A 144,179-nucleotide genomic window follows, 5' to 3' on the forward strand; every position below is an offset into this window, starting at 1 on the left:
TTTTCGCTCGTCAGACATATTGAATGTCCCGACGCCTTTACAGACGACGGCGGAGCAGACGGGTCAGATTCTCGAGGCCGCGCCCTGATTGGTTCTTAGATGAATGCATTTTCATGCTTTTACGGAAAGGAACTTCCGGAATACTCTCAACATTCGGCGTCTGCTCTTGTCATGTATTCCATCGAATAACAGCTGAACTACGCCACAATTTTGCGTGGGGTTTTCGATGGCGTGCTCAGCAGTCCACAAGGAATAAAATAACACAATAGTTTCCGAATCCCCAGAATCAGATGCGACTGTCACTTTAAGACATGATAGACCGTGCATTCCCGAATGCACCCCTTGTGAATAATTCGTACCCAGGTGGCGCATTTGAAAAGCTTTCCAGCGTGTACCGCTGAGGCATTGGTCAAGAACTGAGCAGTGTTCGGCTCATAAGCTAACCTTTAGCTACTTGAAACTCGTCAATTTTAGATATTACGTTCAATCCTAGATATCACTTAGAATGGTTTCGGAACCTCTATTTTACGCGGCGGATCCTTTCAGCGAGACATATTCCTGATGAACGTGTGCTATTGTTATGTTTAATAAAATTATTGGTTACGGTGAACACATTTCTCACGCGGAGTAGCGTTTTGATGCGCTCATTCGCTTCAGTATCCGGCTTCCAATTCGCCAAGCTCACAAAGGGGGGTAACGGAAGATAAGGCAACAGTGAAAGACACACTTTGGTATCTCTTGTCATATTCTGCACGATTGGTACGATACTGGAGAAAAGTTTACCAAACAAACACTTTCCTGTATATTGCTTCCTCAGGGTGACATGTACCTAGGCAACACAGTCGTCTGTTTGCAAGTCCAAGCTGTATCATTTGCTGGCGGTCACTCTGAGGAAGGAATGCGCCGGGGCTTGTTCCGTAAAATTTTGTCCAGCACTGTCACACGGCGATCGCAGTGCTGTCGTCGAGTGGGTGAGACAGCGTGCCCTTATCGTGATGATGCCAAATGCGCCGCAGCCGCTGTATACTAGGAGTGTAAGAAAAATAACGCGCGCTGCTATATTTCCTTCCAGATCGTATTTGAAACTTGCATGATTGTGTTATTTCAGTCGATTAGCTCCGTACAAAGTCACGCATATTTGAATTTTCCCTCAGGGCACCGCAATCCCAAAAACAGAAGCAGTTAAAAGACTCATCTACACAACACTACCGCAACTGCACGACAATAATACAATACAATAAACTGCACGACAACAAAATACACATGAACTAACATCAAATTCAATGCACACACAACACCACAACACATACATCAATAACTCGATACCTCATACAAATCATGTTACATTCACTCGCCATGCTCGGCCGCAAAATACGAAGAAAACGAAGGAAATGACATACCGAAGCCTCTCTTGCACCTGGTCTTATCTTTCGCCACCGCGGTGAGTGGACCACTCGGAAGAACACGTAATGAGCAGCCGGATAGCTCAAAGACAGAGCGTCTTGGTACGCTCATCCAAGGAAGAAATATAAGAGGACATCACCAACAGCGGACGTGGGTTACTTCTTAAATATTGTCCGCCGAAGGGCCAGATCGGTAAACAAAAGAAAAGTACAGCACAGCCTGTACGAATAATATCTACTGTCAACAGGTTGACTTTTCGAGGCGTCAGCACTAGGATGCCCTACTTAAAAGCGACAAAACCCTCAGTGCTGTGCACGAACAATACAGTATTCTAAAATACATTGACATAGACACCAGTTGTTGTATCTGCGTCATTTTATGTATTTTAGTGCACTGTGTTGTTCGTATCAATCACTGTTGTTTTTATCGCTTTTGAATGATGCACCAACTGCCCCATTTCGCAGCATTGCTTAGAATACCTGAGGGGTGGGGGATTGTATGCCACGTCGAACTTTCACATGACTCACTTGAGTTCCCAAGCATGACCAACGTAACTTGGCATAGCACACTGATGTAGGGAGGTATAGAAGGGCAGATCCTTAAGTTCCAAAACTGTATTGCGATGACCACCTCTTACTATAGTAGAATAGCCCAAAAAATGCACAAGGAATTTGCTGCTAAAACATTGGTCTTACGAGACAGTCTCTACTTCAAAAGGAATTGATTAGTCGGCAAATGATTAGTCGGCAAACAGACAATTGAAGTTGCACTCCTCGGAAATTGCTCGTAATGGATTACTTGTAAAATGACTCAAAAATGTAACTTATTACGAGTAACGCCATTAGCTGTAACACTTTACGTGCCAGTCTGGTCGGAACTAAGCGCCTCTGGTTTCTCTCGCTATCTTTGTCGTGATTGGGCGGTTTTCTCACTCACGCCGACACTCCTCGCTTCTAGGTCTACCATAACCCGTGAACCGATCTAAAGGTGGCTTGGAAAAACTTGACTCGCGAAGAAATGATGGTAGAAAAGTGTCATCAATGACTGGAAAAGAGTAATCTCACCCTAGCGTATACCTTGCTGTCGACGCCTAGTACAGTATATTGCACCAGTTCGCGAAAACCACCCAGCTCAAAATTTCTGAAAGAGCTTACTTTATCGGGAAACTCTCATTTCGGTAAGCGACCTTCGGGAGACAACCACAAATTGTCTACTTACTCACTTACTCACGTCAGTCACTCAGTGAAACATATTCCAGAAAAAAAAAATGCAAAGACACTTACAGATATTTCCCAGTTACTAATTGGCACTGTTTTACATAGTTCTTGTGCGGAGCAGCGCAGCAGTGCGCTCTTTCGCGTCCATAATTCGTTCCTCAGTTTTGTGTTCATTCGAATGGAATGGTGGCGGCAAGATAATGAACAGCTGTCGAGCGAGAGCCCAATATTGCCTGTTGGTCTTGCTCTTTTACAGTGCCCAGACACTGCTCAGACTGTGCTCACTGTACAGCTAGTGCTCTTTTATCTCGATAAAACAGCGCCGTCTGGCCCACCCTATGTTACGACCGCGATCGTGCGTGTAAACCAGGAAACTAGAGGCAATGTCTCCTCGTGGCACTTCCTTATCTTGCGGCGCCCCCGCCTCCAATCCAAGCGGATGAACACGAAATTGAGCGGTCGAGCGCTTTGCTGCACTGCTCCGCGCAGGAAAGATGAAAACCAAAACCATCACGAAGTGTCGACGCGTTTATATATTTTTTTTTCTGGAATACATTTCGACGAACACCCCATCAGCAACTTTAGATTCAGAAGGTTTAAGTAAAATGTTAGCGTTAGGACCTCGTTTGGTAAGCGTGTGCAAATGAACTGAGTGATCAGTTTGTGACTGGTGCCTGAAAGTCGCTAACCGAAAACAAACATTCCCGAAATTGTCAACTGTTTCCGAATCGTTCTGCCAGGGAATTCCGTGGAACGCTCTCAGGATGGCAAAATAGTTCCATTAAATATAACGGCAGCCGTTGTTGCTGTTGTTTAGGAACTCAATGCACAGCATTTGTAATGCAGCTACTACTTCTTGCTTCGCAGCAACTCTCATCAGCCAAAGGTTAACGACCAGGAAGAGCCACTAACATAAAAACTTGGGGAAGGCGGGGACATAGCGTCATTTTATGTGCCTTTCTTTCTTGTTTTGTCTTTTTGCTTACTACCATGTCAGTTAGGGCCACTTTTCTGCCAGCGTTCACCACAGACACAACGCACTGTTGCTTAAGGCTGTCCTAGCACCGCGTACCGAAGGTCCAACGAAAATTATATTTATTACACTTGCGCATTTATTGGACTTATTTATTACACGAACGTCTTGCGCAACACAACGCAGCACCACACACACGACACCAGATGTATTGAGTTATGCTAGGCGCACTTGCACCACATACATTATTAAAGAGGAGCAAATTTTGTCTTCTGGAAATAGCAGTGCCGAGGCTAGTCTTCCCAGACCTCTGAGCGAGACACAAACGAAACATATATTCTCCGCAGTTTCTCCGCACAAGTTCTCCGAAGTTTCCTGACCATTTCTAGATGTCTAGCCACACCCTCTCCTACAGATTGCCTCCTTATAACTGGAGCCCTTCGCTAATTCGGTGGGTACTGCAACAGAAGTGTATATTTTCTGTGTCGCTGTGCAGTACTTCACCTCATACAAAGGATTCCTGTGATGACATACGCAATTCACCCGCAAGGTCGCCTGTTAGCCGACACCACAACGCTCGCGTCCGGTGACTTCCCAATAAGGGACCCGAATCTCTCACTGCATTTGTACACGCATACATCATCATGCATTACATCATCATGTGATTATTCAATTTGTTCCCAAACACAGCACAACTGCATGGCGCGGGACTATATTTACTTCTAGATCGCATTCCGAACTTGCACGATTGTCTTATTTCAGTCGTTTAGTGGCATACACCAGTCGTGCGTATTTGAATTTTTCCTTGTGGGAACCAAGGTTCCCACTCTCGGGGCGTCGGCCCGTCCGTTCAGCGACCAAGGAAAACGCAACACAGTCAAATGAACAAGGAACCGAAAAGCTTTATTACAAACAGAAGAAGACGTGGCCTCTAGCCCGTACAGCAGTTGAAAACACAACTAGCGAGAGAGCCTCTCGTCTTGCTTTAAAAGCCCGTTAGTTACTGTTGCAGCGCCCCCCCTCGCGTGTACGGATGGTACGGGTGATACCTGGGCGGTGATAGCTTATCACCCACACTCCCCCACCCCAAAGTTCAATTCAGTGTCTTCTAGAGGTCTTCGGCGTCCGATATGTCGGGCATTTCAATGACGACTTCCTCGTCTTGGCGTGCTGGGAAGTGATGGGCGGGCGGCGGTGGAGGGTCCTGTCTTAGGAGTTCCGGACGTAAACGTCTGAGGGTGGCCAATGCCGTAGCCACATCGATGCCCGAGGGCCGTGCTGCCTCGATCCTTGTGCGGTGGAGGGCGCCTCGTTGCTGTGTGGTCCTGTGGATCTCCGGCACCGCGCACACCGGTCAGAGGATCCTCCGCTCCTCCTCCGTCAGCGGCAACGGTGGATCTGCGGTGTGCCGGTCGGACAGCGTTAGTCCTCGGAAGGGAGGGGGGTCCTCAAAGGGTCGGAGGGGGCGAGCTTGGGCGGCCCACCGGCTGTGGGAAGCCCAGCCAACTGGTCGTCCACCGTGGACGACCGTCCACGTTGCTGCCGATCGCTGCTGCGGAGGGAGGGGGGGACGTCCTCTCCGGGGGCGACCTGGCTCGGGAGCGTCCTCCTGTCTCTTGGCGGTGGGGTCGGGGCTGGCCCGTCCTATGTCGGCAGGGTCGCAGCATGGTATCTGCCGAGAGGAGAAAAAGGGAATACGGTGAGAGGGTATCTCCACATCGTGAGAGCTCGAAAGGGCTCTCCCCTAAAATGGCTTTGTGGAAAACTGCGAAACAGAAATCACACTAATATCACATAAATCGTGAGCACTAGGTCCTAGTGACCGAGATAGTGGCTACTACGTGCGCCGCCTGCGGGGACGCAAGTTGTAGCGACTGGATGCTGGTCCGGTAGGGCAATCCGGGTCCAGGTGTTGAGGAGGCGGAAGGTCAGAGTCTCCGCTTTCGGGGTCTCGGAGATGGTAAGGTTTCAGGTCCGAGATATGCACTGGCCAAGTTGCTTCGCCCGTGTCACAGACAGCCTGTAAGTGAGGCCGGAGGAGCACGCACTTACCTCGAAGGGGCCATCCCACCTATCTGCGAGCGAGGCTGCAAAGCCGCGCGCAGCATCACTTAGCGGGTGAGTCCGTCGAAGGATGAGAGGTCAACGACGCTGTAGGTGAGATTCCGTCGCCCTCGGTTGTACTGGCGAGCCTGGTCCAACCGTGCGACGTCCAGGTTCTCCCGAGCCGTCCGAGCTGCATCGTCCAGTCGACTCCGAAGGTCCTCAGCAAACCTGAATAAGGAGGCCGAGTACTGCGATCCCGGAGGCGCAGAGCATTCTCTACTGGAAAGGGTGCCCCTCGCCCCAAGTTCATGAACGCCGGGGTGAAGCCTGTAGATATGTTTACTGTTGTCCGTGTAGCGAACGCCAGTTCAGCCCTGCGATGATCCCACCGCAGACGTTGTGATAACGGCGCAGAGAAAAATGTCAACCCGATTATTATACAAAAAGCAAGCGGGCAATTTTCGGGGCGGAAATATGTTTCGTGAACGGATGGCACTAAGAACTGCTGACATGCGCAGAGAAAGCAGAAGCAAGCTTTTAAACGAGAAGCGTAACCTCTGTGAGCTCAGTCAAGTACGTGAGATGGAACCCTCCGTCGAAAACGGCGCTCCAAAGATGTCAAAGCGCGATTGATTGATTGATTGATTGATTGATTATGTGTTTAATGGCACAAAGGCAACAAAGGCGCGAACTGTTGAAAAAATGGAAGGAGGAGAAAAGCCTCCGCAGGGCGATTAACGCAAAAAATAAGCGTCCGCCATTCAAGGATTCCCGGGGTACCCTGCCTCCAAGTTCCAGCCGGAAAAAAAAGATCATTCCACGGGTTAAAAAACATGACTGTGTCAACTGCCAAGCTAAGAAACCAGTATCTGAGGAAAGACCAGAATGGTGTTCCAACTGGAGTGGCCCTTCTCAGCCGAGCCTCCCCACAATGTCTTTAGTTGTGTCGAGAAATCAGGTTGCTACAAAGAAACGTGGCCTGCCAAATGTGTCTGGAGCTCCTCCATCAGTCACTAAACTCCTCGCCAGAACAAATAGCTGTGCTTAAGGAGGTAGCTGCTCATACAAACGGGAGGAATCTGAATTGAGCTGTGCCAAATCCAGGCGGCGTTTGGCCCTCGGTGATGTTAACAGGAATACGACAGACACCTATGCAAACCCATCGAGAACAGCAGCCACATGGCTAATGGAATTCACCTCGGACGCGTACTTCAGGCAATGTGGATTTTCACCTCGAGAAATGTCGATAACTGTGCATAAAGTGGCTAGCATTTTTGCACGTTTTGTCCCACATACTAAAGTTGTCGCTTCATATTCGACGAGTGTTATTGAAATGTTTAATTTGTGAGACTTGTGAATCTTGTGAGAGTTTATCCTGAAATTCATTTATATATATTTATTTTATTTCAGCTTAGTGCGCTCAGTTTACATTGTCTCAGAGTTTGTTGTCATTGTTTGTGTGCTGCCCGAGCTCAGGCTGTGCTCTCCATGGATATTGTCTACCAGCTGGCGTGTGTCTGTGCCACCCTTATAGTTAGAGCATCCTGACAGGTCAATTAATTAGAAGACACAGGTTGCATAGATTCACATTCATAAAAGTAAGTCGTAGCGCAATCAATAGATGTTGATTGATTGATTGATTGATTGATTGATTGATTGATTGATTGATTATGTGTCAATCAATAGATGTACCAGCTATATAGATAACATAGAAATTCAAAACCAAACTGAAATACATAACAATAAATATATGGTGCATCTAATATTGAGGTAGAGCACAAGACTCTTAATCTCGGGGTCGTGGGTTCGGGCCCCACGATGGGCGCCAATTGTGGAAACCAAGGTTCCCACTCTTTCCCACTCTCGGGGCGTCGGCTCGTCCGGTCAGCGACCAAGGAAAACGCAGCACAGTCAAATGAACAAGGAACAAAAAAGGTTTATTACCAACAGAAGAAGACGTGGCCTCCAGCCCGTACAACAGTTGAAAACACAACTCCCGAGAGAGCCTCTCGTCTTGCTTTAAGAGCCCGTTAGTTAGTGTTGCAGCGGCCCCCATTGCTAACACGAGTCCCACGTGTACGGATGGTACGGGTGATACCTGTGCGGTGATAGCTTATCACCCACTCTCTCGAGGCATCCCTATCTCAAGACAGAATTAATTAAAAGACTTATCTGCACAACACTATTGCAACTGCACGACTTCAATACAGTTAAGATACAAATAAACTAATTTCAAGTCAAATGCGCATAGAACAAATACATCCACCACCCAATACAGCATAAAAATAACAATACATTAACTTTGCACACTCGGGTGCGAAATACACCTCTCGATACATTCTTTACGCCCGGAGATCACCACTTTGGTTCTTTGAATTGAAAAACGTGATTCCAGGAATGGGCGCCGCCATTTGTGATGCCATTGGTAGTCACAGGAACTGTGCACGTGTGGACTGCAGTATGCAGAGATCGTTCATTTTCTCGTGTGTGTTTTCATTTCTGTTCATTTTCGTTTCCGTTTGTATTGGTTTCGTACTGGTTTATTTCCTCCCGCTCAGCACCCGGTGGAGACCAGATACTGCATCGGCCAGCACTCCTCACGTGAACGCGGCAGCAAGCAATCTTTCCTTTCAATCTTTCGAACGTTGATACGCTACCCAGACGTATACCGGATGATTAGTTGTACGGAACGTCACGGTATCGTCAGTCGTTCGGTGGCCACGAGCATTCATCCCAACAGGAAGATATATTTTGGCAGTCCATCCCTGTTGTTTCGATGCTGGGAACGAGGCTAGGGAGCGTACTGAGACTAGGGGTTTGAGAGTAATGCGACAAGGCTGATACAGTGAAGAAATATTCAACCACCGGCTATCGTATCTCGTAATGACAAAAGCTGGTAGCATCCTTTCATAGGGAATTACTTCATACATCATTATTCTCGATGTGCTCTATAGAGCAGCAACGACGGTCAGGGAAACGTTCGAAGCTAGGACGGTCAATTGAACGACTGCAATAACATATCGCAATTCAAATATGGTATGCTGTCTAATTCGGTGGCTAGTAAGTAGTCAGGCACTGCTAGATACACTAGTTTTCATATCTAGCAAAACAATTGCTAGATACGCTAGCTAGCGTATTTAGCGTCAACAAACAAGACCGTCCCCGTCCACGCCCCATCCCGCTCTTGCGAATGTTAATTAGGGCTAAACCACGTGAGCGCCAGCCCATAGATCACTGTATCATCTGAGGAATTAACCACGTGGGCACCAGCCCCGATCTGGTAAGCCGTCCCTGCAACATGCGTTTCTTAATAGTATAATTAGGTGCACGCCCTACTGTGTTTAATTAGGAGTAAGCCACGTCAGACGCCAGCCCAGTGATACCGACCTCACTGTATCATCTGAGGAATTAACCACGTGGGCACCAGCCCCCATATCGTAAGCCAGCCCCCGGCTAGTCCCTCGCACGCGCAACACGCGCTTCTTATTATAATTTGCAAGATCGTATTTTAATTATGACTGAACTACCTGTGGTGACTGCCGACGACGAAGCCGGTCAGCTGGCGCCGCCCACGCATCGCGCCTCAGCGCGAGGACGTGCTGAATAAATCATTCTTTCGTTTTTGGGCTCGCTGGCAGGACGCGTCTCTTATCTCTAGCTGGGATAGTTTCCCACATTGCCCAGTCCCACTACAGCCGCACTCCATCATCTCACGAAGGTTGAACCAGCCCACGAAGCTGTCGTTATACTTCTTAAGTTTGCCTCCACCCTCTTGCAGATATTAAACCTGACCAGTTGCGGCTGACCACGTGGGGCACCAACCCCTTTTCTGGGGCCGGAACCCGGGAGGAAGGCTCGGGATCAACGATTGAGGATTTTTTTGGCTCTCGGCATGGCGGAAGCACAGGACTCAGCCGGGAAATCTTTACTGCTGCAGAAGCGAAAGTCACTTCGTCAGAGAGTGACGACAGTGCTGAATGAAGCTCATCAACTTGTCGACTCCTTCCAATATTCCCCTGAGAACGTTAGTAAGGACAGCGTGCTTTTGGAGCGCATCGCTAAATCTTCGGGAAGTCTCGACGATGTGGACGTCAAATTAGAGCCCCTATTTACCCTGGAGCAAGCCGACGCCGAATTCGATAAGGTTCTCGACTATCAAGACAGGACAGCATCTCTGACCTGCCTGTTGAGGAGGGTGATATCTCGACCTTCCTTGCCTGACCCTTCAGCTGTCCAAACAGCAAGTTCCCAGTCTATTGCCCATCCGCTGACTTCTGTTGTAGAACGTTCAACGCTCCTTACCTCTCCTGGGAACGCATCGTCTCCACAAAATGCAACAAGCGGAACCGGCCTCCGACGACCTCAATTACCCAGGATTGAACTTCTGAAGTATAGTGGAGGTCCGGAGCATTGGCAAGAGTTCTGGATGAGGTTCGACTCCCTTGCTTGCCCATGCTGATCGCCCATGCTTGCTGGCCCTGGCCACTCTTCAGGAACAAAGGCAACAAGGAAGAACCTTGGCAGTAGCAGAGCACCAAGGTCCTCACAGGGAGCAAAGGCCGCCAAGAAGAGCCTTGACAGTTCGGGAAAGAAACCAGGGTCGACGCCAAAAATCAAGCCTTCAGTAAGAAAGACTACGCCCGTGACGCCGGGCGCTGCTTCTCCCACGCTTCAGGAGGCCACCGGAAAGAGCATCACTCCCTTTCACAACTTCTGCGGCAGCACGCCCGTCTCTCTGCGGAAAACGGGGCGGCGCAGTGGCTCCGCAGTTCACGCCAGAGTTGCTACTCTGCGAGGAGAAGGAGCGATCGCAAGCCCTAACGGGGGGGGACACCAACTCTGCATAGTTTGACTCAGCATGCCTCCTCCTCGGACCCCAACATGTCTCCAGCTCTGATGTGCACCCACGCTCCACGACGTTGGGCGGATGTCGTAAAGCAAGGGATGCCGAAAAGGACTCCTACCTGAGTCCAGAAGCGTGTGGTCACGACTGCGCTTAGACGCGGGAAGTTAAAGAACATCGTGGCTGCTTTTGACTCCCTCCATGGCCTCGCACACCCTGGAGTCCGCGCCTCCACGGCGTTGATTCTTCAACGGTTTGTTTGGCCAGGAGCGCGCAAGGACATCCGTCGTTGAGTGCGCACTTGCATTCCTTGCCAGCTCAGCAAATGCCATAGGCACACCGTGTCTCCTCTCGCCACCTTTCAGCATCCCAGCGCCAGGTTCAGCACGGTCCATCTTGACATTGTCGGGCCTCTACCTTCATCACAGAGCCACCGTTACCTATTGGCCTGCGTCGACAGATATACGCGTTGGCCCGAAGCCTCTCCCATGAAGGACTCGACTGCCGAGACCGTTGCGCACACGTTCCTGTCCACCTGGATTTCGCGCTTCGGTGTCCCAGAGGAAGTCGTCACGGACAGGGGACCGCAGTTTGAGAGCCACCTCTTCGCAGCCTTCCTGCGCCTCCTCGGGACCGAGCGCATTCGCACTTCCGCCTACCACCCGGCATGCAACGGCCTGGTGGAACGTTTCCATCGTCACCTCAAACAAGCCATTATGCCCACGGTGATCGTGCGAGCTGGTCGGATCACCTCCCATCCATCCTATTGGGCATCCGCGCGGCAGTTAAAGTCGATCTTGGCTGTTCGTCGGCGGAGCTGGTATATGGAACCCCGCTTCGCCTGCCCGCCTACGTCTTTGTACCTTCGTCCGTCCCCTGCACGGATCAGCCTGCTTACCTCGCCCGCCTCAGACAAGCTTTTGCTACGCTTCAGTTCACTCCGACCCGAGCGGTAGCATCATCACCTCCCTTCGTCCCGTCGGAATTGGGTACAACGTCCCACGTTTTACTCCGGACGGATCGTCTTCGTCGCGCACTCGAGCCTCCGTATTCTGGGCCTTACAAGGTTCTGCGCCGTTCCCCCAAGACTTTTGTCATCGATGTCAACGGCAAACATCAATCCGTCTCCATCGACAGGCTAAAGCTTGCATTCATAGACCACGCTCCTCCCGTTTCCTCCCTCTCCGGACAAGCCTTTCCAGCGCCTCCTACGCCCGTACAGGTGAAGCACGTCACCTGGGGTGACTACGTACCCCATGCGCCCTCTCATCTGAAGACATGATAACCTTCCCGTACCGTCAGCACACTGAGAGGGGGGGGCACCTGTGGTGACTGCCGACGACGATGCCGATCAGCTGGCGCCGCCCACGCATCGCGCCTCAGCGCGAGGCCGTGCAGAATAAATCATTCTTTCGTTTTTGGGCTCGCTGGCCAGACGCGTCTCTTTTATCTCTTGCTGGGATAGTTTCCCACATACCCCAGTCCCACTACAGCAGCACTCCATCATCTCACGAAGGTTGAACCAGCCCACGAGGCTGTCGTTATACTTCTGTAGTGGCCCGACGACAACGACGAGCATCACCTGCGACTCACCCGCTCGCGCTCACCCCTTTTGGTTCTCGTTCAGTAAATCATCTTTTCTGCCCACGACTGGTTTCCTGTGCGGTCATTTGTAGCATTGCTCCTACAAATTGGTGACCCGGACGATGCCACCCCCAGACCGACCGCCTTCTTCAGTCACGCCCAACACCCGCCGCCATCCACAGAGCCACCGTCATTTCCAGCCCCCTAGGTAAATGTCGCCGACCTCAAGCTCCCGACTTTCTGGCATAACGACCCCACACTGTGGTTCGTCCTCGTGGAGGCCGAGTTCGGCAAACGACGCATAACCAGCCAAGACTCCAAATACCACCATGTCCTTACTGCGCTCTCACCAACCGTAATGGCGGAAGTTCGAGACATCGTCATCAACCCGCCATCTTCGAACCCTTATGACAAGCTTAAGGAGCAGCTTATAAAACGGCTGTCTGAGTCGCAGCAACAGCGCTTACGTCAGCTGCTGACAACAGAAGAATTGGGAGATCGTACTCCAACGCAGCTTTTACGTCGCATGTACCAGCTTCTCGGCGACGAATCATCCGCCTTGGACGAATCTATTTTAAATGAGCTTTTCCTGCAACGGCTTCCCCAGACCGTAAGGATAATCCTCTCTGCCTCCGCCTCCGTCCCGCTCCGAGAACTGTCCGAATTGGCGGACAGGATCATGGAAGCCACTCCTTCCTTCGTCAACCATATTCCAATTCCTCCTACCCACAGCCCCACACCTCCACCTACGCTACTACACCCATGTTCTGACTGCGCTTCGCTCCGAGAAGAAGTCCAGCTCATGAGCGTCTCCTCTCCACATGGTGCCCAAGAAGACGGGAGACTGGAGGCCCTGTGGGGACTATCGTGCGCTCAATCGCGTCACCATCCCGGATCGTTATCCCATACCTCATATCCACGATTTCGCGTCATCACTCCACGGCTGCTCGCTATTTTCAAAGATCGACCTTGTAAAAGCGTATCATCAGATCCCTATGCACCCCGACAGCGTTGCGAAGACCGCCATAACAACTCCCTTCGGCATGTTTGAATACCAACGGATGCCAATCGGTCTTCGCAATGCTGCTCAGTCATTTCAACGGTTTGTCGACGAAGTCCCCCGAGGACTACATTTCTGTTTTGTTTACATCGACGACATACTAGTTGCGAGCACTTCCCCTAAAGAGCCATCGCCAGCACCTTCGCCAGCTTTTCACTCGCCTGCAAGAATACGGACTGATCATCAATCCCAGTTGCTTGATTGGCGTTGAAGAGCTGGAATTTCTAGGCCACCTCATCAACAAGAGTGGTATCCAAATTCTGCCACATCGTGTCCAGGCCTTGCAAGATTTTCCGCTACCAGACTCGCCGAAGAAGCTACGTGAATTAATCGGCATGATCACCTTTTACCGTCGTTTCATTCCCCATTGCGCGCACGTCATGCAGCGTCTTCACGCCTTATTGCCTCAGAAGCAGTATCGCTCAGTCAATCTCGTTTGGACAGAATCGGCTCGAGAGGCGTTCCACAATCTCAAGTCCTCTCTCGCCGCAACTGCTCTTCTCACGCATCCTCTCCCCGATGCACCAACGGATGCCAAATCTCGTCGTGGACGCTTCCACCGACGCTGTTGGTGCCGTGTTGCAGCAGGAGATCGATGGCGTGTGGACACCACTTGCATTCTTTTCGAAGCCCTTGCGGCCACCGGAGCGCAACTACAGCACCTTCGGCCGCAAGCTGCTGGCTATTTACCTTGTCATAGGACATTTCCTGTATTTCTTTGAAGGCCGCATCTTTCACGTGCTCACCGATCACAGGCCTCTCACCCATTCCATCCACTCAAGTAACCCAACGCTCAGTCCACGTGAAATCCGTCAGCTCGCCTTCGTCGCCCAATTCACCACCGACCTCCGGCACATTAGCGGACCCCTCAACGCTGCCGCAGACGCTTTGTCACGCATTCATGTTTCCGCGGCGCTCTCAGTCGGTGAACGGATAGCTCGCGTCCCTCCGCTACTCCCCTGGTCCCCTCTCTTGGAAGGGCGTCGTACTCCCCAACTTGGCTACACCACTTTCCTGCGACGTTTCTACTGGCACCCCCCGCCCGTTCGTGCCAAAGGCCTTCCGTTTCCTCGTTTTTAAGGCCATCTATTTCCCGTCGCATCCAGGCATTCGCGCCACCCAGCGACTCGTCACTGCCCGTTTCCTGTGGCCAAGACTTAACTCCGACATCCGACAGTGGGTCAGCTCATGCCTGCAATGTCAGCGAGCGAAGATCACCCGTCACGTCATTGCACCGCCCAAGACCCGGCAGTCGTTCCGAGCACGTGCATGTGGACATTGTCGGACCATTGCCCCCGTCACGGGGTTTCCGGTATTTGTTCACATGCATCGACCGCTACACCCGCTGGCCAGAGGCTCAACCTATACCCGGTATCACCGCAGACACTGTCGCCCGCGCCTTCCTCTCAACCTGGGTCGCTCGTTTCGCCGCCCCACTGTCATCACAACCGACAGAGGACGGCAATTCGAGTCGAAGACCTTTAAAGACCTTCTGTGCTTCCTCGGCTGCAAACGAATTCGTACAACGGCATACCACCCTTCGGGCAACGGTCTCGTGGAACGACTCCACCGGCAGATTAAGACCGCTCTGCGTTGCCGTCCCGACCTCACTGCATGGACCCAGGACCTGCACGCCATCATGCTTGGGCTCCGCACAGCTGTGAAAACCGACTTACAATGCTCACCGGCGGAGTTAGTCTACGGCACTGCCCTTCGTCTTCCTGGCGAATTCTTCCTCTCCCCAACCCACCATCCTCCCGTACAATCCTCCCGCGACAACGTCCGGGAGATCTTCCGGCACATTCAGCCCACACCAGCAACCTACCCTGCTCCACAAGCCCTTTCATCTTTAGGGATCTCGCTTACTCGTCACACGTCTTCGTACGGACCGACGCCACCCGCTCTCCTCTCCAGCCACCTTACCAGTGCCTATACAAGGTCCTGAACCGCACGGACCGCCACTTCACCCTGGACTTGAACGGTCGTCAGGACACTGTGTCTGTGGAGCGGCTCAAGCCCGCCTATCTCGACCCGCATCATATATCCCTTCCGGCGGTTTCCTCATCGCCCCCACTCGCCCTCCGCGGCTCAAACCCCCCGGCATGGTCCGTTGAACAACACCTCCCGTCTACAGCGGAGGGAAAGTGGTGTAGCGGCCCGACGACAACGACGAGCATCACCTGTGACTCACCTGCTCGCGCTCACCCCTTTTGGTTCTCGTTCAGTAAATCATCTTGTCTGCCGGCGACTGGTTTCCTGTGCCGTCATTTGTAGCATTGCTCCTACACTTCTTAATAAGTTTGCCTCCACCCTCTCGCAGATATTAAACCTGACCAGTTGCAGTGTTAGTTGTGTTAAACAAACTACATAAACAATGAATAATGAGCTTAGTTATGAAATCAGAAATGTGTCATAACAGTTAATCCATCTAAGGATCTCAGTAAAAAAAGAGATAATAAGATTACGAAGATTAATTCTTTACGGATAGCTGCACAATTCTTACTCGATCCCGGCAAGGATAAAACGATAGCTCGATTTATACATGACACAACATTGTTCAAATATCTTTTTTTGTCTTATTACGTTTTAAAGTCGACAAGTAGGACACCTCCCTATCGTCTGCCTAATGGAAATGGTTGATGAGCCAATCGACTCCTTCCGAAGTGCGAGGAGACATACTTAAAATTCACAGCATTAAGAGCGTAACCGAGAAAAAAAGGTCTACTGCTCTGACGTTCGACAACCGATCGAAAAAAAATCACCGGCAGCCGCCACAACATCGTTGTGAAGGATATGGCATACCTGGTATTGAGAAGTGATTATGGACAGGGTGCTAAGGCGTGTAACCGACAAAAAACTTACCGCTTCGACATCCGATGCATCATGGGGGAACATCAAGATATTCATCGTAGAGATTTCATTAAACATGCTTGGGCTTGCAGTCGACCAGGCTACCTCTCCACATTAATCCGTTTTTGTGTACGACACGGATTAACTCTCGAGAAATGATAAGATCACTTTTTCCGTATCCCATTAGGATGTGGTTGTATTAGCGACGCTTTGCATATAAGGTCACGCTGTTTCCACTGAGGCTGTGATATCTCTTATTTTCTAACCGAATATGTGGAAAAGGATTACTAAAAAAAATACATGTTACATCAGAGAAGAAAGCGTGCGGCATACGTTAACCTGACGATGCTGATTTGCATGAGCACAGTGAGCCAGTCGAATAAACGCTCGAAGGTACACGATGTTATTGCAATAGCAAGCATTTGCATATAAGACGACTCGTTGGCTAAAGGTCGTGCCTTTTTACTCTGGCCGGCGTCTTCTTCGCAACTCGAAGACAGGAAAAAGAATTACTATGCGGTACGTGTTGCACCGCAGGAAAAAAAAGCAGTATACTAATAACAGCTACCTCCATGCTGACTGCTATGATTTATGGACACAGCGAGCCACCCCGGGTAAAGCCGTAATTACCGCTCAAGGATAAACGATAACATCACTTTCCTCATCACGTCTTTGGGGGCGAGACGGTCGACGCTGCACTCTCATAGGCAAACGAAGCGACTTCTATATAAGACGGTTCGTCCGCGACGCTTTCCGGACTGAGCTGGAATGCCAAGTGAATCCACTTGAAAACAATAATTTTGTTTCCAGGTGGATTTACTTGGCATTCCAGCTCAGGTTTTTCCTTGCGGGTGTTTGACTGGAAAAGTAGACTAAGGTGAGTACACGCTTTTTTTTCTTTTTCTCTTGTGATAAGTGTTCTTCCCAGCTGTTAGCGTGCAAGTTCACGGCCATTTATGGATTGCATGTACGTGAAAGAAAAAAAGAAAAGAGGTTCATTCCTTCCCAGTGCCGACATGCAAGCCTTTGTGATTTTAAAGTGCACCTCCTTAGATCGTCGCAGTAAATGAAATGAAAATAAACGATTGCAAACAATACAAGATTTTTTTAAAATTTAGATGCAAGGACAGTGAGATGTAAACCCTTTTCGATAGAGAGAGACTTCATATCCAGACACGGTCATTTATGGAATGCATGTACATGAAAGAAAAAAGAGAAGAAAAGAGGTTCATTCCTTCCCAGTACCGACATGCAAGTCTTTGTGAATTTAAAGTGCACCTCCTTAGATCGTCGCAGTAAATGAAATGATAATAAACGATTGCAAACAATACAACATTTTTTTATTTAGATGCAAGGGCCGTGAGATGAACACCCTTTTCGATAGAGAGAGACCTCATATCCAGAGTGATGTGGACCAATATCGTCCCGCAGAGAGAGAAAATGTTGCCCGGTCGACGATGAGCTGGTAACTCACTTCCTAAACACAAACAGCATACTGCTGAGCATTTTCCTTATTGTGCTTGTAAGATCGACTGTCTCTAAGCATTTTTTTAGATTTCTTTTAGCATTCTTTTCATTTTATGGTTGGGTAACGCCAGAACACCTCACCTCCACCAGAAGAGCACGAGTGTGTCCATACCTTCGTTTTGGAGAACATTGCTAATTTGCAAGTCGGCTTCACCTAACTCCTACGTGCGTTGCGGGAAGCCAACGTTAGGAAATACTCAGTCTTGCTGGATTACTTGTTTCTTTGCATTTCAATTCAGCGGAACGTTTTTTTTAATCGTTTGACTTTGGTTCTTCATAAAACATATTTTCCAGTTCACCTTGTTTGTTGTAACTACTCCGACGAGGTTGAAGGGCCATCTCACATTTCTAAACAGAAACAGCATACATCTGAACATTTGTTTATCGGGTTTGTAAGATCGACTGTTTCTAAACATTTTTTTTAGCTTCTCTCTTTCATTTTATGTTCGGGTAACAACAGAACACTTTACCTGCACGTCAATGGCAAGCAGGTCACAAAGACACGAGTGTGTCTACCTTCATTTGTGAGATGTAGCTGATCTGCAAGTCTTCACCCAACTCCTAGGTGCATTGGGGGAAGCCTACTTTAGGAAATGCTCAGTCTTGCTGGACTGCATGTTTCTTATGCATTTCAACTTAGCGAAACGGTGTTTTTTTAATCGTTTGATATTGGTTTGACATAAAACATATTTTCCAGTTCATCTTCCTTCTTTTGCTGCAACTACTCCGAGGAGGTTGAAGGGAAGAGTGAGATCTTCTTTGACAACAAGGCAAAAATGTGTGCTACACAATGGAGAACAGGTGGAAAACCTTTTCTTTTTTTTTTCAAGTTAGTCCACTCGGAATTCCAGATGAAGATTTTTTCGCTGTGAGAGTTTTTGACTGGAAAGGCAGACTGTGGTAAGTACATGAATTTTTCTATGAACATGCAAGTCATTTATGCAAATGCAAATATGATGAAAGAGAAAAAGTTTCATGCCTCCTGCTTTCAGTGAAGATATGCAGGTCTTTGTGATTTAAGGAATGCTTTCCTAGTCCATCACAGGAAGTGAAAACGTTTGCAAACAGTTACTTTTTTGAATTTAGATACAAGGACAGTGAGATCACAGCCCTTTTAGATAGTGAGGTTCCATAGCCAGAGTGATGTCGACCAATTGTCCTGCCAAGAGAGTAAATGTTGCCTGGGCAGCGGCGAAGTTTTAACTCACGTTCTAAGCACAAACAGCATCCATCTGATGCATTTGTTATCATAATAGAGCCTTGTAAGATTGACTGTCTCTAACCATTTTTGCAGCTGGCACGTTTCATTTCGTGTTAGGGTAACACCAGAACGCTTCGAAAACATATTTTTCCAGTTCAGCTTCTTTGCTGCAATTGCCCTGATGAAGCTGAAGGGAAGGGGATGGAAGCTTCGTTAGCTCGATGATCACTACAACAAGCAAAAACGTGTGCCACACAATGGAGAAGAGAACACACAAACATCTATCCATGTCTGTTCACTCACAATGAAATGAGAGGGCTTAGTACAAATGTACATTTTTATTTCCCTGATACACGAATGGTGATTATTTTTTATGCTCCATTGTGCACCAGTCGATGTTTGAAGAGGTCAAGTGTTAGCTTGCTGATGTAGCCGGTTAAGTAGTGCCAACCTTCAGACTCGGCTTGTTCCATGAAACATAGACTCTTGACAGCAAGATGCATAGCGTCAACCTCGTCCGCATATGTCAAAATTTCGTCCACGTGACGTGAGGCAAAAGGTGATTCCGAGGCAAACGTACAGGCGGTGTGAACTCTGGCATACATTGTTTTTCCAGTTTTACAAATAACCCTGTCAGGAGGTTGATCTGGCAGCGCTTGTAACAACACCATGTCCGTCACAATTTTAAAAGCTTCCACGAGCGAAGTTTTGCTTACTTGTGTTAACCCACATTCCAATATCTCCTTGTATGAGGCATGCTTCAGACGACACACAGGCTGCATCCGAAATTCGTGTGTGTAACCTCTTCTCCATCTGCCACACACATCTCTACCTAGCACAGACTGCTCTTCATCTGCATCTGATGATGACGACCACGTGCCACCAAGCTGAGGATCAACCTCAGGCCATGTTGCGTCGCCGGCGGCTGACTTGTCTTGACTGGTCATTACAAACCAAGGTAATTTTCTGCGATCCACTTCTTGTGCAGACTGTCAGTGAACTGAACCAAGTACTGAAGCTTCCCATTTCTAACTCGCCGTTTTATGATCTTCTCTACTTTTGGAACCTCTCTCACTCGTACAATTTCACTCTCATAAAACCCACCAATGATGTCTTAATTTTTAAGATCACGTAATAGGTACGTGTTAGGATACCCTAACTTGATCGCTCTCACCACGAAGAGTTCTGACGTAAATGATCCTAAATAATGTTTTATTAGCTGATGTCTGTATTTTGCAACTCTCACTATGTCTCCAACACTGTAGCGTGGCTTTTTTGGTGGTCCAACCGGGCTGGGGTACACTCTCTCTCGGAAAATGTGCTCGTTTTCTTTCTTTACGTCCACTGGTCTGGCAGAAAGCGATCTGTGTACGCGATTGTTGTAAGCTTTCACTACTTGTGGTAAAATGTTCACATATCGCTTGTGACCCTGGAATGTGAAGATGTGGTCACAGTGTGGTCACAATAGTGCGCTGAGATTGTTCACAGATTGAGGCCTTTGTTGGTGCATTTGTGTGCATGAGCTGGATCTCCCTTGCTTTCAAAAACTGTTGTACCACCTTGTTTGTAAATTCTGTTCCACGATCTGTGTGCAAAAGCTTGGGTGTACCAATTCTTTTAAAGGCAAGTTTAAAAGCTCGAATAACCTCGGGAGATCGTTTATTACGAATAGGTACAATGGCAAGAAGCCGAGAGAAAGCATCTATATAAAAGAGCAAATAGCAAAAACCATCGTTCTGGTTTTTTAGACCTTGCAAATCCTTTAGGTCGGCCTGGAATAGTTCGCGAAGTCCAAGTGCAGTGGTTTTTCGAAACTTCGTGGGTCGCTTGTATTCTTTATGCAAACTGTACAAATCACTCGTCTCCAGAAATTTAGTGACTTTGTCCTTCTTTTCGCCAATGGCTCGAGCAAGTCTCTGCACTCCACCAAAGCTGCAGACATGTTGCGGGTCATAGTAGGCTCCCATTAGTACTTCTTCCTACCCAGACAGAACACCATCTCCCACGGACATCCGAAATAGATCCCAATGTCCATATCTGAAAATGGATCTCCGTGGGACTTCCCTGGGAGGTATATCCATAGCCGTATATCTGCAGGAGGTCCTGTTGTGGTTGTTTCACGGATTGTCCAAATCAACTCCGTGATGGGATGCTGCATGGATCATGTATTCCAAGAGAGAGAGAAACGCGGGATGATGTAGCACAGCACAAATTAGACTTGCCATAAACCAACTCAGTTTCTCAAACCGAATGAGTAAGAAACAGAGACATTACCTCCACAGTGACTTAATATGCCAAGCAGTTTCTCACATCACTGTTGTTTGTGCACGCAATCGAATTAAACTTGCACATCTCACCCTTCATTTTGACCCACAGGCGAACAGGGCTCTCGTACTTGTAGAAGCTCGCGAAAACACCAATGTACAGTGTCTGTTTTCTGTTTGGAAGTGAATACGACTTCATTTCCAAAGCTTTTCGGCTAAGTGGCCCAATCTCTTGTTGCTGTTTCTTTTTCTTCTTTTTTTGAATGCACAAATGTGCACTGGTCCTGACTGTCATATATTACGAGTGCTTGTACTTTTTTTGCGGGGTTTCGCGTTTTAATTGCTCAAGTACGCTGTGCAGAATTTGTGAGCCTGGTGAACGTTGAAAATTAACACTGCATTCCCATGCTACCTGCATTTGTAGCGTTTAAAAATATATTGTTCTTAGTTCCTACGGTGTTTTTCTATATGTTACATGCTGTTACAATAAATTCCAATAAAAACACTATGCATTTTGAATACGTGTCTGTTAAGGCTAATAATCCTGCTAAGACAGCTGTGGGTGCATGAGCTGTAACAGTCCCATACATGTCCTTGCTATGACCTCTGAGGATCATAGCAGGACTTCCACAGGATATCAAAACTGCGGCCACGCGGAACTCCACAAGACATCCTATACATGTCAACTCCCCAAAATGGTCATATCCTGTGGACGTCCGGATCTCCACCTCAGGTTTTCCACGGGAAATCCACAGGAGAGCATTGTTCCCTCTGGGTACTGCAAACTCTAAGAGCATCGAGCGATAGATAAGCGTTGATTGTAGCTCAAACGTCTCTGCTCATCCAGGGAGGTTGCTTGTTGGGATGTTCGAACTTCAAAAGCTCAACAATAGATGAGTGTGGCACCACCTTTCAGTGACAGATAACTCTTCCGCACTCGTCGTAAGCCAGAACCGTTGTCATCAGCTGAAGCATAGCTAATACCTTCTTATGATGGCTTGGAGGGAAGTGTGACAGTATTTTTTCTTCTTTGAAGTAGCCTCTCTTTTTGGAGTTCAGTACGGTGTCCATGTGAGCTTTCGCGCGTGCTTCGCGGCTCGTGTCAGCGGTGGTGACGCACGTCGAGGTGTGGAAGCTTCACTTACAGAAGGAGGTGAAGGAATGGCCAGAGTTTTCTCTGCTGTATGTTTTTGAAGGCGAGATGGGTGCACAATAAGTGCTGGTAAGTTTAGCTTGACCAATAGGGACAAAATCCGATCAAAATAGGGAGGTCTTTGAACATTTCTTGCTTTCGTCACGAGATAGTAAACGAGGTCAATTATATTAGTACTGTCTAGCCGCTCACCGTCGACAATTATCTGAAATGTTTTGCTATCCCATGAGATCGTTGGCTCCAGAAGACGTAATAGGTTTTCAGATCTGATTTTATAGCCACTGCTCATGAAATCAATGACAGTATTACTTTTTTCCTCGGTCTGTGTTTCCTCTTCTCTCGCTGTTGTTGAACCCAATGCAGGTATGCTTTCACTGACAGTGGGATGTAGCAAGGAGTGAAGATATTGGATTATCTCTTTCGCTTCGATATCGTCTGGTTCACTTTTCTTCAATATCTGTGGGATGGGGGTTTCCCGGTAAGGCACAAGCTTGTATTTCTGCATCGGCTACACTCCGATTGCTTTTGCTATCGCCCTTCCACCTAAAGTCGAGAGGAGACCCAGCAATGGTGGCAAAAGGAACTGTAGAAAACCACCAGATTGTTGCAATACCTTTCGAACTTTCTTCACTCCTGTAGTGTCTCATTTTGCCAAAAAGCGGATAGGTGTTGCATAAGGTTGCAAATGATTTCTCACTTTTGGAGCTACCTCAATGTTTCCTTTACAAAGATTCGTACAAATCTCTCGAATAGCAGTTAGTTGCTCTCTCGTAGCATGTTCCAGGAGAAAATAAAATTGCTCCAGCAACTTTGCATCAGCAAGCAACTGAAGAAAATGAATATTCTTCTTGACACGTTTCATGTTTTATATACTATTTGTCGCTGGTCGTCTGGAAATATATTAGTCCACACCCTAAATTGGTCTGAACAGTTTTCGGATAGGTCAATTACAAGGTATGAATATGGTTTCTTGCAAGCATCTTTATATATACTGGGTAGTAGTTCACTTTTCTTTCGACCAAACAGTTGTCGTGAAGGTATTTGCATTTGGTGTGCAGTGCGGGTGGAACATAAAATTAAGGCACTGCTGTTAAACTGAATGCATCTATACAGAGGATCATTAATAAATAAATATTGAGTTAGGAAAATAGCTGAACAGTTGAGATGGTGACAGCCAGCTACATAAAAATTGCAGATTTCTTTGAGCCTTTGTTTGTCGGCTAAGCAATCATCAAATATAATTAAAGAATTTCTTACAGTATCAAGTATATCCTGACTGAAGGTTACCTCTGGAAAATTATCGAAGATTGGTTGTTTGTACAAGTATATGTACAATATATGATCAAATGGTTTGTCGAAGAGAGCAGCTCTATGTTTAATTAGACGAGTATCAAGTGTCGTCTTTCCACTCTGGCTTTCACCTGATATGGTCATTGAGACCGGAGTAGTAAACCTATAAGGTCCAACCTCAGCCATCTTTTGCAAACCAATGAAGCATGTATGAAATCACAACATTACATAAAGGAAGATTACAGAAAGACAAGCCTGTACATCACTCTAAGGTTGGTTAAACTGAAATACAGACATTCAAGGTTGTAGACATTCAAGGTTGCGCACAGGCATGTTATTTATCAGACCAGGAGCATTCTATAATGGAAGGTTACAACAAAGAGCAGAGACAAGTCTCTGCATCACTCTAAGCTTGCTCCAAGTCGAAGTACAGACGTTCAAGGTTGTAGACATTCAAGGTTGTGCACGCAGGTAGGTTTGTTACCAGACCAATGAAGTTAGATAGGACACGCTGAAACATGTCGTCACGTATAACGTTCCAAGGATGTAGACGTTCAAGGCTGTGCACACATGTTAGTGAGCTGCATGCGATCGCTATATAAGAGCGGACATAGAGAGTGGTTCTTCATTCAGAACGTCAGACCGAGGAGGTGTGTGTTACATGTTCCTCTGGAAGATGTAAAAGTTTACTATCTATCTATCTTCTCTTTCAGTTCATTCTATACAGCAAGAGGAGAAAGGAAATTGTCATCATAACGGCGAACTCTCCATAACACAAGTAAGCTATTTCATCCGTCATGGAAAAGTTGGATAAACAGAAAAAATGTGGTGACGGTGAAATTCAGAAAATGAGCAACATACCCAAAAACGAAAAGTTCGAAGTGCTGGACATTCACAAAATTGACACTATGTATGGCGAGACAGTGTATGTGGAGCTCCGCATGGAAAACGACAAGCCACTGAAAATGTATCTACTTGGACGCTTCAAAAATTGTCGGAGGAAGAGCTAGAGGAAATGCGACTGCTTTCAAATCTCAAAATGGAGAAGAAAGAATGGTTTACCAAAGATGGTAAAAAAGTCATTTCGCCAGATATTATCTTCACCAATTCGAAGAGAAAGTGATGAGATAAGGTGGCGTGTCACTTATGCTCCCAGCACGAACGGCAGTATTATGTAACAGCATTAGGGCTTCAGATTCACTTGGCAAATGTTCACAATCTTGAAGCCCCCTGCATTCCTTTTTGTGAGACTTTGTGCACACTGCAAAACTATACGAATCGGTTCGAGCTACATTTACACGACAGGGACGTCAGCGGACATGATGTTACAACCTTTTTTCACGAGTACAGACAGTACATTGCTGATGTCTTACGACACTTTGGTTTCCCACTGTGCTATTTTGTATTGCTCAAAGTCGAACTTGGTCGTCACACACCAGACGATGAGTTACAGCTCGAAATTAGTTTCATGCCTTCCAAAGTAGTGACAGTATGGTCAGAGGCAGATGTAGAACCTTCTATCACTCAAGTGACTGCTGAAATAGCACAAAATTTTGAAAACCTCGAAGTAGAAGGTTCAGGTTTTTTCCTCTTTCGCATTCATGCCTGTATCATGAACATTGGACGTTTGATGCCTCAATTTATTGGATGTGCCCAGTTTGAGTTACTGCAGGAATTGAAGCATAAGTTTCGTTCTCTCTTGTTGTTATTCGACTTTGGTTTGCATGAAGATGAGCAGAACATGTGTTTTGCCTTCTCTGTAATAGCTGCACTGCATCCTGCTACTGGTTATCGCAGGCGTAGGGCATCTTCATACAGACCATATATTTCTAGTATGTTTTTCCGAAAACATTCCCGGTAGCTTTCCCAAAAGAGGTTGAAGCATTCGAAAAAAATAATGGTATCAGTATCAATGTGTACGCCTACGAAAGGGAAATCTATGTACCCCATCAAGGTTGTCGATGACGAGCGTGAGAAACATGTGGATCTGTTGCTAATCGCCTCTCATTTTCTGCTTATCACAAATTTTAATGGATTATTTCAACCTAGTGGACGGTTTCATTGCAAGAGGTGTATGATGGGCTTCTCATCAGACAGAATCCTCAGTGATCATTTAAAGATGTGTTTGCATCAGAAGGTTGCTAAGACAATTTGCCCTAAGAAGGGAGAGACGGTAGCATTTGCCGGGGAACATCTCATGTCGGAAGTCCCTTTCTACTGTGTATATGATTTTGAAAGTGTTTTGTCACTTTGTTTGGAGGAAACAAACGTGTATGAGGATCACTGTCCTTCCTCATTTTGCCTTTTGGTTATACGTGCATCCGACTCACACGTGTTGCAAAAGCATCTTTTCCGTGGTCCTAATTGTGTCACAGTATTTATGGAGCTGCTGCGGAAATTGCATGACAAAATTTTAGGATGGATACATGCTTTTGCACCTCTAGAAATGACCGAAGAGAATGAGCGTCAACATACAGCAGCCACTCATTGTAATATCTGCAAAGAATCCTTTGCTAAAAGACAAAAAGTTCGAGACCATGACCATGTAAGCGGAGAATTTCGACAAACACTATGTCAGACGTGTAACCTGAAACTGAGAGTGCCACCCAAGATTCCAATCATTGCACATAATGCTAACTATGACATGAGTTTTCTCCTGTCTCATTTACATCTGCTTAAGAAGTCAGACATCAACGTGATTGCCACCAGCTGTCAAAAATTTAAAGCAGTTGACATCGGCTCTTATCGATTCTTGGACAGTTTGATGAGCCTTCGCTACCACCTTGAGATAAGTTCTTTAACATTTTGAATGAAACAGAAGTAAGTGAACAAGACTACAACCACGTGCAGAATGTGTATGAAAAATTTCGGCTCAAGAGTCTTGAAGAGTATTCGGACTTATACCTTCTGGCAGACACACTGCTTTTAGCAGATGTATTTCAGAACTTTCGAAAGTGGACACTCGATGTGCACTAGATTGAACCTTTTCATTTTGTATCCCTTACAGGATTAAGCATGTCTTGTGCACTAAAAATGAGTCAGGTAGAACTAGAACTAATTAACGACCCCAACGCGTACCTTCTCATCGAGAATGGCTTACGAGGAGGTGTCACACAGTGCTCCCTGAAAAAAGCAACTGCGAATGTGCCAGGAACAGAACCGTTTGATCCCGAAAAAGAAGAAAAAATAACTGCATTGATGTAAATGGCCCGTATGGAGCAGTCATGAGAGAACCATTGCCTTAAGGAGGATTTGAGTGGCTCACTGAGGAGGAAATTGTTAACTTGGATATAGCTCAGATACGAGATGATGCCCTGTGGGTTACTTTCTTGAGGTAGACCTAGTGTATGACCGAGCAACTCATGAACGCCACAGAGACCTTCCCGTTGCCCCTGAAAAAATGTCCGTTTGTTATGAGCTATTGTCGGACTATCAGAAGGCGCTCATGAAGAAGTTCAATCTTCCACAGAAAGCTACCGAAGCAAAACTGTTGCTAACATTATTTCATAAAGAGAGGTACTTTGTTCACTGTCGTAATTTGCAACTGTATCTGCAATTGGGGTTGCGTCTCACTAAAGTTCACAGGGTTCTTAAGTTCAATCAAACGCCCTTTCTGCGATCCTATGTCGACTTCAATCACGAACTTCGGAAGCGAGCTACGAATGCATTTGAGAAACAGCACTCAAAGCTAATGATTAATAGTGTATATGGCAGGACATGTATGCAAGTCAGAAAATTCGTAAATAGTCGCCTCACAGTAACAGATGAGCAAGTGTTGAAGATTCTACGTAAACCAAACTTGAAACAGTTCCGCCCTCTGAGCTCTCACGTCATCTTGTTCCAATTTAGTCAGTCTGTGCTATGCATGAAGCAACCGCTGTACCTAGGCTTCACAGTATTGGAATTGTCTAAGCTGAAGATGTTTGATTTTTATCATAACCATCTTCTCTGTGTAGCCCCTGGTACACGACTGCTATACATGGACACTGATTCTTACATTGTGATGCTGAGTGAGGATAAAGTACTCCACGATCTAGCTGACGAGCATCTAGACACTCTGGGTATGACCCTGATCACCCACTCTATTCGACAAAAACAGGATGGTACTAGGAAAGTTTAAAAATGAGCTTCCTCGTGATCACATTCTTGGCTTCTGTTGTCTGAAGCCAAAGCTGTACGCCCTCGATCTGTGCAGCAAAAAGCAGTACAATCGTGCTAAGGGTGTTAGACAATGTGAAGCACAAAAACTCCACTTCTCTATGTACACGAATGCTCTCGAGCAGTGCACAATGCATAAAGTTAAACAGAACCTCATTGTGCACAAGGACAATGTCAACAAAAGTGTGTCAGTGACAAAAATAGCTCTCAATCCACTGGATACAAAACGCTTCATTTGTGATGATGGAATTGACACGGTACCTTTTGGCTATGGTTGAATTTTTTAAATGTGTACAGATTGGTCTCTCTAATGAAGCGATGGTGTTGGGGTGTGCACCGTCACGAGGTTTCATTACAGAGTTGGCATACGGGAGAAGAAGGGAACTCATCTGTTATCACCCCACAGCAGATGTTGCCCTTCTATTCCTGGTCCCACAGAAAAATTGTAATAAATATGTTACATCCATATAGCTATGGTTGTCATATATTAGAACCATGTGATGTTAGAACCACGAACTAAAGCTATTGCATTATTCCACATCTATGGTTGTCAGTGTGGGATTACTTACAACTGTGAGTTAGGAGCAAGAGGATATTTGTTAGCCACAAGTGATGACTAAGCTAAGAGCTGGTCTGATGAATTTCATGTCTTCCTGAAGTAATGTGTGGCTTTTGATGTGAATGAAACAGACAGTTTGGTTTCCCATATTGCTGCATGCATTTGCAATGGAAATAACTAACTTTGTCTGCAAGTCACTGTTTGTAAATGGCCCATCTCAGACGAATTTGATTATATATGCGTGAAATAACCAGTTTTCTAAGAATTTGATTATAAGAGTATGTGATAACGAGTTTCTAATAGCGTGTATGTAATCTATAACAATGTAATGCGTATGTAATCCGTGTCCGACGAATTTTGATTATGTGTGTATGAAATAACCAGTTTCTAATAGCATGTATGTAATCATCAACAATGTCTTTGTTTGCAAGTCACTGTTTGTAAATAGCCTATCTCAGATGATATTTTTTTATTACCAATGATTAATTATCTAGTGTGCAAATTAAGTTGACAAATAAAGCTCTTTTCAGGCAAACTGAAATTTTATTGAATGCTCATAGTACACTACACCATGACATATCCTCCCCAACAACACCGAACATCCGTCGGATGTACATGATAGATTCGAATGTCCATAGTCTCTAGCGTACATCCGGCGGACGTTCTTTTAAGCGCCGGGTCCGCCCAAATCGCTAAAGCGCTGCCCAGTGCGCGATATGGCGCGCGAGGGAACGTCCAGACAGGATTTATCATGCACGTCTGGGACAAAAAGTAGGAAAGTGCAGCCGGTATAGGTGTAGTAGTAACTGAAGCTCAAATGTGTCATTTACAATTCAAAACAAAGTGTCGTTTTCACTGATGGACGCTTATAGCGATAAAATGGTTAAAAAGGAAGCGAGCTGGTGGCTAAGATCCTTGACGAAAACCCGAGACTGGGAAAAAGGCGTTGTGTCGTCTGTTTTTCGTCTTTTTCCAGGTCTCGGGTTTTCGTCATGGAGCTTATAGCAAATTCGGGTGGTCATTTCGTAGCAAAACGGCCGAGCGCTTGGAAACTGCTAGTCGGCGACCGAGCTGGATCACGTGACCGTTGCCACCCGAACATGATTGCTAGGAATCTGGCGGTTTTAGGTACTTGGATCACGCGAGGGGCGTCGCGGTCGCAAGTCTTCGAGTTCTGTCGGCTGCTAAACGACGTTATTTCAACATGCGGGCCAGTGAGGGCACTCGCCACCATTGCAGTGTGGATGTGACGATACCGGATACAGTTGAGCAATCTGCTGCTCGATCGTTTTGAGACCGGGCAAAAAAAGTGCTAGCTAGCAAATTCCGAGCGCTCGGAAAGCGCCACGCGAACACGCGAGATTTGCTTCATTTTGACCAAGCAAACATGACTGCTCGAGATCTGGCAAAAAAAGTTGCTCCGAAATGACCACCCGAATTCGTCATTAATTTGAGAGGACGTCGCCGGTGGAAATATCTTACGGCGTAATTTTGAATCTGAACACCTAGATGGCGTTAGCGTCGGCTCCTGTGCTCCTTCCCTACACTTAATTTAATGTTGGTGTGTTCTGTGTATGGTGGGTTTGCCTTTCTGTTTTGCCGACCCTGCGTGTGTTTGAGGACCCCATAGTAACAGAAATTCTTATCGTAACTACAAGGCACAACACAAAGGGAACATCAGCTACTGGAACGTAAAATTTGGACATTGTCGTGCTAGTTACGTAGTACACTACGTCGACACGAATGTGGTACGCAGAGAGGTGGACGTGCTACTTTGAAGTAAACGCCGGTTGAAAATGACTCATCGTTGGTCTACGTTTTTACCATAAGCTACAACAAAAGGTTCGTCACACTTTGTCAAATGTGTGTGAGGAACCTTCCAGTGGTTGTTCGCATGTTGTTTCGACGGCTTTGCCCACACCTGTTGACACGAGACTTGGAGCCACAGAGAATGAGCAACTGGAGGAAACAACCGATTTCTACACAGTGCATCTTTTTGCATAATAAAGCAATGTCACCAATGCACGAGTCTGAAGTCTTTCTGGAGAAGTATAGAAGTGTGTAAATATTGTCAGCATTAAGCTGGCGATATGAAACAAACTGACAGAAATATAAAAAGCCAATATACGTCCCCTACACTGCCCATTTTGATCCGTTAATGTCCGCACAGGACATCCCTGGTCGCTACAATGGCGCTGTTTTTCTGTCTCATTCAGCCCTTCTCTCACACATAAAACGGACCTAAAACGGATGTAAATGGGACGTCCGAATGTCCGTTCTAGATTGATTGATTGATTGATTGATTATGTGTTTAATGGCACAAAGGCCAAAGAGCGCCAAAACCATGGTGAGTGTGTCGGAGATGATTATGGGAAAGATGATGGGAGAGAGAGTGTGTGGTAGTTAAAACCTATCTACAGGTATGAGGTATGAGCGATGAGATTGACCAGGATAAGAGAGAGAGGGGGATGACGATAACAAGCGAGCATGGCAGTTAAAAGCTATCTACGAGTGTGACAATGAGATATTTACATGAGGAGTTCGGTGATATTGGATAAAAGCGGAGCAATGCTTATCATCTACATCTGACTAAGAAACCCACACGTGGTCAAAAATTTGACTACGTTATCAAACGGCACAAGAGGGGTGTCACCCAGTGGAAGGGCTGGGTGGAGTGGGACATGGTATCTGTAGAATGCGGTGAAATACTGTTGGCGTTGGTGTTCGAAGTGAGGGCAGGATGCCAGTACGTGCAAGACAGTCAAGCTGTCACCGCAGTGCGCACAAGCTGGCGGATCCTGACCTCTGAGTAGGTGGTGATGCGTGAGCCATGTGTGTCCAATCCTCAATCTCGCGTAAAGAACTTCGGATGATCTCTTGATGTGTTCAGTCCGATGCGGGGGGGAAACGTGTGGCTGTGTGAGGTGTAGCTTGTTATTTTCTTCCATGTCCCACTCCTGCTGCCACTGTGTGCAGACAGCTCTCTTTAACACTGGCAGGATGTCTTGGTAGGGTAGTCCTAGAGCTGACTCCTCTTGTGCCAACGCTCGCCGAGCCTCACGGTCGGCTCGTTCATTCCCCGGGATCCCAGTGTGGCTGGGGACCCAGCAGAGACAGATTGAAAAGCCTCTGGAACAAAGTTGAGTCGCAAGCGCTCGTACTCGCTTGACGAGGTGATTCTTGGTGTCATAGCATGAAAGCAGCGCACGCACAGAGCTTAGCGAATCGGAATAAATTACTGAATTTTGAAGGTCGTTTTGTTGAATGTGCCGCAGAGCCAGGAGAATCGCGTATAGCTCTGCGGTGAAAACTGTGGCGTTCGTGTTCAGGCGTGCCGTCACAATAGAATCACCTTCAAGGGCAACGGCAACCACACCATTGCTTACTTTAGTCCCATCAGTGTAGATTGCATGGTGGTTCCCGAAGTTATGGTGAATCTCCAGGAATTCCTGGAGAATGACATTGTGTGCAGTGGACTGTTTGTCAAACTGTGTCATTTTTAAATTTGATTGTATTAGATGTCTCTGCCAAGGCGCAGCATCGAGGACTGCCTGCTGCAGGGGAACGCCTGAGGGGCTGAATCCCACACGGGAACTCGCCGCCTGCACACGAAGCGGGAACGAGGGTACAACAGAGGGCTTTGCAAGGAAGAGTCGCTCCACAGCGGGGTTCACACTAGAGTGTACAACTGGGTCATCGCCCTGGCATCTGTACTTTAGCGCAGCCTTCACATGTTCAAATTGTCTCCGTCTCTCGAGCGACCATTCATTGCCCTCAACATACAAACTCTTCACAGGGGACGTCCGGAAGGCACCGGTGGCGAGTCGGATGCCTTCGTGGTGGATGGGGTCCAACACCTTCAATGCCGAAGGCCGCGCCGAGCCATACACGACACTCCCGTACTCAATTACTGAGCGCACAACCGAGTCATAGACCCGCAACAGTGTGACTTTGTCGGCTCCCCACGATCGATGGGATAAAACTTTGAGTATGTTGGAGGATTTCAGGCACTTCTGTTTTATATAGTTTATGTGTGGCACAAAAGACAGCTTCTTGTCAAACACCACCCCCAGAAATTTTTGCTCATCAGAAACTGGTAGTGTGTTGCCACCGAGGAGCAGCGAGGGCTCAGCAAATGTGCCTCGCCTCCTCGTAAAGACAACACACGCTGTCTTTTGCGCGGAAAACCTGAAGCCGTTTTCATCAGCCCACTTAGATAGACGGTGGATCGTGAGTTGCACCTGCCTCTCAGCTGTTGAAAGACTTGATGCCGAGTAGGAAACTTGGACATCGTCTACGTAAAGGGAGTACTGGACGCCAGGTGGGATGGCTCTCGCTATCGAGTTCATTTTCACAACGAATAGGGTAACGCTCAGCACAGACCCCTGTGGAACCCCGTTCTCTTGTACAAAGACGTTAGATAAAGTTGAGCCTAGACTGACACGAAACTTTCGATCTCTGAGGAAATTATCAATGCACCTGTACATGCACCCTGTGATACCACATGCGTGTAGATCTTGCAGAATCCCTGCAGAATGCAGGTTGTCCTGGGTGCTCCTGCCGGAACGAAAACCACTTTGGTGTTTGTCAAAGATGCCTGCCTCTTCCAAAACATATACGAGCCTTGCATTTACCATGCGCTCGAAAGTCTTCCCAAGGCAGCTGGTTAATGCGATGGGGCGATAACTGATGGCAGCAGACGGGTCTTTCCCTGGCTTGAGAACCGGAACCACTTCGGCTAGCTTCCAGGACAACGGAAGAGTTCCTTCTCTCCACACACGGTTAAAAAAGTGCAGTAAGATTTGTTGCGACTGGGGTGTTAAATGCCGTAACATGTCATAGTGTATGCCGTCAGGGCCAGGTGCAGTGTTCTTTCTTGCCTCTAAGGCTCTCTGCAGTTCATGTGCGTTGAAGGGTACATTGTAAGGTGCTGTATCTTGTTTAGGTTGTTTAATAATGCGTTTTTCAGCAGCAGTTTTGTGTGACAGGAAACGCTGGCTGTAATGCGAGGAGCTAGACACGTGTTCAAAGTGTCCGCCAAGTACGTTAGCCTGTTCCTCCAAGGACGTACAGGGAACCCCATTCTGTGAAAGACAAGGCACTGTAAACCCTTTGTATTTCCCGGAGATCTTATTGATACGGTCCCACACAACCTTGGCTGGAGTTCGCGAGTTCAATGTACCCACAAACTCCTTCCACGAGTTGCGCTTGGCCTCCTCCCTTGTGCGTTTGGCTGCAGCACGCTTCCTTTTGTATTGGATCATGTTGTCAACTGTCGGGTATCGACGCAAACGAGCCCATGCCTTTTGTTGTTCCTTGCGCGTCCGTTTACAGTCGTCGTTCCAGGCAGCTTGGCTTTGAACGCTTGGGCAGAGAGGACGACGTCTTGGATATGGATTGTGTAGCAGCATGTATTATCGTGTTTGTTATGAATTCGTTGGCTTCGTCGATACTCATGTTGTCAGTGTTGTGTAGGGTCAGGTCAGCCAGCACGCTGAACACCGCCCAGTTCGCATCCTGCAGCCTCCAGTGGGGTTTTCGCGAACACAGCACAGCATCATCACACTGATACTTGACCCAAGTTGGAAAATGGTCACTGCCATAGGGGTTTTGGATCACGTGCCACTGCAGATCTTGTGCAATGGTCGCACTACAGATGGAAAGGTCTAATGCAGAGAATGTCCGTGTTGATGTGCTGCAGTATGTTGGTTGTGTTGTGTTCAGGAGTGTGATGGAGTGGCGGAGGAGTAAATCCTCAAGAAGTCTGCCCCTCGAGTCCAAATCTGAACATCCCCACAAACGGCTGTGTGCATTAAAATCCCCCATAATGAGGAATGGGGCTGCCAGCTGGTCTAAGAGATCTTCGATATCCTGTCGCTGCACATCTGCAGCAGGAGGAAGATATATATAGCAGAGCGTAAGTGGTGTAGAGAGATTCAATCTAACAGCCACAGCTTCCAATGTTGTTGTCAACGGCACCTCAACTGCAGCAACAGACCGGGATGATAGAATCGCCACTCCACCTGAGGATCGCGTAACCACCGGGCGATCCCTCCTAAACATTTGGTATTGTTGGAACGGATTTGTGTGTCCAGAGTTCAAATACGTCTCTTGGAGGCAGACGCCAATTGGCCTGTGCGCCTCCAGGAGGTCATGCACATCATCAACATTTGGAAGCACTCCCCTGCAGTTCCACTGCATGAAAATCTTTTGCGTATTCAGCATGTTTGGTGTACTTAGGACGCTTGCACCCTGGCTGGAGGTGCCTTCGGTGACACCTTCTGCAAATGTCCTCTACCTCGACCCGGCTGTTTCCCCTTCTGTTGATGTGGGGAATTCTGAGGGTTTGGCGATGACTTCTGCGGCGTGCAGCAGTCATCGACATCCATCGACTGGGGTACGGTTTGGACCGAGCCCTCACCGCCCCCATTCCCTTCGGAAGAGGTATTGCCAGCCTGATTGGGGCTGGCGACCTCCTTGTGGCCAGCCCTTGGGCAGGCCACGTTTCCCTTGGGAGACACATGAGCTGTGTCCCCAACGTTTGTGTTGGGAGTGTTGTGTGGGGACTCAGTCTGAGTCTCCACAGATTTCTGAGGTGGCGCCACTCCCCTGCGCATAACCTCGGAGTACGAGCCCTTTCTAGAAAATGCCACATGTGCCTTCGCTGAAGTATAAGAAAGATTCTGCTCAACTTTAACTTTCAGGATTTCCTTTTCGTCCTTCCACTGTGGGCAGGACCTGGAGTATGCTGGGTGGCTGCCACTACAGTTGACACATTTCACGGCATTTTCACATGTGGGGCGTTCTAGAATATTTCCTGAACATCCATAGGAGTGCAATGTGTTGTTGGGGCTCCGTTTTTCTTGGGAATTTTTTTCGAACAAGTGTCATTGTGTCATCAATCTGTCATTGTGTCTGAAGTTGGTTGGTGAAAACTTCTGAGTGCACTCTTGAAGAGAGAAACCACAGGCTAGAAGACTACCTACATACAAGCAGTACAGTCCACATGTAGCAGACCCATATACCTGAAGTCTTTTTGCATTGTAGTGAAAGGAAGGTGTTGGGTGAATAAACTGGTAGATTTCTTTGTAAACTGGTCGTATGCCGTAGCTGTCAAAATAAGAAATGCTGTTGTTCTTAGAGATGTAACATAAGGTCCAGTGTTCTCCAGGAGAGGACCTAGGAGCTGTGTTCACAACATACAGACCTGGTTCCGCTTTTTGACTTGCAATTTCATTGCATGCAAATGTTCCACGAAACAGTGGCCTTGTGCAGTGATTTCGAGCAAAGGCTGCATAAAATTCCCATTCCTTCATTTTTTTCTCTACGAATTTGACTCGTCTGTCATTGTTGATTTCTAGCGCACGAGGTGTTTCTGAAACAAAGAGAACTGTAATTTTTAAAGTTTTTAAAAAAAATTTTGTAAAGTTTAAATGGATTCCTTTGTCTGTTACCCTGATAGGCTTCACTTCTAACCATCAATACTGTCAGCTTTGAGGAAACTCGTTCACTGTAAAGGTAATCGAAAATCACTTGAGATTGATTTGGACAAGAGGGAAACTGATGTTCTGAGGCTGGAACACATAGAAGGGACAGATACAAACAAAGCCTCACATTGCCTAAGAAATCAACGATGAAAGATGAAAGTCACTGAAAAGGTTAGCCAGCTGTAGGGATCGAACCCTGTAATCGAACCCGGTAATCCAGAAGATGTGGGTTCGATCCCTACAGCTGGCTAACCTTTTCAGTGACTTTCATCTTTCATCGTTGATTTGGAGCAATTTTCCTGCACTTAATCTCTAATCCTCGAAGGAGGTATGATGCTGGAGTTGTCTCAAGTCTTCGTTCGATGCCGACGAGTACACTTGGAGAAACCTGCACACGTCGCAGGTACAACACAATTCATGAAAACTCTATAGTGTGTTTTTCAGTCTCGCTAGCAGGTGCAAGAAGTCGAAAATCATCTGTGTTCTGACGAAGGACAACTCTTATGTCGACTCCATTGAGAAGAAACTTTTCCTGTTGACATATATCACTGAAGATAGTGGAATAAAGATCGCAGAGTGTGGAACCTTTGGTGCGTTTGTAGCGTGCAAAAATTCCTTTTGCCTCAACAGGAGCGGCAAAATATTCAGATTCTCCCACTGGATCTGGTTGCATTGCAGAGAAAGTGTGAGTTTGAGTAACATTATTAGCATTTGTTATTATGTCCAAGTATGAACGATATGCATAATTTTCGAAGTTAGAAACCAGTATCGAATTAAGGTAGACGTGGACACGATGAAAGAGCGAGGATACAAATGCTTGCACAGGTATCACACTATCTGGTGTCACTGTACTGCCAACTGTACTTGATGCTGTATCTCCATTTTTCTGTACAATTTTGCATTGAATGTGTAGAAAACTAGACTGCAAGTCAAAGAATTCACCTCCGGGACCTGGAACATTATATTCGATTACACCACTTGGTGTAGGGGCAGAAACTGGAAAAACTCCACATATTCTGACTTCTCCAAGGAAAAGTTTGTTGGAGGAAGAGAAAACAGTTCCAATTGGTTCGTGGTGCAGAGGCAGGAATTCTTATGTACTATTGCGATGCTAGACATTTTCTGTAGTAAAAAAATCGACCTTTCTTCGCTTCTTCAAGGATTTTACTGACCGACCCACCCTCTTACGTTTGCTTTTATTGTTGACAGATTGTTTTCTTTTCCTTCCTTTTCCTCTGAGCCTCTGAAGCAACTCGTCACGTGTTGAAGGGACTGTACGACCAACTCCTTTCCTTTGAGCTTCTCTAAACGTTGATCCCTGCTTAATTTCTTCTGCTATGTGTCGCCCAGTGTCGAGGAGCTTTCGACTCACGTAGGGAGCTACCTTCTTCGTTAGTATAGGTGTAAACTGCTGCACTAAATCAGAGAAATAACCAGATCCGACCTGATAAAGAGGAGCTGAATAATGTGGCAGTGGTTGATCACGTTTGCCCGTACCATAATGTGCTATGCAACAGGGTGCCTGTGTTATATACATTTTCGAAAATGCAGTGTCACCCCAACACATCCTGAGCAGGCAATGAATGGAATGAAATCACCTATCTCGTTTGCCAGTTCGATTTGAATGGTGGTCTTTTGCTATCACATATTTATAGTAAAGATTAGTGAAAGAATATGAAATCACTTCATTCCAACTCTGCACTCTGAAAAGGAGTAAATGGAGAAGAGGTGCCGTGATATCACAGACAGCTTCATTCTCGATGATGTCACTGTAAATAAAGATATAATTTTGTGCTGGAAAAAGACAGACATCCCGTTGGGCTACAGCAAAACTTGAGAAGGTTGTCCTTTTTCCGAATCCAAGCATCAGAGCCAAATATGGATGAAATGTGACATAACCCGCGCTACGACCTTCCAGCTGACGAACTCCATTGTATGGATTATAAAACAAATCACGTGCACTTTGTGGTAGCCATAGCTTTGTTCGGTATGCAGGATTTTTTTGCATCAACTAGGTCCTTTCCCAACTCGTAATACCCTTCTGGAATTTCATATTTTGTTGTACGCGACCGGTGCATGATTAAAGTAATTGTTTATTCTGTATCCTCTTGATACTTCAATACTTTTACTGGTTGACCTTCACCCACTTCCGAAAATCCAATAATCTTTTCAGGAAAACCAAGCTTGGCAGAGAGAGCTAGGCTCAACTCAAGTCTGGTATTGAGTAGCAGTTGTAGCTCATAATGTCCAGTGACACGTAGAATCCTTGCTTGGCTTTTTAAATGTTTCGTTAGGAATTGTCGAATTGGTAAGATAATGTTTTCTCCTGCGCGAAACTTAATTTGCTCTGTTGTGAGTGTAGGAGCAAAGAGACTAGTTTCAGATATAGTTAACAGTGTCCATGACGTTCTTAATTGCAAACGGGACATTCACCTCTGTCAGGGCAACTTCCCACTTCCCATCTAAGTGCATGAGATGAGCAAGTTTAACTCTGAACTTACTCATCGTGTTATTAGGAAATACATCGGTGGAAGCGTTTGAGAGTAAATTGATGTAGAACTGGTCTGCCATTTTTTATTGTTCTGACTAATCTCCGTTTGCATGCACCGTTTTTATAAGACTGAGGCGCGTGCCCAGTCTTAGTTAATTACATAGTAGGCGTGCATGCAACCTAATTATAATAAGAAGCGCGTGTTGCGCGTGCGAGGGACTCCCTGGGGGTTGGCTTACGATATGGGGGGCTGGTGCCCACGTGGTTAATTCCTCAGATGATATAGTGAGGTCGGTATCACTGGGCTGGCGTCGGACGTGGTTTACTTCTAATTAAACACAGTACCCAATTATAATATTAAGAAACGCATGTTGCAGGGATGGCTTACCAGATGGGGGCTGGTGCCCACGTCGTTAATTCCTCAGATGATACAGTGAGGTCGGTATCTGTGGGCTGGCGCTCACGTGGTTGACCTACCACTACTGACCCACCACCCTTATTCTACCGCTATGTCAGGGTGGGGTTTTGATTTGATTTGATTTGCGATTTTCTGGCGCAAAGATATCTGGGATCATGCTGCGCCGTACTAATTATGTTGGTTTATTGAAGGCTAGCTGGTTTCATTCATTGCCCATAACGTTGTATCACTGGGTGTGCGTTCACCTCACGTAATTATGTAATGAGCAACGTACGGTCAATTTTCAAGCCATTGTCTGTGGTTATTTTGTCGTAGGTAATGATACCACTTTTACTGAGGTGCGGAACTTTGGGTACCTCCAGGCGAGCGAGTCACCAGTTATTCCTCTGTTTCACATTGTGAAACTTCGGAGGTACACCAGGCGAGGGGATCACCGGGTCCTCTACCCGAAGGGGGATTCCAGATGCACCCCCGGCGAGGGAGTCGCCAATCCTCCTCTGTCCTAAGGACTTCGGGGTGTCAGGGTGGGGTGGGGATACGGCGTTCGACATGCCGCTTCCCAGCAAACCATTAATATCCATGGGACATCCCTACAAGGTCGCGAACGTCCTGAATATCTCGACATCCATAGGATATCTATGGGATATCGCACAATTTCATTGGATTTTGGGCTTACTCTAGTAAATAACAGATGTCCCTGGTATATTGGAAGGATATCGCGCTCTGGATGTTTGAATGTCCCATGACAAGCAGCCTGCAGATCCTAGGGATGTCTATGGGAGATCCAGGAAATATTTGTTTGTCCTTATAAAGACGGTAACCTGAATTAAAAATACAGTAGTTGCTAGGAAGAGATGTCAGAAATGTTGTTGGGTATACTGTGGGTTGATGCAGAAACACAGGAATTGCGAAGATACATCCTCGTCACCGTTACAAATGGTTTACGCCACGCTACCCCTAACGAACGTGTGTGTAACGATTTGTATTTCAGTATATGTTCCATCTAGCTCACAAATAGAGGTTACTGCGGGTTTTTCCAAGTGGTCCAAGTAAGGCAGGCAGGGTTCGGCACTTATGCTGGCATGTCCCACGGTGTTGCTGTACTGTGATGAATCCTGTTAGGCTAAGGTAATGTTTTTGTTCCCAATAGTACCAAATGGGTTAAAACACGCAATAAATATTTGCTATATTTGCTGGAACACAGTTGCAGTGGTCTCTACGCACTCTACAAACACTAAATATCTGATGCACAAAGTTGTTAAAAGCAAAATATGTACGATATTCGTAATCTCCCGTATATGTCCAAATATCCGTGACAGACGTCGCAGGGACTATCAGTGGATCTACAAACATGGCAGAAATGCTGGTCGCTGGGATATCGCATGGATGTAAAACGGACCTGTGGCAAAGTCCACTGGATATCCAAACGTCCCGGGCGAGATATCTTACGGATATTTGGTGGATGTATCTGGTTTGCTGGGTTTCGCAATGGGACGCATGTGTCGGTTCTGGAAAGGTGTAGCAAATAATGTCCATTTACGAAACGTACTTGTTATACATTATACGGCGGTTATACATTAAGAGAGACAGAATTCATTCGAGCGAAAGACTCACTGCTTTCTGTTGCAACATCAGCATAAGTGTCTTTCCGTGAAACCATGAAATTCACCGACATGCACTTTGATACGCTGGTCGACCTCTCCGTTGCCGAACGATGATATGATAGAGACATCCGCGAGTACCGGAATGAAGGGTTCGCAGAAGTTGATGATGAAACGTTGGAATCCAATGGATCCGTCTCTTTTATGCCACATCAAGCAGTAATACGGAATGACAAACAAACAACGCGCCCAAGGATTGTTTTTGAAACATAGGCCAATGAAGAAGGACAACTTTCACTGAACGATACACTAACTTGAATCCCGACCTCGCCAATTTGCTACTACGATTTCGAATGTATAACTTCGCACCTCTCGCCGATAGAGAAGGCATTTCTACAGGTGTCACTCAGCAAAGGTGACAGAGACGCCTTTAGTTTGAATTGGCACGGGTCGACACCTCATCCTGAAGTTAGTGATATGGAGATGACAAGGGTTCCCTCTGGAATGACATCAAGTGCCTTTTCTGTTGGCAGCTACCATTCGACATCATCACGGGATGATGATGTATGACTACGCACTCACAAGTAGCATACTGAGTGAAAGGTTTTACGTTGACGACTTTGTCAATAGTGGTGACTAAGTAAAAGATGCTAAAAGCACTCATGACTATATTAGCTCCCGCTGACAAAGAGACCCGGAGAGTGAGGTCCGGGAAGGTTGGTAGTGAGGGCAATGAAGAAGAATGTGCTCCAGATCCTCTAGAGCACCACAGTGCTCCTCTGAGCACCCTCTCGAAATTGCTTGGTCCCTGACTCATTCCAGCCCAGCAACGATCAGCGCTCAAGGGCCCTTTTGACATTTCTGGACATCATCGGACTCCGATCGTTATTGTGAAGGGGCTCTGTATTTTATACCCCACATCTCCACCAGCAATGGGGTAGAGTATCGCCTCTGGCAATGATCCTCCCCACTCTCCTTCTGAAAATGAAGTTGTTGTTGTTGTTGTATATTAGTTCCCGGACCTGCGTCCAGCCGCTACGCTTGAGTCCCCGCAGCATAGTGCTTCTGATTTAATGTTTTATTAGTGTGATGTCTGCTGCAGTGTCCCGCTGTCTGCCTTTTCAGGCGCTCGCGGCTTGCGGTTGCCCTTTTCCTACTCCCAGATGCAGCAACATCGTCCACAATGGACGGCTCTGGAGTCCCGCGCCTATCCCGGCCGCTCCGCCTCGCGCTCCGGCTGTCGTGGGGACCCTCGTCCCAGTTTGGATTCCGCGTCTGCCCAGCACCGCTACTCAGTGGCCACCTGGACTATGGTTTACAATGGCCAGCCAGTTTCCTGGGCCCCGACCCCGCCCCAGCCCCGACCCCTATGGGGTGATGAATTGGCACGGACTGCAGCTCCATTTCTTGGCCACACTCTCGCCGAACGACACCCTGGCGGCCCGCTTCAGCCCCTGGCGGCAGAAGAAAGGAGGCTTTAATGCCGCCCCTTCTGCTTGGTCCACGAGGTGAATCAAACTACACATCGCCGGGGTGCCCTCCACCTAGCCCGTACCTACGCCGCCCGCACCATGAAAGATGTCGACGCTGCCCTCCCACTATAAGACGGCTTAGGCCAGAGTTGCTGGCTGATCCCGTGCTGCCTCACGGACTTGCTGTACTGCAGGGACCTGCTCCATCCCCGGGACCACCACCTCCACCGACCCAAGAAGGTGATCGTCCCGATGACCTCCAATCCCTTCTGACAGTCTCTCCACAGATATCTTATCTGCTAGATATGGGGGCATCCTGAGCTGCGAACTTCGGGGTGTGACCGCTTGTTTTTCAAGGCAAGAAGCCTCACTTTTGGGGCATTCTTCGCTGTGGCAGAACAGCGGTAGGAAGGGTTCCTTCGAAGGTAAAATAAACCTTGCATGTTGCTTGATTTAATCTGTTGTGTTACTTGTTCTTTCGCGCGCGGTGCCCCAAGGTTGTGGGAACTAGGTTTCTAGAGTACGGTAGAGGGTGTTATCTATTTAGAGTTAGAGGGTGACTCTCGTTATGAAGGCGTTGTTTTTTTGCTAGGCGCTGCCAGGGCGGCTCTCGTGTCGCTTCAAAGGCTGGAGGCTGTACTTCGAAAGGTTGACTCATGCTGGAGTACAAGGAAGTCTAAACCAACTGCGAGATCACTACTGTATAATCAAAGGAAAGAAATCCGTCCAGTACACCCTCCATCAATGTTACTTCTGTCGGCGACTAAAAACGCGTCCGTGTGCTGAACAGGAAGCACATTTACCTGTAGATTGGATCGCGCAGCAGCTTCACTTTGAGACAGTTGGAGTAGATTTTGGAGGGTCATCGTACTACAGAACTGCGGAAGGTTACACGAAGGCGCACTGGTCTTATTCTCTTGTACCGTTACTAGAGCCATCAATCTCGAGCTTGTTACAGGCCAATTTCATTTCTGTTTAGCCAAGCCCGTCCACTTTGGTTCTCCGATTTTTCCGATTATTTTTTATGCGAGAGTACTACCTCTGTGATGAATAACAGCGCTAGTGTCCAAGTCCTGGGAGCACCGGTTGTCGCGAAGAAAAATACAACTCGCGCCGCGCGAGATACAATTGACCTTGAAACGGCGCTCTCCTCGTACTTTGGGACCGCCTCACCGGCTCTCCCTAGAAAGAACGGGCACCAAATTTTTTTCCTCCCGCTCTGTACATGACGGACTACTACCTTCCCGCAAAAATTATTTCTTGTGCGTATTGAATTTTACAAAAATTCGCAAAATCGCTCCGGAGCACGATTTTGCACGAACTTTCTACCCTTGTTGCAACGAAAGTAAACACTCAAAATAGATAAATTTTATATCGAACGAAAGCACATTCGATGGCCTTTCTAATAGTATGATTGGATTGGCTATATTCAATGTGGTAGAGGATGTATATTAGTCAAAAAACGCGGTCCCCTCAGAAAATGCGCTATGTTTGTAACGTTATTCCTGAAAATCACCACACCCGATTTCATTGAATATTTAGTCATTTACTTATTTTCGTATTACTTCTCAAGGGACACCAATTTTTTTGCCTAAGCGTGTAGAGCCGATAATACGGAGACAAAAAGCAGCGCCAGTATCGTATGACCGTTCGCCACCACCGCGTGCGCACATGCGTATCCCCTGTTCATGTGACAACTGTTTTATTAGCGTCAACAGGCGTATTTAGAAATCACACAATGAAAACCAAACCGTGCTGACAGATTAACCAGATCAGTACTTTTGCTGGACAAGGTGAAGCAACACTGATGTGTCGAAATTGAGTAGTGGAGGCGTATAGTTGGTTATGTAGTCTTGTCACAGTGGTGGGGTAATGTCCTCAGCAGTTGTTGCTAGCAAAACTCGAGTCGCCGATTCATTATTATGCGTCTTATGCCATACGTGTGAGGAACGAATCCCCGGAACCGGCTCACAGACCTCCACTCCTCTTGTTTAGCTGCCCGGAACTCTCTCACTTCACTGGAGGGGAGGTGAAGCAAAGTAGTGGCATGCGCCTTTGCGGTTAAAACACGCACGAAATCGCCTGGTGTCTGAATAGCATCAGCAACGGTGCAGCGCATGTTATGCAGAGTCGCAGTGTGCTTCAATGAGCCACCAACCCCGTCACAAGCGTTTTTACCACGTCCACTGGCAGAAAATAGCCATTTTAACAGGAGACAGTTCTTACTCATTTCGTACACCTGAAACCTGTTTTTAAAGTGCGCAGCTGCACCATTGAAACGTAGATGACATGCGAAAACAAGGGCAGCGTGTCTTCCAGAGCTTCTATCACCTTGCTCAAAGCGAGGAGTGCTTGTGCCGTGTCGTGAGACATATCGTCACTCACTGTTGCATAGCTCTTCGTATAAAGCACTGTCGTTGCGACACATGTAAATATCAAAATCTGATCGGTTTTCCAGTACCGTGCCTGCACCTGGGTCGATAAATTAATGCTCCAGTTTTCGGCGAAGTCGAAATGTAAAATGACGTGAAGTTGTTCCGGAAATGACTTCTCATGCCATATAGCATTCCTCTGGATGTTATACACTCGCTCGTGCCTGATGAAGACCACACTGAGTTTCTTAGCTTCCTTTAAGAACGATGACGCCTTTAATGTCTTAGCAATCAGATCACCATGGTCCCAGGTTGCCATACTCACGTCATCATCTCGGTGGATTTGTAGCTTTTGTAGAGTAAGATATTTTCCTCCTTTACAATTCGTACACTCTTGTAGAAAACATGCGTTTGTGGACGGGTCACAGAGACACATTGATTTTAGGTCATCCCTACTTATCTGCTGCGATGATGCACTATTTATTGCCGCTACAAGCATGTCAAAGTTTGCACAGTAGACACACGCACATAGTCCCTGACGTGGCAATGTGCGAACCCATTTTGAACAACAACAACAACTTTATTTTCGACCTTGGAGAGTGGGGAGTTTCATCGCCACAGGCGATACTCTACCCCATTGCTCCAGGCATTTTGAACCATTTTGAACGAAGAGAATAGAACTTCGTGATTCCCATTTTGATCTCGGGATGAGCATTCTTGAATTGAGCGAGTCATGAAGCGTTTCGCTTTAGGTTCCCTTCTTCCGCACACTTTTACGTGAATCACGTCTTTTTTGTTTGGACTCTGCATGGAACAGTTCATTTCATCCGCTAAGTAATACTGTAATGCTGCTGCTACGTCGTTTTCCTCGATGGGGTGGCCAGTATATTTTTCCGGGGACGCCCACACTCCGTGCTTAGTTCTTAGTGCCCTTGATTTTTGTATCACATACCTGGTGGCCTCAGGTATTAACCTTAGGATTTCTTTTCTCGAGATGTTTTCTGGAACAAGTGTTAGGAGTTGGCACCTTTCTCGGTGTGAGGTGCATTTCTGATAGGCAGTTGCGATGTTTTCCAAAATGTTGGAAGAGCCAGGATATGTTATGTCTGAGGCCTTTGGTTCTTCTACTTCATACGCATCGCCAATCCTACGGCGTACTGTCCTGCTGAGTCCATCAGCAACCTCCTTCTGTTTTCGCGAAACATAGGATTCTAGGCGCTCCCTTTTCAGTGAAGCTGGTTTCTTTAGCGGGCTAATGTTAATTTGAGCTGAAGAAATACCTTCATTAATTTCCTCAATAATTTCTTCTCCCTGGACATAGTCTGGATCACAAGCAGCTGTAGGAGAAAATCGCAAAGGGAGCTAGTTTAGGGCAGATTGAAAATACCTTGCACAGTTCTTGCACAGTTCATGCTCGTCGTTCACAACGTCCCGCGCCTCTGTGCCCAGAACGTCCCTCAGTGCTTTCACATACAGGCTTGAAACAGACACAAATCCATACTGCTTCAATATTTTCTTCCTGTGGCGATTTGCATAATCTGCACAGAACACACGCTGAGTACTGTACACGTTTCGTGCCATTACAACAGAATTGCAAGTGTAGAGGCAGAATGAAGACTTCCACGTAAAAGTCAAAACTCAATCGCCCACTGCCGAAACTTGCCAGATTCACACGGTCACCGAGTCGGTTTCCGGTCGGTTTCCGAGTCACAAGTGACCACTGGCCTCGCATACTGAAAAAGATTTGGCGTCGGCAAGGTCATTTTCATTATGACGACTGCATAGCTCAAAAGCAAGGATGTCTCCTGCCATAAAATTAGACGCCGTCGCGGCAGAAACGCGGAAACGACCATTCCCTACGTCATCCCCGAAACGCGAGAATCCTTTACGGAATTCAGCTGTAGGAACTAGCGATGCGAAAGTAGAGGCTTTCCACTGTTGCATAACACACCTACACGTGTGCTAGTGAATTGGGTATAATGTGAGAGCTCTCAGACTAGTCACCGAAGAACAAACACTACAAAAAAAAGGAAACACTGTTCAGTAACAACCGCTTGACCCAGAGATATTAAAGCAACACCCGTATGAATCTCGTTGTTGTACTGAAAGCATTCTTCACGCATGTGCGCACGCGGTGGTGGCGAACGGTTATACATACTTGCGCTGTTTTTGGCTCCGTATTATCGGTTCTGCACGCTTAGCCAAAAAGAAATTGGTGTCCCTTGAGAGATAATACGATAATAAGTAAATGACTAAATATTCAATTAAATCGGGTGTGGTGATTTTCAGGAATACCGTTGCAAACATAGCGCATTTTCTGAGGGGAGCGCGTTTTTTGACAAATTTACATCCTCTACCACATTGAACATAGCCAATCAAGTAATATCATTAGAAAGGCCGTCGAATGTGCTTTCGTTCGATATAAAATTTATCCATTTTGCATGTATACTTTCGTTGGGACAAGGGTACAAAGTTCGTGCAAAATCGCGCTCCGGAGCGATTTTGCGAATTTTTATAAAATTCAATACGCACAAGAAATAATAATTTTTGCGGGCAGTTAGTAGTCCGTCATGTATAGAACGGGAGGAAAAAAATTGGTGCCCGTTCCTTCTAGGGAGAGCCGGTGAGGCGGTCCCAAAGTGCGAGGAGAGCGCCGTCTCAAGGTCAACTGTATCTCGCGCGGCGCGAGTTTTATTTTTCTTCGCGACAACTGGTGCTCCCAAGACTTGGACACCAGCGCTGTTATTCATCACAGAGGTAGTACTCTCGCGTAAAAAATAATCGGGAAAATCGGAGAACCAAAGTGGACGGGCTTGGCTGAACTGAAATGAAATTGGCCTACAGATCAAGTATTTGGGAATTTTTTCATGGTTTTGAAGATTCAGATTCAGATTCAGATTTTATTTATGCACAATAACAATGTATAGACAAAATACCAACTGGATTGCGAGGTCAAAGCCTGTAAATGCAATCTATCTAACACAACAGAAAAGTGAAAATACACAGTACAGCCTTGTGCGATATCATTAAATGCTAGAATACGCAGTACATTTAAGCGTATAGTGACCTGATGTCAAAACAAATCGGTAACTTAGAGGCCACCTAAGATCAAAAACAGAACCTATACTACTACCTATACAAAACTATAACCACAAATTAGGAAGCGTACAGATTATGTAACAACTAACTTTGCTCAGAACAACAGCACGGTTAGGCAAAAATCCAAACATTTAAATATTTATGTCTGACAGGTTTTGCAACAAATATACTCTAAGGGTACTTCTCATAGAGTTAAAATTAGCATTTTCCTTAAAGGTAACGGGCAAGGAATTTCAAGCCTTCCCACCGTAGAACTCTAGCGTAAATTTCCCATAATTTGTTCGTGGTTTTGGCAGTTTCACGGTCCAAAGATCGCGTCTCAAATCATAGCAAGAAGAGTAGCAATAAAAAGCAGCGATATGAGCGACATTAGTTTCGTGCAGAAGTTTGTGTACAAGGCAGCATAACTTATATTTTCTAAGGAAAAAAAACATCCATTATTGCGAGTGAATTAAAAGCATACGATATTGTCGTCCTAGGCGGAACACGCAAGATAATACGCAACGCCTTTTTTGTGCAAGATAAAGCGGCTTTAAGGCAGTGTTGTAAGTTAAACCGTAAACTTGTAGTGCATAATTTATATGTGAATGAACGAGCGTGTAGTAGATGTCAGTAAGTACTTTTGTTGACAATAGAGACTGTGCCCTGCTTAGTGCATATATCCCTGAGCATATCTTATTTCTCACAGAGAGGACGTGTGGGTGCCAATTAAGATGCTCTTCCAATAAGACTCCCAAAAATTTGGAAGATCGTACTCTGGGAATGTTGAGAAAAAAAGACTATGCAAATCTAACTGGACGCGACTTTGAGCGGGGCGGAACAGAACGTAATTAGATTTAGAGAAATTTGGAATAAGTTTGTTCGCAGAGAGCCACATTACAAGTTCGCTGAGAACCTTGTTGGCCTTTACAAACAATTCATCAATAGAAAGAGCCTCTACAAAGATATTTATATCATCAGCATATAAAACACTGCTCTCCGACAAGTACCCGGGAAGGTTATTTATGTAGTCTAAGAAAAGAAAGGGCCCAATAATAGAACCCTGTGGAACACCGATTGAACAAGGACTACGGTGTGATTTGGTACCACCAACATCCACAAACTGCTCCCTGTCACTTAGGTAGCTTGCAATGAGTCGTAATGCCACACCACGTACACCATAACTTTCAAGTTTAAGTAGTAACCTATTGTGGTCAATCAGGTCGAACGCCTTCGACAAATCAACGAATATTCCCATCGTAAGTAATTTAGAATCCAGATTCCGTTTAATTTTTTTAGTAACATTAGTCAGCTCCAATACTGTTGATTTCCCCTTTCTACCAAACTGGTGTGGGCTTAGGATATTACAGCTGCTGAAGAATCCCTCAAGTCTTTTCATGATCACTTTCTCAAAAATTTTACTTAAAGATGACAGTACAGCAACTGGTCGATAATTCAAAACATCAAGTTTGCTACCTTTCTTGTAAATTGGAACCACCTTAGCGATTTCAGCTCTTTAGGAAACACGCCTTCTGTAAGCATGCAGTTCACAAGTTCGCAGATAACATTTGACAACTGATAACGGAACTTCTTAAAAAATGCCACCGGTATATTATCATAGCCAGTGGCCTTCTTTGCGCGTAACGTGTTTATGAGTGATACAATTTCGTCTGGAGTTGTCGGAACAAGAAAACACGAAACAGGATTAGCAGGCAAAGGAGGAAGATCGACTCCACTACGTGGCAAGTAGTTCACGCGGCTCGTGATATCAGAAAAATATTGATTAAATACATTGGCTATGTCATACCTATCACTGATTACCGTGCCTTCCTCATTCATGACGGAAGTAATGACGGGCGAAGTGGTAGGTCGGTTCAGGACTTCGTGAATTACCTTCCATACTTTGCTCTGATCTCCTGCACATAGTTTGATATATTCAAAAAAATATCGCTCCTTTTGAGCTTTCAGTTTTGCCTTTAAAGTGTTACTATATCTGGAGTAGCGAGCACGTAGCTCAGGATTATGTGGGTTCGTTCTACACTTCTTGTATAGATTATTTTTATGCTTGATGGATTTAAGCAAACTTTTCGTTACCCATTTTTTCCGAGGAGTACTACGGCGACTAGAAAAATAAGTTCGACTGGCTTTTGTTATAATGTTCTGCGGAACAGACACGAAGTAACTGCACTTGTCTTGGACCTTACTAAAGTTAGCAATTTCCCAATTTTGAGAACTCAAAAGACTTTCGGCAGCATCATAGTCCAAAAACGTGCGTTTTTCCGTGTGCATTGGGGGGTGACCCCTGGGGAGTACTACATAAACCAAATCATGGTCAGTGATGTCGCATACAACAACGCCATATAGGTGCTCTCTCCTTAGGTTCGTGACAATATGGTCAATCAGGGTATTAGATCCAGATGGTCCAAGTTGAGTTGGCGTACCAAGAAGTTGACTAAAGCCATAAGGGGAGCATATTTCTTGGTATTGTATGGCAATATTGCTTCGCCAAGCAGGTCAATATTCATGTCTCCCATCAAAACAACATTAAGTTTCGCACTGTCTAGTACAGTCATAATCTTTCCAACTGGTCAAGAAAGGCCCGTATGTTAGTTTGTGGGGATCTATATACTACACCAAGTACCAGCGGCCGATTAGGAAAACGTGCGTAACAGTTAGGGCAAAAAGAAGCAAGGTCTGGTATCTCTATCAAAAAATTTTCGCAGTAGTCTACGTCGATGCTGATATCCTGTCGCGGAAAGAATGCCACATCATCTCTGACGTATATCCCAACACCACCATGCATATGCGCCTCCCGATGCTTAAATTCAGCATTGTAGCCATTCAAAAAACAGAATGATTCACTGGTGTTGCTCAACCAAGTTTCAGATAAAGCAATGAATGTTATATGTGAGTGTACGCTCTCAGTAATTAGTTTTAATTCGTCAAAATGCTTTTGTAAACTTCGAATATTCAAATGAATAGCCGACACTGTTACATCTGTTACTAAATTAACTAAGTCACCAACACCATGCATGTGACACAAAAAAGATAGAAAAATACAAAAATAGACAAAAAGAAGATACAAGAGAGAAAAGGTTTAACAGGACCGAACTCAGCGTCCCAGCCTCGTGAGCTCATCTTTATGCTTTATTCGCTGCGCCTTCTCTCCATCTGCGCGCCTCAGGTGAATGTGGCCATTGTGCACCCAAACATACGAAAAACTGTGCTCCCTGGCAAACTTCCGTACCTCCCACAGGATAACTTTTTTGCTGGGAGTGAGGTTTTCACAAAGAAAGGGCAGCCCCGCATTCACCGGGCCACTATTCGGATCACGACTTCTGAGTTTGCGTGAATTTGAAAGCCAAAGATCCCTCGTCTGCCGCTCCCTAAACCGAATAATTATGGGAGGAGCCACTGGGTTCTTACTAGAAGGGAGACGATGTACTGCCTCAATGTCCGTGGTAGTCAAACAAGTCACCTCAAGTTTTGCCGCTATTTCGTTCACGGTTTTCATTATGTCTTCACCCTGCCCAAAGGGGATTCCTCGAACCTCTAGATTGTTGCGGCGACCATACTGATCAAGGTCATCAAGACTTGATTTGAGTGCTCTTATTTCGTCATCCCTCTCCCGTAGCTGTTTCTGCATGGACGAAAGAGAGTCGCTCAGCGCTGAAATATTATTCTCAGACTCCGTCACCTGCACAGTAAGGGCCTCGTGTCCCACTAGTAAGCTATCCATTCGTTTTTCGAGAGTGCCCATTTTTTCCAGCAGTAGCGTTGTCGTTTGACTGTTGGTACGAATTTCTGACAGGATAATGGCAAGCGACGGCTCAGTGGTAGGGGGCTGTCGTTTCGAGCAGGTCTGGCAAGTAATACAAATCCATGCCCTCCGATCATTGTCAGTAGATGCCTTCCATGAAGTTTTAGTTACATTAGAGCATCTACCAATATGATAACTGTTCTGACAGCTATTACACTTTACAGTATTTGAGCCATCAGATACTGGGGTCATACATGCAAAGCATAATGGTCCCTCAGACGACATACTGTAATTCCAGTCTCGTGGGGCAAAATAAATGCTTACACAGAAAATAAGACACCAAACTGCTCACCTAAAAACAAGCAGAGTACATGAGTATGCGTGCCTAAGTGAAGCCCCACAAAACTGCGGCGCAGAGCGTCCCGAGCGTCGTTTAAGTAGCTTTCCTGGGCATCACGTGACGACGATAGCTTCACACTCTGTGTAATCGCAGGAAGGTTGCACGTTGAAGGCTAACCAGCAGGAGATACGTTCCGGCACTCTATCAGATAGTCATCTAAAAACAAGCAGAGTACATGAGTATGCGTGCCTAAGCGAAGCCCCGACAAGACTGCCAAGAAGCGCATTGTCGCACGAAGAGGAAACCCGAAGACTTATTCAGATAATTTCTTGACATTCAAGAAAGCTTCCCGTGAGCTCCTTGCCATACTGGCTGTTCAGTTTCGAGATGTTCGGGATTACGCCGCACAGGTTCAGATTACGTGGGAATTCAGATTATGGGCAGCGTGGTAGAGAGGGTTTGGGAAGCTAATGGTGCGTTCGGTAAAGGAAGCCTTCAGAAGGGCATTGGGTCGGAGTGAGCTTGAATCCAAGAACTTCAAACCGTGCTCACTGAAGTTGAAGCCCTGTCCTCCCTCATATCTAGTCATTGGGAAACCAATTCGTTCTTTACCACCGATGACAGGCCTACAGCTCCTGGTTGCTGATCGTAACCTGAGAAGCTTGAAGAAGACAAAGAGAGAGAGAGGGAACAAAGAGAAGGAGAGGTTTCTTGACCGGTACTAGAGACAATGGTCAAGTCAGTATCTGACGCATTTACGGTCAGCTAATTTTAGTCAGCAGCGTACATCCAAAACGGTTCGACGACAAATGCCCTCCAATGAACGACTTCGCTGGACGTTTTGGAAGCTCGCACGAATACAAGAGGTGCACCATGTGCGAGATGGTCTCGTTCGCTCATGTGCCCTCAGGGCTTCAAATAGGGCATGTGTACGAATGTCCATTCAGCTACTACATCCTCTGGAACTCCAGGAATGACGAGTCATGGCTCGGGTCTGTTGACGAAAACAAGGACTTTCCCGCCTTCGCGCGCATCTACGTGCATGTGGCGCAATCCCAAGAGGACGTGCTCTCATTTTCATCATTCTGCGGCGTATTGTTCCGTTTGTCTTCCTTCCAGGTTTGTAAACTGATGTCCCGCGGTTATCCAGACAGTTGGGCAGTCTTGCCTGTGGAGGCGGCAAAGGGACACAAGTTCCGGAGGGGGCGATTGACATATATGAAGACACTCCGCAACATCATGGACAAATGTACCACAGGATAGGAATTAAGCCAATATCTCTAAGAATCTTGGACAACGGTAACCAGGGATCATCGTCCAGTAGGAGGGCTGGGTGGAGTGCTAAATTGTGTTTGTAAAATTCATAAAAATGGCGTTGACAATGCTATTCATGTAGGGGGCCCGTGATAAGAATATTCGATGAAATGTCACGGAACCAGTGTGTCACTGTGTTTCCATGTTATTTCGATGCGATATATTTAAGCAGAATCTGCTATTGTGCCACTTGTTCCGTTTGTCTTCCTCAAACGATTGTAAAGTGGGGTCCAGGGAATATCCAGGCAACTAGGAGGTCTTGTCTGTGGAGGCAGCAAAGGGATACAGTACCAGAGGGGGCGACTGACATATATGGATACACTCCGCAAAATCATGTACGAATGTACCACATGATAGGCAGCCAATATCTCTAAAGAACTTACAAATCCTTAAAAGCGGCAACCAGGGCTCATCGCCAAGTAGGGGGGTTGGGTAGAGTGCAAAATTTTGTTGATAAAACTCATGAAAATGAAGTTGACGCTGGGGCTCATGTATGGGATGGGATGTCTATCTTGGGAAGTCGCCTACTGTTCCATAAGCTATTCATCAACATCTGTCCTCGTCAAATGGGGATGTCATCTGCTTCCGCCATCACCGGTCGCCAACGACCGGCGGGACCACTCGTCTTCCCGTGTTTGCCTGACATGGCGCAGCCGACAGGATAAGCTGGATTCCATTTTGTTACGAGGCGAGATCTTCGTCTGCGGCATCTGTTGTATTTTCCAGTAGCCACTGTTATGCTTATCTCCTTTTCAGAGCACAACTTTCAGGACTTTGCGGTTTTGTGTTTGCAGCTGTAACCTCTCGGAAGTCAGCGACCTTGATTTCCTCGCTGTTCTTTGTCGTCGCTATGCGTTTAAATCGTTTAATGGCTTCCATCAGTAACAATAGTGTCAGCCTGACGTTCTTTTTTATTTCATTACATGCCTCTTACGTCTCTCTGAAATATAAGTCGCTCTACCAAGATAAAATTCTACCGCGACTATTTCGAGGATCCACACTCTGTTTTGCTTCTGTGAGTTAGTGTAGCACGCCCATTTATCGTAGCGTGTCTCGTTGAGCATCAAGCATCATCTTTTGGAGAAGCCCAGGAATAAACAATGCAAGACCCTGACCCAAAGAAGAAAGACCGTCACCGACGAAATGGACCTGGTTTCACCCGCTCCCTACGGACGTTTTAATAAAGTGCCTTCTGAACTGAACTCAGTTTATTCTTCAACATGAAGGTCGTGTCATCATCACTGCTACTGACCAACTATCTTCTTCATCGTCGGGTAGTCGATCCATCGACATCCATGAAGTCTTCAATTCGGCTCATTAGCATTAGCATTAAACAAGCGTGGAAGTGACCCCCAAAATATTTGTGTGTGTGTTTTCTTCGTCTTTTCTGCGACGTCTTCTGCAACTAATAAAATGAGTTTATGCTGAAGAACGATGAGCGCAGGTAGCCTACAGAGCGCGCGCAAGACTCTGTTCTGCAAAAACACTCTCCATTCAAAGAGCGCATCGGCGAAGCAGAAGACGTCGTGACGTATCACGGGCTCCGCAACGTGACCAGGAACGTCCAACCGCACAGCTCAAGCATGTATAAGCGACGCGTGAGGCGAGAAGAGAAAACAAAGAAAAAAGCAGTTTCTACGTCACGCGGGGCTCGTCTCTCTCTCCGCGACTGCTTCCTCCGACTGTTTTTTGTGAATTTTATTGGACAGTGACAATACGCAGCAGGGCGAAAATGTTCGGCATGGTGACTCCTTGTGGAGAGCTTCACCGATGAAGCAGGGGTTATGTTAAATGTCACTTCCACAGTCCTTTAAGAAACGCTTATACTGCCTTTCCTAACTCGCCTGCTACTCCGTACGTTATTCATCACCATCTGTGCTGGCTAAATGAGGACGTCATCCGGATGACCGTTTTTGTCATCACCGGCTGCCAGGAACCAGCAGGATCACTCAGTCTTCCCATTTGTGCTTGTCAGGACATGCACATATCTGGTACTGTACCTGCGTTCTGGATTCTGACTTACGTACTTCATGCCAACGCATACGGGAAGCGCTCGGGGTTGTGATGACCCTTCAGCCCGAGTTTGACCAAATCCACACACCAACTGTTCAAGGTATTGTATCCTTTCACCTCGTCACGGTAGGGATCTATTGGAACTGGGGGCTGGATGGCGTGCAAAATAAAAGCTGAAGGCAGTGCCCCCTGCGGAAGAACTCCGAGAATCCTTGGTTATGCAAGCCAACGGACTTTCCAGCTCCCTAATGTGGCCTATTTTTTATTATGTTAGCGCCACAGTTACAGTTACAGTAGTTACAGGGTAGGCAGCGTGCCACAGAGCATTCGCAGAGATGTGCCGTCAGCGTTGCTGCGGGAGATGCGGATTCGGTGGCGGTAAATGAGGAACGTAAGCGGCATGCAACAAAACGTCCGCCACTACACTCGGTCAGATGTTCAGAAATGCGCAAAAAAGAATACGGAGGAAGTGAACACGTGTGCAAGTGGAACACGTGTTTTGCACAAAGTCGTGTCCGGATTAGGCTCATCGCAGCCTATGCTCCGTTTGTCGTTGGGCAGGAGTGGACGAACTGCAGGGCACATGAAACAAAAAGAAGCACAACGAAGAGACTTGGAGCAACAAAAAGAATGGAAAAGAATAAAAGTAGAGGTTGGCGTCTTCAGGACTTGCTCTTCTTTAGAACTCAGGAAAAATGAATAGCATAGAGCAAGAGTGGCAAGCATGCCGCCCAGCCACCAAGTAGCTACACGACACGTGCTGAATGGACGGCATGTGTGACACGCTTTGACTCACGTCAAAAGTCGAAAACAAGTCTATCGTTTGAATGGGCACTAAAGTGCAAAAATTTCCCTCCGCAATATGGAAGAGTCATCATGGCAGTAATGGAAATGGTACGAGGTTTACTCGCTTCTAACTCACTGTTTGTAGTTAAAGGGTGAATAAATTTTGGCGTTATCACGGATATATTGGTACAATATGAGCAAAACGGGCTTGCCAATATAGGCAGCCTATATTGGTCCAAAATGGAGCCTGGTTGCGCTCCCCATTTTCGCAGCCCATATTGGACCAATATTCGTAATCCTGGCACCCATATGGGTACCATATAGGACCAACATTGGCGTGCTCCTTGGGTAGTGACGACGCATACATCAGAAATATGTTGCTAACGACGATCGGAGACGACTGGAACAACAACTATGCTGAAAAGTGCTGCTTTGAAATCAAACCACGACGGGTATGATTATACCAGTTTGTTTTTGCTGATCGACATGTACAGAAGAATTGATGACTAGATGCCCGTTTCTGATATCTATGGTATGCGGCTTTACAAGATTCTGGTATGTGTCACACCAGGAGAACAGACAACGAATGATATAAACAAATGCCAGCAGTGCCTGCATCCTGGTGTGACTACTTGTCAGGAACACCAGAGAGAGAGAGATTATGGGTTTAATGGGTTTAGTAATTGATGTTTGGTGTACCAGTCTTGCCATGACCATACCGCCAGCTGCTTCATCCTGGTCTAAGTACTTGTCAGGAACACCACTCATATCAGAAACTGACGTAACTGTACCAGTTCTGTCAGCTGGTATACTTTATGGCAGTTTTACAAGGTGCTGATAGTACAGAATAGGAGTGACATGTGAGAGATACCAACATCCTCTTCTGTTATAATGTGATGCCACTATGGAATCCATGAGTGAATTCTAGGTATTGTCTCAGCGAACTTGACCATGCAAGCAACATTTGGCCAAGCAGATGCCATATATATAATACAAAATCATAAAGAAACAAAGGTGCGGCACACCACCAGAAAATTTACTGAAAATTTAGGAAAGCATCTACATGGATTGGATTCTGTGCAGCTAGCATCAATATTTGGCAAGCAAAAACATAACCCAGAGTGCACAACAACATATAATCAGAGCTTGAAATGTGGCAGTGGTGAGAAAAGCAGATATAGACACGGCATTACGTGGTTATTCGAATGAAATGGTCAAAGTTGTGCAAATGCATATCTGTAAAAAAGGAAGAGTAGCCAGAGTACTGAGGAGCACAGACAAAATGACGCGCACACACACAGTGAATCTCTTCCGAGGCACAGACAAATACAACATAAGCCTCAATGCCTTAGAGCAGAGAGGGATTCTGAGGTGTGTGGTGCAAATACTACCACTGTCTGGCTTTTTAGATGTCTGCATTATTTCAACACAATTGACTCCTTCTATAGCTAGCTACAAATAAAATGCAAAGGAATGATAGTAATTGCTCATATGTTCAGAAGCAAAGGTTACCGTTACGAGAGGTGCTCTTTGGTGATTGCACTAATTAAATCACTTGTGGTTTATTACTTCACAGTCAAATAGAGTATTTTCACCACACACCCTCTGTCATGTCCAATGTCGTTTGCCAGAGTACACACATACAATAGGGCAAGGGTGCAGGCCAGCTTGTACATAGTGAAAAAACGGAACCCCAAAAAGGAACAAAGGAGGGACGACACGACACGTACACCCTGTCTTCATTTTTGAAAGCAAGGAGCATACAGACTGGGAACACTTCTGTGATGGGGAATGCTGTGTGATTTCAGACAGAGTCAGGCAGGATGGTCCATTAGACCTGTCAGATAGCTGAAAATATCTAGTAGTTGTCTTTTCTTTTTCTTTTTTTGTAAGACTGACCATTTCGAGCACTGCGCTTCCTCCCAATTCTCAGGCTTCGTATCTTCGTAGCCATTAAGGGCATGCAGTTCATTTTGTCCACGCTCATTGCCTGCGTGCTGCTGTACGGTTTGCTCTATCTTTGAGGTTTTGCATGTCTCCAGATCAAAAATCGCAAAGCCGCCTCATTTGCAAAAAAAAAAAAACCTTTTTCGGCGGTTAACAGCTTTTCTAGAAATAACAGAAGGTTTTCATCTGTGACATCGTTATGTTCATCTTTACACGCTCTTTCATAAAAGAGATTGTTGGAAAATTTCGAACGTACTTCCTGACGTGCGTTTAGTGAGGGGTGGTAAGGGAAAAACGCGCAGCTCCGGTAATGTATTTTCTATATTCGTCCACTTCGTGACGTGGTTCATATCCATACGTACGTTGGTAGCCCTGAATTTAAGGGACATAGTGGTCTTGACAGAAGAACCCTCTCCGACATTTTCCATCGGCCACCTAATTTCGAGCTGCCCCACAAGGGACTGTGAGCGTTAAAATCGCCCGAGGTAGGGCTGACGAAGTTGATCTCTGTTCTACTAATGATGATGGTGGCAAGTATAATGAGCATACTGCCATGACAGTGTCAAGGCAGACCTGAACGACAACTGCGTGACGACCAGATGAGGTTTTGCAGATATTGCTTGCAGGAGGACCACAGCCACGCCTCCAGATGCACGAGTGCCGGTTGTACGGTCCTTTCTAAAAACATTATATCTGCGAAAAGGATTTTGACTTCCTTCGTGTAGGTATGTCTCTTGTAAACAGAAGCAGACAGCCTTGTACTTTTCGAAGAGATCGTGCATATCATCTGTATTAGTGTGGAGCACTCGACAGTTCCACTGAAGGATTACTTGTCCCACAAAGAAAGTGTGGATTAACAAGGACAGAGAGGAGAGCCTGGCCATTACGTGTACTAAGGACGCACAGCCCTCGGTGGGGGTAATTTCTGTTTCTCTTGGGAATTCTTTATGTGCGAAGGAGCGCCTGGGTTAGATGTACTGGGGAGACTTGACGATGACTTCTGCGACATGTAGTCATCATCATCAAGCTCCATGATGTGTGTGCCTGTCTGGGGTTAACTCCCAGTGAGCCCATTCCAGAATGAAGGTACGCCACCAACCTCTGCAGTGCTTGTGGCCACCACTTGCTGGCTGCAAATTTGAGCAGCCGGAGCCAACGCAGGCAGGCTCTTGTGTTTGAGGAGCTTGGAGTAAAGGCCCAGACGTCGGGTCTCCACGGATTAAGTCGGTGGCGTCGCTCCCCTACACGACACCGCGGCGTAACCACCTTTTTTTGGCAAATTCAAATCCTCAGGATGTCTTTCTTGCTGCCACTGAGGGCAGGACCGTGAATAGGCTTTGTGATTGCCGCTGCAGTTCGCACGTTTGATCATACTTGGATAGGTTTCTGCTGCATGATTTTCCTCTGCATTAGGCAGGTAGTGCGTCCCCGGCAGACCTGCGATCAGTGACCAAAACGTAGGCACTTAAAGCAACGGCGTGGGTTAGGAACTTAAGGTGGCACGGGACAGTTGATATGTCCTGCTTTGATGTCTGTGGGAAGTTTGTGTAGATGAAAGGAACTTACAGTATGCTTTGTCGGGATTTCTTTGCTATATCTCGGCGCATTACAATCCGCTAGGCTCTACTACTCCCTGAGCCTTGCTCTATTTTAGTGTTAGAACAGTCGAGGAGCTCATGTTCTGAAATTACGCACTTTATGAAGTTCAGTGTCCTATGTTCGGAAATAGTAACTGACCCATCAGCGATTCTATGAAGGTAGAGTAGCGTGGAGCTTTGCAGTTTCGTTTGTAGTTGCATTTGTATGTCTCCTGTTGGCAGTTTCTTCGCTGTGTAGGATTTTCCAATGACCCACGTTCTCTGGCGATCACAAATGGTGATATATTTTTCAAAGGCTTCGTGCTGTCCTCTCCATGGATAATAAGAACTTTGGCAAACAAAGGTTCTGGAGTCAGTTCTAGTATTTGCATTGGCTATGCATGGGTACGGCGCCTATCTTGATAGTTAGGCGAGAGGCGAGACTTGACCAAGTTCGGATTAGCGATTTGTTTAATAACTGATGTTATTCCTAACTACGTAGCTTGTAACATTGCAGGTGTTGACGGTGTAACTCAGAGACGCGCCTGACAAATGTTTATGCTGTGTAGGAAAAATCCGTGACGAGAACGAGGTTGAAAGTTAACAGCACATACTTGTCGTTTCGAAAGGCGTTCGTACTGCACCCAGCTTTTATCCAGGACAGTGAATACTGGCTACCCCGAACCGTTTTAGGGGTTCGGTCTCCGCAAACCCGAAAAATCACATGCACGTTGTGTTTTCATTCTTGTCCTCACGATGCACTAAGGAACACCTATGTTTTCTCATTCAACAACACCGTCACATATGCAGCCACTGTCAATAAAAAGCAGGAATGGCATGCGTATTGAAAGTACCGAAACCAAGAACGGCGACGCACAAAGAACACACAGCGCGCCGAGAGGAGCCGAGCAGACGCCGCAAAGGCCGGAAGATAACCCTCCAGACGTCACGGCTGTCCAAGTGCGGCGTCCATTCGCGGGCAAAAGATGCAAGTTGAGAATTGACTTACAAATTCTCGAAGCCGAATATAAACGAAATATTTTGCGCAGAGGCTCGGAAAGATATAACAAACAATCTGATGAGGCCTGTTTACTTAACATCTGGGGTCCAGACTGTCACTTTAAACGATGCCTACAGTTGCATCCCTTGGTACGTTCGAGGGCACTGCTATCCCAACCGTCGCTACCACACGTCCCTGCATCAGCACCTCATCATGCCCCTTCCACGGCAGACGCTTCCCCTTTGGCTATTCCTTACGTCTCCGCCGTCAAGCGAAAGCAAGTTTGCCCTCACAGGCATTACCATTCACTCAATTGTGCAATGTGGTCGCGGCGGTAGCTGAGGACAGAGGTCAGAGACTTGGTATCCTGCCGCTGTGACACGACTCCCTCAATGCAAAACTCATTCGCCCAAGTGTCTCCAGCGGCAAGAAGGGCTTGGAGACCGCAGCATCACTTATTTAGTCGTACGTGCCAGCAGCTCAGCGATCGACCTGATACTACACCAACTGTATCTTCACCAATGAATGTTAGTATTAGTACCACCAATGTAGAATTAGTCTGGTAGTAGTTTGTAGTATTAGTCACTGGTAACATGCATGAACCTCCCTAATCGCTAATCTCGCCTACCGAGTTTTGCAAATGGCACCCTCTTGCCATAGCCCCCTCGTCCCTTCCTGGTTGCAGCTGTCACCATACCGCTTATGACATTTCTCGACTCATCCATCAGACAGAGACAATACAGAGTTGGAAGTCGTAGCTCTACGACGCAGTTCTTCCTGTTCTCCGCTGCGGGTACCAGTTGGTGAGAGGAGCGGCGAAAGTGCATGTTTATGAACGTTCTTAAAGGGACTACGAAATGATTTTTTTTTCTCGTTTTCATCAGAAAGAGAACCTTTTTCCGAGTCTAGAACCAAAATTTTACCTTCATCACGCGAGGAGTATTGTCTGGAGCGAATTTAAACGGAGCCGCGAAGGGAGGACAGCTGGCGCCGCGCCGTGGCGAGCTGCGGAGCGGAGACACAGCGGGCAACTTGACGGGACCACGGCCGGCTCGGCAACGCGTCATCGTGACGTGTTGCCTGTGGTGGCGCGGCTACCAAGAAGAAGATGCGCGAGAGCACCATATTCTACTCTGGCGTGTGCCAGTTATTCTTTGAGTTCTTGGGCTGTTGAAGCCATGTCCGTTTCCTGTTCAGTCGTCTATTAAAGAGGTTTGTTGAACCCACCCTACGGTTATCTCAACTGGCGACGAGCGAAGGACTTCACAGAAGATGCAGGGGGATGAGTCTCGAGTTATTTCAACCGGAGCAGGTTCGGACGATGGTGTTCGGCGGTTTCGCAGCCCTGGAACGTTTGATCCTGACAAGGAAGATTGGAACCTCTATGAGATCAGGTTTCTTGCGGCTATACGTGTGGCAAGATTCACGGACGATGCGGACAAGAGTGGACTTCTAATTTCGTCGCTGAGTCCGGCAGTCTTCAAGCGGCTCTATAACCTGCTGCAACCGAGGAACATCATGGAGGTACCTTTCAAGGATCTTACAGCAACGTTATCTGACCATTTCACTCCGAAACGGTTCAAGGAGTTTGAGAGATACAAGCTTTTCTCAAATCGTCAAGAGGACGGTGAGTCAGTGAAGGATTTCGTTGAGCGGTTGTCGGCAATCATTTCCCGCTGTGAATATGAAGGAGAGTCTGACGTCCGAGCATGTTCCTTGATGACAGCGTTCATCGTAGGCCTCCGGGATCAGCGAATCCGCGCGCGACTTGTTCTGGAAAAGACCTTGACAATGGACACAGCGATCCGGCTCGCTGAAAGTTTTCTGGCCGCGGAGGCAGAGTCGAAGCAGTTGCATGCAGAACCCTCTGTGCACAAGGTGACAGTCAAGCCGGAGAGCAAGGAACGATGTTTCCGGTGTGGAAATTCAAACCACTCGCAAGAAACGTGCAGATTCCGCAACGAGGACTGTCATGCCTGTGGCAAAACTGGACACATCTCGAAAATGTGTCGTTCATCCGCTTCACAGGGAACGCGGAAGAAAGGTAAACATTTCCGGAAGGTGAAGCTTGTGACCGACGTGTTTCTTGCGGACGACCAAGACGGGAAGTTCATTGCTTGTAGTATCAAAGACAAGGACGTCATCCTGCAGGTCGATACGGGGTCGCGGGCAACACTTCTGGATGAAAGGACGTTCAAGAGGTTGGGTGAGCCAGAGCTATACCAATCTCCGTACCGTCTTCGTGCTTTCAACAAGGACGAGATACCACTTCGCGGAGCAGCAGATCTCGACGTTTCCATAGGTGGAAGGGTAGAAAAGCTTCAGGCACTCTTTACTCGGATGGAACATACCAATCTGCTTGGAAGGGATTGGATACGTGAGCCATCGACCTCAACACATTATTCGTGGGCAAGATATCGACAGCTCCGAAGTTGGAAGGCGTCTTAGGAACGTACTCAGATCTTTTTCGAAGCCAACTAGGAAGGTGCACCAAGGCTTTAGTCCACCTTCATCTCAAGAAAGACGCTGAGCCGAAATTCTTCAAGCTCCGGCCGATCCCTTTTGCGTCTCGGGAAGCGGTTGAAGCTGACCTGCAACGGCAAGTACAGAATGGGGTGCTGGAACCTATCGAGGTGTCGGAATGGGCCACTCCCATTGTAGTGGTGCCCAAGCCAAATGGAGCCGTACGAGTCTGCGGAGACTTCAGCGTCACTGTGAATCCACAGATCGAAATTGCACAGTACCCGTTACCTAGACCTGAAGAACTTCTGGCGACATTAAATGGCGGTGAAAAGTTCACGAAATTAGACTTGTCCGAAGCATACCTACAGATGGAGCTGGACGAAGAAGCTAAGAAAATCTTGGTGATCAATACTCACAAGGGCCTTTTTCAATTCAATCGAATGCCCTTCGGCATCGCATCTGCCTCAGCCGTTTTTCAGCGTACCATGGAACAGGTGATCGCAGGGATTCCTTCTATAGCCTGTTATCTCGATGACATCATCGTGACTGGCCGAAACGACAAAGAGCATCTGGAAAACTTAGAGCAAGTTTTGTCACGTCTTCGCGAGTTCGGCTTCACTCTCAAGAGGGAGAAATGTGCCTTCCTGCAGCGGCAGGTTGAGTATTTGGGACACGTGGTTACTGCGGAAGGTTTCCGACCATCACCCAAAAAAGTGTCAGCGATTCTGAACATGCCACCGCCAACACAAGTTTCAGAACTGCGGTCATTTTTGGGGCTGGTACAGCACTACGGAAAGTATTTGCCGTCTTTGTCCGATACTTGTGCTCCACTCAACAGCCTACTCAAGAAGTCGACATCTTGGCAATGGTCTGCGTCTTGCGTAGATGCGTTTGAAACAATCAAGAGGAAGCTCGCCTCCGCTGAAGTACTCACCCATTATGATCCACGGAAGGACATATTTCTGGCGGTGGATGCTTCTTCGAAAGGTATTGGGGCCGTCATCTATCATCGCATCAACGGCGAAGACCGACCGATTGCGCACGCTTCGAAGACACTGACATCAGCCCAGACAAAATATGCTCAAATAGAACGGGAATCCCTTGCTATCATTTTCGGCGTCCGAAAATTTCATCAGTATTTGTGGGGACGGAAGTTTACACTCTTCACCGACCACAAGCCGTTAACTGTAATTTTTGGACCCTGAAAGGGCATTCCCGCGACAACGGCGAGTCGTCTGCAACGGTGGGCCATCATTCTAATGAGCTACGCGTTCGACATACAGTTTAAATCGACGACGAACATCGCAAATGCAGATGGCCTGTCTAGGTTGCCCGAAGGTGCCGATCTGGAGTTCGATCAGCAAATGGAAGAAGGTATTTTCAACGTTGTGGACGATGAGATTAAGGCGGTGCAGGATTTTCCCATGCACACTCTTCCACTCAGAGCAGATTGCTGAGGCGACTCTTCAGGATCGATACTTGCAGCAAGTAAAAGAGTACATTGCAAGTGGCTGGCCTGAACGCGTAGAACAGGAGTTGGTTCCGTACTGGCAACGACGAGCTGAACTTACAACACACCGTGAGTGCGTTCTCTGGGGCCTACGCACCGTTATACCTCAAAAGTATCGCGCAGCCCTTCTGGATACGCTCCACGAGTGTCATGTAGGACAAACTAAAATGAAGATGTTGGCTCGCTCATATCTGTGGTGGCCAGGACAGGACAGGGCAGGACTGGACATTGAATCCAGAGTGAGAGGTTGCGATCAATGTGCGTCCGTTGCAGCGCAAGAGGTTCCTGTGCCACTTCACCAATGGGAGCCGCCGGATAAGCCGTGGTATCGTCTGCACGCAGATTTTGCGGAGCTTCATGGGAAGCATTATCTCATAGTCATCGACAGTTTTATCAAGTGGCCAGACGTGAGGACTATGACAACAACAACTGCTGACAAAACGATAGACACGCTCAGAGACATCTTCACTCAAAATGGGCTCCCTGAAGTTTTCGTGACGGACAACGGACCTCCGTTCACAAGTCAACAGTTTCGGAAATTTTTCGAAGATCAGGGAATTCACCATGTGCTAACGCCCCTTTATCATCCCAAATCAAACGGATTGGCAGATAATTTTTTGCGGTCATTTAAGACTGCTCTGCGCCGTTCAAGCGGAGGGGGAAGGGAAAGCATAGGGGAATTCCTCTTCAAGTACCGAGTCACTCCCCATGTGACCACAGGGCGTCCACCCTGTGAGCTTCTCAATGGCAGACACTACCGCTCTGTTTTGGATCTTGTGCGACCACCTGGACCAATCCCTCCGGTGATGTTTTCAGGTGCCAGGGAACGTCAAAAGAGATGTCATGACAGGCGAGCGCGCGACAGGTCGTTTGGAAGCAACGCGAAGGTGTGGATGCTGGACCCTCATCAGAAAGGTCATTGGAAATGTGGCACTGTTGTGGACAAAGAAGGATCAGTCATTTTCAAGGTTCGGGATCTTTCTGGGAAGGTACAACGGGTACACAAAGACCATCTCAAGGCGAGAGAGTCTTCTCCTACCTGGGATACTGAATCACTTCCCAAACCCCTACAGAACATGAGCCACCGGAAGAACCAACATTTCCTCTACCCTTCCCGGAAGTTGAGGACACTTGCAGTGAGGACGGCCACCACCGTACGACGCAAGATGCCCAGCCGTCTCAAGTGGCAGGAGCTGCTCCTTCAGGAGAAAAGTCTCCTGCTTTGAGTACAACCACACGTAGGTATCCGGTCAGGAGGCGTCGGCCGGTAGATCGGTTCCAACCGGCTTAAAGGGGGAGGTATTGTGGTGGCGCGGCTACCAAGAAGAAGATGCGCGAGAGCACCATATTCTACTCTGGCATGTGCCAGTTATTCTTTGAGTTCTTGGGCTGTTGAAGCCATGTCCGTTTCCTGTTCAGTCGTCTATCAAAGAGGTTTGTTGAACCCACCCTACGGTTATCTCATTGCCGAGCCGAAGGATCCCGCAAGGATACATGCGCCGTAGGATCCTGCGTATGCGTTCATCGGGAATGGAAATCTCCATGACGGCAGCTTCCGCGCGATGGTCGCAGTCTATCGCAGTCGCATCCTGTGGTTTTCCGAATTTACGTCAATATTCGCCTGGTATCCAATGTCTCATGCTTCCCAGTGACGAGCTTTTGATGCCACGAAGCAATCGGACCGCCGGAGTGGAAAGACTATGTGGTGCCATCGACTGCTCGTGTTTTCAGCGGACGTTTGCATGATCGAATTTACGAAGGGTACGCTGAATCTCTTCAACGTACTGGATAATGAGCTCAGTCTCGTCTGAATCAAGGTGTAGCAACATGTCCACACCGGAGAAAGAACATCCACCTAAACGGCGCAAAGGTATGAGTATTTTTCGTTATTGGGGCTAGCAAAGGTCTCTCACTCCGCGTGGTTCAAATGCTATAATAGATTTCAGGATTGCGTGAATGGGTTAATTCTCATATGCGTGACTCTGAACCTTGCCGCCGCTTACGGCACAAAGAGAGTAAAAAAAAGAACATAGAAGTTACCGAATCTAGTCCCTAAACACAGGTGGTGCACTGTTGATAAAAGTACACATCGTTTAGCATGATCTTAGAAACCATACTTCAACAGAATATTTATGTAATATGTTGAACGTACGTATCCGTTCTTTTCTCTTCACTCAGCTGCTTTCATGTTCACAGGTGACTTCCTCAGCGGAGCCTGAAACCCCTTCGGTGAGACGGCATGATCATTGTAACCCACTATTCAGAGCAGACAAATGTTGTGCACCCTCTTTCCAGATTCCTCTTTAATGCAGTGTTTTGCCTACCATTCGGGCTCTGTATATTGTTCACCCGGCGAACTTGGCGCCCCCATCGCCCGGCAGCAGCCGCAGTAGCCCCTTCCTGCACTCACAGTTGGGTTGCCGCAGGAGGGAGACCCCCACGTATAGCTGTGCGTGGCTGTCCTGTGTTTGGGGAAAGGGGGATCCTGGCGGTTGAGCGGATCTGGAAGTTGTTTAGGACCCTTCGGGGCCCCTCCGGGAAAGCAACACACCGCTTTGGCCCCTGCTTCCCATAGTGGGGTGGTCCTGGAAGACCCGGCCACGATTATTCAGCTAGTCGCCATCTCCCTTTTCGTTACTTTCTCTTCGTTTGTCTCTTTCTTTCTCTCTTTTTCCTCTTTTCACCTTCTTTGGCGGCAAGGGAAGTCTTTCACTCTCCAGAAGCTGCACTTGGGTATAGTGCAGAGGCAGGTGTTAGTGTGTGGGACACGTTCCCTCGTTGGGCTCGATGGTGGGCGACACACCTCCTGCACTGAATCAGTCTTCTCTTTTATGGATTCTTCTCGTTTAAAAAACATGATCACCGCCAAAAGAGGCGCTGCACCGATGCACCAGCTATGCAAATCCTCGACTTGACTCCTGAACCCTGGTTTGCGAAGTTCCTCATAGTCCACTCTGAAGATGAGACCAAACCCATGGCTAAGGTATCCCCATTCACTATTGCAAGAGACTTAGAAAGGACAATAGGGAAGTCTTATAATGCTCGAAAGCTGACCACAGGAGATCTGCAAATTGACCACAAGGCAACAAAGCTCCGTTCTCCTTTCACTTGACAAAATTGCCGATATATCAGTCACTGTGACCAGACACCGAACACTTAACGTAGTGATGAAAGTTATGTCAGAGTCCCAACTCCTTGACTGCTCAGACACTGAGATCGAGGAAGGGCTTAAAGACTAAGGCGTTGTGACTGCAAGGAGAATTGTGATGCGTCGGGATGGCAAAGACATGCCGACGAAGCACATTGTCCTTTCCTTTCAATTGCACAGGCTTCCTCAGACCATCAAAGCAGGCTATTTTAATTGCCATGTACGTCCGTATATCCAAAATCCGCGACGCTGTTTCAAGTGCCAGCGTTTTGGACATGGGTCACAGGTCTGTCGAGGACAGGCCATCTGTCCAAAATGTGTCCAAAAAGTCCACTGTTCGAACTGCAAAGGGAGCCACCCTGTCTACTCGAGGTCCTGCCCCCGTTGGCAGGAAGAGAAAGAAATACTCGAAGTTAAAGTGACACAGAATATCTCGTACAGAGAAGCAAAAACACAGGTAGAATTTGCCAAAAAAGGCACGTTCTCCGAGGTGGTGCGCCGGGGAGTGGCACCACTGCGAAAATCTGTGGAGACGCAGACTTCTGGGTTTCCACCCCACACAGAAGAAAAGCCTGCGGGGAGTTCTCTTCCGCTTGCACCGGCTGCTCACGTGGGCAGCCGGGAGGTAGTGGTCACGGACTCTACGGAGGTTGATGGCGAGCTGTCAGTTTGGGAGGGGCTCACAGGGGATTCATCCCAGACTGCCACACACACGATGGATGTTGACGATGATGACTGCTTGTCGCAGAAATCATCGTGAAGCCTTCCCACCAATCCTTTCCCATGGAAGGAACAAAGAACGAAAAAAGGAGGCCGAGGCAGGGGCAGTACGTCCCTAAGGAAACACAAGCAACCCCCCCCCCCCCCCGAGGGTTACACCTCCCACATAATGTACAGTCTCTCTTTGTTCCTATTCATCACTACTTTCATTATGGGACAGGTAATCCTTCACTGGAACTGTCGAGGCCTCTACACTAACATAGACGATGTACACGATCTCTTTGAAAAGTACGCTGCAGTTTGCTTCTGTTTACAGGAAACCTACCTTCAGGAACAAAGTTTCAATCCCTTCCACAGACATAATATTTTTAGGAAGGGCCGTACAGGTACCACACGTGCGTCTGGAGGTGTGGCTATACTCCTTCCGCAATATGTGTCTGTAAAACAAATCCCACTTGTTACAGAATTGGAAGCAGTTGCTGTTCAAGTGTGCCTCGATAGGGTTTTCACTATATGTTCACTGTACCTTCCCCCATCAGAATTAATAGAACAAAGATTTTGAAAATTTGTGTAATAAACTCCCACAGCCATTCATGATTCTGGGTGACCTGAATGCCCACAATCCTTTATGGGGTAGTGCAAGATTGGATACGCGAGGAAAGATGTTGGAGAGAGTTTTTCTTTCAAGGTCCTTTTGCATTTTGAACTCTGGGGTGCCTACATACGTCAACTCCTCAACACAAAGTTTTTCTTGCTTGGGCATTTCACTGTGCAGTCCTTCCCTCTGCCATTGTCTGGACTGGACAGTGGACCAGAATCCTCGTGGAAGTGACCACTTCCCGGTAGTTTTAAAATTTCGTGGTTCCACAAATTCCATCTCGACGCGGCCGCGAAGGTGGAAACTTCCACAGGCTGACTGGAGCCTTTTCGAGAACGAGGCAAAGCTTGTTTCTCCATACTTTGAACACATGTCCATTGAAGAGGCAAACGAGTTTGTCACAACGGCCATCATAGGTGCCGCTGAACAGTCTGTCCCGCAGACATCTGGCCGGCTCTCCAAGCGTCCCAAACCTTGGTGGACGGATGAATGCACACAGACACGAAAGCAACAAAACAGAGCATGGGGTATCTTCCGCAGATACCCCACTCCTGAAAATCTACTGACATTCAAGAGGGCACGAGCCAGGACGAAATGGACCAGAAAACAAGCAAAACGGACGTCGTGGCGTAACTTTGTCTCTTCGTTAACGCACACAACACCGTCAAAGGTTGTGTGGGATAGACTTCGAAAAATTAAGGGTGATTACACTAGTTTTTCCATTCCCCTTCTTCAGGTTAATGGCATCCCGTGTCAGAGCCTAGAAGAGCAGGCTAATGTCCTTGGTCAACATTTCTGTGACGTATCGAGTTCCTCACATTATGATCGAAACTTCCTGCGTATCAAGGAACAAGCCGAAAGGCAAACAATTCCAATCACGGGTGGTGAAAACTACAGGTACAACCAGCCTTTTACCATGGTAAAACTCCAACGAGTGCTGGCTTCAGTAAAAATCAGCGCTCCTGGACCAGACCGCATTGCACATCCAATGCTTAGTCATTTGTCCGATGATTCCAAAGAGCATCTACTGAAGTCCTTCAACACGGTCTGGGACAAGGGACAAATGCCATCAGCGTGAAAAGTAGCCACAGTCATTCCTTTTTTTGAAGCCCGGGAAAAATGGTCAACCTGTTGCATTAACTAGCTGCCTCGGTAAAACATTCGAAAGTATAGTCAATAACCGGCTGACGTACTATCTAGAGGACAATAACTGCCTTAACAACTACCAGTGTGGTTTTAGACCTGCACGTTCAACTTTGGACCATCTAGTTAGACTAGAATCCACAATTCGTGAGGCGTTCGTGAGACGACATCACTGTGTGTTAGCGTTTTTGTACCTATAAAAAGCATATGATACCACCTGGCGCTACGGTATTATCAGGGATCTCTATGCGATTGGCATTCGAGGGCGACTCCTACGTTGCCTGATGAATTTCCTCCAGGGAAGGACGTTTAGTGTCCGACTGGGGACAACTCTTTCACGTCCTTTCATCCAAGAAAATGGAGTTCCCCAAGGCTGTGTGCTTAGCGTTACTCTCTTTATTATAAAAATGAATTCAATAGCTGCTGCAATTCCCCCGTCCATTTCCTATTGCTTATATGTTGATGACGTCCAGATTTCTTATTCAACAAACTTGAGTACATGCGAAAGGCAGCTCCAACTTACAATTAACAACCTGGTTAAATGGGCAGGTCAAAACGGGTTTAGTTTCTCACCCGAAAAAACTGTTTGTGTTCCATTTTCAAGGAGAAGGGGTCTGTACCCAGACCCGATACTATCCATCAATGGTCAAAACCTGCCCATATGCACTGAACAGAAGTTCCTCGGTGTTGTGTTTGACAGAAAGCTGACTTTTGGGGCACACATCAGGAACTTGGAAAAACAAATGCTTAGAGTCTACAAATGTACTGAAGGTCATATCCCACAGGTCGTGGGGTGCTGATCGGGAAACACTCCTTCGCATTTACCGGTCTGTAGTCCGCTCTAAAATGGATTACGGATGCCCTGCTTATGGGTCAGCACGACCGTCCACGCTAAAGACCCTCGACACAGTACACCACCTTGGTTTGCGACTGGCGCTGGGGGCTTTCCGAACCACCCCTGTTTACTGTCTGTACGCAGAGGCAAATGAGTGGCCGTTAGGGAGGCGAAGGTCTTACATTACCTTGTCCTATGGTTTGAGAATAAGAGGCCACCCTCAGCATCCTTCGTTTCCTTCAGTGACACAGGGCATCTTTAAACAACTGTTTCTTAATAAACCCAGAGCTGTGCCACCTTTCAGCATTCGTGTACAACGAGACGTCGAATGTTATGGCTTTTTCAGCTACAACTCACCTTCCTTGGTTGCCAGTAAGATGACTCCTCCCTGGCAACCACCGGTTGCATATGACATTTTACTTGCAAAGTTTAATAAAAGGGAAACACCCACCACAGAAATCCAGCAGTAATTTCTGATTCTCAAGGAGAGCTTTGGAGACCACACCGAAATATATACTGACGCTTCAAAGTCTTCCCAGGAGTGCCATGTGCTATGGTATGTGACTCGTGCACAAAGGCACATTGCCTAAACAACTCTATGGTATTATCATAGCACTGAACCATGTTTTACAAACACGCATGAGACACACAGTAATCTACACAGACTCTTTGGCAAGACGCGCACAATTCCTAGCTAGCATTATACAAGAAAAAGGGTTCCAGCTGAGACTGTGCTGGGCATCCAGCCATGTCAGAATTTCCGGCAATGAGAAAGTAGACCGCTCTGCATCTGCTGCCTTATGCAACGATATAACTCCTTTTGAGATTCCTCTTAACGACTTGCTGCAGCAACTGAAGAAAGCCATCCACACGGATTGGCAAGCTTTTTGGGATAAGCAGATAACAAACAAACTGCACAAAGTAAAACCTCGCCTATGGAAACCTACACAAGATTCTGAAAACCGCCACCATGAAGTTTTATCGAGCCGTTTGAGGATTGGGCACAGTTTTCTAACGCATGGGCATTCGATGAAAACGTACAGCTCACATTACATACTTGTCAGCTCAACTGTAGCAAACGATTCACACGCAAAAAGCTGTTCATTATAACGTGCTATCCGAACGCCTCCAACAAAGCAAACAAAATGCTTCACCTTCAACCCTCAGATGCGACCAGAGACCCTGTGACCTTCTAAGTGCGACTGGACTAGACGGCGCCAGCTACAGCGGGCTCGCAGCATTACTTGCCATTGCGCAACACCGATGACGTAACGGCGAACAGAAGTGCGGTCCGTACAGTTACACCATCGACGGCAGAATGTGCGCGGGAGAGGAGGAACGCGGAAGAGACATTACGAGCGCCCGCTCCTCACAGAGTGGAGCAATTTCGTCCGGAAAAATTTGTGGCATGTTAGTTTCTCGGCGGGAAGAACAGTTTCCAGCGAAAAAAAGTATGGGGGTTCGGGAAATTTCATAGTCCCTTTAATGACACATTAGGTTGAATGGTGAGCGTGAACCGAGGGATTTTTTTTCTCACGCTGGGCAGCGTTGTCAAACATCGTGCGCCGGAACATTGTGACTGACAAGGACTCATCACTTTACAGCTCGAATCAGAGTTGACTTGAACGTCATTCCGGTATGCGGACTCCGGTGATCCTCAGTAGTGTGGCGGATATCTATCTGCTAGACATGGGGGAGTCCCGCGCTGCGAACTCTGGGGCGTGGCAGTTTGTTATTTAAGCCAAGTAGCCTTCCTCCTGAAATCCACGGGAGCCTAAGCTGCGAGTAGATTTCGGCTACGAATCTCTGCGTGCGGAAGACCGCCCTTATGAAAATTGATTTTTCCTTTCTGCAGAGTTCTTGTGGACTTCTTGTTTCCTGTCTTGAAGTGTGTTGGCTTTGACTTCTTGTTGATCAGGTCAACAAGAATTGTTATTGACATAATTTTGACAATCTCTTGAACTACCTTATGTGTATACCCTCTGTGGACAAGGTACATAGCTGTCGTTGTTGAGAGTCTGGACTTTCTATACGCCTATGTAGCAAGTACTTATTCCAACCGTTTTTTTTTGTTACATAGACGAATTCTGTATTATTAATTACTGCATTATAGGACAGTAATGTCCACAGAAGTCGACCTGAAGGGGGTACCGAGCATCCCATAAGGGGGGGGGGTATACATATATAGAAGCATACTTGTCGATCTATTCAGTAGGAGACAAGCTGTATGAGTAAAATCAGCAATTTCTGGGTATGTTGCAAAAAGTCGTGGGGTGTACGCCACTCCTGGAAGGTGGAGAGGTCCGTGCTATCGGCTCTCTAAACAAGGCGGTATTTGGCGGTATTTGGATCTGAGCTTATGATTAAATGTAGTAGCTTGAATTCCACTTTGCCACCTTTTAGCTACATATTAAAACACTAAATACATTTTCGATGGCTTTGAGAAGACGGTTCCTCGTACTATTTATACTTCAGTTTAGTACACAATATACTATTTCCAACTGATGCGACCACATGAGGATCATGAGCATGCGACAGGTTTGCTGCACATTTGGATTCTGCGCCTCCGTGCCTCGCCCTCGCTTCATCACGAAGGAGTCATCGCCATCAGCATCATGGGAATGTTGTAACGGTTGCGGCTCTCAGCATTCGCTCGTCAACTACAGAACAAAGGAGGATATGATTTTGCGTCGTAAGAGGTAATCTATGTGATAGAAGTGTGTCATCAAGCTTCATTTATATTCATACGATGACTGATGTGCTGTAGGTGTGTCGGTTTTGTTCGAGCAGCGGCTGCAGTCTTGCGTCCGGTCAGGCAAGTGCCCAAGTATCAGTCGTGGCCGGCGTTGGTTCTGCTTATTTCATTCTAGTTTTTGCAGGCCATGAAAGAACTAAGGAGGATAGAAGTGTGTGATTAAGCTTCACTTGTATTCTTACCATTCCTGTTGTGCTGTATGTTTCGAGCGGCGGCTGCAGTTTTGCGTCCCGTCAGGTAAGTGTACAAGTATCAGTTCGTAGCCTGTGTTGATTGTGCTAATTTTATTCCCGCTTTTGCAGGTCTTACTTTGTTGAACAGTAAGCTGGGTGAACCAAATTTGTTGTTGCAGTGACCATTTTACTCGGGTTTTACTCACTTGCGTTAGAACACAGACACATTTCTCTCCAGATCTTTGAAAGGAAGTTCAGTGAATTTGAAGTCCTCCGTTATGGTGGGTCGCCAGAAGAACTCGGACCGCAACTGGTCATTGACTCCATTGTGCGACGCGACACTGTGAGGCATGAAGCATGTGCTATTTATGCATCCTTTTTTTTTTTTTTTTTTCATGACTGTGTCGACACTGAATATCACTTTCAAGGTATGCATTTTCGAAATAAAATAGATACATATATAGTTTTGCAGTACTTCATTTCATGTATTTTATGCGTGTTGCGAGTGAACAATACAACAGAAATACAAGAGAAACAATACTATACGGAGAAATTAAACTTCGCTCAAGTCACAGAAAGTCCACATAGACTCTTCACATGATACGCGGGATGGTGTTAATCGGGCTTAACAAAATCATTTATCTTCCTCGATTAAGAAGAATATACCGATGCCTCATGTAACGGCCGCAGGGCGTTTGAAAAAAGAACCAACGTAGCTTCGTGGGTGACGCTGACTCATTGACAGCTGAGTCACAACAATTAATCATCAACAGAGAAATTGAGATCACGTATAACAAGACTTACACGAGAAAGTCACACGAAATTTTTGTAAAGTATATGGAGAGTATACCGGAAGACCTGTTACCTTCCTGTATAGGCACAAGGCTAATAGAAAGTCTACTGAATATCTGTGCTGTCTGTTCACTGAGTTCTGCATAATGGAAACAAAAAGTCAACAGCCATTTTTGTAAGGGAGAGCAAAACTACGACAGTGGCACGCCAAGGCGACAGGATTGCCCTGAGTGGAATGGAGTACAACATTCCAATAGTCTTTGACCGAGAACATGCCACTCACCATTGAAGTGCCTCTCATGTTCTTTGGAAGAATATGACCGGAGGTTTAGGTGGCGTTGATTGGAACCACTGAGACTATACAAACCGCACCGGCGAGGAGCTCAATCCGCAACGAGTTAAAGCATAACCAATGTGAGAAAATGCCTTTATGTAGTGAACTAGCAAAGATGAGGACTGCTAGTGCGAGAGTGCTTTCGTGTTAATGGCAGAATATTTGCCGAGTTCTCAATATCTGAGTTGTCTGCAGTAGACGGGAGACCATGCTTTAGAAGCATATAGCGAAATATATGGTTATACTGGCACCGTCCAAGGGGACCACTGCCATAGCGAGCGGGGGGTTTAGGGGGTTCAAACCCCTCCCAAAATCGCATATTTTTGAATGCTTTGGAAAAGAGCAGCTGTTGAATTGGAAGCTGAACATTCCATTTTTCCTTAGCACTGATGGTTTGCATTTTCGATGGGCTGCTGCATTGACAATGTTATGCCATGTCATGCTGAGATATTCGCCTGCTGTGGCGCGCTCTGTGCCAGTCAGTAAACCACCGGAACGTTTCTTGTCCGTGCTTTGTCTGCAGCTTAATCGTTGTAGGTTCCCGACGCAGCGTTAGGATGAGTGTGCACCACTGTCTGCGGAAAAACTCCAGCGCCACAGGCAGGGAGCTCGTCATGTCGGGTCCCGGCTCCATAGCCTCGGTTACATGAACGGGACAGAAATATCAGGTCGTGTCAACCAAGATTCTAGGAAGGATTGATGTGTGGAGATGCAGTAAGTCACATCGTCCCGTTTCTGTTGTGTTCATGTAACCGCGGCGTATGTTTCACTACAAACATAAAATAGCGTAACACCAACCGACACCTGGGAGGTGAAAGACCCCCTCTAGGAATTCTAGTCAAGGAAGGATAGAACAGCAATGACTCAATCGTTCGTGATACCCTGCTCCGACTCCTGAGGTGAGCAAAGGCCTGGTTATTCCAGTGGAGAGACATCACGATCCTCTCTGGTACAGTGATACCACGGCCATCCACCGCGAAGTTCCAAAAGTGTACGCAGTACAAGTGTCGTGTTTCTTCATTATAATGTGGGTTTGACGAGAAAACGAAATTGCTGCGAGAAATCCACAGAAATGTAGAATCCTAGAAAGAAGTGTGCAGTTCGAGGACTCGCTTTTAAATAGAGAGATCAGACCATCCTTCTTAATATATGGGAGCTCCATCGTTCCATTCTGTGCAAAATGTGTCGTACGGGCCCCCTCTCCATGGACAGGGCCGTCGCCCTCATTTATAAGTATTGCCTCTCATTATACCATCCACACTTCCAGCGATATATATAGACTCTAGCTGATCTGCTGTCACAGGCTCCACAAGCGGAGACTGCCACAAGGTACAACAGCTCCCCATAGAGCCCACGATACTGGGCACACGACCAATATAATTGCGACATTTGACAGATTATGTATTATGCGTCGGAAAATCAGGAGCTTCCCTGTGTGGCTCGCGATTCAGGCGACCTTGGCTAGTTCTAATGGTTTTCACGCCTGTCGCCGTATTTAGTCATTCAAAATAAGAGGCTTTTATTTGACACAGTACTGATCCAAAGTAGTGATACATGTGTGCTCTGTATGCAGGGTGTTTGCTCTAGCATGTCCAGAAATTGTATTTAAAGCGAGCGATAAAAGAGAAACTAGTGCTACTTTTCAGGTGCTACTAGTGAAGCAGTACCTGTTTCTTACTCAAGTGGAAGTAATTTATTTTATCGCTCGCTTTAAATATAATTTCTGAACAAGTTAGAGAAAACACCCTGTATACAGAAGCCCACTCAGTGGCGCTTGCTGACAGACTGTACCCAGATTCCAACTTGAAGCAAAACGAACACACTGTTCAATTGCTAATAGCGAGGGTGTCTCATGAGTGCGTATCATTTCATGGTGAGCATCTTTCGATGTTTGTAGAGCATCGTACAAACGGAAAGAGGTTCTCGTACCCCCTGGAATATCCGACGGTTACCATACAGAGACAAACAGGACGTCTGCGGGAGGGCGAAATCCACCCATAGCGTATCCCTCATGTAACGAAACGAATAAATAACGAAAATGAGCTCGGCGATTCAAAACAAAGTCTAGGAGGTTAGGTGAAGATTAACAAGACAGATCTAGGAGGTGAAAGGAAAAAGTATTACCCAGACCACAAAGGCCGAGAAACCCACTTCGAAAGGTACTGGAACTCCCTTGTTACGCGACCCTCCCTAGGTTCAAGAGTCCTGCTCGCCCCCGACACAAAACGAAGGGTACTCAAAACAATGCTCAAGCGACGAACTTCTCCAAGTGTTAACCTTCCAGTAGTGTTTCTTATTGCTTTTTGTTTGAGACATTCAGGTAGGACCCTCGATAGTCAAAAGCAGTGCTACAGTATTGCGCTTTTATATCTATTCCGCGATAAATGCTTCATATTTCATGGACAGACCTTTTTTGGAGGAACGCTCCTTGTTTTTGACGAATGTCATTCAGCCCCTGGGATTGGCCCAAAAAGCAAAACACATGTATAACTCAATATTTGTGGAGGTAAATTAAACTGGGTAGTATTTCTAATCCCGAGAGCTACTCACCGGAAAGGCACAGGACGTACCTGAATGACTTCACGGACAGTCCGTAAGTGTCATCCTCAAGTCGTTCTGGGGATACACGGTGACACTGTGAAGGTGTCTTTGAGACCGTCTGTGTTATTGGGGACGTAATCCTGTCTTTGTTGTCCGTCCTTGAAATGCGACGGCACTCTCGTATTCTTTAATTTCCAACTCATGACAGCACTCCAGTTGCACACTTCCTTTGTGGGACGAGAATCACGCGTAGAATCCCGCACGAATAACCAAACAGTATTTACCCCTTTTCGCGTGAATCGGAGCGCGACGGCGCCGCCGACTCCACAAAACCAGAAAGGCCCCACCTGACTTCACCGCCTTTTTGACGCTATGGATTCGTGGTGTTTGCATTTGCACTGCATGTGGTTCGGATAACGATGCACCGATTATCTTGTTTCGGGATGTGTCGAGTTGTTCCCGGATGCAGTTGCGCCTGTACAACCCCCTTCACCACAGACACAAAACAATAAAGCCAGCATGTGAAGCATTGGAGCACGGATGAGCAGATGAGTAAGATTCCACCCACGAAAAGCATACAAGCACAGAACCAATGATATATTCAGGGGACTTTTTTTTAAATGAAAAAAAAGCGGCGTCACTGTCTAGTGAACTACAGAAGACAAAAGTTTGATGGAGCGATCCAAAGCTTTAGATCGCTCCAGTGCAAACTGCAGTGTCTTGGAGGAAGCTCCTGATCACCGTACGACTATCAAACAAGTGCTGAAGAATGACGAGTCTGCCAGATCTCTCACAGGCATACACTTAAAACAAATGTTCCTTGCACTAGCTATTGTGCTTGAAATTAGGAACATCATTTCCAGAAATGCGGGACACAGTTGGCTTGACCGGCGTACTCGCTGCCCTCCATTGAAGCAATGCATTCCATCTGTTTTGTTGGAATATCTGTTGACCCTGAGCTTGAGAAAGAACTGTCCACACATGGGGGGGGGGGGGGTGTTGCTGCGACACGCCCTTCGACGGTGTACTAGTGGAATGGAAGCGCAAGAGCGTCACGGTTTTGTTCCGGTTTTCGCCGTGTTGGCTTGATGGTAGAATGCACTGGTGTGCTATTCTATTTGTACTTGGCCAGAACAATGGGTTCTCCAGAAAATATTCATGTAGGACATGAAAGTTGTCTGTATGTTGTCTGTAATTTGTCTTGTACGCTTTGCAACTTTGTGCGCAACTGTGGGATGCTCTAATTTTGTTCCAACGACGAAAGAAGTGTTAACAAGCTCAGTGTGGCTTGCGAAGAGTCTGTAACTTAATTTCTGAGGGCGATAGCAACGGGTGGTGTTGGCTCAGTGGTAAAGATATTGGTCATTACTTTGTGGGGCCGTGATTCGATCCGCGGTCTTGTTTCAGTTTTTTTTTCTTTTTTTGTAGAGGGAGTTATGAGAGTAACGGTAGGGCGAGAGCGACAGAATTTTAGATTAATTATTGTCAATCATTTAACATAAATTTCGGACTTGTGGCATAAATGTCCTTTCTTGCCTGAAGTCGAGGTCGATGTGACGACAGAACAAATTATGCGAGCCAACTTTGAAGCGCTCTAATGGTAAGGGTATTTAAGAGGTACACGTGCTTGTATTTAAGGGTACGCTTGTTTGTTGTAGTGTTGATACATGTCAATCATTTACCATAAATATCGGACCCGTGGCTTAAACGTCCTTTGTTCCCTGTCAAGGCGAAACTCATCATTTTCATTGATCCAGACCGACCTAACAAGGAATTGTCGTGCGGGCCCACTTATGGCGAAACTAAGTAGGATGCACAAAGTGTTACGCGTGTTTGTTGTAATGTAGATGATCGTCAATCCTTTAACATGAATTTGGCCCTTTGTTCCCTGTTAAGACACACCCATCAAATTCTCATTCGAGGTCGATGTGACAACGGAACCAATTATGCGGGCCAGCTTTGACGAGATCTCATGGTAAAGGAAATTAAGATGAGCAAATTCCCACGTGTATTTCTTGCAGTGTATACATGTCATTCCCTAACTCGCCACATTTTTCGTACTCATGCAGCATATGCAAGACCGTAATCTCCTTACGGGTTAACTCGTTCTAGATAGCAAAATAATGAATACGTTAAAAATATGCGTGCTTATTGTCATATATACAGGGTACGTGACGTAAGACTGACTGAATTTTATTAAATCCGCGATTGACTTTATTTCGCAAAAGTCGTTGAATATATGAACCGAAACCACAGAGCCCTTTTGCGCTCTAGTAAGAAAATGTGCGAAAGCACTGTGGGGGTTTTGCGGTCAATTTCCCCTCTCCCTGTATCGGTGTCACCCTTTCTTAACTGACATCATGGAACAGCCAGCTTTGTCCCTGGAAGTGAGGAAAATATCGATGCCGTCTCTCAGTCTACATTATCATAAAACATGCCGTATTTGATTTTGATTTTTTCGATCTCGTTTGATCTGCCCAACACCTCGCAACACAGTTCGCGATTTGATGTGATAAACGTCGCGCAATAAAACTACCAATGCATTACTGCAAAAACCTGGCAGATAACAAACATGAAATCACCGATTCTGCTGCTCAATAAGTGCCTACGTTGTATCGAATTTTAACAAAAGAAAAACAACGAGGACGCCAGGAAGCGGGGGGCCCCATGCTTTGAGGAGCAGCGGGATGTCAGTATTGTCAAACGGTGAGAGTGATAGGAAAAAGCGGCCGTTGAACTCGCGCAACGCTCGAAGATCATGCATTTTCGCTCAGTTTTAGGGCATAGAAAAGTGCTGCTGTTTCGATTCTTGCTGACTAGATTTCTCAGGGTTATGCTCTCCTAATTTGGAATTGCGCACTCAACTTGTGTTCAAGAATTATGAAGATTCATTATAAAAGTAATCAATGGCTGCACTAATTAGTGATACACCACCACCATTGAGTAGGTCCCGTGAATAGATATATTCAACGACCGTCGGAAAGAAAAGCTAACCACGAATTTAATAAAATTATGGTCACTCTCAATTAGTGATACACCACCACCATTGAGTAGGTCCCGTGAATAGATATATTCAACGACCGTCGGAAAGAAAAGCTAACCACGAATTTAATAAAATTATGGTCACTCTCACCCAGTATATAGTATATATGCTAGTATATCACTCAATCTAGTTTCAGGCGTGTGGCTTGAACACCCTTTGTTCCTTACTGATGCAGAACTCAAATAGTCCGTTTTGAGGCCTCGCGCAAGGCCATGATTGCAATACAGGTCGTCATTTTCAATTGGAAGCGCTGCGGATTACATTCGCCTTATGAACAGGCTTTTAGGTGCTGTGATTTTAAAGGTGATTCCGATATTTCAGTCATTCCCAGAATTGCACGACACACCCTCCTGAAGTTGACTTTACCGGCGTACACCCTGCCCTTCATTGAAGCTACGCATTTCACCTGGAATATTCTTTGGCCCTCAGCTTTGGTAGAGACTGTAGTCCGAAGGACTCTGGGAAGGTTGTCCCAACTTAAACGTCTGCTACGATACTCGTCTTACGATGTGAGGTTAAAAGCGTGTAAGTCTCTAGAGTTTCCATTAATGCAATGTGCCTGTCCAATTTGGGATCCCCATCTTGCCATACATAAAAATAATTTCAGAAAGGTTCAGAAGAAACCTGCCAGATTTACTTTTGCATATTATCGCGCAACATCTGCGTCAGGTTTACGTCGCAAGGCTAATTTGATACCACTCGAACAATATTTCAAGCCACAGCGCCTTAAATACTTGTTTCAACTGATGACAAGAACCACGCTTTCTTCGTGTTTGATCCCGGATTGTCACATTTCTAGACATAAGCATAATCGACATTTAATGTACAGCGTAGCTCGCACGGATGACTTTAAACATTCATTTTATCCAAAAACAATACGTGAATGGAACAGCCTTCCGGCCACCATTGTGAACCAAGTTGATATGGGTACTTTTGTTGCAAATTTAGAACCTGTTTTGCAGTCCAGCCACCTGTAATGGTCCATTTCCTAAATAAAGAAATAAATAAAAAGTAGTCTATCAGAAAAACCTTCTCAAGAAACAAACGACCTCGTCGTGGTGCAGACATTACTCACCGAGGTTGAAGCGATGATCAACTGACGACCCGTAACGTTCGTTTACAACAACAACTCTGAACCTGTGCCAGTGCCTTCAGCAAGCATGATCATTGGAAGACGTTTGATTTCCTATCCGACGGGGTCACACCCTCCTGCGGAGGAGATGATCCATGCCGCCAAATCGAGGGCCATGTTCCGAGGGACATGGAAGAGGCAGATGGAGTATCCCGAAGCGGCATGGAAAAGATGGCGCAAGGAATATCTCACTGATCTACGTTCCGGATTGGAGACACCGTCCTCCTGGAAGACCACATCTGTCCAAGACTTCAGTCGAAGTTACCAGTGGTCGAAAAGATCTTTCCAGGCTCTGACCGGAGTGCTAGGTTGCGTGTAGTAAGAACCCCTAACCGCACAACAATAAGGAGAGCAGTACAGCGCCTATACAAATTGAAGGCGTCCGAAATGGCCGCTTAATCACCTCGCGGCGGCCAACCTGTCGATGTATTGTAGAAAACGGTATGGAAGTACGATATACCGCACGAGCATTCTGTATCACTTGTCTGTTCTTCTCATGCCACAGTAAAACATCGTCAGGTTGACGATGTTTTGTCGATGTCCTATCTTCTACGTTAGTTATTTTTTTATTTTGTTTTTTCTAAAAGTTATTTTTTTATTAGGAGGTAGTCCTGATGCCTATAGAGCTACAAAATTTCCTTTTTTTAGAGGCTGTACTTATTTCTATAGAAATTCCATAGTTCCAAATTCCCAGCAATCCCCAATTCTCAGTAGTGTGCGACGGACTACTCATTCTCGGTCGGAGTAGAACGCTTAAAACATGCTTCAACAGGGGGTATGATTATTGCACGCGCAGCGCAAGCCCCACAGCCCTGTAGCGTTCATAACGCGGCGGAATTTGACGTGGAAGATATTGCGATGTTGGCAACAAGCGGACCTACAAGATCGCCATCCCAGAGGTTTTACGCGGCGAATTGGCTGAACTACATGGCAGGATGGCGACTTTGACCGATCTGGTAGCAGTGACACTGGTGCTGCGGTTGTAATTATCGAATATGACTTGTACTGCAGTGTTGTGCACTGTTTCTAGTGTGTTGGAGATTGTACAGTGTATCCCGCACGAAGGCTGCACATTCCACCTTTGGAAGGGCTAGTGATTTTTTTGGAAGACCAAGACTACCACAACGAGCAACTACATTACAAGTTCATTATGTGGGCTATTTCAGGTACTAAAGGCCCGTCAAAAACGTTCTTCTTTACGTCAAACCCAAGCACGTTGCCCTCTCTGGCATTACATGATGCTTGTGCTCCTATGTACATTTGACACATATGTACACACCACTACGCGCAATTTCAAATTATCGTCGCATTTTCGCGTTAATACTTGTTGAACCGGGGGGGGGGAGACTTTTGCCATTTTGTAGCCATTTGTGTAGTTATGTCCTGTGGTGTTCCCTTGCACCGAGGTTTTCAGCGGTCTTAACGTAAGCCATTTCTCCATTCCATCGTATGCCACGTTCCCGAGGCCTTCCTGCTGTACTGTGAGGCGCCTTCCGTTGGACCTAAAGCCCCACCGACGGACCATTGAGTTCTCCTATGAGGCCGTTAATCCCACCAGACGGACAGCAGGACCACTAGACATTGCTGACGTTGCCAAGTTGGCTTGATAATTCGTCAAAATATTCGGGTGGGCCATTAAAATTACTGATAGAGCCTTGTTGGATTTCTTTTTCAATCACTGCTGCCTACATATCAAGAGGATGTCGACAATTGTCGACCAACAGCACTCCGCTATAATGACAACACAAATACCATTATCCTTGGCCCGTAGAGGACGAATCGAGAGAGAGAATGAAGACCTAATGTTTCGGCATTAAAGCCAATTGAATTCCTTTCACTATTATCTGTTTTTACCGTGTTGTAAGAAATAGGATCTTGTATGGTATTACAGGTTGGTAATACATGTCATGTGCAATAACATGTCATGTGCACACCGTGTAAACGACGAAAGCGTTGCTATCCTACAACAAATTTCAGCCATGACATTGCGACACACGTTTTGGCACGCTCTTGGCTCACCACTTGGTTCATAAGCAACTCTCAGGCGTAGTCTAACTTCGAGAACTTTGAGAAGTGAATCTAACGTGAGACCAAACTACGCCGTGTAGGACTCACTAGAGGTAACACCTCATCTTCACGGCAACATGACGTCAGTATACTAATGTGCCAGTTTCCTCGAATTCCAATGGTATTTGACGCATTCCACGCCAAGTGATTCAGCGATGCTGCTCCACCACCGCCGATAGGCACAAGAAAAGTAGACATATATACAGGGTTATTCGAGCAAACGTTACACATTTTGATCGCACTGTAAAAATAGAAGACTAGGTTTTGCCCATCCCAAACTTTGCAAACTGGTAGCCATTTATCTGAACTTTCATTCTAATTTTTTGTAAGCGCTATGGTCATGTAGAAAGAAAATTAAAAATCAAGCAAAATCTCGCCCCATGCATTTTCAGTGCCCTATCCCACGCAAACACCGCCATTTTTCCTTGTGGCTGCTTCGCATTCACATCACTTCAGACAGGTAGCGCTCCCTACAGCGATGTGACATGCCGATTCTGATGTTATGCACCAATCCTCTCGTTCCAGTCTTGTTCTGTAAGCTGGCAATACCTCTGTGTGGTGACATGAAAATGAAGCGCACAGAGCAGAAAATGACGGCTTTTGAGTGAGATAGGCCATAGAAAAACGCGTAGAGTGAAACGTTTCTCGATTTTTAATTTTTCTTCTACAGGACGGTAATGCTCACAAAAAATTCCAACAAAACTTCAGACAAATGGCTACCAGTCTGCAAAGTTTGGTGTTGGATAAAGTCAGTCTTCTATTTTTACGATGCGATCGAAATGTGTAACGTTTGCTAGACTAACCTTGTATCTATAATTGGAGTTCATTGCGGAGGTAGACATATACAACATCCCAAATTTTACCTCCGCGTTCCGACGCTAGAACGCTCTGAAGTTTGCAAAAAACATTTTCCCTATGGAAGCGTGTCGTGAGCGTTCCACTGCACCGTAGAAGCTCGAAGTTGTTTTCTAGAAGAACTTTACCACCTACTTACTGAGTCTTAGTTTTCTTCCGCAAAATTTAGGGCTTGAGGGATCCTGGGAAACACTTCAAACTTTGCCCAAATTCTACATTTTTTAAATAAAAATAACATCTAACAACACCAAATTTTGCAGGTGTAAAGTTCATTACGACTGTCTTCTTCGTCGATTTGGAAGGGTGATGGACGATGGAAGATGTAGTACAAAAATCGTAAAATCACGGAAATCCTTACGTGCATAATTCAGTGTCAGACGATAACGAGCTAGAAAAGTGCGCTTCGCATACAATTATAGAACACCACATTTATGTTTGGTGGGAAAATTTTAAAAGTGAGAGAACTGATGTTCTGAGGCTGGAACAAAAATGTAAGAGTGAAAGGAGGATGACTGAGAGAGAGTGGCTGGTTTGTCCCTTCAGATGACGCACCCTGGAAGTCGTTGAGAAGGCGTGTTAGCTTAGCTCAATTGGTAGAGCCCTGGACCGGCAATCCAGAAGATGTGTGTTCGACTCCTACAGCTGGCTAACCTTTTCAGTGACTTTCATCTTTCATCGTTTAAAAGCGGTTTTTGCAAATTTCTTAGCTAATCTCTCACTGCAGGGCCAGAGCCCTGCAAGGGTCCTGGCCCAACCCGGCACGTCGGGGTGGGATGGGCTTGTCATTGGCTGAGTGTTCCCGGCCAGAGCCGACAAAATACGCCAGCACCGCGGGCAGGGCCGGGCCGACAAAAGACACCATAACGGCGGGTCGGGCCCGGCTCGTGCCGACAAACGCGTTTCCGACAGTCAGGCTCGACCGGGTCACGCCGCTAATTCCACGCAATGGAGGACTACGTCATATCATCACGTGCTTGCCTCATTCCTGTGAAAAAGCAAGCAAGAACACTGCACCGTGCATGTGGCATTCTCAAAGCCATTGCTCCTGACTCCTCACGTATTCCACAAATACGTTCGCAAAGCTTGGTGAGAGCGGCAAGGACCGGGAGAATTTTGTCGAGCGCATCCTCTGCATCAACAAAAACTTCGCAGTGTAACGATAACGCGCTTGGCCGCTTGCGTCCTGGATTTAATTTGGTCTCGTGCTGCTGTGGTGTCAAACTGACAGTTCTTGTATGTTCGTGACCGTGTTTACTTACAAACTTGTGTGATAAGCATACTGGAATGTTTTGGGACACGAAAGACAAGGACTCAAGGTACACACACAGACACACACAAGCGTCACTCACAACTGAAATGTATTGCAGGAAAAGAAGGCATAAATACACAACCGGTATCAGGCGACACGTGCCGAGATACAGAACTCAATACATGCGGAAAGTCTGCCGGTGCAAGGCCCTACCCATTGCATTCAATTCAAGCATGCCAGTGGGCGTTAATTGCCCCATCCACTACATATATCGTGACTGTAATGTTTTACTGCTGCTTATATACCTGGTGCTTCACGAAGGTGCCCCGGCAGAGGTGGAGCCATCGCAAAAGCTTCCGTGTTGGTAAATGGTTCTTAGGAAATTGGCCATGAACTGAAGCTTGAGCGGCTCGTTTGCATAGGCTCACTGATTGAATAAATCCTAACTTTTAAAATTCTATGTTAATGAAAATTCTATATTGCGGTAGTTTTAAACACCATAGTTTGAACTCGACTGATTTGTGCAATGTGCTCATCCCCGGTTGCGTAAACCGCTTCTTGTTTTGGCTGTTACTTAACTGTCCTCTATTTTGAACCCGTTGAATCACGCCGATGAAGCTTGATTATGCTAGCACGAAAAATAATATCCACGGAGGTAAGTGTTGAATCGTTTTCCTTCATTTGCCGTAACTTGTTTTACTATGACCTTTACCCCGTAAACAACGAATTAGACTTGCGTCCCATTACCCGGGCTCTCTGTCCTTCGCATGCAGTTGCTCACGATTGGCACTGGAGGGAAAATCGTGCTTTCAGATTGCAGTTAGTGATCTATTCCGTAGTAAAATTCGTACTTCACAGGTGGTGCTGCGTCACAATACTACAAGAAAATAACAAGAAAAAAAAGACATGGTCAATCTGTCACAACGCGTAGAACTAATATGCGATCCTCGGCATTTTCTGCAACATCTCATGGGATGGGTTCCTGGGACGGTGGTGGGGGAACGTCCAAGAGGGTCGCAGGAAGCCTACAGATGCTACACATTTAACAATCAAATATTGACATCTACACGTGTGCAAATGAATATTCGAGAAACACAAGAGTATGAGTGGACAAAAATGAAAAATGAAAGGCAGGCTAGGATCCTTCTTCGAGATACAGAAATGCCCTCACGGTGTCTGGCACAACAACCTATCATTCTTTAGCTCCGGTATCCTCCTGTCAGGTTGCTGCAAGGCTGACGTCATTCTCACTAAAAACAACAATATTCCTCGACGAAAAGGTACTTTAGCATAATGTACATAATTCCTTCTAGGCGTTATCGACATACCACAATAAAAAAAAAGTTCAGGCTTGTTTCAGCGAGCTTTTGTGTCACGCAGCACATAATACGTATAGAGCACATTTGTTTTGCGTGTCTGGCACAAAACAGCAGATAGCTCAGTGACAGCCACAACCGAAAGAGATGAGCAGATTACACATGTCCAAGTCAGAAGATGTTAAATATGGACTTTTCATGTGCAGAGCAGTCTCCCCGTTTTTATTGGTCGTGTCATTGTCAACGAACGCGAAAAAAAAGGACATATGAAGGAAGCATATACCCATGGCGGAACGCAAGACGTGGAAGGTAGAGACCTATTGACAATAAAAATTTAAACTCCTATGGCGGCAAGGGCCGAAACAGGGAAAGGCGAGCTTGGCGACATTGAGGCGGTCGAAAAAGGTCAATAGGCATATCACTTTTGTAGCGTTGATTTAACTGGCTTAGACGACAGTCTCCGGCATTTCTTTTACAATAATCTCAGTTTTAAACTTCAGACCCTCTAGGCTCGGAACACGGCAGTGTTTGCGAGTAATATTTTAGATTCGGTATATATTTCGATGTTCAAGCAGGATCGCTGGGTCACTTGGCGTGCAATGCACTAGCTACCATTTTGTTACCATATGCATGATTTCGGACGATTAAAAGGAAACAATTTGTGTTCATGCTGTTTTTAAGCTGCGCATTACTAAAGCCAGTTCGGCGCTACTGCCTTTCAATACGTCCGTCCGTCACGATTTCGGTGCGACGGAATCGCTTTCCAATGCATGTCCGCACTTTTGGGACGAACACGAGGAACAGCTTGGAGACGACTACGCGAAGTGATGTGAAAGAAGATAAGAGTTGCGCAGTGGCACGGTTACCGTGGGAAGGGCCGGCATTTCTAGCGTCGCTCCGTCCAGAAATCGCGAACCCAACTCTGCGAACCTATGCGCCCGTCGCTTTAACGACGGACGTAACACTGACGGTCGCATTGAAACGCACGGACTTATAAATAAGGGCCTTTCTGGCCAACTTTCTGGCAAGGAATAAAACAATTACAATGCCAGTTTTATACGACTTACCGTTGTCTTGGTCGAAGCATAATGATGCTGGATCGTTGTAGGTGAATGTGACAGCAATCCTCAGTAGAGTACATTGGAGTGCTCGGACAAATTGGGTCCCCGATGGCTGTGGAATTATAAAGTACATTCAACAACTTGTCCTGCTAACACTGCAGAATTCAGTGCCAATATGGCAAATGTGGAGTAGCGGCACTATTTCTAATATTCTTACTTTACCGATTCCCCTTCTCTTTCCACAATAACTGGGGCTGGTTCTAAAACACTGCCTCACATACTGTGTCATGTCTCTCCAGGAGGGCACCAACACTCTTGCGTTTTGCGTTTTACGCCCCCGAAATCCGAAACTTGCAGGCGTACTCACAAGAAACGACACGACAAAAAGAGCATAGAAAGTAGACAAGACATAGAAAAGCTGAGTCTTATAATATCTGTATAATATCTGTACCTTGACAGCGTCTGGTGTTCAGGAATACATCGTTCGTCGTTCGATGACCTCTTCTTCCTCTTCGATCTCAGATGTGGGCCGTTATCCACCAAGGGAGACTTCTTCTTCTTCTTCAGCCACAAAGGAAATGGCCCGTAGCCACACAGGGCGATTGGCCAGGAGTATGAGGGGGGATAATAGTTCCAGGGGGACGGGCGTGCGTTGTGGGGACGGTGGTGGGAGTTAGGTGGTCAGGCTACTCAGGCAGGGCGACTCAAAAGCGGCCGCAGGTAGCTAAGAAGGCAACGACGCTGGACGCCACTTCGGGGATCCATTTCTCCGTGTGTGAGGCTCCGAAGAAGAGTAAGGACGATAAGGAGAGAGGGATGCATTGTCTGGCAAAGGGCAGGGTGAAATGGTTGCGGCGAGGCCTGTCGTACAGGCGACAGTGCAGCAGCAGATGCTCAGTGGTCTCGTCCTGGCCGCAGTGAGGGCACGCTGGCGATGGATGGGTACACGCGCGGTGAAGGTAAAAATTTAGAGGCAAGGCATGACATAGAAGGCGCGTCAGCAGGACTTCAACACGGCGCGAGTGGCAGCGGTCAGTGTGCCACGGGAAGGAAAGGTGATCGTAACGGGGTCAGGCAAGCGGCGTCCAGACAGCTCCAGCGGCCTCCTATATCTGGCCCGAGTTACTGCGGGCAATGGAGGTAAGAGTTCGATGAATGGCCCACCGAGGGATGCCTTAGCCAGGTTATCAGCCAACTCGTTGATAGAGAGGCTATACGATGTCCTGGAATCCACGTCAAGACGACGTCCGTGATATGACTCTGAGTAAGGGACAGGAAGGTCTTCCAGGCGTCGGCAGAGAGGTCCGACAGAGCTGCGATGACAGACAGATAGCCTGGCAGGAACAGAACCTTGCAGAATTGAGGGACCATGCGGAGGGCCAGTATCATGGCGAGGAGCTCGCTCTCAAATACTGGAGTGAAGTCCGGGAGGCGAAACGGGAATTGCGCATCGAACTGCGGGAAGACAATTCCAGCACCCGCCAGCCCGGCGGACACGGAAGCATCTGTGGCAACAACCAGGTGAGAGTAGAACTGGCTGACGTGGTCCGTGAGGAGGGCCTCAAGCCTGGCCGGAGGAGCTAGGACACATCCAGGGAGGAAAGCTTCGGCGATCAGCAGAGACAGGTCCCTCAGCGGGCAGGTGGGTGGGGCCAGATCAGACAACGATATCTTCAGGGGTGCCAAACGGGAGTCGACGAATACAAGTTGGGGGGTGTTGGACCTGCGCCACCGCCGAGAGATCCACTAGGTCACGTTCCTGAGGAACCCATTGTCTCTGAACGCCAGTGGGCTCTGGCAGAGGGATAGGAAGCAGTTCACTGACAGCAGGCGAAACCGGGTCTTGACTGACCGGGACTGTATAATTGCAACTGAAGTACTCGCTTCTTATTCACCGATCGGGTTGGCGACACCGCTGCTGCCCACTGTATATGCTGCGTGCACACGGGCCAACTCAAACTACCGTTTTATGACGCTTGGAGACATTGCCGTCTGGTTAGCCCTCCAAGCATTTACATGTATCGACTCACAGCTTCCGACCAATTTTGCGTCTGCTCATTCGACGATAGGACTACACCCTTGTTTGTATGGATAGTTGTTTGTACTTTTCTGCGAAGGAATTGTCGTAGCACATCGTATGGCAGAAATCACAGTTAGGTGTATAACATTTAGGCCCCGACAAGCCGTAGATGTTATTCGAAAAGTCGGAAAGTAAAAGGTATGGAGCGGTAGCCTTCATACATATCGACAGGGAACGATAACGGACGTATTTTGGTTACCGTTTCGTTACTGCTATATTTTCGTTTCCGTTATCCGTTTCTAATACCGGCCTTTCAATTTCGTTTCCCTTACGTTTCTATTACTGTTTCCGGTAATGGAACGGTTGTTACAGAACTGAGGGAAAGCGGGAGGACAGCCCGTCCGGCTCAATCAGCGTCTTGTTTTGCCCAAGTTCTGTTTCGGTGTCACACGTACACACTACACAAGTAATTTTAGGTCCTTGGGATGCGCACATCTTGCTAGATTTAAAAATGTATATAGGAACATGTCTTCAGTCACTTGGAGCCCAGCCACTCAAGATGGGCGTAGCTTTTATCCAATTCATAGAATTCAATACAAAAAATAAATAAAATAAAAATAAGTAACTAAAAATCGTAGGCTGTCATCCTCGTGCTCTGGTACAGTACAGTACAGTCAGAGACTGACTTTTTCGGGTTAAACCCAATTTCTCACGGAATTCCATTCCAGTCACTATGACATCCTCAAGTGACGCTACCACTGGAGACGAACAAAGGTCGCCACGTGTAACACATTAAAGAATGGGTCACTTACGTTCCCAGAAATATACCCATGTGTGTCAGCACTGTCTATGCCTTCGGATATTAGCGCTGGTAGGTCACCCCCCCCCCCCAAAAAAAAAGGGGGGAAATAGGAAAACACTTAGTAGACAGGATGAGAAACAAACAACACCCGATAACACCCGAAGGCCCAATTATAGCCCGATTTCTCCTGGAATTACAGATTGCAAAATAACGCCCGATTTTTACCCCCGAATCTGAGAAAGGCATTTAACCCGAAGAATTGACTCCCAAAATATTGTTATCCTGGAGGTATAAGGACTGGGACGAGTAGGTAAGCGAAGGATGCACCCTCGTAATCCAATATTGCCATGCTCTCGTGTAGTATTTAGAGCATTACAGGGAATAGAGTCATCAAAACAACAACACAAAAATGAAAAATCACTCCAATGTCATCGCACAACAGGAATAGCCATTACCCGAATTCAACACCGGACGATAAATTCGTTTCCGTTTCTGTTTCCGGTAATGGAGGACCGTGGTATGCGTTTCCGTTATCGTTACCCTCTGTTTCTGTTTCCGTTACCGTTACTACCCTTCCCTGCATATCGATTCTGAAAATATGGCCCCGTTTTAACGCGTTAGCATTGGGAGGCTCCTCTCGAAGGCGATGTGCGTCAATGTGCATACAGACGAGAAGGGCAGACGACGAAGGCAGCCGGAAGTATAGATGTAGACGGGATCGAGATAAGAGGGTTAATATAAATTAAGGTTTATGACACGGAATTGAAGTAGTTGAAGGTAATTAAAGCTCAGCTACGCCGATTTTCGAGTGTTACAGAATGGAATGGTACTCACACGATGTGTTCATAAGGGAACACTGATTATGTATGCAAAATAGTTATCCCAAACTCCTCGCGGTTTTCCGAAAAACTGAATTTTTAGTTTCACTGACATCCCGTCTTGTGGCCCGCAAACCCTGTGTCGACGACACATTCGTGGTCTGCCCGCGCTCTGGCTTGGCATGACTTTTGGCTTGGTTTCTTCCGCCAAGCCGGCCAGTTTCTTCTGCCGAGCCGTCTGCTGCGCAGATTCACATTGGGGAAGTGATAAACAGTTCGCTATTAGGGATTAGGGAGCCAGTATATTTCTGGACTTCACTAAACCCACGAGGAACGTGAGTTTTGCCCACTGATCTCGATTGTAAAAGGCTGGATCGCGGATAGGGAGCGCGAGCGTGAAGAAACCGGCCGCCATCTTACTGTACCCACAACAGTCGCCGCAGCGATCATGGCAACTTCTGGCAATTACGGTCGTACCAACCGTACTGGCAAGGATACAAGGCCTAAATTCATACAGGTGAGTCACTCTTTATCAAGGAATAAATAGGCTTTCATTCTGTATATTTAGTCGACAATTATGAAGTGTTTTTTTGCCCAAAACGGGCACTGGATGCAGGTTGTTTGATCGCTCTTCCGAGGTTCAATCGAACACACTTGCATTTTACCCGGCGGCAAATACATTTTGAGTGCATAATATGCTTGAGAGAACGTGTTACACTACACTGGTAGTGTTGTCATCAATATATGTGCGAGCACTCGAGCGCTTTTCTGCATGCATTGCTAGCATGGTACACGGTGCTCTCTACGGAAGCAAGTGCACATTCATTTCTTTGAATTACCTTCGCGCACAAGTTCGGTATTACGTCATAATCAGACCAAGATTGTCACCCATTTTCATGTATTGGTATTGTTTTGTGCCTTGGTTTGATTTGCGACAAAGAATCCTACGTAACGGTGGTGTGGCGCGACTTGAATACCGCCTTTGTGTCTGAGCTATATCGTCAGCTTGTTGCGATAATAATAATTTGTAGCGTGTCGTGCTATTTGTAGCAGTTTTTAAGGCAAGAGTGGTCTCGCAATACAAATTTCCTCATGGGGCTACCCAGAGGGTCGTCCATGAAGTGTGATGCGACTGAGTGTACAGGTAAGTATCATGTTCCTCATCCACGAGTTTCTACTTTACAGGAAGGAACCACCTCAGTGCACGCACAGTGGTTAGCCTCTCTCAATTTTGCACATTTTCTTACATGTTCAGGTCAGAAACACACCTTAAACACCTTAGGCTCCTTCACCCAGCAATATAATTATAATCCTTTTTAGAAGAGTTACCCATATTCTTTTTAGAATAGTTTTTAATCTTTTCAATTTTTAGACGATACAGGGATTGTAAGCCCTGTTTTAAACTGATGTTTTAACATTTTTCCAACGCATTTCTTAAAAAAAATTTTTAACTAGTTGCATCCAAACCAATGTTGTGATGTATTATGACCTTTGTTGTGGATTCACCATAAAAATTGGAATAACCATCATCAATACAGGTTCCTTCAGAGCTGCCTCGACATACTCAAGAAATGGGTGCAGAACCTGCATAGTGCCCACAAACTTTGATTACCACAGCACCTCCAGAAAGTAAAAGCATATGTGTCACATGGGATTTTTAAATGTATTCACAGTATATAAATATCTTGTATTAACTGTTGTAGATCTAAGCCGCCTCTGCAGTACACTCTCAGAAATTAAAACGTGTCAGGGAACTGTGATAATTGTTTCAGTTAATAGGCATGCACATATATGCTATAAGAAGAAAATTATTTCTTGAGAATGCACTTCTCTGGCTACTGGTGTTGCTTACATCTACTGTTCATCACATTCATTTACCACATATTGTATTCTTATATATTCTTATACATATTATTATATTATCACATATTTGATCACATTAAATTCAAAATTCAGCATATATGAGAAAATATCAGGAGGGAAGTTGCTATTCATTCCTCATTCCAACCTAAAATTGAGTGCTACAAATTTAGAGAGTGTACCTGTCCATTGTCATTCCTAAAATATATATTGTCATTGTAGCAAGGTCACAAAACAATAAATGTAGTCTTTTGCGACCTCCCTGCACGTTCACTGTATCCTGAAACGCATAAGTGCAAGAAATAAATGTTGAACTTGAATAAACTTAATGTTGTATAAACTTGATATAAAATGTTGAATAATATAATGTATGATATAAAATGTTGAATAAACTTGAACTTGTATATTCTCTTTAAACATCATCAGTGATCTTCTTTACAAACGCATATCGTGTTAGACTTTTTTGTTTAGGTTTCACAGACGGGGTACACGAGGGCCAAAATGACAAAATCAAAGCTGTTTCAAGCTCCAAATCGTCCTGTTGCAATTTGCAGATCATACGTGTGTAGTGCAAGAGGGCCCTTGCACATCAAAATGTGAGATGGGAGTCACAGTTAATGCAAAGTGGTTCCTATGAGAGGCTTCGATGCTGAACAAAATTGTGCAAACTGCGGAAGGTGCCATAGAAGATCTTCAGAAAGTGTGTCTGGTCTCAGAACTGTGCTAGGCGCTCCCTTTTAGATGACGAGGATACTGATTGGAGTTTCAGATGTGCAGCTGCATTTTTTTGAACGTGCTCCACATAACAAGCATGACAAAGTCAGCACTGGATAGCAGGCCCCCGTCCCTAAGCAGCTTTGCTCACGCTGCAGTTGTATACAGCAAAATCATGTGGGTACTCGAGGAGGACATTCAGTTTGGCACAACCGCGCCTGCAAATAATCAGAGGGAAGAAACAAACAAACATAGAAGGGCTGTACTTCAAAAAGAGATAAGTGCGGTGTCTCAAGGAGGTGTTACCACTTTTATGTAACTTAATTGGTTAAGCTTACATCACTACCTGATTAACTGTCCTAACGAGCGTGATCTAATTGCGTGAAGCAATTAGATCACGCTCACAACGTATTTGGGCTGCTTCGGTGTGTTCATATGTGCGAGGCAAAGCACCGCAGTCGTTCACTAAAAGACACTTTCTGCGGCGACGCTTGATATAAATCATACTAAACCCATACACGGCTTAAACAACGGCTGTGATTCTACAGAACGATCTCCTTCTGCCATGCGAGTATATCCTTTCCCGGACCGTTCTTTATGGAACAATTTTTGTCTAGAACGCAGCACGGGATATTACATACATGGTTGTTGTTAACCTCATATCGTTTCTTGTTGAAATATTGGTTGGGAAACGTACTTTAGTACAATCCCCAGCGCTGCACTGCTGTGACGGTCTAGTTTCGGAATGCAAAACATAACGTAATCCAATATCGCCCGGCAGGACACCTGTGAAACACTGTTAGGAAACATCAGTATACTGGCACCTTTCAGAATTGTGTGATGACAAGTAGCGATCAACGCCTGCAGCGCAATAAATACTCGCAATCTCCGTTGCCTCCCATTGTTTTCTATGGGCGCACACTGCGCTTTAGGGCCTCCCAACATGGCGGCCCGAATGCACGCCTCTCCCCCGTGAGCCCCTCTCCCATGCGCGATCCAGCCTTTATACATAAAGATCAGTGGTTTTGCCTCCTTCGACTGCAAAGCATTTGCTAGGTCAGTACAGACTTCCTGGTGTGATTCGTGTTCTGTGCTGCGTGCCGTGTTCTGTGCTGCGTGCTCCCGTCTGCAAGAACACTTCAGCATGCAGTTCCAATGTTTCAAACCACAACTTTCCGAAAGGCGAAAGAGAAATCTGTTGACTGCAACAATCGGTTACAACTCCGACTGGGTGCCACCTTTGAAAGCAGCGATTTGATCTGTTCATCTGGCTCATAGGAATGTTACGGAAGCAATGCGCAACTTGTTTCACAAGAAGCCGAAGATGTCTCGTCCGGGATGCTGTGCCAACCTTATCTGCAGCAGGAGATTGCAGGGGGAGGAGTAGGCAGCAGATAAAGGTAAGACGCGTAATGTTAGACAAGTCAGTCATGCGGTGCAAATTGCATCACGTAGAAGGGAAAAATACGCTACCTGTCAGTTACTGCTTCATCCTTTAGAGATTACGCCCCAGCGGGTGTATTCTCAGTACAGATTTGGAATTGCCTTATTTGTTAAATGATTTCGCAGGCATTCTGGCACCACCGAAAAGTTTGCACTCCACGTCTTAACTATCACCCTCTGGGTTTCAAGCTGAAGGCTGTCACCAGTGCCAACCAGACGCCCCTTCAAAGTTCATCTGTTTTTGTTGACAGAACAGTGACACCTGGTACTGAGACATTTCATTTTCTGATTAATCAAGTGCATTCCATCACTTGTGCTCGACTTCTTGTGGTTTGTATTCCCTTGCTGTTGCTCGCTAGCTTAGAGCAACCATGCCTGAGGTGTCAGCGCTTTCAGAGTACATGTAAGCAGTATCATCGTATCATATGCACGGCAGCACATCTTGTGTATTTTGAGTAAGGTATAAATTCAATGTTGGCTCAGCTGTTGTATTTTGGTCACAAATAAGGTGTTCTTCCAGAGCGCTCAAGGGCAGTTCAAGCAGTTTCATGTGTGCAACAGCACATACTTTTTCTCAGTTTTGACTAAGGTAAATCGAAATCTTCCACTTGATGTCTTTCGGTCATAAATTATGTCTTTCGAGACATTCAAACAGCATCATGTGTGCAACAGTACATACTTTTTCTCAGGTGAAGTAAGGTAAATCTGTCCGCCGTGGTGTTCTGGCAGTGCAGCAGAAGCTTGTGTTGCATTCAAGTGGTATCATGTATACAAAAACTTGTTTTATGCCTTTCTGTAGCTGCTGTACTAATATTGTGAGTAGAGAGACATTCCTGCAGAACATACATATCGGAGCATCTTGTGTGCTATTGTTTGTATCATCTGCAGCAGTATATTCATAATGTTAATTATTCAATGACTTCAGCTAACATTTACATCCTTACTTCCAGGTAGACCTGTCACGCAGATGCCCTACCCCTTGGAATGCATAGTTCAAGATTGTACCGAAACAATCCACCTGTAGCATTATTCTTCAATTGGCAGTGGCATTACTATCACAACACACCACCTACTGCATGTCTATGGTGCGTGTACAATGCATCAAACCTATTCTCAGGTACAGGCCAGCTGGTACGCAATTACAACATGAAACAACTGACACAGAGACCTGACGGAGAGACATGAAACCCGAGGCGCCTCGGGTTTCATGTTATTATTCTCACATGCAGCTCAATTCGCCTGTGCTGTGCAGCATGAGCAAAAGCATATATTGTTTGTGGTCACATGACACTGAACATAAATACAGTGAAACCTTCCTATGTTTGACACCCGCGATTCAGCCGAAGCGTCTCCTACTTATAGAGGTGTCCGAGTTACAGAATATGACGGCAACAAAAAATGGAAGAGATCACAGCTGTGAGAAATGTCCCCCTTCTTCAATTTAAGGTGGTACCTTAGTGGTACCTGGTGGTGGTGCCTGGTAGTGGTACCTCTACCCACTCTTCACTGATAATTATTACTGATTTTAGTATATTCAATTCCGTTCAGATTCTACTCAATGGCATTACCTCTGGAGCTTTTCGAGCAGCAAGGACTTGTCTCTGAAGCGTCAGCCCACTTCTCATAGCTTTGGTGCAGTGCTCGTTCAAAGGCTCTAGACAAACTGAAGACAAGTGCTCACATAAAGAATTACAATGTAGACTGACAGCACTTGTTTTTGAACTCTAAAAACTAAAGCAACAAAATGCTGAGACCAGTATAGGGGAAAAAAGGGGAAAAAGTCAAGGCCACTGGCTCATTTTGAGTCTTTTTGGTGCAAAGATGGGCCGATATTGAGGTAATTTGGCCAGGGAAAACCCTATCCTACTTCCAAGATAGGGAGGTGTCCGACATAGAGAATTTCGTCCCCATGTAGTTTCAATGGGAGCCTGCCCGTGCAATGAAATCATGGGAAGTTGTCCGAGGTAGGGAGGTGTCCGACTTTGGAGGTTTTACTGTACTATGGAGCATTCTACATCATGTAATCTAACAGTTGTTCACGTTTGGATATTTTAACCATGGAATTTACCCTGCATGCACCATACCATGTCCAAACACGAACAACTGCTAGAGAGCAGCATGTACTGTTTCCGTATAGCGCTTATGGCTTGCGTCCTGTGATCGGAAACAGTGGTGTCTTTTTTCTGCTACAACCAGTAAACTACAGTAAAGATTTAGAAATACTGTGTCATACCATAAAGCACTATGGGAAATGGCAGCTTGAAAAACTGGAGAAGACTGTCATTAGAATGGGGGACATGTTCTACGGTGAAATTTTTTACAGTGTGTGCTGTACCACGTAATGCACTGCAGGCCTACCACAGTATGGTAACGCTCTGAATACTGATTTACTGACAAAAATATGTAAAGTTTGCCGAAGCAAACATCATGAAGGTCCATAGCGAAAAACCCTGAGACGAGGGATAGGAATGGACATACACAATGTCTCAACATAGCGTGTTTATGTCCCTTCTTGTATCTCCTCTTCAGGTCTCGCCATCATGGACACTATCACCAGCTCTCTTGCTGTCGAACTGTTCTTTCTACGATAAAGGTTACTTTCATGAACTGGATTGCAGCCAACATGCTGTCAATAAAAAGAATAATGGAAGGAGCTAAATATGATCCTTAGGCGGTGCGTGGTCATTGCTTTCTGACAAATGGAGACTTAGAATTTCAGGACAGTGCCTGCAGTGGTAGTATTCTTGTGTTCTCACCCTTGATGCCCATTGTGTGTCATCGGTCACCTGTAATCCGCTAATATGCACATAGCTAAAACAAAGCATATTTATATTTCTTTGAATACAGTTGGTACAGCACATTGTTTTTTACATGTTCTTTGGAAAATATAAATAAAAAATTATCTACTCTGCAAGTCTCCTGTCAGCTCTACAGAGCAGCTTCGAGTTTCACTAGAAGCCACGTGTGAAGCCTAGACCAAACTAGTGGTGAAGGTCCATATAGGTCATAGCTAGATACTATTATTATTATTATATCATAGGTCAGGCTTAGGTCCTGGTTGGTAGCAACGCATTTGAATCTTATTAAAAATTGGTGCAGGAGGTGACCAACATAGCTAAATACACCAACTGACTCTCACAAATTTTGTCGTGTTATACTTTTGAAACAACATTAATATGCTGCAGTGGTCTTTTCTCCTTTGTTCCTTTTAACCTAGAAATATTAGGTCTTCGGCATCACCAGCCTTAGTTGCTGCGCATGCAGTTATTTACGTTGAGCACTGCAGTTTCATATTTGTTTCTCTGGACAAGCAAGCACGCTTCCCCATTTTGATAAGAGTCTTTCAGCTTTGACAGGGCATTTGTGGACAAGGAAAACATTTGGACTATTGTGTATTTTGCTGTGAAGTGCACCGTACAAGGCAGAGGACACCATCAACCATTTCCACCAAGGTTATTAAATTTGTGATAAAGTACATATACCGTTTGTCACTGACTAATTTGGTGGCAAAGTTACTTGAGTGGCAGTTGTGCAATTTTAAGCACATGTTTAAAAAAAATAGGATATGGGAAGTGCTGACTGGTTGAACATGTGGAGTACCCCAAATAATAATTGGGGGTTTACGTCGCGAGACAACTGAGTGTGGAATACACAGCACACTCTAATGTTCCTTATTCTGGCAATGTTAGCATGGTTCAAGAAGTGGGAAATGTTGCACTACCCTTAATAACATCTGTTGGGCCCAGCAAACAGGATACACATACCCTGATCTGAAACAACAACTAAATAGTTAGTCGGGATTACCTCGGACGAAACGCTCATCGTAGCCGGCGGCCATAACTGGATTTTCTCGCAAACGGGAGAAGACGCCAGGGAAGTCAGAAAAGGCCTCAGCCTTCATCCAATCAGACGCACGATTCTCTATCTACGTAGATGGAGCAGGTTTATCCCATCTACGTCACAAAAATGGCTGCGCCCATGGCTTGTTTTGGTGTCTTTGATGAATTATTTTTCGTAATAGGAAGACAAAATTGAGAAACGAAGGTCCGTTTCGGGGGCAGTTGGATGTACTCGTTCTGAATATCACAACCGTTTCAACACATCGGAAAATCGGCGTAGCTGACCTTTAAGATGTAAGAGTAACTAAAGGTATTCGAGGAAATTAAGATTAAGAGATAAGAGTAATTAATGATAATTAGCGGTAACTAAAGGTACCTCAAGCACGAAAGTCGAGTGTAAAGGAAAGAAATGTAGGATATGTGTAATTAAGAGAAAGATTAAATGAAATTAAAGGTAACCGAAAGTGTCCACATGTTACCGGAGGTAATTGAATGTAACTAAAGGTAATTAATGTTAATTAAAGAGAGATTGGGAGTAATTAAAGCAAGTAAACGTAATTAAAGTGAATTAAATGAAATTCAACGACATCTCAGGGTACCAGCGGTTACTTTCGGTAATTCAAGTGTAACTAAAGTGTAATTTAAAGTAATAAACCTCTACCCGACAAACGTCATCATGACGTTGGTAGACAAACCGAAACTGAAACGGATCGGAAGGGGAGAGCTGGGTTCTACGAATGGACAATTCTTCGCTGCCTCCTATTGAAAGAAAAGCAGGACCGAAGGTCGCGTCCCTTTCAGAGACCATCGTAATCCCCTCAAGACCATGGCTTTCGGCCGCGACCTTCTTCGCCACTAGCTTTGAACGTAGTTCAACTCTACCAAATTCGTGGCGGTGTCGAACACTATGACGTCATTTGTGTACAAACAGGTAGAGGTCTATTGAGTCCAATTAAAGGTTAATTAAATGAACTTACATATGGTAAATGAAAGTGTCGAACCGGAAGTCAAGTATAGACTGGAGGTGGACTACCGCAAGTCCGATTAGACGAAGTGACAACCGAAAGTCGAGTATAGACAGGCAAAGGCGCTTATTGCTAACGCACTTCTCTCGCATTTCCCGCTAAATCACCACTGATTTTATTCATCGATGATCACTGACGATGACACCGAAATTCCTACGGGAACTAATGGCGTAGCTTTTGTGCAATTCGGAGAAATACGCCGCCACATCAGACGCCGGGTGTCTTGAACACAGCGGTGGTGGTGTTGCTAATGAACGAGCTTGCCTTGGTCGGCCTCACACAGGTTGCCAGCTCTACTTCTCCAGCCCCACTTGGTACGCCTTTCCCCCTTTTATCTTCTTCTTATCTCTTCTTCTCTTCTCTTTTATCTTGCATCTTCCTTAAGCGTACTCGGCAACCGCATTGTTTTCACCCGTTCTCACAGAGGCATGGCGACCTTCTCTGGATATACTAGAAGACAGCAGAATGAGACCGGCCAATGAGGGAACGGTCTACCACCCTCAGCCGCTTGAGCGTAGCGTCTGCGGGAGACCGTTACCGGGAGACACAGTCCGGGTACGGAGGAAGTGGAAGCGCATGAGGCAGAGGACAGAGTGGAAAGGGCATGAAGTTGTCCTCCTCTCAGAGGCGCTGTGAGCTTTCGGGATGTGGCGCTTGCAATGTGCCGGCCCGGAAGCGCTGTCACGACTGCTATCACCATAAGTATTAAGGTCCTATTTCCAAATAATTACGTAACAATTCGTGGACATAAGTACCTCCAGAAACGAATATATGTAACAAAATTGTATTTTGTGTGTAACCAGTGAAGACTTTAGCGTAGACGCTGTATGTGAGGTTTTCTTTCTGTCACCACCACTAGTGTCACCTGGGCTAATAAATTATGAGTATGAGAGTAAGAAACACCACCATTGGTGGGACGCATAATAATTCATCACTTTATACAGATTACTGAGTAACCGAGGGGTAACTAAGTTACATTATATATGGAACTGTAAATGTAACGTGTAATGTAAGGAATTTAACAATCTCTGCAAAAACCACATCTGTTCAGTAATTTGTACAACTGTTATCACATTCACATATGTTCATTAGAAAACATGAATACCCCCATAGCAAGATACTTATTACATGTGGAAATTGGTAAGTAGTAAAGTTAATAATACAGCAGAACAGTGGTTTATTCAGAATACCGAGCACGGTGGGGGGGGGGGGGGTTGCAAAAAAATGGGGAATCATATTACAGCTGCGTCACAACATCTTAACGTATCATTACTGACAAGCGCCTAGCGCTGAAATAGCAAGCCCCTCTCGCCGAAAAGTGTAGAGGGTGGGATCCTAACACTTGGGAGCGTAGGGGGGTCTGGATAAATTACTGCAGCTGAACACCCATGACATTACTGGAAGCCAGATGTGAACTAAGCTTGATAGAAAATCTGAAGTATACATCAAATGAAGAGAGCAAGCGCTGAGCTTGTTGGTACACACATCAAATTACTGGAACAGGGGACATGGCAGAGACATGGAACTGGGACATGATAGGTGAGTCTCATTTCAGTAGCCTCTAATCCAGTTCGGCCCTGCAACGTCTAGGGCTCTCGTCTTTGTGCATATCTCTTTTAGTAAGTTATACTGTAATAATGCTATGACACAATTCATAATCAGTGCTTCTCTCCGCACATAAAGAAGTGTTTTCTTTCCCCGTTACTTCGTATCCTTTGTCGGCCTTTCTGTGTGCGCCTTTCTGCGCCCCTGGTGAGAAGAGCAGAAACGTGGAGCACCGTTATTCAGCGAATGAAAGCACGTACGGAAGAAATAAGTTTTTTTTCTGGCCCTATATAGAAGAAACCTCCTGTTTGAAGAGCACGTCTGTGGATAGTTGTGAACTTCCGATACCACTTCCGCATGCGTGAACTTTCAGCTCAGGTGGGTGATGGAATTCTGTAAGTGGAAGAAGGGGTGATTCCCGCATCTGCTGTCTTTTGTGATATTTTTGCTATATTTGCTATATTTTTGCTACATTTGTTAAGATCCATTAGACATTCATTAGAGCCAGTATCAGACGTAAGACTTTCCTCTTTGCCATTTTGATAGGTATTTTCGTGCATGGCGTGCGTGGAGTGCGCGTATGCTGAGAGAACACGTGGAAGAAAGTTTTCACTTTTAAGACTGTACCGTCACCGCGCAATCAAATTGACAAACCCCTTCTTATTCCCTGTTTGCAGTGACGCAGGATCTATATCGCGTATTTAGCGCGTATGGCGTTCCCTGCTTACCGCATGAACTTCCGGTGGCGCGGGATGACGCATTTATCTGGTACAAACGCACAAAAAATCGTAGTAACCCAACTCCACGTAACAAAACGTTATCCACGCAAACGTTGCTTTCCGAGCATCTCAATTTTCCTATGCAGAAGTCAATATGGCGGTCACGGCACAGTTGCGTCTAGCTACCGCTAGGCGTACCAGATCTCGTTTCGTTTCTATGTAGGTGGCACCCCCAGCGGTAGGGCGATGCAACTGTGCTACAGTGCAATGTCACATTGGAAGTACACGGAGCGAAATTCACGTTCCTAATGATTTTATTGCGCAAGTTTGGTTACCACGATTTTTTGCTCGATTTGCACCGCATAAATGTACCGTCCTGGGCCGCCGGAAGTTCGTACGGTATGCAGGGAACGCGCTATGTGCGAAAATGTGGGGCTACTTTATCTGCACCCACCCTGTACTGTAGCATTGTACTTATAGATTTTTTTTTTTCGAAATAATAAAGACAAATGTCAGAAAATGGCCACATGTCTTATGAACTATTGTCGCGAATAAACCGAAATGAGAAATATTTACGGCCATTTTTTGAAAATACCCTATCCGCAGGTTATGCGAACGCGTGCTAAAACCACGCTGCTTGAGGCCGACACGGGGGCTGACACAAATGCCGGCACCTCCCTTTCTTTTTCAATAAACACCCCCCTCCCCCTCCCCCCACCGGCACCGCGTAGAACGTGGCCACCACCAGGGCGAAAATAGTCACAGAATAGAACGGGCGAACCTTACCCAAGCACACTTCACCTAACCGATCCTGATCGAAGCAGGCTAAAACCGCCACCTCGCCAGTGCCTCCTGGAGCGGTTTTGTTACTTTAGTACAGCTATTCCGCTGTCTGCATCATTTTTGTATGAGCTCTAATAACATCATCTGCATTTGTAGAACAGGAGAGAGACGGCGTCGCTATGGCTAACGGGTTGGGAGGTTGCTGTCTTGTGAAAGGTACCGATTAGGTTAGACTAGTTCACCTCTGTGAGGTTAGTTGAGGTTGGATAATCACACAGGCAGCACCTCAATGTGGGTCCCAGGCTGGAGTAAAATCGGCTATGTCGGGTTCCAATTGTTGACCCAATTTTTCAATTGCAAGCTCCCAAGCATGGCCTGATGCTGGCATGCGAATATGCAGCTCCAATATTATGAGGGTAGATCGCATATTGTCCATGCAGCAGCTGAATAATAGCCACGCATTGGTCCCATATTGGGCAAATGGGATGTCTGTATAGGCCTAATCAAGGTACAGTATTGGTCCGCCCAAATCAAAGTACCGGTGTCGCAGTGCAGTCATCACATTCCTCGTCTTTTTACTTTTTTATGGTGTTTCCTGCGTTACGGCAGGCCTACAGAATTACAATGTTCTGTCTCGAAGATTTCATGGTAAAAAAAAAGGAAATATATATATATATATATATATATATTGTAGAAACCTATGTTCCCACAACCTCTGGGCGTCAGCCCGTCCGTTCCGCGCGCAAAGGAACAAGCAGCACACACAGAAATTCAATGCAACAACATGGTTTATTTTACCTTCAACACAAGAGCACCCAGTCCTCTCCAGGACAAGCAACAAGCAAAAGAGACCGAAGCTAGCAGGAGGACCTGCTTAAGTAGCAAAAACACCTCCCCCGTGACGGTCGCAGCCGATCTTATCTGATCCTGACTATCAGGACGCCAAGCGGCGCTCCATACAAGATGCCATATCTCCCCCTCCCTCAAGCTCACACCGACATCAAGTCTTCGGAAAGTTCAAGGAGCACGTCTTCCGCGGTGGGGGGTGTCACCGATGCAGTTGGTACGCGGGGAGCAGATGCAGGGGTCTGGAACGTCCTGGTTTCTGCCAATAGCTCCGGGCGCAGGCGTCTCAGAGTAGACAGATCGGTGCTCACGTCGTTCGCCGTTCGAGCTGCTTCGGTACGGGAGGCGTGGAGGGCCCCTCGGCGGTGGGTCACCCGGTGGAGCTCCGGAACACCGCACTGCGGACATAACAATCGCCTTTCCTCTCGAGTGAGCGGCTGCAAAGGGTCCGCTGAGTGGCTCTCAGAAAGCGTGAGTCCAAGAAAGGGTTTCGGGGTCCGAGATAGATCATCTCCCCGTAGAGGGCGGGGCTGGTCTAGCCATCGACTTCTGGATGTCCAGGCTACCGGTTGGCCGTTGGCCACTACAGTCCATGTAGAGACTGAACGTTTTTGAGGAGGCGGCTGCTTGGGTGTGCGGGATCCGCTGATGGACCGGTGCGGACGGCTTCGCTGGGGGACGGGGTCACGGGATCCAGGAGGGTTCGTGCGACGACGATGCATCTACGAGGGAAAAGTAAAGGGAAACGGTAAGAATGAATGCCTGAAAAGGCACACCCAAAAGAGACAGCGGAAAACTGTGCAACAGAAATCACACTAATAAAACACTACATCACAAGCACAATGCTTAGCGATGGCGATAGTGGCGGCTACATGCAGCGCCTACGGGGACGCAAGTGGTAGCCGGTGTACCCTGTTACCCACTCTTAATAATAAAACTTTTGAAATCCAAGCTGTCAAAATAAATCACAATGGGTCTATGCAGTCCAGTGTTAAGCATGGTTTTATGTGAGAAAATCAGTGTTTAAGAGGGTCACACTCCAGAATAACGAGTCTTTATGCAATTCTGTGTCGTATTCAGTATGTATCTCTTAATTATTCATTAATTTAATTAAGTTACAGGCGTAAATAACCACGCGTATGAATACTAGGAAAACAACGCTTAAGCGGTTCGGCCGTTCGGCTACCATTGAGGACGAGGCTATTTGAGAAAATGGAGTAACGATGGAGCCGTATGGTGTTGCGCGATGTGCTGCATAAAAAGGATAATCACTGCAAGCTCTAATAAAGCATATGTTTCTTCTGCCGATTTCGTCAGATATTTATTTTTCAGACGTGTAACGACTTGGTGTGCTAACACGCGCGTGCAACTCATGAAGGAATTCATGGGTGAAGGTAACATTGCAGTCGTAGCTGTTTCGGACAGGAAATCGGGTAGCGAAAAATGTTCAGGATGAGCAACATATAAAACGTACCGCAAAACTGCTGTGTCGACCATTTGTCACGACGGTAATCACGTAAACATCATGTAAACGTCCCTTGCGTTCCGCCGCAGCCTACGAAGAACCGGTAATATTACGTTTGAACTTAAACTTACTGAAATTAAACTTAAACAATAATCTTCAGTGCCGGTTTCTGTATTTTGTTTATGTGATCTACAGGACTTGACTCCCCTCTTCGTATACACTTCAACTACATGTTATGTGTAACCTAGGAATGCTGGTATGTGGGTGGAGTGGCTAGTTTGCCACAGTACCACAAATAGGAACACAAATGGCTGATAAATCTGCTACAGAATGTGGGCCAAGACGATGAGCTCTTGGAATCATCACAGTTTTTAGTACCATGCAGAGGAAGATAGAGTAGAGTACCCTCAAATTTTGTACTACTTTTTCTGAATTACTCGTAATTATGCTGCAGCTACATAGGTAGCAGTTCAAATGCTACTCACAATTGCCAAAACTTCATGCTAGCACTCAATTCTTTTTACAAACTTTGGTTTGTGATGTGATGAATGTTTCGGTGACTTCCATAGGCCCGGTTTCACCAACTCTGGTTACCTGAACCAATATCAAGGGTTGCCAATTCTTGAACTTAACAGACACTTGTTTTTTTTCCGATGTGGGGAATATTTCAGTAATAACTCATTTAGTGAAGCAGATAGTTTAATGAGTGTTCATCTTAGTTCAGATGCTGAAAAGGTTGGTGAAACTGGGTCATTATGTAGACTTTGTGTTCTGGTGCTGTGCAATGGTTTTTCGAGGGATTCAAACTACAAAAAAGGTTAATAACAAAAAAATTTCTTGACATACCTGCCTACATACATGTCCCGGACAGCACGTAAGAAACTCAACAGAATATAAATGTCATCATGACATTGGTAGACAGACTGAGTAGTACTATAGATTAACTCTGCAGCCAGGAAATGACGTCAAACAGGAAATGACGTCATCAAGGACGTATGACGTCACTCCAAGCCGCAGCCGCTCCGCCCTCATATCAGTGAGGTCAGTGGATAAGATAGTTAATCAGTGACGTCACATAGTTAATCTTAGTGATATGATATCAATGATAAGATTAAGTAACAATAATGACGTCATGGTGAAACACACTAGGAATCGAACTTCGGTCCTTTAGGTTGTCAGACGAGCAGCTTAAGCCACTGGCCCACGGGCTCTACATGTTTACTTGCATCGCTAATCAGAATAGAATTGTGTGGGGTGGAGAGGTTGTTTGATTTCTTTTACGCCAGGTGGCGTCATGGGGAGTTGAGTTCGTTCACCTAGAGATGGCAGCACTTCCAGCAAATTTACCGCCGTTCAACAGATGGCGCTACTCGCGCCCCCCTTCGCGCCCGCAGATTTTTGTGTCATGTTCAACAGCTTACAGCATATTTTAAATTTGCCCACCTTTTCTGACATTTTAAACAGATGGCGAATTCACTTTTGCCTCAACAGATGAAGCTATGACGAATTTAAAAAATTCCCGCCATTAGTTCATTAGACTCCTCACGATGATTTCGTTAAAAAAAAAAATTACGAAGCACTTCTACGTCAGTTTACTGTCAAACGGCTCGAGTGATGTATTTCTTAGTAACACAAGGAGCAAGTTTAGAATGAAACTCGCTCACTCAGTGCAATTAGATGCAGTGGCTTTGTGCAGTGCAATCAGATGCTTTATGGCAGTGTCGATAAAACACAGACTCTTTGTAGCAAGTTGCATGGCATCGAAACGAGTCGAATAGTCAAATAGCTCACTCATTTGCCGTGACCATTCGGTTAGTAAAACGAAGGATGAACTTGTTAAAAACGAATCGTCTGTATGAAGCATGGAATACATTTCCTTTGCAGTTTCCCAAATGACTTGATTTGGAGGATTATTCGGTAGAGCTCGAAACAGCACAATGTTCGTCACAATTTGAAAAGCTTCCGCTAATGGCGTCCTCTTGACCATTGTTAACCCACAATTTGATAGCTGCTTCCAAGAGGTATGTTTCTCATTACATGGCAGATGGAGTTGAAATATGTGGGACCTCCTATTTCATTTACCGCATTCATCTTCTCCTTTTTCCGATTGCTCTGTTTCGTCGTCTGTGGACCATGAATCGCCAGGCTGGGTTTCAACGTCGGACAATGCTGTACTGGTCTTTTTTTTTTTTCAACCGAGGTAATTTTCTGCTATCCACTTCTTGTCCGCAGTTCCACTGAATCTAACTAAATACTGGAGCTTTCCATTTCTAACTCGTCTTTTTATAATCTTTTCTACTTTCGGTACTTCTCTCACTCTTACCATTTCACTCTCGTAGAAACTACCAATCTATCTTCATTGTTATGGTCAAACTACTTGGTCAAAACTACTTGGTTGGTTATGGTCAAACTACTACTTCAAACTACTATCTTCATTGTTAAGGTCACGCAGTAGGTATGTATTAGGATAACCTATTTTGATTGCTCTCACCGAAAAAATCTCTTTCGTAAATGACTGTAAATATCTCTTTGTTAACTGGTGTCTATATTTGGCAATTCTAACGAGATTACCAAGATTGTAACGTGGTTTCTTTGGGGCTTCAGTTGGGGTGGGGTAAAGTCTTTCTCGGAAAATGTGCTCGTTTTCTTTGGTTACATCCACAGGTCTCGCAGAGAGAGTCCTGTGCACTCGATTGTTGTACGCTTTGATTACTTGAGGTAGAATCTTCACATAACGTTTATGACCCTGATAGGTAAAGATACGGTAAAGTGTAGACACAATACTTCGCTGACATCTCTCAACGATCGCACATTTATAAATAGACATAGAATGATATAACGTTATGCCTTTTCTTTTCAAGAACTCTCGCACTACCTTGTTCGTAAACTCTGTTCCTCGATCACTATGTATCAGCCGTGGAGTACCGATCCTCTTAAATGCAACTTTAAATGCTCGAAGAATCTCAGGAGATTTTTTATTGCGAATGGGTACAACAGCGAGGAGCCGGGAAAAAGCATCTATACAGAAGAACAAATAGCGAAAACCATCATTTTGCCCTTTTAGAGACTGCATGTCCTTTAGGTCGATTTGGAACATTTCCTGCTTTCCGAGTGCAATTATTTTCCGAAAGGTCTTGGGTCGCTTGTACTCCTTATGTAAGCTGTAAACATCACTTGTCTCCAGATATTTAGCAACTCTGCCCTTCTTTTCACCGATGGCTTGGGCGAGTCTCTGCACTCCACCAAAACTGCTGGCATGTTCTGGGTCGTAATAGGCGGCCATTAGTGCTTTCTTCTGCTGCGAACTCGAAGAGCGTCAAGGGATAGATAGGCATTTATTGTAGCTGACACGTCTCCTCTCATCCAGGAAGGTTGTCTGTTGTGAAGTTCATACTTCAGCAATTCGACAATGCACGAGTGTGGCACTACCTTCCCGTGACATATAACTCTTCCGTACTCGTCGTAAGCTAGAACAGTTGTTATCAGTTTGAGTATTGCTAATACCTTTTTATGATGCCTTGGAGGGAAGTGCGACAATATGGTTTCATCTTGAAAATAGTCTTTCTGTTCCTCCTGCACAGGCTTCAATATGGGCTCCATGTTAGGTTTCGGCGGGCACGCTTTGCAGCACGTGTGATTGCTGGCGAGGCACCTTCAGGTGTGCTTGCTTCACTTGTAACAGGCGATGCTCGACTGCTCGATGCTCCCGTTACTCTGTGTTTTTTTAAACGATTTGGATGCACAATAAGTGTTGGTAGATTCAGTTTGACCAATAGCGGCAAGATGCGATCGAAGTAAGGAGGAGTTGGAACATTTCTCGCTCTTGAGACAAGATAATAAACGAGATCGATTATATTACTATTCTCCAACGTTTGACCGTCAACGATTACTTCGAAGGTTTGCGCATTCCAGGAGATTGTTGGTTGTAGAAGTTGCAGAAGTTGGTTTGCTCTGACCTTATAACCACTACTCATAAAACCAACAATTGTGTCACTTTTCTCCCCCTCCTCGGTCTGTGTTCCTTCTTCTCGCGATCCAGGAAGTGTTTCGCTTGTATGTTGTTTTGCAGCTCTAGTTGAATGTAGCAAAGAGTGAAGATACTGAATTATCTCTTTTGCCTTGATGTCATCCGGTTCATCTTTCTTCAATATATTTGGTATGTGATCTTCTCGGTAAGGTACAAGTTCGTATTTCTGCATCGATTATACTCCGATTGCTTTTGCAATCGCTCTTCCACCCAATGAGGAGATGAGACCCAACAAAGGTGGTAATAGAAACTGCAGAAAACCACCTGATTGTTGCAAGACCTTTTTAGCTTTCTTGACCCCCGTTGCGTCTCGTTTTGCCAAAATGCGAATTGATGCTGCGTAAGGTTTTAATTGCTTTCTTACTCTCGGAGTTACTGTGACGTTTCCTTCACAAAGGTTCATACAAATTTCTCTGACCGTATTCAACTGATCCTTTGTAGCATGCTCCAAAAGATAATAACGTTGCTCGGGTGACGTAGTTTCTGCGAGCAAGTGAAGAAAATGAATATTCTTCTTTACACGTTTCATGTTTTATATACTATTTGGCGATGATCGTCGGGAAATATGTTCGTCCACACTCGATAGTGGTCTGAACAATTTTGAGACAAGTCAATTACGATGTATGAATACGGTTTCTTACAAGCATCCTTATATATGCTTGTCAATAAGTCGCTTTTGTTCCGTCCAAACAATTGTCGTGAAAGTATTTGTAATTGATCCACAGTTCGAGCAGAACGACATAGAATTAGAGCACTGCTATTGAACTGAATACATCTATACAGAGGATCATTAACAAATAAATATTGAGTAATGAAGATGGCCGAACAGTTGAGATGGTGGCATCCAGCTACATAGAAGTTACAGATTTTACAGATTTTACAGATTACCTTTTCTTGTTAGCCAAGCAATCGTCAAATATGATTAAAGAATTTCTAACATCCTCCAGGTTAGTGGAATATCTTGACTGAAAGTTACCTCGGGAAAATCGTCAAAAATAGGTTGCTTGTACAAGTATATGTATAGTATACGATCGAAAGGTTTATCGAAGACAGTGGCTCTATGCTTGATCAAACGTGTAACGAGTGTCGTCTTTCCACTTTGACTTTGTCCAGATATAGTCATTGAGACAGGAGTGATAAACCTATAAGGTCTAACCTCAGTCATCTCTTCCAAGTAAATGAAGACTGGTATAAATAGCACATTACATAAGACTTTTACTCTTTTTTTTCTTCAAGCATGTGTGTTTTTTTTATGAAAACGATAAATGGCAAACAACACTTAACCTTTATGCACTCCTTTAGTTTGTCAATGTTGGATATGGGAGCTGAGAAACTCATATCTGTATATCTTGTGCAGCGAGTCAGTGTAGAATTCTCAAGTTCTAGCACTTTCAGTTTGTGCAAACACGCAATATGAGTCTGTGACTGTATCTTTTTTTTTCGGAACAAGTCTGTTCTAGACGTTTTTTTTTCTTACTTTTTTCCTCTTCAAACTTGTCTAGACATGTGATGAGCACGTGATTGGTTACGTCAGAGAAGGTAACCAGCAAAGTCAAACATGTCTATGCATGCACTGTTCGCAAAGCGCTATATAAGACTGCCCTACATGACGATTCTTCGCACAGATCCTCACAGGAGGAAGGGTACGTTACCCTTTTTTCCTTTCGCTCCGATATGTGGGAAAGTGTGCTTATATTTATTCTTATTTTCAGCTTCAGTCTGTGTGTAGAAAAGAATAAGTGAGCCAGAGTGAGAAGTCACCACAAGAGAAGGTATGACATCTATTTTGGATAAGCTCGATAAACTCAAGAAACCTGGAGATGGAGATATTCAGAAAATGAGTACCCTACCGAAGAATAAAAAGCTGGAGGTCTTGGATTTGCGAAAGATTGACACGGTGTACAGCGAAGCGGTCTATGTAGAAGTGTTGATGGAGAATGACAAACGTGTAAAGTTCTACCTTCCTAGTCGCTTTAAGCGTTTGACAGAGGATGATCTAGAGGAGATGAGACAACTGCCAAATCTTAAAATTGAGAAAAAGGAGAGATTCAAAGATGGCAAGAGAGTTGCTTCCCCCGACATTCTATTCACTCATGGGAAGAAAAAGTGATGATACATCGACATATCGGCAGCTCCCATCCTGAGACACTTCTCTCCACATCATGGTGACCTGTCACTTATGTCCTCAACACGAACGTCAGTACTATGCAACAATAGAGGGACTCCAAATTCATCTGGCAAACGTTCACGAACTCCAGACACCCTGCATACCATTTTGTGAGACTCTCTGCACACTACGGAATTACACGAAACGCTTCGAGTTGCATCTACATGACAGAGACGAGGCGGGGCATGAAGTGACAACGTTTTTTCATGAGTATGAACACTATCTTGCTAATGTATTGCGACACTTTGGATTCCCACTGCGCTACTTCACATTTCTTAAAGTAGAACTTGGGCGACATACGCCCGATGAGAAGTTACGACTTGAGATTCATTTTGTACCTTCTAAAGTGAGAACTGTTTGGTCAGAGGGAGATGTACTGCCTTCGATTGTGCTAGAAAACTTCGATAGAAAACTTAGAAATTCAAGGCTCCGGTTTTTTTCTCTTTCGCATTCTTGCTTGTATTCTAAACATTGGACGTTTGGCTCCTCAACTAATTGGATGTTCCCAATTTGAGTTACCGAGTGAATTGAAACGAAAGTCCCTGTTGAATGTGGATTACGGACTACATGAAGATGAAGAGAACATGTGTTTTGTCTTCTCCGTGATTGCTGGACTACATCCTGCCTCGCATCACAGGCGGAGGGCATCTTCCTACAGACCGTACATAACACAGTATGTATTTCCTGATACATTTCCCGTAGCTTTCCCAAAAGATGTAGAGATATTTGAGAAACGTAATGAAATTAGCATTAATGTGTACGCGTACGAAAAGGAAGAAAACTACATTTACCCCATCAAAGTTGTTGATGAGGAGCGTCAGAAACATGTGGACTTGTTACTAGTTGACTCTCATTTTGTGCTCATCGCAAATTTTAATGGATTGTTTGTTCCACGTGGACAATTTCATTGTAAAAGATGTACAATGGGCTTCTGCTCAGAGGGAAGTCTGAAGTGTCATTTAAGTATGTGTAAGCAACAGAAAGTAGCCAAGACCATTTACCCAAAGAAGGGAGAGACATTAGCATTTGCAGGGGAACATCTCATGTCAGAAGTTCCCTTCTACTGTGTGTATGACTTTCAAAGTGTGCTGTCACCGTGTCTGGATTCAGGAAATGTGTATGAAGATCACATCCCCTCTTCATTTTGTCTGTTAGTGATACGCGCATCCGACTCATATGTCCTCCAAAAGCATCTGTATCGTGGACCTAATTGTGTCACTGTCTTTATGGAGCTACTGCACAGACTCCATGACGACATTTTGGAATGGATACGTACAATTGCCCCTCTAGAAATGACCGCAGAAAACGAGCAGCAGCATGCCACAGCAAGTCACTGCAACGTTTGCCAGGAATCTTTTGCAAAGAAGCAAAAAGTTCGTGACCATGACCATGTAAGTGGAAAATTTCGACAAACTTTGTGTAACACCTGTAACTTAAAACTGAGAGTGCCTCCTAAGATTCCAATCATTGCACACAATGCCAACTATGACTTGAGTTTTCTTTTGTCTCACTTGCATTTGCTTAAGAAAGTAGACATAAAGGTGATTGCCAGTAGCTCCCAAAAATTCAAGGCTATAGACGTTGGCTCTTATCGATTCCTAGATAGTTTAAACTTCCTGAATGCAAGTCTCGAAACATTAGTGAAAAATCTACGTGAGAAAGGTGAAGACAACTTTCGTTGTCTTCGTCAATTTTTTCTAAACGAAGAACACTTTCAACTAGTTGTTCGCAAATGAGTGTTTTGTTACAATTTTGTCACCACTTTCGAAGCCTACAATGAGCTTTCTCTACCTCCTCGGGATCAATTCTTCAACACTTTGAATGGGACAGAAGTAAGTGAAGAAGATTATTGTCATGCACAGAGGGTCTTTGAAAAATTTCAACTCCGTAATCTGGGAGAGTATTCAGACCTATATTTACTCACAGACGCACTGCTTTTAGCAGACGTGTTTCAGGGCTTTCATAAGTGGACACTTGACTTTCACAAGATTGAACCTTTTCACTTTGTGTCTCTGCCCGGATTAAGCATGTCTTGCGCCCTAAAAATGAGTAAGGTAGAGCTAGAGTTGATTCACGACCCTGACGCATACCTGCTGATTGAAAATGGCATACGAGGAGGTATTACACAGTGTTCGCTGAGGAAAGCGACTGCAAATGTACCAGGAACAGAGCAGTTTGACCCCAAAAGCCCAAGTAGCTTGATCCACTACATAGACGTTAATGGGCTTTACGGTTCAGTAATGAGAGAACCACTACCTTACGGATGTTTCGAGTGGCTCACAGAGGATGAAATCACGAACTTGGATATAACACACCTCCCAGATGACGCACCTATGGGTTACTTCCTCGAGGTAGATCTAGCATATGACAAAGAAATCCACCAACGTCACAGAGATTTGCCAGTTGCCCCCGAGAAAATGTCAGTTCCCTATGATCTGCTGTCAGAGTATCAAAAGGAATTGATGAAGAAGTTTCACCTTCCTGAGAAAGCTACCGATGCAAAATTACTGTTGACATTATTCGACAAAGAGAGATATTTTCTACACTATCGCAATCTGCAGTTGTATATGCATTTGGGCTTGCGTCTCACCAAAGTTCACAGGGTTCTAAAGTTCAATCAAAAGCCCTTTCTCCGATCCTATGTGGACTTCAATCACGATCTTCGAAAACGAGCTACGAATGCCTTCGAAAGCTCCCAAGCTAAGATTGCAATTAATAGCGTGTACGGACGTTCGTGTATGCAGGTTAGAAAGTTTGTAAACTGTCATCTCACAGTAACCGATGAACAAGTGCTCAGACTCCTACGCAAACCAAACCTAAAGGAGTTCCGACCGCTGAGCTCTCATGTTATCCTCTTCCAATTCTCTCAATCTGTGCTCCGCATGAGACAGCCACTGTACCTAGTATTCGCGATACTGGAACTGTCCAAGCTGAAAATGTTTGATTTTTACCACAACCACCTTCTTCGTGTAGCTCCAGATACTAGACTGTTGTATATGGACACAGATTCCTTCATCATAAAGTTGAGTGAAGAGAAAGCGCTTCTCGAGCTAGCTGACAAGCATCTGGATAACTCTAGCTATGACCCCGATCATCCGTTATATTCGGCGAAAAATAAGATGGTACTGGGAATGTTTAAAAACGAGATGCCTCGTGATCACATTCTCGGTCTCTGTTGTCTAAAACCAAAACTGTACGCTCTCGAACTGAGTAGCAAAAAGCAGTACAACCGTGCGAAAGGTGTGAAACATTCTGAAGCACAGAAGCTTCTTTATTCCCTGTACACCGACGCTCTTGAGTATGGCAGAATACACTCTATTAAACAGAACCTGATCGTACACAAAGACAATGTAAACAAAAGTGTCTCAGTGACAAAGATTGCTCTCAACCCTTTGGATACAAGGCGTTACATTTGTGCAGATGGAATTGAAACGTTCCCTTTTGGTTTTCACACCTAATCATATGTATGCATCGGACAAGTGTAAACAAAGATGGAAGCATCAGGATGGTAAATGATGGAAAAGCCAATTACCATCAATATAGATGTTACCCTTTCTTTATTCTTGTGTTTTTTTTTCTAACAAGTGTTTTACACTAAAGGAGTGTTGATTGTACATATCTTCATTTGACTTATTCAGTGCACCTTTTTTCCTAGGTTTTTTTTATGTGAATGAGAGAGTTGTCACTTCCTTAAATAATGAAACTTTTTCAAAGTGTTTGCAAAAAAAGTGGAGTATGTACTTTGCAAAACAGCTTGTTTCAGTTCTCTTGTTTTCAAAGTGATGATGAAATTGTGACTGTATAATACTTTTCGCCATTTTTGTGAGCTGTCTGATGTAATGTATCCTACTTTCTTGCTAAGATGACTAAATAAAGGCTCTTTTCTTTTTAAAAACAAATTTATTCACTCTTAGAGTACACTACAACATGACATATTATCTGTTTTTCGTGGCATCTGTTTACGCACAAGTATTGCTATCAATCTATCATTGAGTTTAAAGTTGGTGTGTGAGAACCTCCGAGTACACTCTTCAAGTAGAAACCCACAGCAGAGAAGACTACCTACATAGAGACAATAAAGTCCACATGTGGCTGAGCCGTATCCCTGAAGTCGTTTCCTGTTGTAGTGAAATGAAGATGCTGGGTGTATGAATTTGTAGAACTCCTTGTATAGTGGTCGCATTCCGTAGCTATCGAAATAAGAAATGCTCCTATCGTTAGAGATATGGAATAGAGTCCAGTGTTCTCCCGGGGAAGATCTTGGAGCTGTATTCACCACATAAAGACCCGGTCCAGCTTTTTGCAATGCAATTTCATCGCGAGCGAAAGTTCAACGAAAGCATGTCCTTGTGCAATGGTTCCGAGCAAAAGCTGCATAAAATTCCCATTCTTCCATTTTGATTCGTTTATACGAATTTAACGCGTCTGTCTTTGTTTATTTCCAGAACACGAGGTGTCTCGCAAACAAAGAGCACCGTGACAGCTTCTGTAAGGTTAGCAGCAAATGTCAATGTGAGACGAACATTAGCTTGAAGCACTGGACTTAGTGACTGCAGTTCCACATCCGGTGTGAGGTGATAATAAAGCATAAATGTCTCTTTTGCATATGCAGCCGGAGCTAGAGGTATATCCTTGCTCTTAAGTTTGTAAAGCAAATTCATGTATCCCTTTGCATAGATGTCTCGTTGAAAGTCGAAGTCGTCGGTGTAGTGTTGACCGCCAACGTCGAGCACTGCTCTTTTGAGTTTAAAATTTTCAAGCTTAAAAGGGTTCCGTTCTCTATGACCCTGATATGCTTCACTCTTGACCATCAATACGGTCAACTTAGAAGGAACTCGTGCCCTATAGAGATCATCAAATATCACCTGAGATTGGTTTGGAGCGATTGTCCTATACTTAATCTCTAAACCTCGAAGAAGGTATGTGGCGGGTGTCGTTTGAAGTCTTCTTTCAATGCCAACGAGTACGCTTGGAGAAACCTGCACACGTCGGAGGTAGAGCACAATTCGAGAAAACTCTATTGTATGCTTTTCAGTCTCGCTGGGACCAGAGAGGAGCCTAAATTCGTCAGTGGCTTGTGTTAACACCACTCGTATGTCGGTGTTATTAAGGACAAATTTCTCTTGCTGACAGATGTCGCTAAAGATAGGAGAATAAAGATCACAGAGAGTTGATCCTTTGGTGCGTTTATAGCGTGCGAAAAGTCCTTTTGCTTCGTTGGGGATAGCAAAATTTTCAGATTCTCCCACTGGATCTGGTTCGTAAAGCATTGCAGACAGGGTGTGAGTTTGAGTAACATTGTTTGCATTTGTAACAATGTCCAATTAAGAACGATAGGCATAATGTTCGAAATTAGATACCAGAGTCGAATTAAGATAAATGTGGACATGATGAAAGAGAGAAGATGCAAATGCTTGTACAGGAATAACGTTGTCAGTTGTCACTATACTGACAGTTGTAGTCAATGCTGCCAGTTGTAGTCAATGCTGCGTCTCCATTTTTACGCACAACTCTACATTGAATGTGTAAGAAACTCGACTGGAGATCAAAGAAGCCGCCACCGAGACCTGGAACATTATATTCAATCACACCACTCGAGGTAGGTGCAGAAATGGGGAAAAACTCCACATATTCTGACTTCTCCAGAGAAAAGTTTGTCGGTGGAACAGAAAACAGGTCCAACTGATTCGTTGTGCAGAAGCAAGAATTTTTATGTACTAAGGCGATGGTAGACATCTTTTTTTCCCTCAGGTGAAAAAGTCAACCTTTCTTCGTTTCTTCGTTGGTTTTACTGATCGATCAATTCTGTTGCCCTTGCTTTTATTACGTTTCCTACCCTTCCCTCTGAGTCTATGCAGCAACTCGTCACGAGTTGAATGGATGGTGCGACCAACCCCTTTCCTTAGTGCCTCTCCAAACGTTGTTCCCTGTTTCACTTCCTCCGCTATGATACGTCCTGTGTCAAGAAGTTTCCGAACTACATAGGGCGCTACCTGTTTAGTCAGTATAGGTATAAACCGCTGCAACCAACTCAGAAAAAAAGCCAGATCCAACTTGATAAAGAGGAGCTGAGTAATGTGGCAATGGTTGATCTCGTTTACCGCTGCCGAAATGCGATATACAACAGGGTGTCTCAGTTATATGCATTTTCGAAAATGTAATGTTACTCCCACACGACCAGAACCAGCAATGAAGGGAATGAAATCACCTATCTCGTTTGCCAGTTTGATTTGAATGCTAGTCAGCTCCTTGACAGTCACATATTTATAGTAAAGATTTGTGAAAGAGTAGGACATAACCTCATTCCGACTCTGCAGTCTAAATGGGAGAAGTCGAAGAAGGGGTGCGGTTATATCACCTACAGCTTCACTTTCGATGATATTGCTGTAAACGAAAATGTAATTTTGCGCTGGGAAGAGGCAGACATCACGCTGAGCAACTGTGAAACTGGAGAAGGTTGTTCGTTTTCCAAATCCAAGCATCAGAGCTAAATATGGGTGAAATGTAACGTAACCCTCATTGCGACGTTCCAGTTGACAAACTCCATTATAGGGATTGTAAAATATGAGACGAGCATCTTCTGGCAGGTGTAAGTTTGCTCGATATGCGTGATTTATCGCATCGGCGAGGCCCTCCCCTGACTCATAATACCCTTCTGGAACTTCGTATTTGGTTGTACGTGAACGATACGTGATTAGGGTGACTTTCTCTTCAGTGTCCACCTGATATTTCAATACTTTTACTGGCCGGCCTTCATCCAATTCCGAAGAACCGATAATCTTTTCAGGAAGGCCAAGCTTAGCAGAGAGAGATGAACTTAATTCCAGACCAGTATTTAGTGGAAGTTGTATTTCATAATGACCACTGACTCGTATTATTTTGGCTTGGTTTTTGAAGTGTTTCGTTAGAAGTTGACGAAAAGGTACAATAATGTTTTCTCCCGCAAGAAACTTAACTTGCTCTGTCGTGGTTACGCCACCGAAGAGGCTAGTCTCCGATATACCAGTAACGATATCTGTGACATTATTAATTGCAAATGGGATATTCACCTCCGCCAGAGCAACCTCCCACTTTCCATCTAATTGCACTGGCTGAGCTAGTTTAACTCTGAACTTGCTCATTGTGTTACTAGGAAATACATCACTCGAGGCGTTTGACAGTAAGTTGACATAGAACTGACTCGCCATTGTTTTTCTTTTTCTAAAATGAAAACAACATGATCGTGAGGAGTTCTTTTAAACCAAGAGCGAAGTCAAATGGGCGCGAAATTTAAAATTTGGGGGCGCAGGTAGCGCCATCTGTTGAACGGCGGTAAATTTGCTGGAAGTGCTGCCATCTCTAGATGAACGAACTCAACTCCCCATGACGCCACCTGGCGTAAAAGAAATCAAACGACGTCTCCACCCCACACAATTCTATCCTGATTAGCGACGGAAGTAAGCATGTAGAGCCCATGGCCCAGTGGCTTGAGCTGCTCGTCTGACAACCTAAAGGGCCCAAGTTCGATTCCTAGTTTGTTTCACCATGACGTCATTATTGTTTAATCTTATCATTGATATCATATCACTAAGATTAACTATGTGATGTCACTGATAGTGTATCCACCGATTAACTTTCTTATCCACTGACCTCACTGATATGAGGGCGGAGCGGCTGCGGCTTGGAGTGACGTCATACGTCCTTGATGACGTCAGTTCCTGTTTGACGTCATTTCCTGGCTGCAGAGTTAATCTATAGTACTACTAGACTGATACCGAAAAAAATCGGAAGGGGAGGGCTGGGTTCCACGAATGGGCACTTGTTCGCTGCCTCCTCTTGAAAGAAAAGTAGAACCCGAAAGTCGCGTGCTCTCTCAGGGACCACCGTAATCCCCTCAAGACCGTGCCTTTTTGATGCGAACTCGTCCCCCCTAGCTTTGAGCGTAGCTCAACTGTACCAAATTGGTGGCTCTGTTGAACAGTACGATGTCATTTGTACCGTTTCTAAGGCACTTTGTACAAGGGTTTTGTATGCCAGCAGCGTTCTGTCTGCGAAAGGTAGTTTTCGTGTCCAGTTCAAGAAGATTTTTTTTTAAGAGGCTTAGAGGATGCGTAACTACTGTGTGATTTCCACTAAATATCACAAGAGAGGTGCGCACCTAAATACCTGAAACCCTCAAGTCAATTAATTGTAGGATCAAAATTACATGGGAATATATTGAGGTTTGTCTCGTTCACAAAAGATATCATTGCACACTCTGCAAAGTTCATCGGTAGTTGCCATGGCCTACATCAATCATAGACACTGCAAACCACTCACTGAGCATAGTCAGTCCGCGGTACGCAAAGTGAAAAGCGTCATTGCCCATTGTGAACATGGCCATGCAACACTGCTTGCGGCTTCGTATTTCTCACTAGTTTCTTTTATGAGGTGACTAATGCTTTGCCAATTCAACACGAACATACTTTGTAACAACTACTTGGAACTTTGGAACAACTCTGCAAAGCATGTGTACTCGTATGCACTTCCTTTAATCGCTTCAGTAGTATCTCTCCATTAACATATCTCAGCAGATGCAGTATGTCATGTAGGTAACACAATTTTGGCACAGTATTTGCTTGATATGTTCAACAAGCAGATATATCAAATCTTTGTGCCAAAATGGCGTGCCACGTGTCCGTGTAAAGACGAGTCGCTTAGATGGAATAGGTACAGCATCTTGATGTTGAATGCAAGAAGTTAATATTTGACAACATATATGTCATGGGTTAAATAGAGCAGTATATCACATATACATATCAGAAGAATGCCAACAGTTCAGTGCTTTACCTTTACCTGTTATTCCAATGTTTACTCTCCCTTCTATTGGAATTATGTACTTCAGAATCATTTTTGTATTACTGAATTTTAATTTGGCAATCCTTTCACATGTCTTGTGATAGACAGGTTAGCAATGTAAGCAGTGTTTATGTGCCTCTCACAACCTGCATCTTTATGCAAAAACACTCCAAAAGCCGGGAGACAACATAACTAGACAATGAAGTAGAGAACTCCAACTTAACATAACAAAATAACACGGTTTACTCAGACGTGTCATTCGTCATGCGACGGACATCATCGTGCCAAACTGAATGTGCGATTGCACAACCGGTCATTATTTAAGGAGATGGGAGTATTGTTCGGGGAGGGGTCACTGCGTATGTGCCAAGACTCTAGAAGCTTCCTGTGTCCCCATCTTTGTTCTCTCTTGTTATGTTAAGTTGGAGTTCTCTACTTTTTTGTCTGCATTTTTATGTCTGAAGGTGTTTTGGTGACAAGACGGCAAGGGTACCGGCAACATGGCACATGTTCACAAAAATGCAGAACCAGAGAGACACACACAAAAAAAAGTATAGCATAACACAGTCCCAATCATTTTGTCGTGTCCTTTTTTATGTGTCGTCTGTTCTACAGGGTTTTTTTTTTCGTGTGTAGTTTCTCGATTTTAAGCCCAGGAGCAGTAGCTGTAGGGGATGCTGAGAACATGTGAAGCATACATTTTCTCATTCTCACATTATGCTCTAAGCAGTGTGAAATACAACCCAAAAGGAATTTAATGAGAGACAACTTGTCACCAAGATCAGTGTGGGAACATTGCAAAGGAAAAATAATTCTAAACCATAATGGATTCCTATCCTATTTAATGGTACAGTATCAGATGAAAGCAATTCAAATAATATTAACGAAGTAACCGTGCAAATTATCAAACAGTGAAGCTGGCTACAGTACACTACAATGTGTCACATGTAACAATATCAGTGTTTCCAAAACTGACACATAAACCTTAGGGAGGCCGCAATAGTCAAAGCGGGGGTTACACCACTTGGCGAAAAGAAAAAGCAGATGAAGTGAACGCAATATGCGACAAAACCAAGGAAACTATCACGCTACAACTGCAATATATTGAAGTTGTTTTTAAAAAATAGAAGTTAGTTCAGCGCACAGATATCAGCTGTCGAACACACAGCCATCCTGAAAACTATGCCCATCTTCGTTGATGCATCCACGAATCCACAGGAAGACCTCCGAGGCTTTCCCACTCAGATTAAGTATCTGTACCTTGAATTGTGAACAGTTTGGTGTACACTCCAGAAAACGAGAACAGCTGATTGCCGATTTCATGGGCGCGGCCATGCGAGCCGACAAGGACAGTTGAACAGAGGAGCAATTTGAACGCGAATGTGGCGCTAGTGGTAGGCGCAACAATTTGCACTTCAAACGACGTAAAGTGACCAAAAAGTGAGCAGCGAGGATGCTTGCTTGCTCATTTGTCATTATTTGGCCCTGTAATCCACATCACGGTTCAGAAAGGCTGATAAAAATGCCGATGACCGGCACAAGAAAAACGAGTTTGCAATGTTTTTTGACCCGTTGTGGTTCAAGCAAATATACCTTTTTTTGTGCTTTCTTGTTTTTCTTTTTTCTTTATTGTTTTTTACTGTTGTCGGTTTGTTCCGGAGCCCTAGCTTGGAAAGCTGCTCCTGTTTAGTTTCGGTATAAATCGGAATGTGGGGGCAGGGGGAACAGTCCAGCGCTCCTCGAGTTTTCACGGTGCTGGCTCTGCCCCCCCCCCCCCCCGAATTTTCCCTCCGAGGACCTCTTGGAAGATGCCGTACTTTGCAATCTGTAATTCCATGTCCAGCAGTGCTCTCCTTCAGGTTAGGTTAGGTTGGGTTAGGGCTCGCTCCCCCTTGCCGACTTCCGAGTTAGTGCGAGCGAGGTATCTCCATAATGGAAAATCTGAAACGGTGCACTAAAAACAAATGTCACCTCTGTGGATAATAATTTGAAGCATATAGTTGAAGGATTAATCTCATATCTAAACCGACTGCCAGCAATTCTGCTCTTTCTGTTTCTCGAAAGAAAGAAAAACAGCTTCATAAAAAAATACATCTTAGTGAATTATGCAAATTAGAATGCCAAAATACCTTGCAGATAAGGTTTTCCTCCACTCGCGTACGCGTAAGTGCGAAACTAATGTACACGTAGTCCTAGTTGTTTTATTTTAAAAAATATCTATTAAAAATGGCTACGACCACGAAGTATGCGTTTGTGGCCCCCCGTTTATTTTGTGTGTGTGTGTGTGTATGTGTGTTTCAGCTTGGACAAACTTTTATAAAAAAGTCACGAGAGCACGTTATTTTCACAGTTGAGTTCTACGGGCACGTATCTTTTCCAAGAGAGACTATAATGACTAATAAGGATGACTAATCAATTAAATTCATTAATTAACTCTAATAAGGACGTCTTGAACAAAAGCCAGATACCGATATGAGGGACTGTCCTAGTTAAAATCCACGTTTAAAGATTTTGAACACGTACGTGTATTAAAATATCCATCCCTGAATTTTGACATGCAAATGGACCAAAACCGAAACCGTGGCAACCACGTTTGGGGTGGTGGTCTTCACGGTACGGGATACTTCTGTATGTCAACTGCGCTCGCAACTATATTGTCTTGGCTCAGAAACCGTAGGTTTCTGGAGCGTAGAGAGGGAAAAAGGAATCACACAACACGAATATACTTCAAGTACTCTTCTCCTTAGGGAAGCGAGAAAGCGAAAAATTTATTGACTCTACGTTGCACTATAGTGTCAGCGCGCTGAGCGGTTGAGCTGGATTTGGAATTAGAATTGGAAATGAATCAAAAATAATGATAAATAATACTAAAAAGAAAAAGAATGAAGAAAGCGTTATCTGAGCTGATCGAGCTCGGTTCACTCTGGAAATTGTTGCACCGACGACTGGCGCCACGTTCGAACTTACCTAAAATTGCTCCTCTGTTGTCTGCTCGCATGGCCGCGCCCATGAAATCAGCAATCAGCTGTTCTCGTTTTGTGGATAGTGCACCAAACTGTTTGTAGTTCAAGCTACAGGTACTTAATACGAGTGGGAGAGCTTCGGCAGTCTTCCTGTGGATTCGTGGGTGCATGAACAAAGTGGGGCATAGCCTTCGGGATGTCTGTGTGTGTGACAGCCGGTGTCTTTCTCCGTCGCGAGACAACTGAGATCACCGTCTGTGCGCGCTCAGGAAGCTTGAAATCTGCCCTGATACATATACAGTAATATACACCTTCAGTATACGCTGATACATATACGGTCAAAAAATTGGGATTTTCTCCACTGCAATCTTTCCCGGAGTTCACAAGAGACACTGTTTGTGGATTTATGCCTTACACTTAATCTATCGCATGTCGTTCCACATCCTACCCGAATAACTCATCCCACGCAGTCAACCCTTGACTTGGTTTTAACCTTCCATCCTGAGCACATCACTTCTTTGAATGTCACTGATGGTCTCAGTGACCAAAAGGCTATTTTCTAAGATATCTCTTCAAGTAGTCCAAATGTTCATAAATTCAACGATAAAACCATATACGACTATGCTCGAGTTAACTTCCAAGCCATCAACGAGGGTCTTGAAGCTCTGTATGAAGATTCATTTCATGGCACCTCGCCTCACTCCATTGAGGATAACTGGTCCCTCTTTCGTGACAACATAAACTACCTTACCGAGTACAAGGTTCCAAAGATAAGAGTGAAACCTTATGATCACAATCCTTGATTCACGAAAAGTCTTAAAATCTTGCTAACCAAGAAAAAGCGTTTATTCAGGAAGGCAAAGCGTCTTGGCGACGACGTATCATGGGCTAAATTTCACTACTGTGAACGGGAATACAGGCGCTCGATCAAGGAAGTGAAACATAAGTTCTGCGCCAACGCTTTCGCTTCCTTGTTTTCATCCATTTTCAACACCGATAACGGGTACACCCAAACTCCTTTATCAGTAATCGCCTCGCCACCTATGGTCCCCATTCATATCAGCACTCATGGCATTTGTAAAATCATTGTGTCACTTAAGCTGTCGTCAAGTGCTGGTCCGCATTCTATCAACCCGAAGGTTCTATACAACACGGGATCTATTTCCAGCAAGATTCTATGTTGCATATTTACTCAGTCACTCCAAGATTCTGCCATGCCGCAGGACTGGAAGACGGCGAAGGTTGTCCCTATTCACAAATCAGGCAGCTGCCACATCGTTAATAACTACCGCCCCATTTCACTCACTTCTATAGTATGTAAAATTCTCGAACACATACTCCAACGTAGTTAAGTACCTTGAAGAAAAATGCTTCTTCTATCACTTGCAGCACGGGTTTCGAAACCTCTTTTCGTGTGAAACTCAAGTAGCCAGTTTTGTTCACGACATCTCCACGCGGACAATAATCATCAGAACCGCTTTCTTAGACTTTCGCAAGGCCTTCAATATGGTGCCGCACTCTAAGCTTCTATACAAACTCTATCTGCTTAACCTCGACCCGTATGTCGTCCGTTGGATAGCTCAATTTCTGACTAATCGTACATTATTTGTTACTTGCAACAACCACCTATCCCCAGATGTACCTGTGCTTTCTGGTGTCTCTCAGGGTTCAGTCCTCGGCCCTCTCCTTTTCCTTATCTATATAAATGACCTTCCTTCAGGGATATCTTCCACGATTCGTCTTTTTGCTGATGACTGTGTAGTGTACAGGCAAATCCTCTCTCCTTCTGACCAACTAACCTTACAAAGCGACCTTTAACTAATCCGGCGTTGGTGCAATGAGTGGCAAATGCCTCTGAACATTGCAAAAGGTCCCATTTTGTCGTTTTCTCGAAGACTGGTCTCCTGTCTTCCTCCCTACACTCCTGTCTCCTGTCTTCCTCCTTTCTGCCTTCCCCTACACTCTAAGTGATATCACATTAACCCGAGCAGATTCTTACAAATATCTTGGAATCCATCAACCACATAATAACTAACGCTTCTCGCTCCCTAGGCTTTGTTAGACGCACCCTCAGGTTGGCGGCCTCCATCTTAAGCTCCTAACCTTCACGGCTCTTGTACGAAGCAAGCTGGAATATGCATCACCTATTTGGGACCCTCCCCAAAAGTATCTCTGCGACGCCCTAGAAGCCATCCAGAATCGGGCTGCCCGTTTCATTTCCAACCACTACTAATTCGATCCCTTGTAAACGCGTTAAAATCAAATCTTAATCTCGACTCACTCGAACATTGTCGCCGGCTTGCCAAGTTAGCCCTCTTCCATTGGTTCTTTTTCATCTTGCCACCGCACCAATTGCCCATCACCTGCCCGAGTGTCATTTTTCCTCGCATCGACCACGCTAATAAGGTCACACGCTTTTATTGTAATACCAATGCATTATCCAGATCATTCTTTTGTTCAACTGCCATCGAATGGAACAACCTCTCATCACCTCTCACAACTACTATTATCGAGCATACAGTATTTTGTAACACCGTCTCCCGTTCACTCCACCCACAAGACCACCACGCTTGTATGTCAGTTGCTATGAAATTTTTCACCTCCCCCTTATTATATTTGTTAATTATCTGTACTTATGTGAACGAACTCCTTGTTTCACGCTTTAATACTTGTTTTCATATAAGTTTGTACTGTCGTCGTTTCTTTATTTTCCTGTTTACTTACTGCTAATTGTGTTGTTCTTTTCTGCTTGCTTGTTTGTTTCTATCAAGTTGCTGTAAATGTATCTTACGCTCCAGTTCCCACCCCCCATGTAATGTCCTCCGGACCCTTGGGGTTCTCGAAATAAGAAAATAAAGAAATATGAATGTTATACTAGTGTTTGTAGCGTCTGATGTAGGTCCACGGTCTCGTCATGATACAGTGAGGAATACTGCGACACACTTGATTCAAAGCCTTGCTGCGAGTTAGCTTGTTTCCCGACTGATTGTGCGCTGAACTGAACTTGCATTTTTGTAAAACAACTTCAATATAATGCAGTCGTAGAGAGGTAGTTTCCTTGGTTTATGTGGCATATTGCACTCACTTCATCTGCTTTCTCTTTGTCCCTGTTTGGGCTATCGCGGCCTCAATGGGGGTCCTGGCACACGGTTTGGGAAACACTGAGGCATACTGTATATTGTTACATGTTGTAGTGTACTGAAGCCAGCTTCACTGTTGTATTGTTTCTTCGCATCGTTACTTCTGCAACGTTACTTGAATGAGGAATGCGGAGAATGACGAAATGTATGCCTTGCATGTTCTGGATGTGCTCTAATTGCTGACCCCTGCTGTTGGGGTAAAATCCAGCAACTACACAAAAAGATTAACAAATGCAGAACAGGAGACAGTAACACGGACACAATGTCATGATTGAGATCATGATATGCTGTCAATCTTGTTCTGTGTCTCTGGTTCTATATCTTATGAACATGCGCCACATTGCAAGCGCCCTTTCCCTCTAGCTACGAAGAGGGCTTCTCAGTAATAAAAATGCAGGTTGTCAAATGCACGTAAACAGTGCTTACATTTTTCGGGGTCTTTGCTCATCTAATGTTTATGGCAGAAACTGCTCCACTAGTTCACATGGCATACTGAATATGAGTGTGCTCCACAGCCACAAACTACATTGTAAATTAGCACTGCAGTATGTTTATCGTCACACATGAAATTACCCTTCATAAGTGCATCATGCAAGCTCATTGATTCTGATGCTAATTGCTCACGAAATAACATGGGGTGGGGTGAAAGACACTGGAATCACATGTTGCGTCACTGGTCGTCACATGCTGCGTCACTGCCATACTCACTCAGCAGCGACGTCACAAGCAGTGATTTTTCACTGAAGCCTGCAACTCAACGATGTAATTCACATCTTGATTGCAGAAAAAGTAAGCACATGTTTGTTATTACTTGGTATACAGTTGAAACTTGTTAATGTGATGACGGTCATTCTCGTGGATTTTGGCAATGAAACCATTTTAGGATAAAAAAACACCTGTCAAGGTGTAAGCTATGAAAAGTAGTGAATTGAGTGAGGCATTTCAAATTGCCTTTTTTCCTTTATATTTTCAATGCTGACACACATCAGCTTGTGTAACTGGGCTATTCCAGCCAAAACCAGCCAGAGGTGTAGCTTGCCTGTCTTAAATATCACTGGGAAAAAATGTGTGCATTTTTTAGACGATGCATATATCGAATGTAACTCATCATTTTGTTGTCTTGAACAATGGGGGCGCATTAAACTGTGCCGAAATATGAAGTTGTTCATTACGAGCTTCCTTCTGACATCTACATATACATCATTTGTGCGCTTTCCTTGCCTGGTGTTAGAGGGGAAGCACGGGTCTGCCATCCCAAAGGGCATGTAGAACGAGTATCAATTTGGTGACGTAGTGAGAACTCGAGAACGGAGCACATTTGGGGTCAAGTTTACAATAATTTTCTGACAAACTAGCATTCTTGAAGGAGCCCCATATTATTTATGCTTGTAACTGATTGCTTGTGATGAGCTTCACATAAAAATATCAAGCTGATCTATATTCATTGTTTAACCATGTGTTTGAGAATATCAAGCACTTGCAAAAAATTACTTTTTTTTCAGATAGTATATTCACATATAGGTCGTCTAAAAGAAATCTTCCCTTATTTGTATAATTAGTCCTCTCCTGCAACATATTGAAAATCTAGAGGTTTATTTTTCTTTAAAAAGTTTAAAAAAATTGTCACCATAATGTGCTGCAGCTTGTTCGTCAGTTGAGGCAATCTAGGAAGCAAAAAAAAAGAGATTTTGAGAGCCTACAGGTGTATGTGCTCTTACGCAAGAAAAATGTTTCGTCAGCTCATTCATATCCCATCTGTATGACGCTATAGCACACTTTGAACAAATTCTGCATTCAACCGTTCTGCCCACTTCTACAGATTAATTGCAGTCGCTGCTTCATAACAGCTTTGTCAACATTTATGATTGTTTTCACATACCTGAAGTCATCTGGAAAGTGAACAAATCTCATCATTTCAAGGGCATACCCTCTCCTATAGCATGTTCAGAATCTGCTGGCATGTGTTTTCTGTAAATCTTATAGCATCAGCTGACCATATTCGCTCAGATCATGTCAGAATGCGACGCAACAGCTTTTGGAAACAATTTATTATGATCTCGTGTGCCCTTCAACCACAACAGAAAAAAAGCCCACAGTCTTTCTTTCAGTGGAAATAGATGTTTTTGCTGCATTAACAGAAGGTGGCTCAAAGTAATAGTACCTCCTTGTGGCCTGGGTGGAGCATGCCTCACTGTGCTTTATGTCCAGTAATTTCTTCGCCAACCGTATCTCTTTGGCAGTGAGCCACAACGTATGCAGTCTTCGAGCTTTCTTTCACCCGGAAGAACAGCTTACAGCTCTGCAGGCATCAGAATATCTGCACACAATAGAGGGCTACAATCTAGCCCTATAGGTGCCAACGTTTTAAATGGTACTGCGAACACAGTCATAGTACGGCACAAAGCAATTATGTCAAAGTTATGCTTGTGGAGGCAAAGCCACGCTTGCCAAAGCCAAAGAGGCAAAGTGGTGCTTATGGAGGGTTTTATTATGCCCTGCTGCTCAGTGTATGACTTCTGTTTTTAGCTGGAACAAACCAATTAAAAAATTTTGAGGAAAGAAATATGCCACCTTCAGTTGTTATCGACGAAGCAAACTAAGTCAATAATGGTGGTTGTTATTCACTCTGCTATGTGATTGTGTTCATGTTAATTCACCTGTTTGGTACTGTGGTACCAGCTAGCTTCCTTGTAGCGTAACATATATGTGACCGCGTAGAGGACAAAGAGGAGGAATTAGCTAGTCTGGCGTAGGAGCTCTCACACTGGCATAGCTGGTCAAAAAGAAAATGTGGGGCATACATCACATAAAACACAAATACCAGTATATTTTCAGCAAGCACTGGTTAATTTCTAGTAGGTGCTGTGCATATAGCGTGTCCATGGACTGATTTTTTATTCTTAGAGAAATCATATTTTTGCAGTTATGAGTTGACAACATGTCCTACATCCGAAGTGGATGTACTAATTAGGTTTAGTTTAATTATTGGAAATAGAAGGTCGGTGCAAATGCAATGTCGGTTTCCCTATGTGCCGCTATAGTTTTCAAAAGTATGCTCGTGACCATTTAGTGCGAACACATAGCCCCGAAATAATGGTTGTGTGAGAGTAAGTCTCGGAGCATTCTTTTTGCCTTTTCACTTGAACGTGAGGAAGAAACAACGCTTCAGAACTGCAAGCAGCACATTTAATGTAATGTCCCGCAGGATGCAAGTTTTACAGCGATTTCATATTTCAGCACAATATTTATAAGCTGTAAAAATAGGTGCAAGGGTACCATACAATGAAGTAGCTGGTACCGTAAATTTTAGAACTCTTTTTGGCGTGGGTGCTTGGCATAAAGAGTGACCTGCTAATAAACGTACTTTGGGATTTCTGAATGTGAAAATCATAGGAGAGAAAGGAAGGCAAACAAACACAACAGAGGGTGCCATTCATTTCTCGCACTTCTGATTTCAGTCACTTATTGCGCTTGGTTTTCTTCAGTTCCAACATTTGATAACCAGAATTTGCACTGTATATCCACGTGAATAAAAAAGACGCAAAACTAAATTTCTGTGAGAAAATTTCACGGTATTTAAGAAAATGGCATTCTTAGGTTCCAGGGTATTCAAAGACCAGTGAAAACAAAGTGCTTAAAGTACTACGTCTAGATACATCTTTTGCAGCTTTTGCATGGCAAATCGTTGTCTAGGAAGGTGCGCGAATCAATGTGGATGTTCCTGAAATTAGAATCTTATTTCGTTACACGTTGAGATTACCGTATGCTGGTTACAAAGAATTAGGACGTCTGCTGACTCAAGTTCAAGACTTCAAGTCAGAGATGTGAACTGGCCTAGTTTCTTCGCCGGTGTCGCAGCGACGAAGCCTGTAAGTGAGGCCGGAGGAGCACGCACTTACCTCGAAAGGGCCATCCCACCTATCTGCGAGTGAAGCTGCAAAGCCTCATGACGCATCACTTAGCGGGTGAGTCCGTCGAAGGACGAGGTCACCGACGCTGTAGGTGAGGTTACGACGTCCACGGTTGTACCGGCGAGCCTGGTCCAACCTTGCGACGTCCAGGTTCTCCCGAGCCGTCCGGGCTGCATCGTCCAGTCGACTCCAGAGGTCCTCAGCAAACCTTGAATAAGGAGGCCGGGTAGCACGATACCGGAGGCCCAGACCATTCTCCACTGGAAAAGGGGCCTCTCGTCCCAAGTTCAGGAACGCCGGGGTGAAGCCGGTAGATCTGTTGACCGTCGTCCGTGTAGCGAACGCCAGCTCAGCCAGGCGAAGATCCGAATCACGATGGTGCTGGCTAGTAAAAGCAACCAGCATCATTTTCAGGTTCCGATTAACACGATCGGTAATGTTAGCCTGAGGGTGGTACGGGGAAGTCTTCTTATGCTGAATGCCTAAGACAGCGCAAGAATCTGAGAACACCTTACTTGTAAAGCAGGTTGCATTGTCGGTGATCAGCTGTGCGGGAAACCCGAACCGGCAAAAGGTGTCGAGTAGTTTTTCCCACACTCTCTGGGAAGTCAGTGTCCTGAGAGGAAACAGCTCAACCCATTTCGTGAAATGATCAGTAACCACAAACAAATACTGGTTACCTCTAGGACTACTGGGAAATGGTCCCCTCACATCACAAGCAACTATCTGCCTCTGAACAGGATGTAAGAGCCCAGGGGGTAAACCACCACGAGGTTTTGCTCTTTCGCATACGGGACAAGTACCGCTGCTGTGACCTGCCAAGGCAGAGTTATGAAAGTAACGTATGAAAGACTTACGCAACTTCCGTGGCACCACGACTCTGAACGGGGATGAGCTGTCGTCCTCATCCGCCTGGGGTATGTATCTGGACAGGATGCCATCCTCGCCCAGCAGATAGAAGTCGTGCCGTCCGTCAGTCGTTCCAGTGTCCGCCGGGTCTTGCTCAGCTATCCACTGTGACACCCGCTGACAAAGGCCGTCCGCTGTCTGAGCGTCTAGGAGCTGCTCTTTGCTCACGGCCGTGCCCCAAGACGAAGATACGACTCGTGCCACCTGTGATGCTGCCAGAAGTTGAGAAGGCGCCTCGGTGCCTTCCTCTTCCTCCTCCGGTAGACGCGCGCGGGACAGCGCGTCTGCTACTACATTGGTTGAGCCCCGCCTGTACTCCACGTTGAAGGAGTAGCCTTGTAGCATCAAGGCCCACCTGTCAAGTTGTCCAGACGGGTTATGGAGCTGCTGCAGCCAAGAAAGTGCATGGTGGTCAGTCTGGACAGTGAAGGTACTGCCGTCCAGGTAAAGGTCGAACTTCCTGAATGCGAAGATCATCGCCAAGCACTCCTTTTCCGTCACGGAGTAGTTCCGTTCTGCCGGATTCAGCGTGCGACTTGCAAAGGCCACTGTACAAAGAGTAGCGTCATGCTCCTGCAAGAGAACTGCGCCAACATCATAATCACTTGCATCTGTTTGCACAACAGATGGTTTGTTAAGGTCGGGCAGATAAAGCCTAGCCGTATCAGCGATTGCTTGTGATAGAGCGCGAAATGAGCGTTCCTGCTCTTCTCCCCAATTCCACCGCGTGTCCTTGCACAACAACTGGTTAAGTGGCTGCGCTAGCTCGGCACAATTAGGAATGAATTGTCTGTAAAAACCAACCATACCTAGGAAGCGGTGCAAGGCTTTGACGTTACCGGGAACCGGAAACTCCGTGATCGCCTTTAGCTTGTCGTCGTTAGGACGTATGGTACCTCCGTCCACCACAAAGCCGAGAATGCTAATCCTAGACGATGCCAGCTGCACCTTGCGGGGGTTGGTCGTAATGCCCGCTTCGTTCATCCTTGCAAGGCAATTGGCAGGTGTTCCAAATGTTCCTGAAATTTCTAGAAAACACTACGACATCATCCATGTATGCCATTGCGAAATTGTACTTCGCATCTCTTAACACTGTATCCATCAACCGCTGGAAACTGGCGGGTGAATTAGACAGTCCGAAAGGCATTCGTACAAATCCGAACAAACCTCTATGACACGTAATGACTGTTTTTGGGACATCCTCCGGGGCAACTTGGATTTGCAAAAACCCTCTACTACAATCTAGCGTTGAAAACACAGTTGCGTTGCCCAGGGAATACAAGATTGACTCAATGGACGGGAAGGGGTAAGAGTCCCTCACAGTTACTGCGTTAGGTCGACGGTAGTCGACGCATAACCTAGCCGTACCATCACGTTTCGGAGCCAGAACAACAGGAAATGCCCAAGGGCTCTGAGACCTTTGAACTGCACCGGTTTGGAGCATTTCGTCAAGAGCAGCGTCTAACAAAGCACACTTTGTGGTCTGGGATTACAACGCCAGGGTTGTAGGCGCCCCACGTAGGGCGCCAGTTGTGGAAACCTACGTTCCCACAACCTCGGGTATTCAGCACGGCCGTTCCGTGCGCGAAGGAATAAGCAGCACAACCAGAAATTCAAACGAACATACCAGGTTTATTCAGGGAAAAGCAAGCCAACAGTCCAGCCAACAATCACGCAACGAACTCCCGTTTTCCCTCCTGCACCGCACTTTATCCTCTATCCCGAGCGGAAAACGCCCCCTAAACACAACCGGTTCCCACCGGTGCTGTCATTCAGGCTTCCGCTGCAGAACCACGCCACAGTCCTACTTAATGATGATATGCATTCTTACATTAAAATTCAACAAAAAAGCACCGTGCATATTAGCGATTTTCACCCCAGAGGCTCATCATGGTCATTAGAATCACAACACCAGTAAACGATCAGTGCCCTTTACAATAATAAGTGAGACCACTCAACATCATCACCAGGCTTATGTAATATATGACCCTTTCTATGCTCATACATTCGTTGTCTGAGGCTACACCTGTGAGCAATAAGTCGCGAAAACCTGGGGGCAAAGTTCCATTCGCGCTCGACGGAGGACTAGACAGAATGCCGTTAAGGGAACGTGATTGTATTCCTACTATATAAATGATTATTGTATTGCAGTTTAGAAAGACTATCACAAAAAATCCGTACTACGCTCAACTATAATGTTGGAGCCTTATAGTTCTACTTTCTATGGAAACTATAATTGCCCTGTTACTTGGATCGCTATTAATCAAGCGCTCCAATTTTTTCTCTCTTCCTATTTCAGCCTTGTCATGCAGAGAAGCAGTCTCACAACCAAAATAATTAATTTACACTGAGGGTGGCGTGCTAGGAATTTCTGTCCTGCGCTCAGATGCAAGCATTTCTGCACAAATACCTATAACAGCTGACTTCCTCAACACACCATGCTCCTAATTAAATGTAACAAACAAAAACATACAAGCCCTCTTCTCACGAATTCAGCTGTACCATGCGACTTTCTTCTGCGTAAAATTGGTGAAAAAGAGAAAGGGCAACAAAAAATTGTGCGCACTTGTGCTTGAATTGCAATGACTTCAAAAACCGAAGCATACGCTAATAAACAAGAAAAAGACACCCATTTCTGCTATCAGATAATTCTTACATAACGCTACATACACAACCGCATTGCCCTTGCGTAAAGAAAGCACAGGACAAGGGCACACAAATTCCTTTAAGCGAGCAGGGAAAAGGCTTAAGACGGAGCGCTCAGGAATAATAGCACAGTCACCGGACATCGTCACACGGCTAACACAAGATAACAACAACAACAAGGTGTCGAGGCTAGGAGGCAAAGAGCAGACAAGAGCTCGGGTTCGTGCCAGAAGCTCGACTGGTTATTCTGCAGCGGCGCGCTATGCTCGATATGAACGGGATGGTCGATGATGATGACGGTGCCGCTACATGGACCCCCCCCCCCCCCAGCGAAGCGATATCATGGTGAGTGGTGCTGAGGGGACGAGCCCAATGAACACGGCGACGGGGAACTGGCTGCGTGGTGTCTTCTGGGAGAAATTGATGCGGAGGCAAACTGGGAGGCGTGGTGGTAGGAGACACGTCAACGGGGCTTTCAATGAAGGCCGGCTTCAGCCTGTCAATAGATACAGTGTCCTGGCGGCCAGCGAGCTGAAGCGTGAAATGTTTCGGTGACCGCTGCAGAACCTTGTAGGGACCGTCGTATGTGGGCTGCAGATGCTTTCGGGGCGCGTCATGGCGAATGAAGACGTGAGAAGCCGTTTCAAGAAGGGGGTGGCGATAGGTGGAGGGCTGCGCAGGTGAGCGGGGTCGAACGGCTGGTAGGGCTTGCATGACCGTGCGCAGGCGTTCAGGGTAGGTTGTCGGGTCGGTATGGGCGATTGGCGAGGGATGCGCAAAGAATTCGCCAGGCAGGCGTAAAGTAGTCCCGTAAACCATCTGGGCAGGTGAGCACTGCAGGTCCTCCTTGACGGTGGCCCTAAGGGACAGCAGGATGAGGGGGAGGGCGTCGGGAGGCGCGGGGTTGACGAGGCTGTGCATGGGAAGCGGCAATAATGCTCGCGAGGCTCCGAAATTCGCGGCAGAGGTCGTCAATCTGAGAATGGGAGGTGATTGGCGCGCTCTGCGCAGCAGCATTGTTGTGGCTGGGGACAGCAGGTGGAAACTGTGACACCGCGGATATGGCGGGAGATGGACTCGCCACCTCAACAACGGCATCAGCGAGTGTAGCCAATTGGTCCAGTGTCATGTTGGAAGCTGTGGCCAGGACCATCTGCACATTTTGTGGCAGGCGTTGAAGAAAAAGCTCACGGAGCAGGGTGTCGTCCATGGACGCAGAATTGTCTCCGAGCAATTGCCGCATGCGCCGTAAAAGCTGGGTGGGGCGTCGATCTCCCAGCTCCTCGCAGAGAGGAGCTGTTGTAAACGGGGGCGGCTGGAAGCTGTTGTGCGCTGGAGGAGGGCTTTCTTGAGTTGGTCGTACGGCGTTGTAGGGGACGGGTTAGCTAGAACGTCATATACCTCGTCTGCTGCGGTTGGAGTAAGGGCAGAGATGACGTGGTAGAATTTTGTTTGCTGGGATGTGACGCCGGCGAGGCTGAATTGGGCTTCCGCCTGGATGAACCATACCCCGGGGTTTCGGTCGAAGTATTGCGGAAGTTTGACAGCAACAGCGGACAGCGAAGGCTGTGGGACTGAACTGGCTGAGGGTTCGTCGCGGGACATGGCTTCGCAAGGTTGGCGAACGTAGAAGTTCGGGTCACCAGATTGTCGAGGCTAGGAGGCAAAGAGCAGACAAGAGCTCGGGTTCGTGCCAGAAGCTCGACTGTTTATTCTGCAGCGGCGCGCTATGCTCGAGATGAAAGGGATGGTCGATGATGATGACGGTGCCGCTACAAAGGTGCTAGCGGAGGGTAAAATTGCGACACTGCTAAACAAGTTCAGACATGCCATGATGACGTCACAAATCAAGAAAAAAAGCACGCACACACAGACAGCAGCTCAAGAATGCACAAGGAGACGTGCTTTATAGGAATTTCTACTCCACACTCAGATACCAGCATTTCTGTACATATGCCAATAAATGCAAACAGCTTACTGCATCAACATATCGAGCAAGGTGAATACTGACACACAAGATCATATAACAAAAACAAACAAATTCAAATTTTATCAACTCTCTTTTGCCAAGCGGCATTCTTCTGCTCTACCTGGATGCTGACTGTTTCCCCTCATCTACATTCTGAGTAAAAGCAGTGAAAGGGGAAAAGAACGGCGAAAAATTACACGCATTGGAGCTCCAATAGTGACAACTGAGAAAAAGACACCCATTTCTGCCACCAGATAATTCTTGCTTAATGCCACATACAGCCACATTGCCCTTGCGTAAAGAAAGCACGGGACAGGGATACACAAATTTGCTTAAGTGAGCAGGGAAAAGGCTTAAGTCAAACCGCTCAGGAATAATCGGAGAATCACCGCTTATAGCAACGAAACTCGACGGCTAGCACAACATGACACCAACAAGATACTAGCGGCGGGTAAAACTGCAACAAGAAAGACACTGCTAAACAAGTCCAGACATGCCATGATGTCGTCACAAATCAGGAAAAGCACACGCATGCACGCACACAGGACAACGCATTAAACACACGGAGCGCTCAGGAATAATCGTAGCGTTACCGCACATCGCTACGAAGCTCAACGGCTAACACAAGACGACAACAACAAGATAATAGAGAGTTTTAGTGCACCGTACGCTATCGCCTTTGCGTACGTAAGGGATAGCGTTGGTGGTTCTGTGCACGCGCAAAGCATAAGGAGCGAAGCATACGTACGCTAAGGCGATAGCGTACGATGCACTAAAACTCATTATCAGCGAAGCGTAAAAATTTCAGCAAGAAAGACACTACGGAACAAGTCAAGACATGCGACATCGAATGCGAAAACACTGGTGATCGGGGAAAAGGCCTAAGCCTGCGGCGGATCATCATAGAGCATACACAAGTTCATTTTTCTATTTCGCGTAAACTAAACGCGGTCTGCTTTGAAAACGACGTACAAATTTTCTTAGGGAGCAGAGAAACATAGGAATTTCTACTCCGTGCTCAGATACCAGCATTTCTGGTCAAAAACCTGCAAGATTAAACACTGCTTACTTTATCATCATGTCGAACACTCAACAAAATCAAACAAACAACTTCCACTGATAGAACACTATTCAGCTTTTACCAGGAGGCTTTCTTCTGCGTAAAAGTAGAGAAAATAAGAAAAGAGCAGCGAAAAATTACACGCACTTTCGCTCGTATAGCTATAAGAGAAAAAATAAGATAACGAGGCACAAGCTAATAAACTGTGACAAAGACGCCCATTTCTGCTATCAGATAATTATTGCATAATGCTAAATAGTCAATTGCATTGTCCCTGCGTGAAGAAAGCACAGAAACAGGACACACAATTTATCTTGTGGTGTCGCGCACCACGGCTGGGGCCCAGAGAGGGCGCGCATGTTGGATGAGAGGATTGATAAGGCGATGCTCGGCGGTCGGGTGGGACAGAGTGTGAGCGAACGACCCAGAGGAAGATTGCCCCACCATGATGTAAGTTGACATCCTGTGGGACAATAAACGAGGTATTGATTGATTCGTGTCTGTGTCTCTCGGTGCGGTGGTTTCGGCAAAAGACTGGTTGGGTTCTACCTCAAGTGGGATCTAGGGGCGGAATCCTACAAATTGGCGCCCACACGTGGGGCCCGACCAGTTTCGCCGCACGCCCGGGAGGCGCTGACAGCTAGTGTATTGGCAGTGTTGTTCGTAGCATTTGTCGCCCGTGCCCTTCGCTCGCTGTCGCTTTTGCTGTTTATTTGTAGTTCGGGAGTGTGCATTTGCTGGCCATGCCGCCCAAGAGGCCTCCTCTCGAGCCCGTCTACGAGGACGACCTGCTGCGGCAGATGACAGCTCTCTGCACTTTATTGTCGCAGCAGCTCCCCAGTAGCACGTCCACCGCCGAGCCGTCCTCGGAACCCCCGCTACGCCTGAACCTGACGATACCGACATTTTCGGGCTACAGCGACGCCAAGTCCGTCGAAGATTTTCTTGCGGACCTGGAGGCTTACCAGACAGCCGTTGGAGCAACCGACGAAGCACACGGCGGTTCGTCCGCCGGGCCAGTTTTCCGTCCTTTGGATCCCTTTGCATATGAGCAAAGGAACCGAGCGAGGTCGGCACGAGCAGAGCCGCACGAGCGCCAAGTCGGTGATGCACGTCATGCATCGCGGCAGGACAGGCGCGACTCTAGGGCAAGTAGTAACGCAGGAACACGACCCCGTTGTTACGGTTGCGGCGAACGCGGTCATTTCCGTCGTAACTGCCCGCAGCAGACCATTACCACCCACCAGACAACCCCCGCAGGGAAACCCGGGACGGGAATTGGGAATGACTCAGTTCTGTCGTCGGCTCCTGAAAATGTCGATAAGAAGCAAGCGAATTCTAACCATGCTATCTTGTCTGATAATGTAGTGGCCTCGGTCCCGCTCGCGTGTCGAGCGCAAGATGACATATGCAACATAGGACCGTTTATCGTGGCGCGCGTTCTGAGTAAGGACGTTGCAGCTTTGGTGGACACTGGAGCGGCTGTATCCCTGATAGGTGACACCATCCACGATTGGTGCCGGGAGCGGAACATTTCCGTATGGACAACCAGGACCTGCCTAAGGCTTGCATCAGATGCAGTGGTACCAGCCGGAGGAGCCATGATATTAGTTGAGAAAGTAACCGCTAGGGGGTGCAGCTGCGGGACTTTATACAGGAGAAAAAACCATTACGAGTCAGTTCTCTGCCTGGCTGTCGGATGGAGCAGTCACATCGTTCTGCGCTCCCCATGGGTGCTGTTGTGGTGGGCTCTTTTGTTGGGTAACTAATTCTTTTTGTTGTTAGCTATTGATGGTTAGGATATTTACTCTTGCTTCCCGAGCCTCTGTATTATGAGTGTTTCTCTCCTTGCATGTCCAGAGCTGTCCTAACCTGCCCAGACATGCCATGATGACGTCATAGCTGACGTCACATGATGTCCGGAACTGGTGGTCATAGCTGCGATGCTTTGCAACCTGCCACTGTGCTCCGTCGCCCAGCGATGGTCAGCGGCCGTTCCGGACCCCTTTTTTTCAAGATGGCATCGTTGATCTTCAACTAAACTTCTCTCCACTCTCTCTATCTTTTTCTTTTTTATGGACTCTCGTAGTGCACAACGCTCAGCTGGTCTGGACACGAGTTAGACGCTCCCCAATTAGTGTGGTGGCTCACTGAATGATCCTAATTACTGTGGGGGTCCCAAATTGCTCTAATTGCTCATTAAATCGTGTTCAGAACAGTTGAGCGTTGTGCACTATGAGAGTAAATTCATTACTACTGACGTGCCTTCATCAAAAGACTAGAGTGGCTTCATCAAGGCCAAAGCGCACGGTATTACCTCGGAGAGGACAATTATGAGGGACACCGTACATCGCGAACGGTATTCAGCTCAGCGATCCCATTTGAGGTACGCTGTTGGATAGCTTTCGTAATTTTCACGATTAAGACTTCCAAAGCATTTGCTTATTTCAGTGTATGGACGGCCAGAGTGACAGATATATATATATAATAATACAGTATTATACAATGATCCTGCACACGTTTCACTCAGTTGTCATGACATCTTGCATATTATATTTCTCAGGGACAGTCTTTGGCCGTAAAGTTGATCTTCATAAGGTCACTTAATGCTTGAACCATCTGGTAGTTTCCTTGGTAATCTGTGTCATTACAGCCTTTCCTATCTACGATGGAGTATTCCATGTGTAGCATAGCCCATCCGCCAGTAAACTTGTGCTCCACGACGGTCTTGCACATCTGTTGTAATGGAATGAGTACATTTATTATCCGTAGCAATGTCTTTAGGTATCACTAAATTTTGCATGACTATGCACGCCGTGTAGTGTACAGGGACTGTGTAGGGCGCTGCGGACACTTGATCAAGAGCGACACGCGTGCTGATTTCGTTCGTAACGGCGTGGTACTGATGCCGTATCCACGCCTTCGCGTGTGGAGTTTTGATGCGTACGGGTACGTGTGGCGATGGTTTCTCAAATTTGATATGTCGACTTTGTCCCTATCAACCCGTAAGACTGCTTCTGTGGAAGTGGTTTGTGGAAGGGGCATCTCCTCCGCAGTGTGAAGAAGTTTTCGCCCATGGAACATCAAATATGACTGTGTAATGTGTAGCACGGACAAGCGTGTACTATTTGTATCCTGTATTTGCTTGAAGTTGAGTGCGTATCTATCGGAAGGTACTGCTAATGACTACCTACAAATCTGCTATTGTGGCGACATGCAAGTCACTTGAACTAAGTCAGGGTCCCAACACCTTTATTATCAGCCAATACATGTGGCGTATCCAAACAATTCCACGCAGGGAATGTCAATTTTACCTCCCTTCATGCAAGGTGGACACGTAACTGGTGTGGTATTTTGCTTCCGTTTTATAATACCAAAATATACCCTACATGTCATACATAATTTACGCAAAAGAAAGTGCAGAAACTTAGAAATCCTGATGCTAGTTAATACGTCAAAGATATATAACCTGAATTGATATATATCTCTCAGGTTGGCTGTCTTCAATGCTATTGTTTTCAACACTTCGAAAATAACGGTTGGTCAATGTCCGATCGGTCTCTCCATGCTGCTGTTTTCTTTCTGAGTTTTGGACAGAGTTCTTTTCCTTGACATATGAGTGGTCATTCATTCAAATATTTTTTTTATTAAATAACGGAAGAAGCACATCCAAAATGACCATGCACGACCACGGTGACCCCCTCCTTGGCCAAAGAACAAAACAATCATTGTACAGAGGACAGACATCGTGATCCCCGACGCAGCAACACTAACGCCACCTGGTATTCTTGAAGACCTACCTACTGATACGACAGCGTGTCCATGTGAATGTGTTTCTGCTATTTCTGCCATTTGTTGTAACTAAGAACAACCCCCTCTTGATACGCCTCATGGCGGAAGGTAACTCACTAAACAGATATTAAATTCACTAAATCTCATATTAATATTTTTAGGAACGTTTGTACAAGTAAAAGTGGCTGTCAGGTTGCGAGCTACATCGATCTAGCGACTTACGCCCTAAACGCAGTTTCGCACACAATATGGATCGGAGCGCAATCCTGGTCGCCGAAGTCCCGCTGGATACGACTGCGCCGTCAGTTAGGGGAGTTATTTATTTACATTTGAAGTATTTCCCTTTCATTTTTTTCTTCTCCAATCAAGATTTACTACCGATCGATCCTGAGAAACACGGGAATCATACCTTTACGTACAAATAATTCCAAATTTCAGTACGATATAAACAAAGCCCAGTGTACTGTCAACTACTTGGATAAGGTACTTTTTTTTTCAGTTGTCAACACCACTGCAACCCTAAGGACAATGAGCTCACCCAGGCTTCACACAACATTCCCGGGCTTGACCTGCTGACAGAAATGTACAAAAATTTCAATTTAGAAACGTACAAAAGCTCAACCCTTGTAATCGATCAGTCCTGAGAACCGCCCCCTTCGTCAGGCCTAAGAGTGACTAATGTCGCTTGGAGTTTGTACAGTGCTAGAGTGACGCCAGCACTGGGGTGTCCCGCCACCTGGCGGCCGTGAGGCGGTCAAGTTCAGAGCAGTTGTTGAGTCATGTCGGGGAAGTGCTTATCGTGCGTGAGGTGGCAATGACGTCAAGGGATGTGAACTGTCGACCCGTCAGCAAAAAAAAAAAAAAGAAGTAGAAGCAAGACAGGTCCTGCTCCTACTTCTTTTTTCCTCAGCAACAACCCCTCAAATTGACTGTCTGACGGCCGCCAGGCGGCGGGACCCTTAACGCCGAAGTCACTGTGTATATATATATATATATATATATATATATAACCACGAAGCGACACTTGTCACTCTTAGTCCTGACGAAGATGGATCCGCCGCAGATATCTCAAATGTAAATAAATAGCAGTCTTTTTCTTACTTCCAGAACCTTCGTAGTCCTTGTCTCATTTTTCATTTTAGCTACGTAAATTTGCGGTCGTCTGAACCCCTTTTTTTCCAGCATGTATTCGCTCAGAAATCGAACGGTAGTAGGTATCGCCTCCCATAGATCGATCTCGCGAATATAGCGAGCGGCGAATATATATACTCAGGGAACGATGCGACAGCACCAGAGGACACGTGTTTCGCCGTGTTTGCGGCTCGTCAGCCCTGGGTAGCTGCGCATCGTTCGGGATTGGCAAACCAGGGGTCACTCAGCGAGCGATATACACCTGGGTGGGTGACTGAGCACTCCTCAATGCCACAGTGCAAGCCAGTGAATTATAAAGAGGGGGGAAAAGCCATTAAAAAATAAGTAAATGACGCTAGATGTGTTTGAAATTTAAACGTGCAGATTAAGATGGCTTCTATGGCTGCACGTAGAGAAGCAGATACTCATGGAACGATGCGACAGCACCAGAGGACACGTGTTTCCCCGTGTTTGCGGCTCGTCAGCCCTGGGTAGCTGCACATCGTTCGGGATTGGCAAACCAGGGGTCACTCAGCGAGCGCCCAGTGACCCCTGGTTTGCCAATCCCGAACGATGCGCAGGTGACGTCACAATCGGTGCAAGTATGCCACGTGGCAGTTGTCCGTGAGTCCGCAATGTCAAGTCCGGGTGGTGATGCCATTCTTCTTGGAAAGCCAGCTCAGGGTTTGCTGTACTGAGGGCGCAGCTGAAAAGAAAAAAAAAGAGGAAAAATAAAAGGTGTAAAGGACAGTATGTCCCATCTAGGCAACCAGATTCCTTACTGGAAAGTACACTGCGATCTTCGTCAATGATTGATTAGAATTTGGTAAGACTCGAAGGTAAGACTCGCGTTGTTCCCTGCCTCTATCGGAGCTAAAGTTTGATTGAAGAATAAAAAGGGTGACGTCATCGATTGAATGACCAGGCTGTTTGAAATGACGAGACACAGGAAGATTTGGCTTTTTGTTAACGTCCGACCGGTGGTTGTTGAACCTGATCCGAAAACATCTTTTGGTTTGAGCTACGTATTGTGCTTGACACGCGTTGCACTGAATGACATAAATGATGTTGGATGAATTACAGTCAAAGTCACCATGAATTTTGACGAAGAAGCTATAATTTGTGCTCTTAAGCACGTGGGCACTTTGCATTAGTTTACATATTTGCATATGCGGCCATTGCACGGATGGCAGCCTGCTGCCGGACTTGTTGGTCGATTGACCTTGGAGCTGACTAGGTTATCATGGAGGTCTTGCGTGCGCCTGTAGGCCATAGGAGGTTTCGGTAAGATTTGTCCCATGGGCTCTGACTGACGAAGAATACTGTGGTGGCGATTAAGTATACTGTTGATCTTTGAAACATTATTATTTAATGTTAAAACGAGGCTAACGGAACCACTGTCTGATTTGCGGTAGCGGTTTTGGTTCATTTGTATATGTACTTCCTGGCTAGCACTGCGGCCTCCACAGATGACGCCTTCACCATAGAACATTGATGCCTCGCCGGCACACTGTTAGCGCCGGCCAAAGATCGTGTCACTTACCTGCGCCGGCCTGAAGAGCTCCAAGTACAGCGAAATGACTGTACTCGGCAGGGAGTGCACGGTCAAATTACAAACATATGCTCAACGTGCAGCTACAGAGGTTGGGCTATTTTTCATTTGTATATGTACTTCCTGGCTTGCATTGCGGCCTCCACAGATGACGCCGTCACCGTAGAACATTGATGCCTCGCCGCACACTGTTAACGCCGACCCAAGATCGTGTCATTTAGCTGCGCCTTGCTGAAGAGCTCCAAGTACACCGAAACAGCTGTACTCGGCTGGGAGTTCAAGGTCGAATTACAAACATATGCTCAACGTGCAGCTACAGAGGGTGGGCTATTTTTAATTTGTATATGTACTTCCTGGCTTGCACTGCGGCCTCCAGAGATGACGCCGTCACCGTAGAACATTGATGCCTCGCCGCACACTGTTAGCGCCGCCCAAAGATCGTGTCACTTACCTGCGCCGGCCTGAAGAGCTCCAAGTACAGCGAAACGACTGTACTCGGCTGGGAGTGCACGGTCAAATTACAAACATATGCTCAACGTGCAGCTACAGAGGGTGGGCTAATTTTCAATTTGTATATGTACTTCCTGGCTTGCACTGCGGCCTCCACAGATGACGCCGTCACCCTAGAACATTGATGCCTCGCCGAGGCACACTGTTAACGCCGACCCAAGATCGTGTCATTTAGCTGCGCCTTGC

General features: G+C 45.8%; 1 long non-coding RNA gene across 2 annotated transcripts; it reads right to left on the reverse strand.

The window, feature by feature from the left end:
* Positions 1–4,476: 4,476 nt before the first annotated feature.
* On the reverse strand, positions 4,477–88,042 carry LOC135372380 (uncharacterized). 2 transcript variants are annotated; one of them, XR_010415977.1, is made up of 4 exons: positions 87,972–88,042; positions 87,527–87,632; positions 51,161–51,364; positions 4,477–6,014 (listed from the first exon to the last, which is right to left on the reverse strand). It is a non-coding gene; the product is annotated as an uncharacterized LOC135372380 (long non-coding RNA). The 2 variants fall into 2 exon arrangements; XR_010415976.1 differs by lacking the exon at positions 51,161–51,364.
* Positions 88,043–144,179: the final 56,137 nt, after the last annotated feature.

This window comes from Ornithodoros turicata, chromosome 1 (assembly GCF_037126465.1).
Source record: "Ornithodoros turicata isolate Travis chromosome 1, ASM3712646v1, whole genome shotgun sequence".
NCBI lineage: Eukaryota > Metazoa > Arthropoda > Arachnida > Ixodida > Argasidae > Ornithodoros > Ornithodoros turicata.